General features: G+C 42.2%; 2 protein-coding genes and 1 long non-coding RNA gene across 5 annotated transcripts; 2 read left to right on the top strand and 1 right to left on the bottom strand.

Annotated features, from left to right (window-relative positions):
* Positions 1-3993: 3993 nt before the first annotated feature.
* Positions 3994-106574, bottom strand: MBP (myelin basic protein). Of its 3 annotated transcripts, XM_079983820.1 has the most exons (9): positions 106503-106519; positions 79609-79681; positions 63690-63783; positions 30924-31351; positions 16623-16730; positions 13160-13195; positions 11265-11294; positions 8860-8982; positions 3994-5754 (listed from the first exon to the last, which is right to left on the bottom strand). In XM_079983820.1, exons 2-9 carry the CDS (start codon positions 79654-79656, stop codon positions 5698-5700), a joined length of 924 nt encoding a protein of 307 aa, XP_079839946.1. In that variant the 5' UTR covers positions 79657-79681; positions 106503-106519; the 3' UTR covers positions 3994-5697. The 3 variants fall into 3 exon arrangements, with proteins under 3 accessions (XP_079839946.1, XP_079839945.1, XP_079839947.1); XM_079983819.1 differs by lacking the exon at positions 79609-79681 and having other exon boundaries at positions 106503-106574; XM_079983821.1 differs by lacking the exons at positions 11265-11294; positions 79609-79681 and having other exon boundaries at positions 106503-106574.
* On the top strand, positions 81898-86528 carry LOC307221049. The gene is made up of 2 exons (XR_013841303.1): positions 81898-82093; positions 86376-86528. It is a non-coding gene; the product is annotated as an uncharacterized lncRNA (long non-coding RNA).
* A 12049-nt stretch (positions 106575-118623) lies between the features above and the next one.
* Positions 118624-120459, top strand: LOC307220282 (uncharacterized protein). Its single transcript, XM_079984027.1, has 2 exons — positions 118624-119535; positions 120169-120459. The coding sequence occupies exons 1-2, from the start codon at positions 118666-118668 to the stop codon at positions 120205-120207; spliced, it is 909 nt and encodes a 302-aa protein (XP_079840153.1). The 5' UTR covers positions 118624-118665; the 3' UTR covers positions 120208-120459.
* Positions 120460-123665: the final 3206 nt, after the last annotated feature.

Raw genomic sequence — 123665 nt, 5'->3', positions numbered from 1 at the left:
TAACAAGAGACCTTCAAGTTCGAAAAGGTGCACACACAACAGGGGAGAGAGTCAGATTCTCAGAGAATGGTGGAAAGAACTGTTCCCACTTTCTGGCTTCTACTGCTTTCAGCCTGTTTCATCTACCATTTTTCTTTTAGGAAATACGCTCCCGTTAGTAAGCTTCCAGTTGTGTGCGGAATAGCTTGCTATTTGTTGAATGGTTCATTAAAATGGGGAAGGAAAGAAAGAAAAAAATCTGTAATTTGCATTTTTCAGAAGGCAAGTTTTGGGCGGGCAGAACTAATGTTCACAACTACAGGGACATCCACATTGGTGCTATTTAACTTATTCATTTGGGAGCTTTCAGATTACGCCTTTTCCCAGGAAGATCTCCATGCCAAATTCCAGCCTGATTAAGACAAATCCTCTGGGTTTTATGATGACTAGGATTGTCAATCTTTATAAGGATAGTATGCTGAAAAACGACAGCGCTCCTTCCTCAGCTATATGATTTGAAGCACACTTGAGCCCCAAACTTTGTTACTACCAAGAGAGCTGTTGAAATTGCTTCCTCACATACTGTTGAGCTCAATAAATAGTAAAGAACGTTTTACAGCTAGCTATGAGTATGCGTGTTTTTCAGCTAACCCTCTTCTCCTTCATCTCTGAGTAACCTCTGCATGTTTCCTCTTGAGAGGATAGCATCTGCTCCTAAACTTCTAATGGTACTTCATCTGCTAAAGCTCTTCTCTGAAAATGCAGACTGCTGGGAAAACTCCTGTTAAGTCAGTAAAGAAACTTTATATTCCACCCTGAAGATTCTTTGTATGCCCCTGCCCCTTTAAACAGCTTTTAAAGCCTCTGTGGAGGTTTGTTTGTGGCGTTTTTCTGTCAGTCTAACACAGTAAGTACTTTAATATTTCACCTCCGCCCCCACAAAGCTCTAAAAATGTCAAGGCAGAAATAAGAGAAATGTCCTAGTGGCCTCTTCTGCTTTTTAAAGTTATAAAACCGCTTCCTGGTAATTTTCTTCCAAAAAATGGGAGGTCACGAAATCTTTTCCCTTTTCTGATCTGTATTTGGACAGTGATGCCTGGGATATAAAAGGCTTCTTGCATGAGAGGAAGTACCTTCCACTCATACAAAGGGCAGCCTCAATTTGCAATATCCTGTGCCACATCTTGCACCATTCGGGAAGGTTTCTTGACAACTAGAAAGCTTTTTTGGTGCAGTCAAAGGACGTGGCATGTGGAGCTGAGGCACAGAGTTGGGCCTTCTTGGTGGCAGCCCCCCCCCATATGTGGAACCTCCCTCCTTAGAGAAATCTGGTTGTTCCCCATGTACATAACATTACGGCATAAATGAAGAATGCCTTTATTTTGCCAGGCATTGGGTACATGATTGCATCGGCATTTAACAATTGAACTTTTATAATTTGTCACCGTGTTTCAATTGTTACAAGATTTTTTAAAAAAGATTTTAATTCTATTATTATTATTATTATTATTATTATTATTATTATTATTATTAATGTTAGTCAGCCAGCCACCCTTGTAGGAGTAAGTGTGAGATGTAACAACAAAAATAACTTATTTCATGAATGTAGAATTTTTCCATTTACTTGAGAAAAGGTATAGTACTCATAGATAATTTTCAGTGGGGTTAGAAGGACTGGTGTATGATGATCAGTGACACAAATTGGGTCCTGAGTTCAGGACAATGCCAGATCCTGGTTTTGTTTCAGGTTTTGTTTTAATACATTATTTTGCTTTATTTGTGTTTAATTCTTTGAGTTTGGGCCACCAATGCTTTTCTTCCACCTCAGAATAAAATAGTGAGGCTAGTTCCTAAGCATTCTTCAGTGTACAGGATAGATTTACACTTCTCGTAGTTTTGAACACCTCAGAAACAAATTTAATGCGCAAGTGAACTCTGTACGTTTTCTTTTAGTTACTTTTGAGGCCTCTGGGAATAATATTGGAAACCCCCCCCCAAAAAAGAGGGGTTTTTTTGGTTAATTTTGAAGAAGAATCCATCTGTGAGAACACGATGATGGACTAGATGGGCCTTGGCCCTGGTCCCACAGGTCTGTTATATTCTTTTGCGGCAGAATTGAGCACATTTCACAGTAAATCCTTATTCATCTCTTGAGTTAACTCTGCCAACTTCCAGAGCAGCAGTACCACATAGTGATGTCTGGTTGATATCTTTTACCCCCATTAAAGGTCTGCTTTTGGTGGCTATACACTCTCTCCAACATGCCCAATTCCTCTCCCAAAGATCTCAGCCACTATTTATCTCATTTTGTACCATTTCAGTGAACGAAAGGATGTTATCTTCATTTCTTTGTGCACTGTTATCATGTTTCCACATTTGAATGCCTTTTAATTGAATGCACACCATGAGAAGGACAACACTTATAGTCCGTGGGAAAGATGTGTGCTTGTAGAATTCAATGCCCTTTAAGAAAAACAGTGTCTACAAATAGTATAATGTACTACTGTGAGCAGACATGAAGAATAATATGGGAAGTATATGTGTCAAGTTCCTTAGATTACAGCACCTATACCACTTGGTCCATATGGATTCCAGCTTGATAGGGTTCAAAGTTCAAAGTTGTTGCCAAATGACAGGACATTCTGAGAGGCATTAAGCATCTCACATTGTATTAGTTTCTGCACAGGTATACTCTCTAAGTATGGTTAAGGGCCCTAGGTTCATGCCCCAGCCCTGTGCTCAATTTCATTCAGTGAATGTGTGACAGAAAGTTTGTGGGAAGCAGGAAGTGTTGAGATGACCAAGAGTGTACACAATTAACCTGTGAAGAGAAAAATCAGATTAAACCACTCAGAGGCCAAGTAAGCAAGTGAAAACCAATGTGTTGGTCACCTAGTTTTCTCTCAGGCATACATTTTATGAGTGTTGTGTGGCGTATTGGTAAGAATGCTGGAGACCAGCGTTCAAATCCCCACTCAGTCATGAAGTGTTCACTGGGTGACCTAGGGCCAGTCACTCAGCCTATTCTACCTCAGTGGATGGTTGTGATGAAAAATAGGTTGGGGAGAACCTTGTAACCACCTTGAACTCCTTGGAGAAAGGGTGGGATATAAATAAAGAAAAAAGTCTCTTGGTAGCTGTGGGGCTCGTTTAACTGAATAGTGTATAAAAAAACCCAACAACCTCCCTTCCACATGAAAAATGAGCATGTCAGGGAGAAGGCAAGAAAAGAGCAATTCTCCCTAACTTCTTTTTCCCCATGTGAATTGTGTTTTTTTGTGTGGAATAGCATTCAGTTATGTAAGCAGCCACCTGCAGTCTGCAGTGTTATACTGGTAATTCACACTACTTTTATCACTTAAGTGAGAACTAGGCCATGTTGCAGGTCAAGTGGGCTTCAGGAGCTATAGGAGGTCCATTGTGAATAAAAGGCAAGAACTGATTAGTGCTTTCCTCTTGACATTTTTTTGAATTGTAGTCCTGGACTTTTCAGAGGGAGGCAGGACTTTTTTTCTTTTTTTCTTTTTGCTGAGTTTGAGCACTCTGTTTAAAGCCCCAGACTCTGGAAGGAAATGACAATACAAGTGGCTTATACCGACATATACTGACGAACGTTGTTTACCATGTTTCATTTGATGGCTTAGACTTAACGGAGTGTACGGAATGTACAATCCAGTCCTAAACATATTACTTGACTCTACATGCCTTGCATTTAAAATATCTTTACTTTGAAAGAACTGTGTGCAGGATTGAAAATTTTCTTTTGAAGAGATGCAAAAAATAAATAAAAATAAAAAATCCACAGGAAGCAAAGACAGGAAGAAAATGATTTGCTGAAATGTGGATCTTTCATTTCCTTTCAAACACTTGGCAGAATGTTCTAAAAGATTAAGCATCACAATCAGACATAGTATATGCTTGTGTGTGGCTTTGAAGCAGTTCGTCTGTCTAGTTTATTGGCTTGTGTGATTGACCTTAAAGTCCTAAACGCTTAAAAAAATTAAATCCTCCAAATTTCATTAAAAGTTGAGTATTTTATTTCAATATTGGTGGTTGTTTTTTTTCAGGAGTTGTATCCATACACATTTAAGAATAATACACTTAAGTGAAACTCACTATTATGTTGTGGAATACACAACTGGATGAGGCTACACATAGAAAAATACACATAGCCAACAACATTTTGAAAGAAGATGTAATGTGTTTGCGTGTGCTTAACAATTTCGGTATTCTGTTTTGTTTGTTTCTGTGTGTTTCTACCCTCTCATCTTTCATTGCTGCATATTAAGAATGTTGCTTGAAACCTATGGTAGATTAGAGTGACCTATCGCTAACAACAAGAACAACAACAACATCCACTATATGTCAGTTGGCATTAACGTCGGTAACTCCTGATGTTCATTAGCTAAAGGCAGGTGCCAACTTAGTCTTTAATATAGTGTCTACAACATATAAGCTCAAATAAAACATTGCATGAGTACAGGAAGGTCATTTACAGACAGAATAAGTTGAATATTATAAAACAGTGCAATTCAGAAGAGCATTTTTCTTCACGTAGATGGGTAGACCCATTTCCACATGTTTATTCCTTAGTATATGTGTCAACAATTAGCACCTATTTCTAGCTCATTAGTTTTGATACCTACAATCTAACAGTGTAGTTTGCTCTGGTGCACTGCATGTTTAACTCTGCTGCACTAACACGACAGCTAGGAACGCTAACTTTAGATGTGCAGATACTATCTGAAACTTCCTCACCAAAGGGCTTTCTGTTATTTAGAAATTAGACTCTTTTTTATTGTAGCTGCAAATGGACTTAGTTGCAGCAAGTGCCTGTGTAGAGCTGCAGGGACATTCATATGTCCAACTCTATGTTTTCCTTTGTTGGAATGACCCCTCATTTTCTGTTGTAACTAGTCTAATTCAAGTTTGAGATCCTCTTTTCTCTCTCCCAGCCACTCTTAATTTCTAATGTGTTGGGTGTGATGAGCAATTGGTCATGCACTAGAAGGTGCATCATTCCTTATGGCCATAGCTCAATCTCATTGAAACAGTAACAACTGCCTTCTCCCACATTGCAACATACCTTGAACTCCCAGTTGAAGATACCTTTCTGTGACTGCCTAATCCAGTTAGAAAAAATCAAATACAAACTGTGAGAGAAAGGGGTACTGAAAAAATGAAATCATAATAAATCAAAACCAAATAATTAAAAAAAAATTGGATAAACAGTCCTTACAACTTCTGCACATTTTTATTATTATTATTTTCTTTGTTTACAGCAGAGATCTCAAAAGTCTGTTAATGGCAAAGTTAATGTAGACAATTGTGTAGTATGTTGTTACTTAAAGTTTAGTGAAAAAGAAATCTGAAAGGGACTTAATGTTGTATGTGCTTAAAAAAATTAAAGCCCTATATTCTTTGGAAACACCTTGAAGATGAATGAATAATATGGGGGGACTGTTACTTTCCCTAAAGTAATGCTGTTGATAGCAAGTAAAAGCTACTTTGAAAATTTGGGAGTTTGTTTTGTTTTGCATTTGTTCTTGGTCAGCATTTGCCAATAAATTTTTGTGTACTTCTACTGCATGCACAACTCAGTGACATTAACAAATAGATTGTGTTTCTATCTAGGGAATTCTGCAGTTTGTTATTAAACCTTCAAGGCATCTATGTTATAAAGCAGAGAGTGTAGCCCTTTGGTAACATCTGAGAGCTTCAGCGCCTAGCAATGGGAGAGCCAGACCGGGAGCCAGGTCGGGAACCAGATCCTCCCTTTGGAAAGAAAAACAACAACAAAGAATTGGATTAAAATGAACCTACTGCTCAGATCTACAGTATAAGAGTGCTAAATGCAATTCCATCCAGACTCTGGCACAAATTAGTACAGATTGGTTCCACCAGGGAAATCTCTCATGCATAGCTGTTGAAATGGAGGGTACATATGCTTATTTGATTTTGTTCAAGGTTTCTTTAATACTTTGATCTTTAAAAGTGTTGCAATTTCAAATATAGTTTGCCTTCGGGGAATTCTATTTTTACAATCAAATTTTAAAGTATGATGAGTTCATTCTAATTAAATTTCAGGTAACAGAACTTGATACTATCTTCTGTAACAAATTCCTCAATCAATGGGCTCTAGTCACTAAATATTAATTATTTCTAAAGAATTGGTTGCTATCAGTGTTGCTGGATAGGTCAGAGAAACCAAGGCCACTGAAACTAAACAAAGCTACATTGGGCTGGCAGTCTCATTGAGCTCTGCCCTTCCAGCTTATGGCATGCTCTCCCCAGAGAGAACCACCTGGCTCCGTCCTTGTCATCATTTTCGTGCCAGGAAAAAAAGCTCCCCCACCCATACCAGGCACTTGGGCAGCACCAATGAGCTGCACAACTACATGGCCAAGGAAGCCTGCAAAACAAATTTGGCTATGCCATTCATTTTGTTTTGATCTGGAATATTTAAGGTTAGCAGATCCAAAGAATGCCACATTCCTTTTTCTGAAGGTTCTACTAAATCAGCAAACACAAGGCAGAAGACCGGGGATTTATAGTGAGATAGTTATAACCTCCATGAACCTCTTAAGGATCCTCCAGGCACCAGGTCATTGGACTTCAGAATCTCTAGTAATAATGATGCTTTCTTCAGAGTACCCCAGGTCTACTGCTAGACCCCCTCTCACTGTTTTCCCAACACATGTTTGTCATTCCTCATAGGAATTCGCTAGATGGTTTTTAGTGCTTTCTAATGGTGGTTCTATTATTAGTTTTTGATGATAAAGCCAGCAATATTTCCCCGATCGTTTGTAATTGCAACTGCTACTGTGCCACATCATTGCTTAGTTTCATCAATCAAAATAGTTGGAGCATTGTAATTATATTTAATTGACAATTAATTCTGCCCTATTAAGCACCTATTTCTGTTTTATTGCGGACATTTTAAATCCATTACTTCCCACAGAAACCTGCCTTTAATTAGATCTGTTTTAAGGAGCCACACTTTAAAGAAATATTGGATAACATATAAATAATGAGGACCATTTTATAGCAAATTATTACATATTGGATAACAAACTTCCATTTTTACAGATGGTTAAAATGAGGGGAAATTCCTGCTTATGTAAACATGGGGTGAAATCACAACATCTATTAGGAGAGAATGAAGGTCTAATCTAATGGTCAACTCTAATGGCTTATAAACCTTATTGTCAAGTCCAGTGGCTTACAAATTAAAACTTGGAATTTATAAATACTGTATATATCTGCACAGAACACAGAAGATGCATGAAAAGAAAATTTCACCAATAATAGCTAATTCTGGAAACAGAGAAAAGGACATAAGACAGTGGATGGTAATAAATAGGAATAGGGATGGGGAGTTCTACCAACACACAAAATAGCAAGATGTGTTGGTCAATTGGGAAAAAAAGCCATTAACTTTTTACTATAATTGCTGGTTCACTTTAACAATGCATATTAAATGACTTTCCTTGCAACAAACACATTTTCCCCTTATTTCTTGTAACCTTAGAATAATTTCTGTTTACATTCAGAGGTATAAAACATTGTGTTCTTCCTTCCTCTTTTTATCTATTTGCTTCATTATCATGCAATATAAATTCTCCACAGGGTCTCTGTTGCCACACAGAGACTCCGCCAGAGAACTACCGTACATTTACAGGTAAGCAACCTGTTCTGTCCTGATAAGGAAAATGTTTCAGGTGAAAATCCAACTGTCTTGTGTGCTAATGAACCTTGAAAAGCTTTCGCAGTGCAACAATGTAGCTTGAAGCATCACACTAGATAAACTGGATCAAGATACACCAGACTACAGTGTCAGGGACTACTCTCTCCATTTGTACCAGTTATGGAGGTACCAAGCCTAGCAGTACACAACTAGGAAAGTCTAGACTAGAGGTAACACTATTTTGATGCAAACTGTTAGCATAACGGAGCAGTTAACCTCACACATATTGAATCATATACTTTCTCTTTCATCTGAATAACTCTGAAGTTTATCCAGTTTAGCCAGAGTGCTTCATCTTTATGACGCTTGATGCCAATCAAATTTATATGACTAGCAGTTCCATTGGGTGGGATCTATTATAAGTTAGGGGAACGTGGCTGAATTGGTTTCCAGTGAAACCAATGGAACAAGTTAGCCATAATGTAATTTAAGTCCCATCAATTTCATCTAATTTAGGCCCCATCTGCACTATAGCTTTAAACTGTCATGGCTTCTCCCAAAGAATCCTGGGAACTGTAGTTTATCAAGGGTGTTGAGAGTTGTCAGGAGACCACTATCTCCCTCACAGAATTCCCTGGGAAGAGGTATTGATTGGTAAACTACTCTGTAAACTGTAACAGGAGACACTTCTTATGGAAGCATTTGAAACAAAGTACTGATGGTGGTTTCTTAATATTTACAAGCAAGGTGTTGCACAACCTAGGTGCAGACATGCTCAATGCCCTATTTCTTGCAGAAGAAAGGCAAATATAATGTGGCATCCTTCTGTATGCCTCCTCAGCTGAAACATAAAGCTTAAACAGGTGTTTCTATTGCTCACTTGACTCTAGGCTTGGGAGGCCTCATCATCTGGGCTATAATTGATGTGTGTAAGTAACAGTTGAGAGCTTTGCCTCAGCAAAGGGAATGTTGGAGTTTATTATCAGAAGTCCACACTGGATGGTCTTCCAAACCTACTATTCTTCTTTTTCACAAGCTGTGTTGCTGATTTCCAGGACAGTTGCTATGATAAATCTATGGTAAAACTATATACCCAATGAATGCAATAATCAGCTGTTCCTAGTTTTTCCCTTCCTCTCACATTTTGCACCTACTCTTTTAAAAATATGTATATATATTATATTTTACTTTACCAGTCTAAAGAGTCTAGACAGTGTGCCCTGGCCATCATAGTGGTATCCCTTGTGTCCCTTGTGAGCATATTTATGCTCATAGAATCTTCCACTTCCATATCCAGGCCTGTGAGTTTCACCACCCTGCAAAGAAAAGGAAATTGCAAATACAGTACTTTGTTTTGTCACTGACATATATTACAATAGCTTAGGAAGACTGGGAGCAGAAGGCTATTACATTAGCTAAGCTCATGAAAGGATAAGAGACAGGTAGGATAGGGCTCTCCCCGAAATAACCGGTGATGAAAGAAAATACCTCAATTGCTGGCAATGAAATAGATATTTAGAAGGGAGTAAAATGTATATACGGGAAAGCTAAAGGCAAATCCAATATCTTTTACATGTTGGGTAGCATTTAAATGAATCTTACTGCATTCTTTGGCGCACATTGTTTGGGAATTGCCTGAGGTGATAATAATCCCTAATGACTAATAATGTGGTAACTGATGTAAACTGCTTAACACAGCCAGGCTGTCAAGTGATAACAGCTGCCATCAAGTAAATGTGGAAGAAGGTACTATGAAAATAAATGTGTTTCGTCTTTCATGCATTTAGCCCCTTTAAAAATCCCCCCCTCTGAATATTAATGGGGTAGGGTAAAGGTACATTGTGAAGGAAGTACTTACACATTACCGATGTCCTCTTTTTTTTGAAAAGCATTGTTAAAAATGAGGAAAGGTTGTTAAAGTAATTGCACAACTGTCTGATGAAAACTGGTAGTTCAAGGAGGAATTTTCAACTAGCATTCTGCTCAGCAACCGCAAAGCAGTACTTTAATTTAAAAGCTTTCCCCTGCCAGGATTGGTATGCAACATCCAAAGTTGGGCAAACAACTCAGCAAACACACTGCAATGCAAGTCAAGTCTGCCATGTCTTTTTTGGAAATGGTAAACTGTTGTAATCAGTCTTGTACACAGCAACCAGTTTAAAGGATAAAATACTAAGACAGTGCCTCCACACGCTTGGCCACTTCCTGAGGTTGCCAGACCTTTCCTGCCGCCTCCTAGTAAGAGCTTAGGCCATTCAAACATTACACTAAAACTTTATAGCAGCTGGTAATGACCTTTTTTCGGCCTAGCAAAATGCCCAGTGGATGATGGAAACATTTTTAAGCAACCTGGCATAACATAATTTTGTAATTTTAAAGGAAAAACGTAACTAGTTCTAGTAGCGTTTGATAATTGTGGCTTCTAATTAATTCTAAGAGTAAAACCTTTTGTTCTGAACTCAGGTGTCTAAAGGAACAAAATGAGTTTACAACAGATGGGTGGGGGAGAGAACTATATGAAGAGGTCTTCCTGCTAAAGAATATTAGCTTTTCAGGACAACAGACTTTTTAGTAGAATAAGCTCTTTGGTATTTGACGGCGTAACCTTTGTTGGAAAACTGTTGGAGGTTTAACTTAACACACAAACACTACACACTCTTAACATACAAAGCATTTAACGACATATAATCTCTCTCTCTCTCTCTCTCTCTCTCTCTCTCTCTCACACACACACACACACACCCAGTGCTCCCTTCCCCCTCCTGTTCAGCTAACCCTCTCCAGGATGGGAATGAAAATGGCACCTTTCCCACTCCTCAGTCTAATAGTTAATCTGTTCTAGTGGTGTTCTGCATAGTGGTAATGAATATAATTTTGCCTATAGTGAAGCACGTATCATGTCTTCCTCATCGTTTTCTTTTTGAAAATATAACTGCTGGGGAACTGGAACAGACTCCCACAAGAGGTGGTGTACTCTCCTTCCTTGGAGATTTTTAAACAGAAGTTGGATGTCCATCTGTCATGGATGTTTTAGCTGAGATTCCTGCATTGCAGGGGGCTGGACTAGATGACCCTTGGGTCCCTTCCAACTCTTTGATTCTACAAGTGTCAATAAATGATATTGTAACTCCCATCAAATAATGGGATGCAAAATGTATACCCTGCATCTGTTCTTGACCATATTCATGATCCCAAACAAAAATGGAGTTGTGTCCAATTCATTATTTCAAGCTATCTTTTCTTTTTACCTCCCCGCTGGCACTCCACAGACACACAGAGATCAGTAGAACCTTTAAATTGCCTTAAAGGGAAGAGGTTTGCCATGCAGTGCAGTTTGGCTCTGTGCTCGGGCAAAAATAATTTAAATTGTATTGCAAGCTTGACAGGCTTCTGGATAAAAGCAAGCAACAAAACCATGGGCATAAAGGAACTGATTGGGAGCCAGGAGGAGCAAAGCAAACAAGACACAGTCAAAAACATGAATGTGAAGAGTCTGCAGGAGCTAGGAAGGCAAAACAAAAAACAAACAAAACGGATGCTATTTGCACTTTTGGGGCGAAGCAAAATGGCTGCACATGAAAGCATGTTCATCACCTACCCAGCTAAATCTGGAAAAGGATGATCTCCCCTGCGCATACAAGAAACAGAAACAGTGACATGGTGACCACCATGGGGCAAAAAGACACTGAAGACACTATACAAGAGAAGTATGATCAGTGAAGGAGGGTTTGTCTGTTAACGAGGATCATAATGAATGAGGATCAAGATATACTTAGGTTGTAGTTTGCAATCGAATGTTTAAAGGAGTTTAAAACCCAAGTGGTTGTGTGGAACATATTAGACTCAATTGACCCTCCATTGTAAAGTACATGCTATTCATCCATGCTCCTACAAGTTCAGTCTTGGATAGTTCTGGTGCCAGCATTTGGAAAGGCCTTTGGCTGAGAGCTGCTTCGATATCAGCTTTCCAGTCAAGATCTAACAGTGCTGCTCTAGATGCACCAATCATCTGGCATAATGTGCTGGAATAAGAGGGATTGATTAGGATGTTCGGATCATTTCAGATTTAGCAATGTCCCTTAAAATAAGGCATAACTGACAATTGCCCATTCATATTGCCTTATCAGGTGCTGGGAACAATCTGGAGGATATGTCTTTGTCCCCAGTGTGTGTAACGTAACCTAGTTAGAACCCTTGTCCTACATTTCCAGCGATCCTTTTGCAAGGGGCACATGTGTTCAAATGTGCTCAGCATTCCTTCTAAGGCTGGGCAATAAGCTACGATGGCAAGTGGGGAAGTAAAGGGTTGGGAAGAAGCACCAAGGTCTTCTGGCAGTTCAGATTAGGGTGTGCTTAGATGTACTGTGAGGTCAACCTTAAGAGAAGGGTAGATACTTAGAAGAAAGGAAAGTGGCTTTGGAGATACAACACCAGCCTGGGGCCACAAAGGAAGATGGGAGACCCACTAAAGGGTATGAGTGTTGATGGAGAGACTATCCTAAGAGGAGGTGGCATTGGAACAACTGTGGCCTCTGAAAGATGACCTTGAGAAGAGTGGGGCCTGCAATCCTTGTTCCAGCCTTGAATGAAGAAAAACAACCATATCTGTGTTATAAGCAGTTTCATGCTTTTGTCTGAGGCCAGAGTAAGCCCCAGTGGGGAACTGAGGGTCCACTGAACCAGCATGGAAAGATAATCACAGGGAAGGGTCAGAGCTCAAGGATAAAGCATCTGCTCAGCATGCAGATAGTCCCTAGCTCCATCCCAGCATCTCCAGGTGGGTGAGGGAGAGACCATGACTGAAATGCTGGCAAGCCAGTTAGCGCAGCCAATGCAGGTGCACAATAGTCTGACTCAGTGTAAGGCAAATCAATGTGTTCCTAATCAGATCCATAGCTCCTTTAAGACAGCAACATACATGCATTATGTGCTGTTTACATTACATAGCAGTATTCTGGGAGAAATCATTCTATATACCGTATTTTCCCCTGTATAAGACGCCCCCATGTATAAGATGACCCCTATTTTTTTTAACCACAAATTAAGAAATTAAGTTGTTTAGCTTTTTGGGGTGGGGGTGGGGGAGGTCACTTCCGCCAATTGCGCACCCACCTGCCCGCCACTGCCAATTGCACACCTCACCGCAGCCACCACCAACAGCCCACCTGCCCACTTGCCGCAGCTGCCAATCATCTGCCCACTTGCCGCAGCCAATCACCAGCAGACCTTGCCACAGCCACCAATCACCCGCCCAATTGCCACTGCTAATCTCCTGCTTGCTGCTGCTGTTAATCGCAAGTCCCCCCTCTGCATTCACTATCCATGTATAAGACGACACCCATTTTTTGCCTTTTTTTTTTTAGCAAAGAGCATTGTCTTATACACAGAAAAATACAGTAAGTCATACTCTGTCAGGAGACATGACTCTTAGTCTTTGGCTTGCTGCAAGCTGATGGCCCATAATGTGAATCAATGCCACATTTTCACACGTACCTTTCCATACAGTGGAGGAGTTGACCTGGGAGACACCTGAAAAACAACACAAAAGTAAGAGGAAAAGTAGGATCTGCAACAAAATGCTATACAATTGAGTTTTCAGGTCTGCTTCCAGATATGCCACTTTGGGTCCCCTCCTACTGGGCTTTCCATTCTCTCTTCCCCCTGCCCCACCACCAATTGTCAGCAAGCATTCTGGGACCTCTGAGCATGCTCACTCTTCACTGGGCTGTTCCTGCCTCATTTTTTAAAATTCCTAAATTATAATTTTTTAAAAATAGTGTGACTCCTCAAGCCTGCTGATGCCTTCTTGTGCATGGGTTTTGCTGTTTTCGCCATCAAAAGGGTTGAGTTCACTCTTAGCACCTTGTCTGCTTGATGCTGTGCTAAAAATGCTTTTTGGCTGCTGGTTATATGAAGATATTTGAGAAAGACTCCTGTGCTGTTCGATAAGAATTGACTCTTGTCCTTCAAACCCACAAACCCTGTTAAGATTCCTCAAAATGTAAATGAGCAATGCAAAAGAGGACCAGTTGCATGACCTTCATTAGACAACACTCTTGATCTGCCACTTTAATTACAAGCCTCATTCTTAATTCCAGCAACATTGCAAAGCCAATTGCTGTTATTCTTATTCTGGTCCAACCAATGAATTCATGGTGGACCTCAGCTTTGCACCCAGATTAATTAGATTCTTAGGAAGGAACTGGATATTTTGGGAGCTGTGTAGCTACTGTAGAAAGCAAGTCTCTTTCTGTCTCTCAGTAATGTGAAGTGTAACAAGCCACATGAGACACTTTCAACACACTTTATGAATTTGTTACTTCTGTGTGGCGTGATCATAGCTGTCAACGTTTCCCTCTTTTAAAGAGAAATTCCCTTATTTATTCCAAATAGGATTCCTCACAAGAAAAGGGAAAAGTTGACAGCTATGAGCGCGATCTTGAGTAGTGCGACACCTTCAGCTCTGCTCCGAAGCAAGGTCTCTCTCTTTTCTTTTCTTTTAAAAAAAGGAATCACGTGTTGAGCATTGCTGTCTGCATAGAGTCACCGATGTGCAAGCCTGTGTATGTGCTCAATGGGATAGAGAGAGTTGGTTGTGTTGGTGATGAGATGGCATGGGGTCCCTACATGTGAGGAGGCACTCCCATGTTGGGCTTCCTGTATGCTCAACATGTGGTTGTTAAAAAGAAGAGGTTTGTTCACATGTTACATTGGACAAGTTTCTGTGTACACTTGTTAGTTGTGCTGCTCAACTATTGTGCACACAGACTGCACAGTTTGCATTTAAAGGCAAATCCATCAAATTAACATTTTACAAAACAATACAACAAACATAGCCATCCTATGAAGTTTGCACTTACCAGAACTTTGCAATGTAGTTCTCTAACCAACCAATATTTACAAAGATGTATATATTATGGGAAAGTGTATATACAAATGCATTTATAATGCATTGAGTTAGGAAAAATTTCTTGCAAAAATGTGTACATTAGTCAAAATTGCACTCAAAAACTGTGTTTATTAGGAGAAATTGGTACTAAAATATTGGTGAAGTTTCATGATGATTTTAATTTGAATATTGCTACAGAAACACAGAGAATTGAATTTAAGATCTGAAAAATGAGAAAGAACCAAAACTGATAGATCCTGCCATCCTACTCAGAAGTAAGTCCTATTGAATTCAATGTGGCTTGCTCCCAAGTAAGTGGGATTAGGATTGAAGCCTAAATCAAATATGCAATGTATGTTTGCTCCTACAACCTCTTCCTTGATTTGAATTTCTATCCCCTTTTTTCAGAGGCTCAGGGTGGGAATTAGCTTATTATTAAAAGAAAACTTTCAGATAAGCCCTCTGCTTATGTAGCTGCTGGGCTAGGCTTATAAGAGTGAGTCTGAGGGATTTGCAAATTTCTACAAGATGAAAATGTTCTAGACACGAAGGGAAAAGGTGGGGGAAACCTCTTCATAACAAAACCACCATATATTAAATACCACCTGAGAAGCAAGGGACTTCCTGCTTCTCAGTGCTTATTAGTCTCTGGTAAAAATCCATATATTTGTTATAGCTCAGTGGTTTATGCAGGAGTTGTGTCCCAGATCCATGGCTCTGAAGGCTCCATAGGAAGTGAGCCACAACTCAAGATTGAGGTAATTTCTATAAATATTCATGTCAGTAACATTTGTCTCATTGGTATTAGCACTGACACAGAATATTTCTATCCATTTTCATTTCTATTTGAAAGACGGGAGCAAGTCCGGATTACAGTATTGGATTTTTCCAAAGATTTCCATGTTAGAATGGAAAAATTCCAGTTTCAAAATTGAGGAAAACCCTCTTCTGCCTTGGAAGACTGTCTTTTGCCTTTTAATAGCCCTCAAACAGGGACGCAGGTGGCACTGTGGGTTAAAGCCTCAGCGCCTAGGACTTGCCGATCGAAAGGTCGGCGGTTCGAATCCCTGCGGCGGGGTGCGCTCCCGCTGCTCGGTCCCAGCGCCTGCCAACCTAGCAGTTCGAAAGCACCTCCGGGTGCAAGTAGATAAATAGGGACCGCTTACCAGCGGGAAGGTAAACGGCGTTTCCGTGTGCGGCTCTGGCTCGCCAGAGCAGCAATGTCACGCTGGCCACGTGACCCGGAAGTGTCTCCGGACAGCGCTGGCCCCTGGCCTCTTAAGTGAGATGGGCGCACAACCCCAGAGTCTGTCAAGACTGGCCCGTATGGGCAGGGGTACCTTTACCTTTACCTTTTTAGCCCTCAAACTGGTAATAAGCTGGACACAGTTAGTTTGTTTGGGCATGTGACTTGCTCCAACATAGTGATTTGCTGCAGGAGCAGCCAATTCTCATAAATGGTCTCTCCCCTTCAAAAAGGACCAGCTGTTCATCTTCAGTTCAGGAGAAGGTGCTACTGCCATACATTCCCTTGGGTCTATAGAGTATGGCAGGCAAGGCTGGCTCTACCATTAGGCAGGCTGAGTCAGTTGCCTCAAGTGACATATGCTGGGCTGTGGTGGCAAAGTGCCATAGGAGGAGAGCTGTCACATGGTTTGCCCTGAGACCTTCAAGCTAGCCTGCTGCCACCCGATGCTACAGTGATGTTGTCCTGTTGCCGGTGTTGATTCAGTTGCCACTCTGACTGACTTCTGTTTGTAGAATTGTAGAATTGTAGAATTGGGAGGGGGACCACCACCTTGTCCTGTGCCTCAGGCAGCAAAATACTGACAGGCTCCAGGTGAAAGAAATCTGTGAGCCCATAGAAATGCACAAAGAGCTGTGGATCAGGAGAATGACTTCCAGTGTCCATCCCCTTACCTGGCACACTAGATATAATTTTGCCTGCACTCCTTTTTAGCAGAGGAATTATCTTTGAGGCACTAGCTAGCTGGTGTGTATGTTTTAAAAAGCAAAGTAAGCATTTTTGTTTGGTGAAAGAATTACCAAGGTGAAATGGAAACTTACAATGTTCCTGAAGAAGTGGACTACTGGGTTCTCATCCACATATCGGCCATGAGATCTTGGATGAGGCAGGGAACTTACATGGCCAATTCTGGCAGCGTGATGATAATCCTGAAACAAAGGACAGGTTATGCTTGTAGACCAGCAAGCAATCTGAAAGGAATTCGAGCGCCCATTGGGGAATGAGCAAACATTAAGATTCTTAAAACTCAAAGGAGAGATGATGGAGATGGAAACACACATTAGGTACAGAAGTACATGAGAAAAGCACTCTACTGACAGGGTCCAGCAGAATACTTCCAGGAACCCTGAAGAAGGATGTGGAAGCAGGAACTCTCTACTTGTTCCCCAGCAACTGTGCTTGAATATCCGTTTAGTTATCCAGGCCTTACCCTCCGTGAGTTTATCTATTCTCTTTTCCAAGATAAGAAAATACCATGTGGTTGTTAAGACAAAATAAAAAAAATTCCTTCCAGTAGCACCTTAAAGACCAACTAAGTTAGTTCTAGGTATGAGCTTTCGTGTGCATGCACACTTCTTCAGATACACTGAAACAGAAGTCACCAGACCCTTCTATATAGTGAGAAGGTGGGGAGGGGTATTACTCAGAAGGGTGGTGGGAATGGGTGATAGGCAGATAGCTGTGATGAGCCTGTTGACGACTCTTAACGACTGCAATAGGTCTTACAGGAAAAAGCAAGGGGTGAGAAGGTGAAAAATGGCTTTGTCATTGGATTCTTATCTCATTATACATGACATCCTAGTGGTGGCGCTTTCTGCATGTACACATGGAGAACTGGAACTTTCTGCATGTACACCTCATGTGGCCTGTAATGGCTTTGTCATTGGATTCTTATCTCATTATACATGACAAAGCCATTTTTCACCTTCTCACCCCTTGCTTTTTCCTGTAAGACCTATTGCAGTCGTTAAGAGTCGTCAACAGGCTCATCACAGCTATCTGCCAATCACCCATTCCCACCACCCTTCTGAGTAATACCCCTCCCCACCTTCTCACTATATAGAAGGGTCTGGTGACTTCTGTTTCAGTGTATCTGAAGAAGTGTGCATGCACACGAAAGCTCATACCTAGAACTAACTTAGTTGGTCTTTAAGGTGCTACTGGAAGGAATTTTTTTTATTTTGTCTTGACTATGGCAGACCAACACGGCTACCTATCTGCATGTGGTTGTTGTTACTCTTTAATTCCACAGCAGTGGAACACTTCAGGATGGTGCCTAATGAAATACAATACATTTACAGAGACCAGTGAATCCCTTGTGGAAGAGCATTTATCCTATCATTTTCACTCCTGCTTTGACTTCCCAGCCCTTTAAAAGCCATGCATGGGAAGTAACGGCTGTTAATTCACATGAGCATATGAAGCCAAGTCACAGAGCTTTTCGATTTAGTGCAGGTCTGTCTACATTGCTCTGACCGGCAGTTCCTTTCAGGGTTTTGGGCAGGTGATCTCCAGAACTTACTACATAAGATCCCTTTGGGTGAACATCCTAGTGGTGGCGCTTTCTGCATGTACACATGGAGAACTGGAACTTTCTGCATGTACACCTCATGTGGCCTGTAATGAAATTATGGTGCTGGGCTCTTGACATGTGTTTGAATAAAAAGGAGATGTTGCACAGAGGTCCTGGTCAATGCAATTCCTAGCTGGTCAGTAATTCATGTGTTTTTGAAACAGAAATGTTTGTGTATGATCATTAGGTTATTCTCTCCCTCTGAACTAAGCACAGATTCAGAAAACCACTTAGCATGCGGTGACTCATGTAAACTTAATGAAGGGTGCATTCCTCCATATGACTAGCAGGTCAGCATGTGCTTAGTCCAGTTTTAAAAACTCACCTTCCAATATGACCAGATGCTATTATAATAGAAGCTTCCTGCATACTTTACTGACAAGTTGCCAGTGTGTGGTAAATGGTCAGCTGCATCCACCAAGAGTCTTACAGCACAATCCTAACTATTAGAAGCAAGTACCATTAAATTTGATGATGTGTACTAATCAGTGCATTTAAGATTGCAGCCATTAGTAGCAGTGTTGGAGCAACAGAAGAAAAAACAAAGAGCAAACTAAGTAATATACTTTATTGGATCAGCCAGTGCTACAGATCTGGATGCAAGCTTTCAACTTACACAGAAATCTTCTTTAGGTATTAATGTTCTTATTAAAAAAACCAAAGCAAATAAAATATGAAATTAAAGGAGATGTTAACCAAGTCATGCTGAATGATTTTTTTTAAAAAATCATAATTATAATTTTATATAAACATAAATATATATTTATATAAACAGAAAATGGGTTACAAATCTTGTTGAAGGGGCTTATCAAGGAAGCATTTTTTTTTTAAAAAAAGGAAGATGCATGAAAAATGTTCAGCAAGAAAACAGATGCATCTTTCTAGAGCCACAAATCTCAGGTGTCATTAAGACCTTGTAATGCAAAAAGAGCAACTAATGCTGTTGAGTTAGGGGTAGTTAAATGTGTCAAAGTGATCTTAGCACTTTTTGGATTGCATTCCTTGCATTTGTAACCAATTTTGCCCTCTAAATATCTTAGAATTAGCTACCTTTCCATTCCTCCTCATGGTGAATTCTGTGTAACTTGAAAGCTCCCATCGTCCTACACTCACGGAAGTCCTGATAGTGCTGTCATGTCTTTCAAAAGTACCGTGAGACGCAGCCCTGAGATACTAGGTAAAATAAGGTTCAATAAGCACTACATTTTATATATGAAAAGTTATACATTCTGGAATATCAATGTTATGCACTATGCCTGCTAATAGCAAAATGTGCATGCACTTACCTTCTTACAGTAGCATGGTAGCCTAAATCAGATGGTGTGTATAGTATCTGAATATTTCATTCTCACTTCTGTTGCTAATCATTTCTAACAAATTCCTTGCCATTATGCATCTCAGTTGCAAGTCAGGAGGAGGACATATATTTCACAAGGAAGCACACTAAAAGACTGTTCACAAAGTAGCCTGAGATCCCACATGACATTTGTATTTTTCTGTATCTGTTTAGCTTGGTAATTTGCTCTCTGTGAAGTTTTGGTATGGGTCACAAAGCCAAAAGGAGCACAACTTAATATTTCATTGAAATCAGTTAAATTTCTGCATCTTTTCCTGTCTTAGCCTGAAGTCCCAGAAGTATATGCCAGATTCATTCATATACAGTATATATTCAACCTGGTATGTGCCAAAAGGCAGTTGCTGGATGTATCAGCATAATCTGAAAGGGTTAACTTCAAATTCTTTTGAGATGAGTTGGCCTTTGAAAAACCTGTTGTGTGCATTAATGTGGGAACTGGAAATCAGTAAATTTGGGCTTCTTTTGCTTTTTTAACGTTGTCATGGCAATTCCTTTATATTTCTGCAGCTGAGACACCTAGATAGCTTTAAAAAAAATCCCAAGATGCCAAAAAAGCATTTTCCGCTGGCTCTATTAGGTTTGCTCAAAATCCATGTTGTATGCATGCATTTATATACTAGAATAAGAGAGTCATTTGCTGTCCTGTGAATTCTGCCCATTCCCCAGCTTTGCTTTCCCCAGTTGGCACTTGCATTTTTATTCTTACAGTTTGCCACATTCAGTTTCAAAGTCACACTTTTACAGAATTAACACAAACACAAAAGACTGAAATGTAACTTCTGGTTATTTTTATACCAACACTTTTTATTTTGCACGGACTATCCACATGTGACTGTGTTATCTGAAAATTACAGATTTGTTTCAATCCTGTCTTTTAGATAACTGAAGATGCCATCCAGCCACTCTTCACCCACCTCTCCTGCCTGAGCCACATTAAGCACAGAAATTTCCTGCCAGTGATGCTCTGTTCTTAATGGCACTCATCTTGTCGACTGAGAGACTAAAGGACCTGTTAAGTATGGAAGTTGTTTTTCCTAAGCCACCACACTGAATCTGAATCACCCTTACTATCATCATAGCTTTTAGCATAAAGTTTTCAACAGAATGTGTTTCATGATCAGGTTCAGACATTAAAACAAACCCAGTAGGCAACTAGCTGCATGCTTAGGAATGGAAGAAGAGCCTCGCAATCAGACTGAAGGGTCATCGACTCAAGGATCCTTTCACACAGTGGTTACCAGCTGCTCACAAGTCGAGGATGTTTACAATATCACAAGCCAATGACAAGTGGAATGCGTGCCTGTGGTTGTAGTGAACTAAGACCTCAGAGCAGGCATGTTGAAAGTAATGAGCCTAAGTCAGTCATGTTTATTAACTTTAATGAGTCTCCTCTGAGTAAGTCTAGCACTGAATACCACCCTGTATTTTTAATGATACAAAAAAGAATATATATATTTTTTAAAAATCCAGTGGAAAACTATTTCATTAGAAATATATGAGAGACAATAGGGCAATCGCCTGCCCTAGTTCTTGTTACTAAGCAACAAGAATTACCAAGGCAACCAGGCAGGCACAGGTGAATGAAAGCTAATATTTAAGAGGAATTGAGTGGTGGGGTGACTACACTCTTATTAAAGGTCAGTGAAGGAACTATCAGACTGGGGAAGAAAGTAAGTGTCATACCACATTGTTTTATCCTTTCCTTTTTTTACTTTCATCCCATTCGTCTGGCAGTGCCAGAGGCCTACCTGTCAATTTCTTCTGGGAACTGATACATGAACTCGAAATGCAGCAACAGGTTGCTGTTGTCCTGTGGAGTGGCTCCTGACATCAGAAATCTGAAGCATTTCCTCCATTGCCAATGTGAAACAGAACTTCTCTGTTAGGTAGACATGTTACAAATATAGTTGGACTATATTTCAAGGCACAACATGGTTCGCCTTCATTTCAATGGCTTGATTCTGTTCCCTGGCACATACATACCAACATATACCACTCCGGCTACAACTTAGAAGGAGCTACAATCTAACACTATGTTTTTCATCACATGGAAGGCCTACAGATCGTGGGGAAGCCTTGTAATGGTTGTATAGAGGATGGGATTTCAGTGGGTACAGCTTTTCATATCCTGCCTTTTCCTTCTAAAAGTGTCCTGTCTCATACCTTACTTTCTTTGCTACTGTTATCTCCACAGTTCAGAGTCATTGTTTGTTGTTATAATTGTTAGTAATAATAGTAAAGTCTACTGATAGTCAGTAAAAATGAGGAAAATCAGTAACATACTGACAGGAGAAGCTACAATTTCAGGAAGCTTGCAAAAAATAGCTCTGTGTAAAAAAACCAACAAATCAAAAACAATATGAGTTTATTGTTTCATTGCTGCTTTATATTTTCAAATCACTGATCTAGAACAATAATTTTGACTTCATGAAATCAGTTATGGGTTATGACCTTTTTGTCTGTTGGTCAGTGACAATTGCTATATAAACATGATATAGCAATTCTATACTATACATTTATGTGGGTATCAGACCCTACATATGTAAAATCTTCCTCTGCCCTTAATATAGGCATCTGAAAGGCAATTAACATGGGAAACAGAAACAATTTGCATTTGCTTCTTTCATTTAAAGACATTGTTGAGGGATTTTGAACCAGCAGATGGCGTTTCCTAGTTACAATAAATGTACATCTAACAGAAAGGGAAATTTCAACACCTTTTTGCAGGTGATTTCCATATCTATTATTAACAGTGTTCAATTGAGACTGACATACATAAACATACAGTCATCTTGTGTGGCAATCTGCAGATGGATGGCATGAACTGGATGTGCATACTAACTGGAAAAGTCTTTAGATTCAGTAGTTGCAACAATAATTGCAATATTAATTGGACAGGATCTCTTTTTTGCCTAGGGATTCCTTGATGGGACTCTAATCACAAGGTTAGATTCATATCATATCGCTAAATACATGGCCTTGCATGCAGGGAAATCCAGCCCATTGACTCTGTGAAACACCATTTATAAACTATAAAAACAGTACTAACTTAGAATAACCTAGGCAAGAGGGAAGTTTTTGATTTCTTGCAAAACAGGAAAATTGTACTTCCACACTTGTTTGAGTACTGTGAGAAAAAGTTTGGTATGGGCTTCACAGTAGTTATTTAGAGGTGGTGTCAGGTAGCCAACACACACACAATACATATTCAGGCAGACAGCAACACCCATGAGTAGTTGAATGACAAATGTGCATATGTGGACTCCTATTATATCTATTATTAACAGTGTTCAGTTGTGATTAACATACATAAATGCAGTAAGCTCAGGGGAGGGGAAATAAGGAGGACAATAGGAATTGGGATTACACAACATGAAGAAAATATACTAAGTGAAAGGTTCTGAAAACCCAACAACAAGCAACCTATCATGCTAAGTTTTTTATGAGTCCAGTTCAGTAAGGAATTTTATTTATTTATTAAATTTATATACCACCTTTATCTTCCAAGGATCTCAAGATGGTGTCCATGGTTCTCAGCGCCCCTATGTCGTTCTCACAGCTACTCATGAGGCAGCTTAGGCTAAGAGATGGTGACTGGCCCAAGGTCACCCAATGAGCTTCATGGCTGAGTGGGGATTTGAACACCGCTCTCCTAGGTCCCTAGTCCAACACTTTAGCCATGATGCCATGCATGTGGAATGGGTTCACAATGTGGGAAACAGCTACATTAGTAGCACATCTCCCCATGGACCAATTTACAGGGCTTTTGAGTGGTCAGCCAAGCAGGATTTGGAAGCCACATAATATGTACTCCCCATATCAATGTTTTATCTAAATGTTACCCAGTGTGGCATGGAGCCAAGTCACAGGTACGGCAGGTCATTGACTGTCGCCACCTTTTGCAGCAACAGAAAACATTTAAAAACATGCATTGATGTTTTCTACTTATTTTCAAGTGCTGTCTAAAATGTGTGGTTAAAAAGAAGTAAGGCTTGCTTTCCAGCTCATTTGCTTATGAGCTGTCAGTGCAGACCCAAACTCAGTTTTAAAATTCATCCTTCTAAGTGGCTCTGTTTGCACAAACAAGTATTATATGCATTGCTGGAACAAGGACCTATTCACCTGAAAAAGCAAGCTGTGTTTTAGACAGCCAAGCTTAATTCTGACCATCTTCCAAGTAAATTTACTCAAATGTTGACCTTAGAATCTTTTAAAACACAGCTTCAGTTTAGGTATCGGGAATTGGCATTCAGGGCAGAGCAGAAGAAAATCACGCCATCATAGAGTTTAATAATTAACAGCAGCCATACCATTAGTGCTACTTTCTAAGCCAAAATGTTCCCTCTGACTAGCAGATATATCGACACAGCCTCTGTTGCTGTGATCCAAATGTGGAAGTAAAAACTTTCTTTCAGTGTTTTTCTTCATCCCACTTTGGGCTGGAGAAATGTCTGCAGTATTGTACATCAATTAGTCGCTTATTTAGCATGTGGCAATGGTTGTTTATAGGTATATAAAAATCAAAGAAACTGAGAGAGCTGATTGAAAATGTGTTTGCATACAACAAAGTGAAGCATGATTTACATCATAGCTTAATTAACAGCATGGCTTAATGAAAACATGACCTTATGTATCATTGTCTTCTTCCTTTTTTTACCAAAAGAGCAACTACTCTCCTTATTAGAGAGTAAGCAGAATTGTATCATCTAGCGGTAAAAAAATCCTGCTCTGATCTGCCCAGTTTGTCCATTTGGCGCATATGCTTAATATTTCCCTGGGGTGAGTTCTATATCTTCTTCCTTCATCAGTTTGAACGCTATTCAATATTTTAATGCCCAAATGTCAACTCAAAAAGGGAATCTTTGTGAAAAATACACCTTGCTTATTGGGAGCGTATTATTTCTCTTGCGTAAAGACAAAGAAAAGCTTCCCAGAGAACAGTTTGGCACCTGCAGACTAATGAGTTAATCCTGTGTGGTGTAGTGGTTAAGAGCGGTAGTCTTGTTATCTGGGGAACCGGGTTTGAGTCTCCGCTCCTCCACATGCAGCTGCTGGGTGACCTTGGGCCAGTCACACTTCTGTGAAGTCTCTCAGCTCCACTCACCTCACAGAGTGTTTGTTGTGGGGGAGGAAGGGAAAGGAGAATGTTAGCCGCTTTGAGACTCCTGAAGGGGAGTGAAAGGCGGGATATCAAATCCAAACTCTTCTTCTTCTTGCCTACGCTTCTTATGTGCTGATCCATGGTCCACTCAGTGGGAAAACTGCATGCATCCTTAACTCTCCCAATGAAATTAAAGACGCTAAAATTTGGTTACAGTTCACTTTAGCGTAGAGCAGGGGTGTGCATTTTTTTCCATCAAGGGCATTCCCCTGGATATGTGTTGGGTATAAGCTAGCAGTGAGCAAGACCAGAGACAAAAGTGAGTGGAACCTCTCCTTTAGTCTCTTTTCTGTCTCCCCCTTCTCTCTTTTTCTCTCTCTCCTTTTGATATCCTTTCTTGCTTTCTACCTCTTCCAAGGGATGGGCTGATTATTCTTGCTAGAGAGCGCAGGAGCCAACTCCCAATGGCTGAGGTCCCTTTGGCCTCCCCAATAAAATATTTGAGCCCCCCCCCAAGTTGATAGGCATTGCCATTCAAATGGTGTGCATGTGCTTACCTGCCCCCCCATATTTTATTCACTTCAGCTTTAAATCCCTTTATCCTTCAAGCACTTTGATGAACAATTCAAGTCACAATACAGTCTGTAAAGATGGTTAGGTTCAGATGTTAATGTTTAAGCTTAAATAATTAGTGCACCGCTTAACAGTGTGAAAGCTACTGTATTTAATAAATGCATTACCTATGTTCAGGCGTAGACAAAGGTCAAATATTGAAACAAAATCATGTCGTGTTACAGACTCTAGGAAGCTAGTACCATCAATTATATATTTTACAATGCTACAATTTATACAACAGTTGTACAAAACAGTAGGTATGACATGATTTTCCTAGACACAACAAAGACTTGTAAAAAGGAGAGAAAAAAATCACAATACATAATTTCCTTCAGACTACTAGATAGACACATTGAAATACTCTTAATTAAGTGTGAAAAATACAAGTTATTATTAATGTGGCTAATTTCCCCCATAGGTTTCATATGCAAAACATTTCATACATATTAAGAGTGTGGTCTGGTTCTGACCATCACATCTCAGTTTACCAAGTTGAGATATGCATGAACTTGAGCCTTTTAGTCACACACAGAACCCCTTTGCATCACCATGCAAGTCATTATAAAGCCAGGAAATCTCTTAATTAAACCATGATTTAAGATTTAAAATTGTTCCAAAATTGGTAACCATAGTTTCCCAGTTCTGATGAAATCGTGAACTATGGTTTATTAGAGACTTCCTAGTTTAATAGTGGCTTGCTATAGTGGGGCCCTGTTCTTGAACATAAGGCACCTGCATATTTCAGCTTAGAAAGATGAAATCGATTAATGCCTGTAACATTCAGACATGTTTTCATTCAAATTAGGAGAAACTTATGATTCTTTAAATAAACATACTTTTTTTACTGTTTTGATTCCTGCTCAATTTTATACCAAGCAGACATTTTACACTATTTCAACTGGTCTCAGAAGCTCCAGACCCATCTCTTGGTTTTATATGCTGGGATGCAGCATTAGAAGCAAAGCAAAGCAAAGCAAAACAAAACAAACAAAAAGTCCTTCCTGGGTTATAAAAATCCTGACCTAGATGGTGCTATGTTCATAGAAGGTGCTGAAGGTACTCCTTTCAGAAAACTGATGCAAAATAAATGCAAATGAATCTGCATCTTGAGCAGGGTTTCTCCAGACCAGTGCTTGTGTTGTGGTTTGTTGTGGTTTTTTAATCGAATCACTCCCAGTTCTGTAGACCTTATTATTGCCCCATTTTTCTTGTGTCTGATGCCTTATCTCTCTCCATGATTGGGGGTTGCCTTAAACTTCAGTGGAGATTCATTCCAAGGAAGTGTATGCTCAAGTCATTGCTTTATAGTGTGGTGAATGTTATCTACAGTTTGATTGCAAGGTTTTATGCAGTAGCTTATAATATGCCCTTCAGAAGGCTGTATTGACAGCCAGATTGACAGCTGTGCCAGTGCAACAACCCCAAATCAGGCTCCCTGGATTCAGTGTTGCAGAAGCATCACACTGGCAATCTCTACCTCGGCTAGACCAGTGGAAATGTTTAGGACCATCCCCTGTGTTAGATCAAGGGTTAAAACTGATCAAAGAATTATTTATGGCTAGTTAGTACTTGGTAAGGAAACATCAGAAAGTAGGAACCGTGAAGGGAACAATAGGCGCTATAGCTGGAAATAATATGCAATAGCTTGAAGATGTAATTACAAATTAAAAAACATTCTCAGTCTGATGAGGGAATTGGAACAAACTAGATACAATTTAGGCATAACTGCCTAATGCATCTGTTGAGTAGGTATTTAAGCATGTTCTACCACAATGTGTACTAATTGTGACCCTAAACCTGGAAAATACTTAACTGGCTGGTAAATTTACTTTGGCATTAGATCTAATGGATTTTTTCCTAATATATATTGGGTTTTGCAATTCTGAAAACTGTAATATTTCAGAGTACAGATTGTTATGTTTGAAAACAGACAGGCTTTTAATTAGCTGACATATAACTGTGCTGGAAAACATCCCTTAAAAAGTCCACAATTTGTCCAGTAGTTATTTGCTACCTCATCAAAGGCTATACTAATTGGGTTATACAACAGGGCTGTGACTGCGAGTTTGTTTTTAATGCTGCAACTACTTGTCTTGTACCAAGAGAAGTACCACCAGAGAGACTCACTTGAAGTTAAGTCAAGTGTCAAGTTTTGCCTAATTTTAAATGAGAATAATTTTATAAAGATCTGTTCACAATTCATTCCTGTTTACGTATGTGTGCATTGCACATGAACCCACCAACTTGCACATACAGATAGATAGATGGCGCATAGGTACTAACCATGGGAACACAGGTGGCATGTTTTCTGCCACAAAGGAGAGACAATATATCCATACATTCATATTGGTACATTTTATTTTTCTCCCACCCTTTCCTGATGTATCACAAATACCAGAGCAATGGAGAACCTGTCTTTTGAGAGGGTAGTCAGGGGAGGCGAAAACAAGACAGGCATTCTTCTATTTTCCCCTTCCTCCTCCTCTCTTTAAACAAAGGGGAGCGTTATTCACGCATGTATTCTTCACCCATGGATGTTAATAAGAAAAGAATATGCCTCCACAAGGAATTCACCATGCTCTCTGCCTGAATGTCAGTGCTTTTTCTGGACAAAAAGATGTTTGTGTTTGCTGCATTCCGACACGAGTGTGGGCAGATCAGATATACGAACCAGCACTGCAGGACGGGGAAAGGAGGCTGGAACAACGCCCTGACCATTACCCCAGCTCCTGTTACATAATTAGTTGGAGCTTTGGGAATCCTTACCAATGGACCCTAGGGAGCATATCCTCTAAGTCTGGAAAAAGACCTTTTCCATTATCTCATTACCCTGCATCTTTATATGCCTTTCCATTTAACTAAGTTCTACTTGTCGCATGTTTACCATGTTGGCTTGGTGCACACTCAAAGGCAGGGTTATCAGCAGCTACATTCAGTTGGTGATAATTCCTGTCTCTGGCAAAGATACTCTTTGAGTGTGTGATGAAGTATATTTGCAGGGTTTAGTTTCTGTGTCTGCCTCAGCTTTTTAATTTTTTTTTTAAAAGAAAACCTTTTTCTGGACACTTTCAAAGTGCATCAGTGTTTGTTTTACTATTACACACAATAATTAGCAATCTTTATGTTTTTAAATACAGGGAGGAAAAACATATACCTACATTTCCAGCAACTTTGACATAATAATGAAGTAACAATTCTTATTTGAAACCCATACTATTCAAGACGATTGAATTGAATGACACTAATAATTTTATGCTTTCCTTAAAAACACACATGCACGGCTAGTATTAGCAAATATTTGTGGCACTTGCTGAGTTAACTTCCAGCATTGAAAGTCTCCTGGAATGAATTCCCAGGAGATATTGTTCATTACCAGCATTATTATTTCTGAGAGCACAATGTTGTCACACAATGGCGCAGCCTGTTCTTCACTGATTGGCCAAGATATATGCAAGTCAACATTTAAAAAGCAGTTGTTCTGTTGCAGCTAAATAGTATTTGGAATAATTCATAACCTTTTATTTTTGTTCTGTAGGCACTGGACTATGAGTTATGCAGATTTAAATGTACCAATTGTGGCAGTGAAAATCTACAGCAGTGTGCTAGGATCAACAATACAAAAGATGATTTTTCACATGAGGGTGTCTATCTATATGCAACTCCACTCCTAACAGACAAATAGATTTCACAATTATAGCAAAATACAGAAATATCCACAGTCTGAACCAGATGTAAATCACTTATCACCAAATGCTTGAAATGAATACTTTTGAATCACTTACATTTCAGAACATGTAGTGACTGCTTATTGTAGGTGCAGGTTCATCCCTTAGTGATCTCCTAATCTATGAGAAATAGTGTCTTTGTGCTATACCTGTCAGTTTTGTGACATCACCACATTTCAATTTCAGTTTGAGCCAGATTTGAGCTAGTTGGTCATCAAGGGCAATACTGTCATGATGCAAACTCCATTAGAAATTGATCTAAACTGAACTGAAGCCAACTATACTTGCTTGGCTATTTTTACAATTGCTGCCAACTTTCTGTTAAGTGACTTGCCCAGGACTGGAGATTGAAGCAAATCAATACTTTAATTTAAAAAGAGAGTATGGAATGTCTCACCTTTAGGAACAACTACTAGCCCAACTACCAGTATCAGTGACTACTACCAACCAAGAAGCTGATGACTTTTTTATCTGCCTCATGGTCTCTGATCACTGCTAAAGCATTTAAGAAGTAGGTGCACTGCAATGGGGTTTTTTATTAAAGTTTTATTAAAATATTGTGAAATGAAAGGCGGGGGGGGGGGACTAGAGTCAGGCAGCAAGTGTTTGAGAATGTAAAAAGACACCTTTCATTATAGGCAAAGCAAAATCAAGTGTGAACTTTGCCTCAGCATGGGTGGAAGAGAGAAAGCACATCAGCACTTAATAACAATGACTTCTCTTGCAGCAGCAGCTGAAGGTACCTTATACCCACTCAGGTCAATGGTCTCTCTGGCTCAATAATGTCTACATAAGGTGGTTGGCACCAGTTCTGCAGAGGTCTTTCCTAGCCATACCTTGGAGATGCTGAGGATTGAACCAGAGACCTTCTAAATGCAAAGCTCTACCACTTACCCTCTGTCCCTTACACCCAGAGAAGTTTTTAACTCTTCAAAAGTATTTGCCAGATCAAAAATGTTAGCTATAAAAATACAAAATATAACAGCCAGTAGCCAAATGGTTTAGCAAACACTGCATTGATACATTAACAGCAGTGAAGGAACTGGTTTCCCCGCTTCAAATGGGTGTACCATTCTCCTGCTTCATTCCACTTCTCATCGGTTGAACAGTACACAATTATATGTGTGCATTGGCAGTGCTTTTGCTACTGACATCCCCCAAACTAGCTGAAAAGTATTTTCCTTTATTAAGGCAGCACTTCTATACACATTTGCCTAGACATGCACAGATTTGCACTGCGAACCTTCAAACATTCATCCATGAAAAAGCACAAGTTAATACAGATGTGGTCCGATCTTGTCGCAATTCCCGCGTTCTGTTTTGTTTCTCTCATCAGAAAAGAAACAAAAGGCATTAGGTTTGGCGAGCTGTCCCCTGGTTTCACAAAGCTTCGTGTTAGTCTCATGACACAGCCTGGGGTTACAAATGCCATCAAGAGTCATAAACAGACATGAAGCCAACAGACGTTAAACTAAAGTCAGTGTCTATAAAGCTATCACAGAGATGCTGTAAACAATTGTCTTTCTGTGACTCCTTTCCAGTCAGATTTTGAGAAACATTGCAAGGAAAATATCACTGATGGGGAGGAAAAAATTCAAAAGAACACCAAGCCTTTTCCCACCATAGGTACTACTTACAACCAGTTAACAACAAATCTCCCCAAGGGAGCCTCAGAGCATCACATCTTGATGTAAAATAATCCCAGCATTAGGTTAGAAGAGGATTAGGGGTAATTAGAAGTTCAGGTCAATTTAAAAGGGGACTGTCTGTAGTAACATTCTCTAATGCATTATTTCTAAAATTGTCATAACAGCCAATTATCACATTAGAAATGGATAAACACAATTCTGAAGGCTAAGTCAACTGTTGCTCTACGGAGGTTATTGCGTTCTCTTGAGTTTCCTCCCACCCATCCTTTTACAATTCTTGATTTCATTGCAGCTATTCTGTTCTCCTTTCCTCTGAGCTCACCTTGCCCCTCCGGGGATAATGTTTGTCACCTCCAAAGAATCTGCCCAGTGAGTCAAGTAGACCCGGTTCCCTGTATCTTCTGGGGGATCCATGTCTAGCATGGTCTATTGTACTTGCAGTTGCAAGTTTGGATCCATGCCGGAAAGAGGAGCGTTTCTGTGAAGCCATCAAATCCGAGTTCTCAGAAGCTGCTGCACTGTCTTCCTGAATGGTCTGTAGCTCATCTGATTCAGAGGGCCGGTCTTTGAAGGTGTTGTCTTCTCTCCCTGGGGCATCTCGGGAAAAGAGGCGGACCAAATGGGGACGACCAGTCGTGTCAGCTGGGCTGGCCTCCTTCCAGGCATTCTTTGGGTCTGCTGCGCCCTTGGAGTCTGTCACCGCTGTGCTCTTAGAGGAGGTCCCATTGTTCTGGTTCACATCTGCCTCTCCTGCAAACAACAAGGATGAGATATGAATGCAGGCCTCTGAAAAACAGAGAGCTGGAACAATGCAGCTTTCTTCCCCTTGCCTTGGGTTTGCTGCTTCACACAAAGTCCATAGATTATGTGCAGTTGCAACAGAACTGCCTTCTACCAGCTCCAGTACAGACATATTAATTTTTATCAGAATATAGCAGGGAAGAAGAGTTGTCAGGCTGGTGCATGCCTACTTTATTTACTGAAACCTGTATTTGGAAGAAGGCAAAGGTCTTTAGTTGTTAACAAAATAGGGCACCCTTTTGCTTTGCCTGGTTTTGCAGGAGAGTATCAGAACAAATTTGTAATGACTGATAATCTAATGTTTAGGCTACACAAGCATAAGTATAAATGTATCCTCTAAACAGCTCTGTTAGGTTCTGGACCACGATAATCCTGCAAAACTATCTGGGAAACTCTACACTGGCTGACTAGTCATTTCTGAGTCCTATTTATGGTGCTGGTGCTTTAAAGTCCCAAATGGCTTAGGACCCAAATACCTGAAGGACCCCCTCTTTGCATACCAGGCTGCCCAGGTATTAAGATCCTCTGGAGAGATCCTGCTTCAAATACCCTCTTTGGTAAAGATATACTAAGTGTTCACACAGGGCCTTTTCTGTGGTGGCACCCTGACTTTGGAATACCCTCACTGGTACTGACACTGCAAGTCTGCTATTTGCCCTGGCATTTTAGGTTGCAGGTTTTTTTCTTCAGGTTAGGTGATTTCTATTTTTAGTTTTGCTTTTTTTTTCATTTATTATACTTACCTGTTGCTTTAGAATTGTATTTATATCTGGTTATTCAAACATTTGTACAGACCCTAGAGTCTTCTGATGATAGACATTAAGTAACATTTTAAATAAGCAAATCTGTATCTTCACTATCCAGCCTAACTTACTGTTTCTGCTGATGCCAGGTGCAATGATGACAAATAATTACATGGACAGATTTCATTTGGGTGTGAGTCTTATTAGCAAATCTACTCTGGCATAACAGTTTACTCAGAGGAAAAAGAGATTCGCCACTATCATTGTAAATGCTAACAATGATTCTCAATTTTCCAAGTGCCAGACCTATGTAGACAACACAACGTTATTCACACATAGGAGAGGTGTTATCAGCAGTCTCAGGAGTACCACAGATTTTGCGGGGGTAAACGACTGTTCACACATGTACAAAAAAGTGGTACTCAGTCTTCATATGACCTATCTGGAATTGACACGTGTTTTGCACAAGCAATCACATCACCACTGGTGCAGAAATGAGCAAGCGTAACAATGAGGAAGTTGGAGCAACTTAAAAAGTTTGGGGCTTTTTGTTCAGGGAAAAAAGGGGAATTCCACAATACTCGAACCCAGAGTCATCCAATGAAAATGAAGGGTAGGTGATTCATGACAAATGGTACACTACACTCCTTCCCGCCATGCATGGTTTATGCTCCCGTAAGATACAGAGATGGCCACCAACTTGGACCGTTTTGAAAGGGGATTCTCTAAGCCGATCGATCCCTAATACAACCAGAGGATCCAAGATCAGAGGACAGCAGTGGGAGAGGGCTGTTGCACTCATGTCCTACTTGAAAGCTTCCCCATGGCATCTGGTTGCATGCCGCACTAGACAGGCCTTTGTCTGGATCCAGCCAGGTGGTTCTTATGAGCCCAAAGTATAGAGAATTTAAAGGTCCTCTGCCAGTCTCCGAATATTGCTACTGTTGGTGACAGGTGCTCCGTGCCAGGAAGAATGTTCCACGGCTGGGCCATGTGCTCTGGAGGACCTAGAGCAGAGATAGAGAGCCACTGTGGCAGACAGTGTTTTAAAACTGATGCAGAAGGAACAGGCAGAAGTTGGAGGAACTGAGAGGAAAGCTGGGCTGGATGAAGCAAACAGAACAGCTTTCTGATCTCTCTGTCACGTTTTCTGTTGGGGATTATGCCTTGCTGCTAGCAGTCTGCCAGAGATTCCAACAGCATCTCATCACTTCTGGTAATCCCTGTCGAAACCCTTGCATTCATATTTTGTCGCCATTGACACATATGCATGCACTATTCCTTTTCCTGAAGCTGCAGCTTTTTAAAAATTTGCAACCAACTTTTTCTTTTATTTAAGGGAGGGGGGAATTTGAGTACTTTTGCATTTGAATGCATGTCCTCCCCCACCCCTTGCTTGGACCGTCAGCAGGGTCTGAGCTCAGTCATACCTGCTTGGCCTCAGTGACAGGGATAACAGTTTCCAAAGAAACCAATGAATGTAATTAAAAACGGAAAAGGGCTGTGTTTAGTAGCAACATTTCTGTTGCTTGTCTGGACTTTAGCAACTTTGTCGCTGACTGTGGAGATGTAAAGATGTCGATCCCTTGCAATTCTGTGAAAATGTTGCTGTCCCAAGACTTTTTGAGATTGGAATTAAATCAGATATTAATTCCTGCAGAAAGACCCTGTGAGCAACCAACACAATATAAGGAATTTTATTCATCAACACTGGCAAGATTCTATGCCATAATACACATTCATTCCAGGGTGGTGGGGGGAACGGACAGAACAATGAAGCTATTGTTTTTAATTAAATGCATTAACAAAACACCAGAGCATCTGCATGCTAATATTTTTACAACAGTTGTGCTTTGTGTCAGTGAATGCATTTATTTCTGGCCAACAAAGGAAAACATTTGTGCCACAAAAGGAGCTTCTCCCAATACTAGCTAGAACATCTTATGCCTTTCTTTAGTAAGGAAAATATGTATGGAGAGCTTTTATTCTCTTGCTCCCTACAGTGGAGTGTCACCGTTTTAAAAGGTACAGCACAACTATAGGTGTACTTACCTGCACTTGCAGAGTAGCAGAGATAAAATGATCAACTAAAAAGGAATAGATTTTGAATGGCCTGATGGATGAGAGGTTGGCAACACAAGGCCTCAGGCCTGCCAATACATTTCCACTCAATGGCCACCACAATAATGTAGCAGCATGGGCACAAACTTAGTTCCAGTCTAGGTAAGATTCTGGGCACCCCAAAAAACATTTACTATGTCAGCATCATGTTTAAAAGCAAATGTCTTAATGAAAGTGCAGTCCCTTTACAGAGCTTCTGTTTAGGCCATAGGTTGCTGGTATGCAGAATACTAGAATTATTTAACAATTATTCCTGGCTATATGACTGGGCAAGGTTGTATGTGTGTTTGTGTGTACTAACCCATGCAAATATATATGAGTAATTTCTGCTCTTTGTCCATACATTATATACCATAAATTTATTAATGTGCCTATTCTTCTGTTGGAAGGGGCATGGGGCATAATTTTGGGACAGCCTAATGCCATGCTTGATAATTTAAAAAACCCTCACAAATACGATTGATGCACCATTTTCTAAATGTAGTTTAAGGTTTTTTTTCTGTTCAATCCAACATTGCTAGAATAATTTCAGAACTGAAACCATATGTATTAAAATTGTCAGATATTAAAATGCAATGAGCCACTGCTTTTGTCTCCAATTATTGCTCTTTGAAGTAGCCCTGATCACTGCATCTGGGTGAGCTTTGTCTGACTCATTATTTCAGAATAAGAAAACCATTCCGTTCATATACCCTGTTCAAGTTAATTACACAGTTTGATTCATAGGGACACCGTGAGTACCTGCTCTTAACTGTTATACCTTACTTTCCTTTTGTTATTACGGCTCTTCCAATCTCCTGAGTTAAATACACTTCAGTGCAAAAGTTCAACATAATTTTATCATGCTTTGAATGAATTCCTCTGAAGAAATGGTTAATGCAATTTTATCTGTGAAACCTGTGGGATATGCAGTGTTGGAATTTTAGATCAGTACACTTTGTTCTCTGTGGCTCAAAGATGAAGTATGATTCTATTAAACGGGTACTAAAAGCCAAAAAAAAAAACACTTCAAAGTCATTGAGAATACTTGTGGAATGTCATAGAATTTCAGGGGCTTCTATGTACAATGCAAAGTATCTTTGGTTATGCAGAACAAATTTTTAGTTCATGAAACCTGAAGATGTGCTGAAATAGCCTGTGAAGTGTCACTTGCCAGAGTGTTCTAAAAGTCATGTAGAACCAAATGGTGCAGATTGACCCCAGAATTGACCCTAAAGCCTTGCCAGTAACCCAAGTGGCGGGGGGGGGGGGAAATGTCTTGTAAGAGCTGCTGTCCATGACAATCAAACCTGAACATTCCCATGAAGACAGGTTGAAGATGCAGTAGATGGACAAATGCAAGGTTGAATCTGTACCCAACCTTTGTACAGCTGTGAAGTAAGTGGTCAGTGTCTGTTTGCATTAGCTATACGGAACACAATATTGATGAAGTTGCCAAAATTCTTAGCTCAGGAATTGGTGGCTCATGAAGCTTACCTCAAACACCACCACCAATTTCCTCAATCTCAATTTTTCATCTGAGATGGAGAAGTCAGTCACTCCCTACTTTTCACCCAACCAGCTTCCAAACACCCACCCACCCACTTAATTGCCTTTCTTGGTTCTCCGGCAGTGGGATAGAGAAAGGTCCCACTTTTCCTCTGACTCATGGCATGCTGCTGTGGCTAAAGCTAGATGCCAGAAGCACTTGGAAGCTCCTATTTCCCAGAGCTTCTGTGCCTGGCCCCAGGAAGGGGCAGGCCAGAGAGAACCCCCACCTCCTTTCCCCATCCCACATAGAGCAGGTAAGTGGATGAGTGGTGAAGAAGGGGAGGGAGGCAGGGAGTCGTTGGTTGAGTGAGGATTCATAGGCTCATGGGGGAAAGTTCTGGGGGAAAGATGAGGTCTCATAGTTGGAGATGAGGTAGGGTCAGATATGGCTTGAAATGGAATTGTGCTTGGTAAACCAGCTGATTTTCCAAAGTTGGAACCAAAATGAAGGAATTTGCTCCATCACTAGTTTGGAAAAAATGAGAGTCCAGATTTGCCACCCTGGGCTTCTTTGTGAGGAAGGATGGGCTATAAACCGAAAAATAAAATAAATAAAATCACCTTCATGTTGATACAGCAAAAGCAAGTTTTGACATGCTTTGTGACTTCCTTGAATACATAAGCATCTTTACCAAATAAACATAAAAATGTAATTAAATGATACAAACTTTTTCTGGAATGTAGTCTGTGAACTTAACACCTGTTTATTTTACATTTAAAATATTATATATATATTTTAATTAGTTGATAATGGTCTAAAAGTTACTTCAATTTTTATTATGTATTTTCACACACTGGGGCACAAGCTGATTTGTCAAGATGAAGTAGAACAATGGATCTCAAGTGGAATTTGGTAGTGTGGGCCTAGTTTGCAGCACATCCTCCTTGTTTTCTAAGTACGTCTGGCATAGATTCAGATTACTGAGGGTCATGGGGGAGAAGGTGCAGGAAACAAAAGCCTGTGGTTGCAGCCAGTGGGATTTGCTATGGCAGAAATTTGGAATCTATGAAAAGCATGTGGCACACATCCAGACAACCCCGCAGAGACCCAAGAAATAAAATAAAACCCAAAAGCATTCTCAACAAATAAATTCTGTCAAGGCACCCACACGTTTCAAGCAGAAACCATCCTTTGTGTGTTTAGAACATAGTTTTTGTTTAGCTATAAGCATCTCACACAACAGAGAGTACAAAATGTGGCATGATGAAAATGTAATATTCCCCCTCCCCTGGGTTCTTTTTTTTCCCTGTGAAAGTTTGCCTCCTATTTTACTGAAAGTGAATTGTTCAAATGAAGATATATAAGCATTCATTCTACAGACTGTTAAGAGTTGCTTCAGGAAAGGAATACTTAGATGTCCTCCATGTCATAAATCTATTAATGAACACCTATGATAACTTTGGGTTGGCAACCTTATGTGGAACAAAAGTGGCTTGCAGAGAGGAAATCAACCTCTTTAAGATAGATGTCCACAGTATAATAATGAACATGCTGCTTATGCTTTATGCAAGTTTATAGAGAAAGTATGTGCTGGAGATATGCAGTGGGCATGCTATTTCCCTGCAATAAGCTTAAAGAAAAAAAGAAAAGAAAAGAAAGACTTATCTTAGCAACAGATCTCAAATGTCATGCTTTTTTCAGTGCTAATTGAAGTGATGGCAAGTGGCAAGTCTATTTGACTTTTAGAAGACATGTTCAGGGAAGTTTTTAATGATTGATGTTTTATTGTGTTTTTAATATTTTCTTGGGAGCTACCCAGAGTGGTTTGGGCAATCCAGTCAGATGGGCATAATAATAATAATAATAATAATAATAATAATAATAATAATATTTTCCCATTTGCTGATCTCAAGTGAGGATCATGGCTTCCAGGGCTCTAAGTGGCCTAACCTTTATTTTTTCGTATACTGTTCTCCCATATGTATCTCTCATCACTTCCAGCCAACCTGACCAATGATCAGGGATGATGGGAGCTGTAGTCCAAAAACATCTGGTGGGCCACAGGTTCCCCATTCCTGGTCTATAGGAGGACATGTGAAGCCAACAATGGATTTACTTCTTTTATTTCCTCTTGTTTGGCCACCACCAATTCAAATACTGAGCACCTTGCCCAACATAGACAAGAGCATCTGTGCTGTTTTACTACTGCAGGCACATTCCAGCTGTGATTCAATAGATCAGTTGTTGATACCTAACCTAAATACATTATTTAGATGTAAGTAAACAAACCTTTATTCGCTTTATTTGATGGGTTTTATGTTTTTTATCTGTGAAAACCATAGCTATGGAGTGGCTAACACATTGTTTTTTTTTTTATTAAAGATTTTCTTGATTTACAAAAGTGTGTGTCTCATATATTTTTTCCCCCATGTAACATTTTTACAAATCAGTTTCATTTGTTGAGACATTAGGAAGAAAGGGGGGAAAGAGGTGGAGAGGGCGGAAAGATGAGTGGGATCGGGTGGCGATGTTTCTGTTTTACTTACTATATATAGGGTTTGGTGTCAGCATTGCTTGTGCAGGTTCTTTGCTGTTCACTTGTGTTCCTTAGGTGGTGAGAGAGGTTGGGTTTGGCCTAGGATGTGGTTGTTCATTTGTGGTTGGCTGTGGTGATCTTTGTTTTCATGTGCGAGTGGGGTGGGTGGGTGTTTTGGATCAGGTTAGCCATATTGATTTGTATGCTGTTGGTGGATTTTTGTCAATGTCTTGTTGGGCTGTGTATGCGATAAAGGGGAGCCATACCGGGGTGATGGTGTCTTCTTCTATTTCTCCCCGTGTCAGTTTCAGTTGGTTAATTTTTCTAGTAGGGCTGTTTCCCATACTATTTGGTACCATTGGTCCATGCTTACTCCTGGCTAACACATTGTTTCATAGAATCATAGAATCATAGAGTTGGAAGAGACCACAAGGGCCATCGAGTCCAACCCCCTGCCAAGCAGGAAACACCATCAGAGCACTCCTGACATATGGATGTCAAGCCTCTGCTTAAAGACCTCCAAAGAAGGAGACTCCACCACACACCTTGGCAGCAAATTCCACTGTCGAACAGCTCTTACTGTCAGGAAGTTCTTCCTAATGTTTAGGTGGAATCTTTTTTCTTGTAGTTTGGAACCATTGCTCCGTGTCCGCTTCTCTGGAGCAGCAGAAAACAACCTTTCTCCCTCCTCTATGTGACATCCTTTTATATATTTGAACATGGCTATCATACCACCCCTTAACCTCCTCTTCTCCAGGCTAAACATGCCCAGCTCCCTTAGCCGTTCTTCATAAGGCATCGTTTCCAGGCCTTTGACCATTTTGGTTGCCCTCCTCTGGACACGTTCCAGTTTGTCAGTGTCCTTCTTGAACTGTGGTGCCCAGAACTGGACACAGTACTCCAGGTGAGGTCTGACCAGAGCAGAATACAGTGGCACTATTACTTCCCTTGATCTAGATGCTATACTCCTATTGATGCAGCCCAGAATTGCATTGGCTTTTTTAGCTGCCGCGTCACACTGTTGGCTCATGTCAAGTTTGTGGTCAACCAAGACTCCTAGATCCTTTTCACATGTACTGCTCTCAAGCCAGGTGTCACCCATCTTGTATTTGTGCCTCTCATTTTTTTTGCCCAAGTGCAATACTTTACATTTCTCCCTATTAAAATTCATCTTGTTTGTTTTGGCCCAGTTCTCTAATCTGTCAAGGTTGTTTTGAAGTGTGATCCTGTCCTCTGGGGTGTTAGCCACCCCTCCCAGTTTGGTGTCATCTGCAAATTTGATCAGGATGCCCTTGAGTCCATCATCCAAGTCGTTGATAAAGATGATGAATAAGACTGGGCCCAAGACAGAACCCTGTGGTACCCTACTAGTCACTCTTCTCCAGGATGAAGAGGAACCATTGATGAGCACCCTTTGGGTTCGGTCAGTCAGCCAGTTACAAATCCACTGAGTGGTAGCATAGTCAAGACCGCATTTTACCAGCTTCTTTACAAGAATATCATGGGGCACCTTGTCAATTGCCTTGCTGAAATCAAGGTAGGCTACATCCACTGCGTTCCCTTCATCTACCAGGCTTGTAATTCTGCCAAAAAACGAGATCAGGTTAGTCTGACACGACTTATTTTTCAGAAATCCATGCTGACTATTGGTGATCACAGTATTCCTTTCTAGGTGCTCACAAACTGTTTGCTTAATGATCCGCTCCAGAATCTTCCCTGGTATTGATGTCAGACTGACTGGGCGGTAATTATTTGGGTCCTCTCTTTTCCCCTTTTTGAAAATAGGGACAACATTTGCCCTCCTCCAGTCTGCCGGGACTTCGCCTGTTCTCCAGGAATTCTCAAAGATGACTGCCAGTGGTTCTGAGATCACATCTGCCAGTTCTTTTAATACTCTTGGATGCAGTGGCCCTGGAGACTTGAATACATCTAAACTAGCCAAGTATTCTTGTACTATCTCCTTAGTTATTCTGGGCTGTGTTTCCTCTGCTGAATCATTTGCTCCAAATTCTTCAGGTCGGGCATTGTTTTCTTTATCGGAGAAGACTGAGGCAAAGAAGGCATTGAGGAGTTCAGCTCTTTCTGTGTCCCCTGTTTGCATTTCACCATCTTCTCCTCTGAGTGACCCCACTGTTTCTTTGTTCTTCCTTTTGCTACAAACATACCCATAAAAGCCTTTTTTGTTGCTTTTAACCTCTCTAGCAAGCCTGAGTTCATTCTGTGCTTTAGCTTTTCTGACTTTGTGTCTACACGTGCTGGCTATTTGTTTGAATTCCTCTTTGGTGGTTTCCCCCCTTTTCCATTTTTTGTACACATCCTTTTTTAATCTTAACTCAGTTAAAAGTTCTTTAGATAGCCATCCTGGCTTCTTTAGGCACCTTCCATGTTTCCGTCTCATTGGTATTGCCTGAAGTTGTGCTTTTACTATCTCCCTCTTAACAAACTCCCAGCCATCATGAACTCCCTTTCCTTTTAGTATTACTGTCCATGGGATCTCACCCAGCACTTCCCTAAGTTTTATGAAGTCGGCTTTCTTAAAGTCAAGAAATTGAGTCCTAGTATGCTTGGCTGCTCCTTTCCGCTGTATAGTAAACATTGGTTAGGACCAGATCTAAAATAGCTGTTCCTCTTGTTGCTTCTCCCACTTTCTGGACAATGAAGTTGTCTGCAAGGCCAGTGAGGAATCTGTTTGACCTTATGCTCTTGGCTGAGTTTGACATCCAGCAAATATCCGGGTAATTGAAGTCCCCCATTACTACTATCTCCCTTCCTTTTGCATGCTTGGCCATCTGGTCCAGGAAGGCATCATCTATGTCCTCCGTTTGGCTTGGGGATCTATAGTAAACTCCCACAATGAGGTCCCTGTTATTCATCTCTCCCTTAATTTTGACCCAAATGCTCTCACTTTGGCTTTGAGGTTCTAAATCTTGGATCTCTTCACAGGTATACACATCCCTGACGTATAACGCCACTCCTCCTCCTTTCTTGTCTGGTCTGTTTCTCTGAAATAGATTGTAACCCTCCATTATTACATTCCAGTCGTGGGACTTATCCCACCTGGTTTCAGTGATGCCTATTATGTCATATTTAGTTTGCTGTACCAAGAGCTCAAGCTCATCTTGTTTATTTCCCATGCTTTGCGCATTAGTGTACAGACATTGAAGTCCATTAATCATTCCCCCGTGTCTCTTATTTAAGGATTTTTTCCTCCCACCACTAGGTCTGCGTGCTGTTTGCTCCATTTGGTCTATGACATTTGGATGATCATGTTCATCAATTGATAGACTCCTACCTTCAGGAGCACTGTCTCCCTCCCCCACGTTAGTCAGTTTAAAGCCCTCCTGATGAGGTTTCTGAGATTTTTGGCAAAAACATTCCTCCCAACCGTTGTGAGGTGCAGCCCATCACTTGCCAGAAGTCCATCTTCAAGAAACTGCAGTCCGTGATCTAAGAATCCAAACCGTTCCTGTTTACACCATTTGCGAAGCCAGCTGTTCACTTCCACTATTTTTCTCTCTCTCCCTGGGCCACGTCGTTCAACTGGGAGGACAGATGAGATGACAATTTGTGCATTTAATTGCTTCAATTTCCTGCCCATAGCCTCATAGTCTCTTTTGATCTTCTGGAGGCTATTGCTTGCAGTATCATTGGTTCCCACATGAACCAAGAGGAAGGGGTATTTGTCAGTGGGTTTTATGATTCCTTGTAGTCGTTCAGTTACATCTTGGATCTTAGCCCCGGGGAGACAGCACACTTCCCGAGACATCTTGTCAGGCCCACAGATCACTGCTTCTGTTCCCCTCAGTAGGGAATCCCCTATCACCACTACACGCCTCCTCTTAGGTTTGGTCGGGGTTCTTCCGTGATCTGTCCGTTCCAAGGTCGCCTGCACATTCCCTGAGGACTGACTTTGCTGCTCGTCTTCATATACCTGATCGACTGTAACGAGGGAGAGATCCTCAAATGGAGTCTGCTCTTCGTCTTCCATTCTAGGGAAGAGGACCTCAAAGGGATTGTGTATTTCTAAACAATCAGAGCGAACCCTGGGCCTCCTACTTCTTTGAGTCACGTTTCTCCATATATCTGGCTCCTGTGTTGGTGAACTAGCCTCCTTCTCAGGGGAGTCCCCTGTCTCCTCCTTGGTGGAGATGGTGTGCTCTGTTGCTTCCAAGAAGAGCTCCAGCTCTCTAATTCTTTGGAGCGTAGCCACATGTTCCTCCAGTTGCTGGACTTTGTCTTTTAAGAGGGCAATCAACATGCAATTGCTGCAGGTAAAGCTGCCTGCAACCTTTGGCAAGATGGCAAACATTGTGCAGGAACCGCAGGCGACTGCAGCTGTTCCCTCACTCTCCATCTTGAGAACGTGTCGTTGGGGCTGGCTACAGTGGTCCTCCATCATAAGAAGCGTGCAGACAGGACAAGTAACTCCCCCCAAAAAAACCCTAGGTCTCCCCCAACAAACGTTTGAGACTAGCTCCCCCAAATCTAAAGATAGATCAAATCGCCCGCGCTGCTGCCCTACAAGCTCTGATAAGCTCCTCCCACAGCTAATCACCTACCTCAACAGAAACCCTGCCCCCTCTGACCTTTGCACAGGGAGAACAGCTAATCAGCCACAAGAAACACACACAGGAGAAAAACCCTTTTTGCTCCTTCTTCAGCCGCTGCCCTACAAGCTCTGATAAACTCCTCCCACAGCTAATCTTTCGTGCATCTTTTCTCTGATTCAAGTACCAAGGCATTTGTAGTAAAAAAGAGATAGGAACTTTTTGGCACTTCCTCCAAAAGTACTTTCTCCCTGTAGATCGGCTGGGATCTTGAAACATTTAATTACCTCCTTTTCTTAGGACTTTTTATGACTGCAGCTTTCAAGCATGTTTTATTGTGGCAACTTTAGCATTTTATATAACGTAATTATATATTGTCAAGAGTATTGTCTTTGAATGGTTTCCAGAAAGGGCAAAATTGTAATAACAATCGCCGTCATGATCATATCGGTGATGGAAATGGAGTTTTCGAGATTAAGGGCTGTTTGATTCCATTCTATTTCAAAGTGTTTTGTTGCTCTCTAAAAGAAACCCCAATTCTTCAATATTAGATTGAAACAGCCACTGTGTGCAAAAAAAGTTGTGGAGAAGAGAGTTGTTTGGTGCAGTTAATTAATTTTGAAATATAAAAACTTTTCCCTGTAGAAAATCCATTCCTGTCATCAAAAGTCTCACATTTCTTTATTTCTTAACCTTACCTGTATATTCATTTGTCTTCATACTCTGGGAGTTGTTACCAACAAGATCAAAGCATCCATTAAAGTTTTGGCCATTACATTGTTAGGTTCCTCTTCCCACTCTCTTTCTATGCTTCAAATATGTGAGGAAATAGCAAGTGATACTATTCTCTGATCCAGAAGTATAGCAGGAGCAAAGACTGACAGATCCAACATTTTAGAGTGGGGCTGATTTGGAAATATGCCTACCTTTGGTACTGCTGTCCCAGCAGATTAAATCATCGTTTCCTATGACATCCTGACCAGAAAACTGCAGTTTAATTACTGCTGGCAAACTAGGTTATTAAACCAGGATCTGACCCTGGACAGAAGCACTGAAAAGGTAAAGGAAAGGTAAAGGACCCCTGGACAGTTAAGTCCAGTCAAAGGCAACTATGGGGTTGTGGCGCTCATCTCACTTTCAGGCCAAGGGAGCCGGCGTTTGTCTAAAGAGTTTTTCGGGTCATGTGGCCAGCATGACTAAACCGCTTCTGGCGCAATGGGACACTGTGATGGAAACCAGAGTGCACGGAAACGCCGTTTACCTTCCCACCGCAGTGATACCTATTAATCTACTTGCACCGGCGTGCTTTCAAACTACTAGGTTGGCAGGAGCTGGAACAGAGCAATGGAAGTTCACCCAGTCGCGGGGATTCGAACTGCCGACCTTCTGATCGGCAAGCCCAAGAGGCTCAGTGGTTTAGATCACAGTGCCACCCACATCCCTACAGAAGCACTGAATCAAAGTGTGTTAAGGGAAAATATAAAGAATTGAGTGAAAAGGCAGGGATGCAGGAACATGGTTCATCTGTGGGTCAATGAACCATGACTTATCAGCTCAAGAATTTGACATCTGAACTGTGCCACTGTGTTTCAGAAAATAGGTTCTAAAGGAATACAAATGAAAAGCTTAAAAGCCATTCACTTTAACATACTCTAAAAGGGTGCTAAATGCCTGTGTTTGGTATATGTTGGGATTTAATTAGAACTAGTATGTTAAAATGGGATATCAGACCTATTTGTCTTAAGATGTGTGTTAGAAGCTGTTAGTTCTCTGAAATTACCATGTGAGATGGCTCATTAAGTCAGACTCTGTGTGTTAAGCCGTGTGCCACACATCCCTAATCCTGTGGAATCAACAAGTATAAGACAAGTGTAAAAAGCAATGGAGTCTGACTGTTTTCCTTTGAAGTAATGGCCTGGGGATAATGATCCATGAGCACATCAAAGGAGTGGGGCTTTGGCTGGTGTTAGAAAAAGCAGAGTCCACGAAAACTTGGGAGAAACAATGTGATGAAAGCTGACAGGAGGAAGTTACGGGTCAGAGTGAAATGGCTTTTTGCTGTTAGGCTGCAGGGCTGTAGTCCAGAAAGGAACAGAAACCTCTTGGGGAGTAATGCTGTGAACCCCTTCATCATAGGTTCAGGTTGCATATATGTGAAGATAAACCATATATCATAAAGACACCACAGACTCCACTGTGCCCAAAAAGAAACACAGATGCTGGTATCCCTAGAATCTTGCACTGCTCAGAGATTGGGTGGAGTGTGACCATACCTTTTATGAAAGCTACTGGCAACAGCAAAGTCAAATGAGGGACTGCCTCCATTAGGCTAAATATGGGGGAGCATTTAACAAAACACCTCACAATTCAGTAAACCACACAGTGTTAATCATTTCCATTGCTTTGAGTTCTGTGGTCCCCAAAAATATGGAAAAGGGAACTTTTGCAGATTATGCATAATTTATGGAACTCTGCAAAACAGAGAGAAAGGCTGGCTTTTTTAGTGATTGCCCACAACTGTGGAACGCTCTTTCCCCAGACGTTCATCAATGTTGAGAATGAACAGTTTCTGGAAAAGTGTGCATTTAAAAAATATTCAGCCTGTCATGCAACCAGGATTTCACAGTGGTGGAATGATTCTAGTCTTATTGTATATGCCCCAAATTATTAAGAAAGGATAAGCTAGAAACCAAATTACATTATCAAAGGTACCAATCATAGATCATCCATGATTCAAAATGCAGTTTTGTAAAACTTCATTTTAAAGGTATTTTACATTTTTACATGAACACTGAAGGAACACATTTCACCTCATTTTCTATATTATTGTGATGACTAGAGTAGAAGGAGAGGTGAGTTTCTTATGGCCAGTGGTTTCTATAGATTAGTGTTTTTCAGACTTTGTGCTTTCAAGGAACATTTGGCTGCTTAATGCACCCTGAAAATCTTCCATGGAACCCCTATGAAACAAAGAATATTCTGGAGTATATTTCTGGGCACATGCTCAGTTCATATGGGAAACTGGTCAAGCGTGTTGGGCCAAACCCACAAGCACATCATTTACTCCAAAGCACATCCAATAGTATCTATAGCTGGAGGATTGATAGTGGTGGGGAAATTTAGAAAACTAGAGTTCAAAGGAAAATGTTCCTCTTCAACAAGGGCATGCAAATATGTGTTCTGCATTAAGTCACATCATTAGAAAGGGATTTTTTTTGTTTTGTTTCTAACAGCAAGCTTGTTACATGCATTATGGCAAATTTCCTTAACTGTGTCTTCTAGCCTGAGTAAAATTAGTTTGTGCTAAGGGTCAAACTGACTGGGATGAAATCTGCTCTGGAAGGCCCTTGCAGAGATCCTATTATGAACTCCAGCATGTCCCCAAATACCCCTTTAGGGAGGACTGCAAGGAGCACAGCACCAGAGCGCATAGTTCCTTCTGGGTCCTATTGACTATTGTGTAGGGGGAAGAGCAAGAAGATTTGCACTGAGCTGCGAGCTTTTCAAAATGCCTTTGTTTGCACACTGCATAATCAAGTAGGCCCACACAGGCAGGGGGAGGAGGGGCACAGTTTGCTTTTGCCAGAAAAGTTAACATTTAAAAAGGGATCAAACTACTAACAGTCCTCTCCATTTAGAAAATGCAACGATCCCAATGATGATAATGTAAACCTTCCCACAGTTTGAACTTTCAGTCAAGTATTGTGAACTTCAGCTTCCCTTATCTAGATGGCTAATGGCTGCATGAGCCTCTCCTCTCTACTCATCCCCTTTCCAAGTTTTCCTTCCATTCACAGAAACCACCCTTTGGCCTTTTCTGATCTTAGTTCATCTGGAGCACTCCCTCATCCAACACTTCTGTCATTGGCCTCTCTGCTTTCTTTTGCTTGTGATGTTGTAAGGACCAAGACTATTCATTTCCTAAGCCACCTGCTTCTTCTTTTCCATGCCCTTTCTGAACATCAGAGCACCCGATCCAATGAACATAGAAAGTTAACTGATAGTAATAATAATAATAATTTATTATTTATACCCTGCCCATCTGGTTGGGCCTCCCCAGCCACTCTGGGCGGCTTCCAAAAAAATATTAAAATACTGTAATACATCAAACAGAGCCAAATGGCTGATACATCTTTTTCAGTATTGTCTACTCACTGACTGACAATAGCTGTCCCAGGTTTGGGACAGGGGTCTTTCTTAACTGGAAATGCCAGGGGTTGAATCTGTATGTTCTCTATCACAGAGCTACAGTGATCCTGGCTCACCCACACTGCCACTTGACCTATATTTTGCTCATATTGTGTACTGATTAACTCCCCCAAGTCAAAAAGCTTTTTTTTTTTTGTTTCGCGAATGTGCTTTGCAAAAACTTAATCTCATCGGCTGAATCGAAGCTCAGTTAACCAAAATCTCTCTTTGTATTTTCCGTGTATCTGATAATAAGCACTAAGCTCCCTCTGAGAGTTATCTTCATGGACAATTGCTTAGGGCCAGGCTATGAATTTGACATCCCCATGGTTTTAGGTTCATGGTTCATGGTTCATGGTTCATAACCAACTGTGGACCATAGCAACTGAGCCGGAATGTGAACTTAGGTCTCCAGGCTCCAAACACAGTGGGTTGGAGTCAGACTCAATTGGGGCAACTTAGTTCACATTGATTTCACCATCAGAAAGTGTCTTTCAAGTTCTCTCTAGAAACAATACCATTTAAGCTTGTTGAACCTCTAGATATTCCTTAGCTGGTATAGGATTTTCCAATATGCAGCTTGAGGATACTCCTGAATCCTTTGCTGCCTGCCACTTGAGGCTTAGGTGGCTTCAGTGGTGCAGAGTGCCTTCCATCAGCTTTGCCTTGTGGCCGAGCTGCAACCATATCTGGACAGGGACAGCCTAACTACTGCTGTCTATGCTCTGGTAACCTCTAGATTAGATTACTGCAACATGCTTTATGTAGAGCTGCTTCTGAAGACAATTTGGAAACTTCAGCTGGTGTAGAATCTGGTGGCCAGGTTGCTCTCCAGAGCAAGATGGTTTGAGTATATTACACTGACCCTGGCCCAACTGCACTGGCTGCCAATTAGCTTCCAGGCCCAATTCAAAGGACTGGTTTTGGCCTATAAAGTCTTAAATGACTCAGGTCTGCAACACCTCAATGACCACCTCTCTCCACATGAGCCCACAGACCCTCCAAGTGTCCCTATTTTCCAGGGACGTCCCAGATTTAGAGAAGCTGTCCCAGTTCCAGATTTGATCCCAGAATGTCCCGCTTTTCCATAGGATGTTCTTATTTTCACTGGAGAAATGTTGGAGGGTATGGAGTTATCTGACCCCCAAGCTGTCTGAAGGCAATCCTGTATAGGGAAGTGGTTTTTAGAAAATGTTTAATGTTTTATTATGTTTCTATATATGTTGGAAGCTGCCCAGAGTGGCTGGGGCAACCTGGTGAGATGTGTGGGGTATAAAGAGTAAAATTATCATTATGGAATGGGATGTCCCTATTTTCATCGGAGAAACGTTGGAGGGTATGAACCTACCTGGACCCTGAGATCATCCTCTGAGGCCCTTCTTCATGTGCCACTTCCATGAGAGGTCTGGAGGGCGGCAACACAAGAACGGGCCTTTTCTGCAGTGGCTCTCTACTTGTAGGGTGGTTTGCTTGGCACCTTCTTTATACACCTTTAGGTGTCAGGTGAAAAGGTTTGTCTTCAACCAGGCCTTTGGCTGATTGACATCTGATGCCCTTTTAAATGTGTTGTGGGATTTCTGGTTTGTTTTTGTTCTTATTTTTATTAAGCACTTTGTGTTTTGTATATTGTAATTGTATGCTGTGAACTGCCCTGAGATCTATGGATGAAGGGCAGTATACTACTGCTGCTGCTGCTACTACTACTACAGTGGTACCTCGGGTTACATATGCTTCAGGTTACACACGCTTCAGGTTACAGACTCCGCTAACCCAGAAATAGTGCTTCAGGTTAAGAACTTTGCTTCAAGATGAGAACAGAAATTGTGCCCTGGTGGCATGGAAGCAGCAGGAGGTCCTGTTAGCTAAAGTGGTGCTTCAGGTTAAGAACAGTTTCAGGTTAAATATGGACCTCCGAAGCGAATTAAGTACTTAACCTGAGGTACCACTGTACTACTAATAGAATTATCTTTAGTTTGAAAGTTATTTCCCCTCCATTTCTTTTCTCTCCATCGCCTCCCCTGCAAGTGCATTGTTTGCCTTAAATGTGACTCAATGCAGCACCAAGAACAATGGTGGCTCACGGTATAGAAAAGCAGCAGTGATCGATGGAGCTTAACACAATATCAGCTTTTCAGTCAGAGCATTCTGGAGTGAGAAACTGCTTGCACAGTACCAAGCTTTGTACCAGTTAGTGGGAGTTACTGCTATTAAAAAAAAAACACAAAACCTTTTTGCAAAAAAAAAAAAAAGCAGTTAGCTTTTCAAATATGTATAGTATTCTTCAGTATAGCACCATACAAAAAAGGCACACAGAAAGAAAGATGTGGGTTTTTCAAGAAGCTATAGGAATGGTAATAAATAGGCAGCTCCCAATGTTCCAGGGCTCAGAACTCTGAACTCTACTGAGTCCTGGTGAGTTTTTCTTCCACTCATATAATTCCAAGTGACTCAGAACCAACCTGGACCACTTGGCAATGGTAAGTAGCTGATGGTTCTTCTGAGGGATGATGAATACGAGATACCAAGAGAACTGCTATGGTTGCCCTCTCTATCCCCTGTAACAGTCACACTGCAGGGCTGTAAGCTCAGTGGTCAAGTGTGTGCTTTGCCTGCAGGAAACTCCAGGTTCAGTCCCAGGAGTTGCCAGGTAAGATATCTCAAGTGGTCATGATTCCAGGCCAAGGTATATGGGGCAATGGGAGTTATATGGTTTGTCCTCTTCAGGTACAAAGGAGGACAGGGTGTCCATTTTGCTACAATTCTCAGAGTTCCCCATGAAAAGAGATGGATTGTTAAACCACTTTGACAGTGGTAGCTCTGGGAGTCTCCTCACACCTCTTAGCACCCTTAAATGAACTACAGCTCCCAGAATTCTTTTGGGGGAACCATGACTGTTTAAAGAAGTATCATGGGGCTTCAGATGTATGGCATGGGTATCATCTAGAACTGGCTAATTGATTCATATGACTCTGATCTATTATAATCTATACTAGTGGCCTATTCATTCCCAGGCTCTTTAAACCATCATGGGCCTGCGAAATGACTGTTTAATTACCCACGTGCTCCACTCAATACCTGAGGCTCATCTGAAGTTTGGCACAGTCTTCTCACCTGAGGCACCAGCATCATGACACGCCCTCTCTAAGAAGGCTGTCAAAATCTCACCAGTTTTGGTCTTCAGACACTAGGTTAAAACCTGGCTTTCCAGAAAGGCCTTTGGGAGCAACTAATGCAGTGTCCTTGATTTCCTTAATGGTGTTTGTTTTGCACTGTTTTGCTTGGTGTTGAGTTCCTGCGGTTATGAAATAAATTACCACAGCAATAAAACAAATGTTTAATTTTTTTAAAAAATCTCACTGTGTTAAATGAAAGCTGCTTTGAATTAAAATCAAAGAAAGTAGCCAAGAAAAACAATGCATTATGTCTGTGGACCATAGACTTTAATTTATGGGATCTGCAAGTCTCTGGAATATTGCTTGTGGCAATATTACATAATTTGTAATAATAAAAGGTATGCTAGCTAAAGGTGATAAACTCAAATAGACCTGTAATTTTGGAAAAGAAGACACTCCCCACTCAAGACAACATTTCAACTATAGAAAAGTGCTGTGAAACTAATCTTATGGCTCCTAGAAGAAAAGCAAGTTACAAAATATTAGCTTTATTATTTGCTGGTGTTAAGTGTCATCAGACTCAACCATTTTTGATGTGGTAGCATATACTTTCAATTTTAGTAGCAAATGGGTTTGAAATGGCTAATGTAAACTTCTGCATCATTGGTTAAAAACAATGTTAGCTTCATTTATAAAACAATTTCCATCCTCTTTACTGACATATACTATAACACAGGGGTCAGGAACCTTTTCCAGCCATGGGCTGGTCCGCCATCCATGTGGTGGGTCTGACTATATATATATATATATATATATATATATATATATATATATGGGGGAATGAATGAATTCCTATGCTCAACAAATAACCAGAGATGCATTTTAAATAAAAACACACATTCTACTCATGTAAAAGCACACTGATTCCCAGACGGTCCGTGGGCCAGACTGAGAAGGCAATTGGGCCGCATCCGGCCCACAGACCTTAGGTTGCCTACCCCTGCTATAACATATATATCACAGAATGCCGAAGATGTGAGCTGACATTAATTCTGTATGGAGCATCAAACGTTTAATGAATTACGTATCAAAAAAGTCTCTTCCATACTCAATTACAGATACATAATTAATATCTACCATCCAGGGCTTCCCATCTCCACCTTTGACTCCCTTGGAAGAAGATGTGGGGTAAAAATCTAACAAATCCTTATCAACGTCAACATCTCCTGGCATAACAAAGTACTCAACAAAAAGTGGATCAAACCCATTTCCTGTATTATCTAGCTACCATTTCTGTTGTCTTAGAGTCCTTCCAGATATACCTTTTATAGTGCTATAGTTTCAGTTTGTTCCTTAGTTTTTTTTAAAAAAGTAAAATTGTAGCAGATTTCCCACAGCACCAGTCAAATGTCACTGTTTTTTTTTTGACAGTGATTATGCTTTTCCCCATCTACACCAAAACAATGTTCTGTCCTCTAGCCATAAAATGTTGGAGTTCTGAGTATTTACAGCCCTTTTAGGGGGTGGAACTGGTGATCATTAACACCTGGCATTCTGAAAGTTTGTTTGCCAGGGAGATTAGGAGATTGGACAGCAGGTGCTTACTGACTCTTTTGGTCTGAGCTCTGGATGACCTCCTGTCAAAGGAGGCCAATGAGGGCAGAAAAGGCATGAAACAGAAGTTGCTCAAACCGGCTCTGCCCCCTGAATACCACACAAAATGCAGGAAATTGCTCGAATGACTTTTCACACAACGAAAATACTGCATAACCTTCCAGATATTTCACAAATGTCTCTTTTTTTGTAATAGAAGAAAAAGGGGATTGATGATTGCACGATCTCATTCCCTTGTTTCCATTAGTGGCCAACATTTTCAAAGCCAACCACACTGACTGCTTGGTTTGCACACAGCTGAGGTACTTCTGTATAGGACAGAGATGGGGATCCTATAGCTCTCCAGGTATGTTCTTTTTACTCCAACTCCCATCAGCCCCTGCTGGCATGAAACAATGGCCAAGGATGATGGAAGCCAATGGCATCAGGTGGGTGGCAGGTTCCTCCTCCTTGCTATATGTTGTTGGCATCCATCCGTCTGGAGATACAATGAAGTCCCTCTGGGGGCGATGTCAAACTGCTGCGATAGCAGCATTGAAATGACCACACCAGGGCACAAGCCTGGGCAGGGTGTATGGAAAGTCCTGCGATGCCCAGATGACAAGATCCAGCTCTCGGCTTTCCTGATGTGGTTCAAAGGAAAGCACAGCAATATGTTTGGCAATAGCTTGGCTGCAGGAATTGCCAGGAGGAGGTGCAAAAGGTGCCATCCAACTGTCTTAGGGACTCCACTCCATATTTCTGCTGGGTTTACTCCTTAGCCTTTTCTTCTCCCTAAGATATCCCACAGGGCAGCAGAGGTTTCGGATCAGAGTTCTGCTTCTCCCTTGCTAGGTTGATGAGCCACATCTTCCCTTCTCTCCCCTCTAAAGAAACTACATTATTGAGCACTGCACCCACTATTGGTCTCATCCGCTCTACCTGCCAAAGCCTGCCTTTGCACATATAATTCACACATTCAAACAAAGGACAGTCAGATACTATAGTAACCTGAGGAGAACAACAACAACAACAACAAATAATAATAATAATAATAATAATAATAATAATAATAATAATGGTTGTTGGTTGTTTTTTTTTACAGTACTCACTGATACAAAGTACTGGAACCTCTCTTTTTTTGCTGCCCATGGCAGCCATTGTGTGCTGGCGCCCACGGCACATTTATCAGTATTGGCACTTCCTTTTTAAAAAAAACAAAGAAGTGCCAATAGTAAAAAACAACAACAATTCTGCATTCATGACACTGATTTATCATTCGTATTCTTAAGAGGACACTGATTTATTTCCAACAGAGAAATGATAGCTTCTAAGCACTGCCCAAACTAGAAGAAGCTAGGAAGAATTAATAGGAAATTAATGGTTTTACTGTCAATCCAAGCCGTTATCAGGCAATTATATTAAGCCTATCAACCTATGCCAACCCTTTGGGCAAATCCAGCCTGAAATGGAGCTGTCTGCCATCACAGCTGCCAATATATAGGAAGTGAGAATATAATACTGAGCAGGTGGTGTAGGAAAGCAGGGTAATTTACCATTTCCTAATTACTAATATGGACTCGTGATACCAAAGCACACTGCTGCGAGCTATTAACAACAATGTAATGGGCTGCCCAAAGGAAGAACCACACTTTTCTGCAAACAAAATGAAACATCATCTTCAAGCAGATTGCCCAGATTGTACCCAGCAGCGTGGACATTTCTGAAGGGCAGTTGCTCTGGGCTGTGAGAGCCTTAGCCTGGGTTTTGAATGTTATTGAGACTTGCTTGACAGGAGTTGTGGGGCCCAGAAAGGAGATGGGGCATGAAGGTCTCCCTGTTCACCATAAGACCACTCGGGTCTCTCCTCTTAATTCCTTGGTCCAGTCGTAAGAGCCTTGTAGCACCTTAGTTAAAGACTAACACATTTATCATGGCATAAACATTCATTGACTGGAACCCACTTCTCCAGATGTATGAAGTGTTATTCTCAGTTCCACTTAATACATCTGATGAAGTGGACTCAAGTTCATGGAAGCTTATGTGCAACATATTTTTTCATCTTCAAAGTGCTACAAGTATCTTTGTTGTTAGTTGAGGACAACACTTCATGCATCTGATGAAGGGAACTCTTGTTGATTAAAGCTCACACTGCAACAAATTAGTTAATCTCTACACACTCTTTCTCCATCTGTGCAATAATTCTCCATGCAAAAAAGGAGTGGGGGAGATGGTAGAAATCAGATATACGGTTGTCTATACTACTTAGTGCAAGGTACACGCACAAATGAGTGTATATGGATTGGTAAATTTAGAGTGTGCTGACTCATGATTTATCCAATATTCCTGAGATTCTGGCAGGAGAAAGCTACCGAAGAACATACCGTACTTTTCTATGTATGACACGCCCCCATGTATAAGATGCCCCCTATTTTGGGGGACTCAAATTTAAGAAAGTGGGGGAAGATGGCACAAAGTTGTAGAGCTTTTGTGGGGGAGGATTGCCCAGAGTTGTTGAGCATGCACCACAAAATCAGCCTCTCGTCTGTCCCCTCGATGGCAGAAGCTGCAAACCGCCCACCTAACTGCCACAGCGTCAGCCAATCAACAACTCCCACTGATGTAGCAACCAATAACACGCACAATAGCCGCTGACAGCCACGGCAGCAACCAATCAAACGTCCACCCTATGCACTACTCATGTATAAGACGACCCCACTTTTAAGCATTATTTTTAATGAAAAACCCTAGTCTTATACACGGAAAAGTACATTACATAGATACTGAATTTCTGAAGCTTTAAAGAAGGGTGAGATAGAAGGTGGTAGTATCCCAAGCGTTGGTTTCATCTCTTTTGTGACTTGCATGTATGGCTGAGTAATTATAGATGAAATATTGCAAGCTGATCTTGCACGTGGCTTCAAACATAATGCTATTCAATGGAGCCAAAGCACATTTTCAGCTGTGAAGTCATTAAGTAGTGAGAATTCAATCAAGGGTTGTTCACATAGGTGTGAGCCACTCTTTGGCAGAAAGCTGACAATTGAGTTTCCCCTTGGGAATATGGATCTGCTGCCCATTTCTAAATAGGGCTGAGTTTGCTGTTAGAGTGTTAGCTGGGTCAAAGGGATATTCTGTGTCATTAGGACTATGACACAGTGCAGAGCTTATAATGAGCTGCAAAGGTGCAACTGGCCTGCTTCTTCCAATGCACTTATTTTGTCGTATGCACTGAAGTGTCAGCACCTCACACTATGGTTGGCTTTTTGCATACTTGGCAAAAGGTTTTGGCTATTGCTGTGGAGGATTCTGAAACAGTGAGGGTCTTTGAAGCTATCTGCTAGAAGCCAAGAAACAGAATTCATGATTTGGACCAAGAGTTAAGACAGCTAACTGACATGAGAGATCGGTTTGTTTCAGATCTCTTTCTCCATCTGAAATTACAAGCTGAAGGCTGTGGAGAAATTTCACATTCTGCATTATTGCCACCAATGCGTATTTGAAAGGACCGCATACACTATACAGGCAAATGATTATGGATGCCTCTTATATGCACTTGGATTCTAGGGCAAAAGGAACTGTTCATTTTATCGCTGTATATAATGTAATTTAATTTCATAATCTTCAAATGTACTGAAAGATTGGGAACACCTCACTTCTCATATTCTTTGGAAGCCAAGGTCACCTAAATTGGAAAATGCTGCTTATCACATCCCATAATGCATATACTATTATTATGCTAAGAGGGTGTTTTCCCCCTCCCATTTTTTATGCATGGCAGCAAGACAAGGCACAAAAACTATATAGCCAAAAATGAATAAAGAGTTTCTTTTTTTCTTGTCAGAAAGCAGTGGCGTAGCGTGGGGGGTGCAGGGGGTGCCGGACGCACCAGGCGCAACATCTGGGGGTTAGGGTTAGGGGGCGCAAATCCATGGGTTAGGGGGCGCAAATCCATGGGCTAGGGGGTGCAAATTACTTGCCTTGCCCCGGGTGCTGACAACCCACGCTACGCCACTGTCAGAAAGGAGTGTTGGTTTGATTAACATCATGCGCTGCCTCCAATGTCATGTTTGCAATAAAGCATTTTTCATGCAAATATGACTGCCTGGTACTGAATCAGATCCAGAGGAATGGCAGAATCCATGCAGCATACAAATTGAATTAATTAAGATAGTGCTGGGTTACTTCATTGAATGGGGCTTGCCTAGAAGGCAAATAAAGTGGAAAAAAGGATTTTGTCGCAGATCAATAGCAGCGCCTCTCCAGCCACATCACCCAAAATACAAAGGGAACTCTGTGTAACTGCTAGGACTCTCTGCCATTACTTCCTGCACTGTGGGAGCGCATGGAGCACACTGAGAGTTCACACTGCGCAGTGTAGGAATCACTAACCCTTCCACACTGCTCTAGGAATACCAAAAGATCCAGGGCATGCTTCTGTAAATGGCGCACCCATTTAGCAATCATGACAAATGGACATTAACTGACCTGTCCACCATGAATGTCTCCCCCTCCCTATTAACACTGTTTAAGCTGGTGGTCACCAGCACTTCTCAAAGTTCTGAATTTCATGAGCAGATTGTGCATGTGAAAAAGTATCAGAAATATAACTGCATTAATAACAGAAGAAAAATGACCCTCATTCAACTCTATGCACATGCAGTCACCAAATTAGATACACTAAAATGTGCCAACCAGTTATCCAGCACAGAGGGGAAAGCGGGAAGGAACAAAAGCGAAACTCCAATGACAAATTATGGTTTCGTTTCAATGAGGGAGTGGATGCTTCCAGCCGTGGTCTGGAATTACAAGCACTGGACAAAGCCATGGGTATTCTGCCATGATGTCTAGCTTTGCCCTAGTATCTCATAAGTATGCTTTTACCCTAAAGGCAGACTATTTTGTTGTTCCAACTTCAAGCTACCTATTGCCCTCTCATAAAAAAATAATTGCTTTAAAATCATCCAAGCAATGCAAAAATATTATGAATCTCAAACTGCCCGGAGCGCTTGGATATGAGCCTGTCAATCAAAAAGCCTTTGCTCAGAAAGGGATTTAAAGACACACAGAGAGAAAACTGCTAGGCTTTGGCCTTCAGTTGCTTAAGGAACATTTGTACAGTAACAGCATGGTTTTTTTATAGTAATTATTTTCATTGCTATAATCGCTAGTAAGAGAGTCTCGTGTAATTTTACCATACTGACCATTTATTGAGCTGCCTCTTTTAGCAGCTTAGGACACAGCAGTATTTAGTTTACTTTTATAGCTGGTTAAGATATTGTTTACAGGGGCAGTCCAGAGCCTACCTCAGCATGTACATAGAGATGATTTTTGCTTGTAACATCCCATAGGCCTAAATCATGCAGCTGATTCCCTGGGGGGGTGTGTGTCCTGGATGAGTCACATGATTTTTGGCTCTCATATTTGTTCCGGATAATGAGAATCCTTTGAACTTTGCACTTCTTTGAACTTTACAATGCTGTTCTCCTAAAAAAATATTGTAGAGGAAAGGGCATGCTAAATGTGAAAAGTACATACAACAATTCTTTATGTTAGGGATTGCTTGTGAAAAATGCAGGCGCGAGGCAAAATTGCATGCAGAAATTTGTATACCAGGCAAAATGTGCCTGGTGAATTTTCATAATCTGCTACTTCTTAAGACTAGAAAAAGGAGAGGGAAGTCAAAGTAGATGGATTTGTGCATCCTTACTGGTAAGCCTGACTGACTATGGCCAGTCTTACATGGCATGGCATGCTTCCTGTGCTGGCAGAGATCTAGCTCCCCACACAAGAACTTCTACATTTGTGCAGGAACACAGGAAGCTGCCTTAGATCAAGTCAAACCATTGGTCCACCTACTGCTGACAATGACTTGAAGTGGCTTTCCAAGGTTTCAAGCAGAAGTCTTTCCCAGCTCTGCCAAAAGAAAGCAGGGATCATAATGGGGCACTATTGCATGCCAAGTATTTGCTCTAGCACTAAGCTACAGCTCCTCTTCTCCTAAATGTTTTGCCCATGGAAGGACAATGTCACAGGGTTCTGGAGGTTACAAACACTAATTATTCAACGGATGGAACAAGCGTTGCTTTTGCATCCTCCTGTGTTCAGTAAGCCACCACCATTCTAAGCTATTTCTGAATCTTAATCAGAAATGAGATCAGTTATTATACAAGAAAGGGCCTTTTCTGCAGTGGCTCCCCATTTGTGGAATGCTCTCCCCAGGGAGGTTCACCTGGTGCCTTCATTATACACCTTTAAACCAGGCAAAAATGTTCCTCTTTAACCAGGCCTTTGGCTGATTCACATCTGATGCCCTTTTAAAATGTGCATGGGGAGATTGATTGGGTTGTTTTTATTTTGATTTCGTATGTTGTGTTTCTATGTTGCGATTTTATCCCATGAATCGCCCTGATTCACGAAGCAAGTCACGCTACATTTCTTAATTCACACTTGCTGGCGAACGAGTTGCCCTTTCCTTGATTTGTAATCTTAAAAAGTAAGCTGTGCTTCAAATGGCTTCTTTATGCACAGGCTGCTATTGCTGTAATGTGCAGTGGAAGAATGAGGCTCAAGCCCACAGAAAAGCACCAAGTGGCTCGGCGTGCTAGTAGCAGAGACTGAACCAGTTTGGGAGGGGACCGGTTCTTAAGCGCTGCTACAATAGAGGGTCTTTATAAAGTCCCTGCTGAGCTGGGCATTCAGAATACCCTGATAAATCAGGCGTTTCACTGCAGCCATAAAAAGCGATGAGAGGAGCATAGGGAAGGCACTAGAGAGCGATCGTCCTCTGAATGCTGCTGAAATAAAGAAGAGCATTATCAAGGATCTGCTGCGATACCCACAAGGAACTGCCGTCTTGTCGCCACCAGGATGTTTCTGCACGAGTGTCACTGTATGGAGATGGAAAATACTAGTTCTTTTCACTTCTCTTTTCCCTGTTTCAATTTCAATTTTTAAAAAAACAAAAAAACCACCCCCAAATGCCAGACACTAATTTCTGCTGTGGACCTCCTTGTCAGTCCTTAAAGAGACACTCCATGTGCCTATAAAATGAAACAAAAGCAGGTTTTCTTATACTAGATAAATAAAAAAAAAAGCCTTAATAAGCTTTACATTAATGGCCTATATATCGCCTATATCGCCTGTTTTTCCCGTATCTGCATAGGATGTGTTTTTAGGCTTTCATTGGTTGTTGGTTGTGTTTGTTATAATCAGTTTTAGTAGATATAATTGCATTTCTATAAGTCACTCGGGGTCACATTTGTGAGGAAAGCAACTAGCATAAAAATTCTCACAGAAGGTGCCCACTCCCTCTTAGCAGAATATTATACCATAAAACTGGGCCGATGACACCAAAGGCTCATTTTCTTGTTGTTGTCAAATTAGCCTCACCAACTCAGGGAATGACCAATGACACTCCCGCAGATGATTTCAGTGGGATATAAGTGTTCAGGTGATCTCTGAGGTACCCAGGACCTAAGCGGTTACTAATAAAGTGGGTGTAAGCACACAATAAGGGATGCGGGAGGCGCTGTGGGTTAAACCACTGAGCCTAGTGCTTACCGATCAGAAGGTTGGCGGTTCGAATCCCTGCGACAGGGTGAGCTCCCATTACTCAGTCCCTGCTCCTGCCAACCTAGCAGTTCAAAAGCACGTCAAAGTGCAAGGAGATAAATAGGTACCACTCCGGCGGGAAGGTAAACAGCGTTTCCGTGTGCTGCTCTGGTTCGCCAGAAGTGGCTTAGTCATGCCGGCCACATGATCCGGAAGCTGTATGCCGGCTTCCTCGGCCAATAAAGTGAGATGAGTGCCGCAACCCCAGAGTCGGCCACAACTGGACCTAATGGTCAGGGGTCCCTTTACCTTTAAGCACACAATGGGTGCCATGGACAGAACAAAAAGGTGATACTGCTCTGTAGCAGTGAGTACCAGCACACACACAAAAGCACTGACTGTTATTTCTACTATTTTTATAGCATTCATTCATCACTTACTATAAAAATGTCTGAAAGCGGCTTACAATGATAAAAAACATACATAATAGAGAAATGTAAAACACAACAGAACGATAAAAGAACTTGAATGACTAAATGTGCCCCTCTTGCACCAACAGAAAAAAGGATAAATCCTGTCTCATCCTGCTAAAAGATGAACACCAGTGCAAGCTAGGGTATCATCATATCACATGACTCCAGTTAAAAGCCAAATGCCTGGATGAACAGGAATAGCACCTTAAAGTTGATAAAGATGTAACCAGGCACATCTCTCCAAAGAGATCATTCCGCAATTGGGAGCCACCACTGAAAAGGCCCATTTTTGTGTTGTCACTCACCAAAGCTCCCTCGGAGGGGGCACACAAATAAGGACCCCTAATGATTGATGCAGGGTATAGGTAGGTTCATGTGGGGAGAGGGAGTCCCTTCCCTGAGGTACTGAGGTCCTGAGTCACAGAAGGCTTTATAGGCCCAGACCAGCATTTTGAATCGAGGCAGGAAACTAATCAGCAATCAATGCAGTCAGCCATTGGGGTTATTATGCTCAGATTTCCTACTTCCAGTTAACAATTTGACTGCTGAATTCTGCACTAGCTATAGTTTCCAAACTGCCTTCGAAGGTAGCCTCCTGTATAATGCATTGAAGTAAAATAAAAGTATAGTCTGCACCTTGGGGGAGGGGAATGCATGTACCCCAAATCTACTCCTTTGTTAGAAACTCATTATTCCCCCCCCCATTTTTTTAGAACTAATTCATCAGATCATAAAAAGTAATACTATAAACCTGTTTTCACAAGCACAGAAGTGATGGTGCTAACATAGCTTTACCTCCTTATCCTGCCTTTTGACACTTGAGATGTGTGTTTTAAGAACCCACCTTATTTTTGTAATATTGTTTTCAAGTTTTTTATATTGTATAATTTTTTTTATATATATTAATGTTGTGTTTTAATAGATGTAACCTGCCCTGGGACCTTAGGCTGAAGGGCAGGTAATATTGCAACAACAACAACAACAATAATAGTAATAATAGAGGCCCAACTGGGATGGTTAAATTCTGGCCTGCTGTGAGAGATGCCATTGCTCTGAATCTATGCAAAGTATCATGTTTATGCTTGCAGCTAACAAGAATAAAGTGATGGCTGGTACATACAGTTCATGGCCTTTACGTTAAGAAATAATGCCTTGAACGGATGCTTACAAGTTGGAATTAATTTGATCAAAATAAAGCTTGGGTGGATTTGGCCGAATTTGGAAGGAACTTTACAAAAAAGATGACATGTTGTGCATGTGCAAGAGAGGTGGAGAGAAGGATGGAAGGAGTTTAAGGTCAGATAGGTTGGGGTTCCTGTAAAACTGAGGTTGTCTATTGTTTTTGTTACATATTTTAGAGCATAAGGTGATAACTTGCATTCTGCTCCCAATCTAATTTTATGTAGCCTCCGACACCTCCTCATTTTGCCCCATTTTCCCCATCCCATCTTGATTTTTCCAGGTTTTTAAGATCGTTTCCCCCTTTCAGAACACTTAAAAGGGTCAGTATTTTATTTGAAAAATATTCATAAATTATATATTAAAAATTATTGATTGTGTGGCTTGGGGGTATTTTACTTTCTTGCTAATTGTGCTGCTTTAAATGTGCATTTTATATCTGACTTCCTTTAGAAATGTTTAGATCATTTTTTAATTAACTTTGCTGTGTTAAATGTGCATTCTGTACATGATCACCTTAGTAGGATTTTATTTTGAAGTCTTTAAGATAATATTTAGTTTACACTAAATATAAACTAAATATTTTAGTTAATAATTTAGTTAATTACATTGCTTTGAATGTATATTTGGCTTTCTTCTGTAATGTTTCACTCTGGGTTGCTTCATGAGACATTTTAATGTATGTTGTAAACCACTTTGAGATTTTTATCTTAAAAATACAAAGTGGTATAGAAAGGAAATGAATAATAATAATAAATAATAATAATAATAGTCCCCCCAGCTGCCTTTAACAAATGATTAGACTTCGATCATCTCTCTCTCCCTACATAGCACAATACTGTCAGAAATTATTTCCACTTCCTTTTCAGAACACTTACAATGTGGTCAGAAAAAAAAATGCTCTTTTTATGTATTTGACAGTAATCCATTAAGTTCACTAAACAGATGTTACTTTTGATCACACTTGCATTTGATTGGCAGAATTACTTAAATGTCGTTTTGTACAAATCCTATAGAAATTAATATTTCTTTATAGGATTAGAGCCTGTCAATTATAATTGCTTAGATTCTATATGATGGTCACTAAGCATTGGGAATTGGCCAGGCCATAACAGCACTAGTAAAATCCTCACCTTACAATGAATAAAAACAGGGGAGGATTGTGCTGTGATCATGACACCACCTTGCAACAACCTCTCGGCACTCTCTTAACCAGAATGAGCTTTGTGTTGGTTTGTCACCATTTGGCATTAATGCGAAGACTTGTTCTCAAGGAACAATTGCGCTTACAGCTGATGGATGGAGCTGCCCAGCAGATCACTGTGAACTGCAATAACCTCACAGCCTTCATCCACTGCATGGCAGCTAAACAGCGTCGGCCAATGAAAGAATTAATCAGGTAAGTTGCTGTGTGTCCATTTGCTTCCATTCGTGCTTGCTTTCCTTATCTTGTTTACCGCTGCTGGAGAATGGCAGTGAATGTGTTATATAAATGAAGCGCATCAAAAAGCAGCCCAGATATAAGCTGTAATTGCCATTGCCATATCTACTGCATTTTTTTTTATTATTATTCTGAGTCGTTACTCTAACATTCAACTAACTTTTACTCAGCTGACCCGCTGAAATAAATGGATCTAAGTTAGTCATGGCCATTAACTCTGATTGCTTTACTCTGAATAAAGGTTAGTTCAATGCAACGCACTGTTTCCTGCAAAAACCTACCTCTTAAGAAGCAAAATATAAGCCGCAGTAAGTTGTCAAGCGCTATTAACGATTCCAGTATTTCCCTTTCCCCTCCTACATACTCAGTCTCTTTCTCTCCCCCCCCCCAAGCAGTTATTGCACTTGTTTCGTATAACTTTTGTTTTTCCTTATTATTGCGCCAACATATTTTTTTAGATGACATATCCACAGAGCTTTTAAACTGATGAATTATGTTTAACAATAGCCACTGTTGTAATATAAGAATATGCTGTTAAAGTGCATCATAACTTCCTATTCCCAGCTTTCTTTACCACTGAGCATAACTCCCATGCGTTGCAATTGTTCCCTCCACTTCTCTCCAGTGCTTATGCAATGGTCCTGAAGTTGTATTTCACAGTACATTATTATATACCACTGGATAATTATTTTGAAGTTCCGTTTCCTAGCGTTGCTCCTAACATGGCCAGAACAAATGCACATCCCTTGCTCCAAATGCTATCGCCACCTCTTCTAATTTAATTGCTCTTGTCATCTACACAAACTTCTTCTGCCACAACATAAGATATTATGAAGATGTAAATACTCAAAATCAAGCCTTTCAGTCAGGGATGGGAAAGCTGTGACCTTCCAGATACTGTTAGGCTCCAGTTGGGCTAACAATTGGGGCGATGGATGTTGTAGTCCACCTGAGTAAGCATGCGTAAGAATGGATTGTAAGTCGCAATCATCATGTTGAACATTTAGAACTATGTCTCCCCCTTCCGTCCCTTTATTCTCTTCCTTTGCAAAGGCATCGCTTGCCTCATCCCTGGCCAGTGTGCTGGCGATCAAATGATGACATACATACACCTGCCAACTTCACAGAAACTTTGCTTCTTTTAAAATGGCGTCTGGTGCTACCTTCTACAATACAAAATATCAGAAATAACAGAAACAATCTAGTGCAACACACTACAGTTGCTAAAAGAGGTGGGTGGGGCCTTAAGTGGTACACCAAAACTCTCAGCAAGTTTTAAGTGGGGAAAAGGGTTTGGGAACCACGGCTCTAATACTTAGGTCACATACCAAAAACTTCATTGTCCTCAGAGGGTTGCTGGGTGAGCCGGTCTGCTTTGGGGCTCGATTTGTTTTCAGCTTCCTCCACTTTTCCTTCAGTGTTCTGAAAAAAAATGTACATTAGAAGAGTCAGCAAAGGAGCAGCTGCAAGAAATTATTGTTCATCAGCAAATAGGCAGTTCTTAATTTCTACAGAGAAATACACCAGGAAGCCAGGCTCATGCTGCTTTGAAGTCTGACCTCTAATCCTAGAAGGGACCAAATAGACTCTGTACATGTGCATAGACCCTGTTTATATCAATTCTTCACATGTTCTGGGGAGCCTAAAAACATGTCCAGAGACTGACCCCTGGCTCAATTTTAAGCCCTGATTTTAAGAAACTGACAGAAAGACATTTACTGATGTCAGTTTCTGGCTCTCGTCATGGGTCAATGGTGGCCGCTGCTCGCTGCCCTCTGACAATGTTGCCCAGCAGCGTCTGGGGAGTGCACTGCATCCTGCTGTGCCACTTAAGCCTGTGTCTGCCAACCTGAAAGGCAGAACAGGTGTGACCTGGAGTGTGTCCATACCGTGGACGAGCCATGATTTGTGCTTGGTTCCTCCATAATTTGGAATATTGGTGTTAATCAAGAGGTGCTCATGGACTGGCATTTGGCAATGGGCTGCAATCAATCAGCTGCCGAAAGGACTGGGCTTGGTTCTTTGAAGGTATCTGATTATTATTTTTTTAAAAAAAAGCTTGGTCTTATACTCTGATTTTGAAAGCAAAGAATCATAGAACTGTAGAGCTGGAAGGGACCATGAGGACCATCTAGTCCCACCCTCTACAATGCAGGAATATGTAGCTGTCCCAAATGGGGATCGCACCTGCAACCTTGGTGTTATTGGCACCACGCTTTAACCAACTGAGCTATCCAGGAGCACAGGAGGACATCAAGAGCCTGCATGGAATAGGAAGCAGCACATTGGCCATGAAACTGTGGGAACATAGTTGAAATTCTGACTTGGCCTTGCCATGCCTGCAGTCTAACCCACCAAATTTTGACTTTGGGAATGGCCGCAGCTCACCAGTAGAGCATCATCTTTGCATGTAGGTCTCAGGTTGATCCACGGCATCTGAAACCCTGGACAGCCACCGCAGGCAAGACTGAGCTAATGGTCTGACTTGGCATGAGGCAACTTCCTATGTTCCTATGGCCCACCAAGCTGAATGTGGCCCTGCTAGGCTGGTTAGATGTACTGGGTACAGAATGAACAGAATTCATGGGACATAGCTACACAGGGATTCCCCCTCCAGGTTTGGATGCTCTTATTCAGCATACAGAATCACAAACCATACGAAGGCAAGCGGCCTGGCAGGTGAAGCACAGCTCAGAGGGCGCCCCTTCCAGATAACAATGTCTGAGCAAGTATAGACAGGAAAAGGAGAGCCATGAAGTGTTTAGGTCCTAAGCATTGGACGGCTTTATATCTCAAAACCAGAATGTTGACGTTGGCTCGTTTGGGTACCAGATGTTGTGAGAATTTTCTGCTACAGATTAGGATGTAAAAACCTAACTCTAATCTTACTGTCTATTTTTTCTTTCCCAGTGTCTTAAGATGTCTTGCAGTCCATTGCTCACAATTTAATGAAAAGAATGGCGAGCGCATCTTCTAGTCTCTCAGCTGGCTGGAGAGATTCATGACCTGTTTGGGTGTGTTCTAATTACCCAAATATTATATTTATGAGGTTTATATTAATTGATTTTATTCTAATACAAATGAAAATGGGAGCCTATCCATATACCGTATATATCTACACTCTCTTAAATCAACTACTTTATGAAGGCTACCAACTACGATGCAAAGTGTAGTTCTGTCAATGTCTTTTCAGAAGTAGGCTCATTGAGTTGAACAGAATTTACACCCAGATTAATGTGCATTGGATCGCAGCATCAGTGCCTATGTCTTTGCTTTGTTGCTGCATGGACTAAGCTGGTATTACTTACTTTAAAGGTGAAGAACAGGTAGAATGGAACAGGCTACAGTCCAGTCCACCTCAGATGACAAAAGCCAGCTGCACCTGACCTCAGGACCGCAGTTGGCCAAAGAAAGTTGTGGCCAATTTTTTAAATCCCAGAACGCTGCCTTGTCCAGTTTGGTCATCTTTCTTGGGTAAGGCCTTGCTCCCTGGGGAAGGGTCACTGTGGGTGGGTCCATAACAACAACACACATGTTCTAAGTTGTTATGGATTTGTTAAAGTTGGCGTTTGTGTGAACATAGTCTGTTTTATGGAATTAGGTTGTGTATCGCATGCATTTGCTTTAAAGGACAAATGACAGCTAAAAAATTACTGGAAGTGGCTGTTTTGTGGCAGCCTTACTTACGTTGGCGTGTCAAGTCTCTTCCACATATACCCAGAATATAAGCCATTGTTCTCCAAATGAACCAAAGCTTCCTTGAGTTATTTCTGTCTCATTGGTGCTTTGTGCATTCTTGTGCTATGGGAAATCTCTGAGAAGAACTTGTCGCCTTCCACAGTGCTTCTCAAATGTTCTAGTGCTCTCTTGTGCTTGCTTCAGTATCTGCAGGATCTTGATCTTTTTAAATTCAGGCCTTGGGCTAATTTACATCTGATGCCCTTTTAAATGTTTGGTGGGGGGTTACTGGGTTGTCTTTGTCTTTTTTATTTTTTCATATGTATTTATGTGTTTTTTATATTGTCATTCTATGTTGTGAACTGCCCTGAGATCTACAAGTATTGGGCGATATACAAATTTAATAATAATAATAATAATAATAATAATAATAATCGACAAAGATGCCTGTGAAGTGGAGCATTTTGAATGATTTGTTATCAAAGCAGAATTAATGGGGGAGACTAATTTTGAATGCCAAAAATAAATAAATTATTGCTCTTCCTCTCTCTTTATATAAAAAAGCTTTCTAACATTACATAATAACACCTTCTGAGAAGGCTAGATTTCTCTTATCACTTACAAGGCGTTGTATTCAAGGAAGCCATTTTGTGCGCAGAACACCTTCTGCTCATGAAGCAGAACCTCCCTTCCCTCTCCGCACACTGTGCACCCCACCAAACCTCCCAGAACAGAATTGGGGGAGTGCAAGGTATGTGAGCGTAGAGGAGAGGGAAGGGAATATACAACAAATATTTCAAAGAGAAGGGAAATGTACAAAATGTACAAAAAGACGCCAAGAGATGAACAAGAAATTAAATGAGGAAAATAGTGAAGAGGGGAGAGAGCAATGCAAATTTAAGGTGGCAAAGGGGATTTGCAAGACAACATGGAGCCACAAACTGCACAAAGTGAATAAGATCAGGTGGGGAGGGGTCCCCAGATTTCAATTGTTCTTTTATAGCTCAGCTGGTTGGAGCATGGTGCTGATAATGCCAAAGTTGCAGGTTCAATCCCTGTATGGGTTGGTTGCATATTCCTGCATTGTAGGAGGTTGGACCACATGATCCTCGTGGTTCCTTCCAACTCTACAATTCAATGATTCTCCTGTCAAAACAGAACCACACCCCAGTCTCTGTGCTTTCTCCATGTGCTTGCTTGCCATTTATATAGCTCTAAGTAAGTCATCTTAGAACACTTGTCCTCATGGTTATCTCTGAATTTGTAGCACAAGAGTTTGCGAGGATTTTCAACGGCTCCACCTCATTTCCCAAACATAGGAAATAGCTGTAAGAGCAGTGCGGCCAACCTCCCGGGCTTTAACATAGCTGAAGCCCCTAGCCACCAGCAGGTTACAGGAAGCTGCCTTCTACAGAGTCAGACCATCAAGGCCAGGATTACCTGCACTCTCCAGTGTTAATGGAGCATCTTAACCACTGCCACATAAACAGCCCTGCCATTCACACTGACTGGGGCAGGTGGCGAAGAAAAGCCTCTTTGCTGTGCCAGCTGGATCCAAGCAGGGCTGAGCGGAGGGATACTACCACCTGGTAGTGGATTGAATGTTTCAATCATTCTGCCTGTCATACACAGCCCATAGGCTTTGACATGAGTAAGTCTGGATCGAACCCAGAGTTCAGGCAAGTTGAAGGCGCAAGGTGTCTGAGACTTAGTAGGTCAAGGCCATGATTTAGGTGAGAGACTAAGAACAATTATGCTGCTCTGGTGCTTCCAAGAGAAGTGAAAGAGACAAATTAATTCATTACACTGCTTACACACTTCTGACTTGACATTAGTACAGCCATTAAGCAATTAGGCAGAGATAGTCGAGAATCCCAAGATGCGGATGTATAATACAGGAATGTCATAAATAAAAGCCACTTTCCTGAATGAAAGACTAATTTATTTCAACACTGATTTTTATGCCTAATCCTAACCCTTATCTATCATAGCCCTGAAGCTATAAACCTGTACATTCCAGAAGCAAGAATGTTTGAAATGCTGCAAGATCTAAACATCTGCTCTGAGTTTATTGCAGATTGCAAAGCAATAAAACCTATAATCTTAAGAAGTTAGCAGCAGAAAATGAAAAAACAACAACAATCCTCCTCTGTGTTGTGTTCACAGATGGTATTGAAGAGTGTTTCTGGGATGACATGGGAGCATTGATGATTTGAAATTAAACAATGCTAATAAACGAACCAGCCATGTAACCAGTGTTAGAAACTGAGATATGAAAGCCAGGAGCTAAATGGCACCTTAAACTTATGTTATGGGCACAACAATGGAGTGTCTAGGCACACTTTTTAATAACAAGAATACAAAGTTGAAAATGAATAACTGCAGCTAAAACATTATGTTCATTTTCCACATGGTCTAGTCTTTCCCCTGCTCACCTCCCCCTAATATTCTTAAGAGGGTCTCTTCTCCAGTCTTCAGAGAGTAGCTGGAAATGGGGAGGCAGAAAAACCTCCTCCTTTCCTTCCACTTTGCAATTTTAATATGAAATCTTAGGTGCAGTACTGCACCCAGAGCTCAGAAACTGCTCACCCTAATGAAATTCCCTGTCGCAAAATGTGCCTGGAACAACGGGAGTTTCAAACACTGCATTTAACATTCCCATCTTCTTCAATTTGTTTAGCTTTACTGATAAATTCTGTATTCAGGTGAGATTGCAGATATTGTATTATTGTGATACAGTAGATTGAGATTTGTTTGCATCTGGTAATCTGGCAATCACAAGAAGTTAACGATGGAAAGTTTGTATCCATATGAAATCAGAACCAGGTAACATCAGTAGAAATTAACTCAGACCAAAATTAAATTAAGTGCAACTGCATAAACCTGAAATTCTGGATTCTGCAGGGAGATCACAACATTCTCCTTTAGAAATGTGCCTGTATATTTAACAGATGTCAAAATAAAATGGGATTAAACAAATTGGAGCAAAATGATATAAAACCAGAATGAATAAAAGTAGGAACAAACTTAAAATTTTGACTCTCTCTGACAAGACTCAGCATTGTCTCAAAAAATTCCCCTTGTTGTAAATCACTACAGGAAAGGATGTTCATCCTTTGCTTAAATGTACCCAGTAATATTTAGAAGTCATCTGTTCATCAACTTGACTATTAGGCAGAGAGACAGGCTAAGGAGATGCCTTGACGTCCCCTCCTTCACTTAACCACAGCCATGAATGGCAGTGAAATATCTGAAAATAACTGAGATTGCTGGGGAGGTGTCTTCTTCTGTCCATACTCCAGTCTTTCAGCCAAGCTAAACTTTCTGGAAATGTGCTGAATGCACTATTAACATGACACTGACAGCTGGCACTAGGCTGAGTATGTCTTTACTGGGCTCTCAAAGGAGTCTAGGCCACAAATGTGAATATTGCAATCACAATGTACTTTTAGAATTCGCTGAAGAACAACACAGGCAGCCTCATAAAAGCCTGCAGAATATAAACTACCTGAAAGTGATGTTCAATGGACACTGCAAAATGGACACTGTGTTAAAAGTACCAGGGGGGGGGGGGAATAGAAGCTGGATAGATTTATAATGTGATCTCCTAAAGCCATCTATTACAAGTACACTACAGTTAATGCAATGGAGCGCTGATGAGGTATCTGTACCATAAGAGAGCAAACAAACACAAATAATAATAGTAATTAGGAAGCAGGGAAGGTTGGCTGGCAACTGGAGACACTGAGAGGCACCCACACACACGTGTTTTTCAGCAGTTGGCTAATGGTGTAAAGCGCTTTTGATTGTCCAGAGGAAATTATTATTACTACTATTTATTAAATTATACAAACTCTGCAGCTCTCAAGGAGGTTCACAAGATAAAATTACAATATACAAACCACAAAATCCATAGCAAAATTAACAACAAACCAATAACCCCCCACAATACATTTAAAGGGACATTGAGTGTTAAACAGCCCAAGGCCTGGTTGAAGAGGAACATTCAGCTACCGGCACTAATAGAACTACAGATATCACATGGACTGCTAAGTTTCTTTAAGGGGGGGGGGGGAACCAGCAAAGGTCTTCAGTGAATGCAGTATGAGACAAAGCTGGACTAATTCTAGGGGATGGCTCCTGGTTTGATTAAAAACTTCCATAGTAGGAAGGTGTTTGCCTTTCTTCACTGGACTGCCCACCTGTTCCATCTCACCTGCTGCAGGTGAGCTATGGTGCTTCACTGGCACAAGGGTCAACTTCAAGGCACTCTCATGAGTGTCAGATTTGAGGCCTGGATGTTAGTAATCACCACGCCTTGAGTGACCCAGCAGGTAAAAAGGGCATAATTCTGTCAAATTAATGTACAATTATATCCCAAAGGAAATTATTTCACAATGCTGGGGACATTTATTTCTTGAAACCACTATATAATTCATCTCAGGCTGTTAACTCATTTATATGCTGCAATTCATCATCCTTCTCCCTCGCCACCACATGCCTGGTGGAATTCTAAAGCACATCCTTTACCTCAATTCTGAACTAAGCTTTTATCTGCAGGTCAGTTCCATCCCTGTCATAAACTCATTATTTTCCACAGTCATCTCAGAGTAAAAAAAGGAAGCAACAAGGCTTCCCTTCTTTGCCGTGCTAACAAAGAAAAAAGCGATTGGTTCTCTACCTTTCTTATTCCAAGTATGAAGACGTTAGCATGTCAATTAAATTTCTAATTTATTTTTTTTCAAAATTACAGCAATTAATATATAATGGATGAAAGATTTCCTAACATTAAAAAAAAAAGATTTTTCTATTGCACCAGCAGCATGCACCCTGAAGTGAAATGTTTGTTCAACATGAACATAATTTCCTGATGCTATCCTTTTCTCATTTCAGCAGGGATGGGGAACCTGTGGCTCACCAGCTGTTGCTGAACGACACTACCCATTATCTTATTTAACATTATTTCAAAACCACTGATCATTTAAATAATCTCCAAGCAGTGCATAACATTATTATAAAATATACAATATAAAACCACCAATATAAAACCTGTAACATTAAAAGCAGCTTCAGAAAATACAAAGCTTCAACACAAATAACTGCGGAAGGCCTGAGCAAAAATATAAGTCTTATGGCTTCCAACAGATATTAAATAGCATAATTCCTGGTTATTGGTCATGGTGGCCAGGACTGATGAGAATCCAGCACCATCTGAATGGCTACACTTTCTTCATTCTTGCTTTACTATGTAAATATCTTCCTTAAAATGCTATAATCAAATCAAAGTAACTGATCAGCAAGTGTGTTACATTACAGAAGCTTATGGGCTTGTATCTAATACTGCACTAAGTAAGTGTTGCATCAATGGAAAGATTCCTGCAAGTGCCCCTACAAGTTTGCTACAAATCTGCTCTGGAGGGTAGGGGGGAAGCCCCAGAACAGACCAAGGGGGACATGGGGGAAGGAGAGAGGGGAAGCTGTGTTGCACAAGCAGGAATCCTTGCACTGACAGGGCGTTGACTCAGCATTTCCTTAGATACAAGCCATGACGTGCAAATCATAGGCGGATGCAACAATGCTAATGATTTATATAGATTTCCCTTAGATTTAAGAAAAAAACTAAAACCAGGTAGATGTGGCTAGCTAAATACTAAATCAGAAGCATTAACTGTTGCATTTTAGTGTTTTGTTTTGTTTATTTACAACAACAGTGGCATTTGCACAATATTTGGCTGACCTCAGAAAGTCTAGCAAGAAGAGAGCTTCATATCACATGAAATTTCCGTAGCAGCTTCAGATAAATATCTATGATTTCTAGCGAAGATGTGGAAATTGCAAGGAAATGACTCACCCAAATACCATAGCAGGGAGTGGCTTGTTGCCTTTCATTCCCAGGTGACAGCTGATTCATCTACAAATAGAAAGTCCTGTTCTGCTAGAAACAATCCATTATTTTTCACCCAAACATGGTGTGTCATATCTATACAGTTGTTGTTGTTTTCAAAAAAAGTTCTCTTGTACAGCTAGACTACAGGTTGAAACTTAAAAGAAACTTATCTCACACGTCTCATTTGGTCAAATGCAACTCCAGAAACTATCCTGGGAAATGAAAGGGGATGTTTAATGACATCTTGTGGTTAAAGGAAGGTATCAATTTTAATTGCAATTGGACATGCCAAAAACAGCCTGTCGTTCTAGTTACCCTTTCTTTCATAATGTAATAGACATACCAATGATCCATCAATCACGGGGGCCATGTTTTTAAGGCCGTTATAGCATTCCAGGATATTAATGTGCTATTTCTAGTAAACACAAATTATATTTGAAAACAACAAATTCCAGACAGCAGTAACAAGTACATGTGCTGACATGAGAACAGCAATACCAGAAAGAAGCCCAAGTTCATTTCCAGAACATACCCTACGGATAAGAAACATTTCAATCTTTTTTCAGCTGAGCATTATTTGGTGACAGAACCTATGGAGTAAGCTGTCTTGAAGTAAAATAGCGGATGGCAGCACAGTAAACACAACTGCTCCATCAAGATTAAGTTCTCCTTCTAACAAGGCAGGCAAAGAGGGGAATCTAAAGAGGCAAAACCGTAACAGTGGAAAGAAAAAAGATTCCACCTAAACATTAGGAAGAACTTCCTGACAGTAAGAGCTGTTCGACAGTGGAATTTGCTGCCAAGGAGTGTGGTGGAGTCTCCTTCTTTGGAGGTCTTTAAGCAGAGGCTTGACAACCATATGTCAGGAGTGCTCTGATGGTGTTTCCTGCTTGGCAGGGGGTTGGACTCGATGGCCCTTGTGGTCTCTTCCAACTCTATGATTCTATGATTCTATGAAAGAATTATGGAAATAAAGACCATCTCTAACTGAGCAAAGGAAGTAACTTGGAAACATACTGTGGAAATGTATCTGGCTAGGCATATAACCCCCTTGGGATTAGCTAGCAAAAAATTGCATTTTGATCATCAGTTGCTGTTTTTAAAAAAAAGGGGGGGGAGAAAGAAGAGAGATTGATCAATTGCTACAATTAACAAAGGCTCTGATTTAAGTAACTGGAAAATGCAGGAAGAAATTTGCTGAAAATGAAGGGTGTTATTTTTGGATTGTTGTAAATTTGCAATAATATCTGGAACATTATAACTAAGGATATCCTACACAATTTATTGTTGGGCAGAAACACAAAAAATATGAAAAATATATGAAAAGTGATTCTCTCTCTCTCTCTCTCTCTCTCTCTCTCTCACACACACACACAGAGAGACTTATCTTAATGAATTTGCTATGAACTATGAGTTCTCTCTCCAGTTAAAAGTTATCCTGATGATTTTATTTTCAGATAGAGTGGATCTGTATCACATCTCTGCCACTGGTGAGAGACAATGTTTATCAAATGAGAGAATGTGGACATGGCTTATCAAAATAGCAATTGTCTTCGGCTAATTACACCTACCTATGCCCTTCTATTCCATGAGGCGCCTAAGATTCACTTTCAAGATGTGACTCTGCTTTCAGCTATGGACAGCCCAAAAGTATCTGGGAAGCTCATGAGCATACTCTGTTTCTGATCAGGAAGACTCAGAGGAGTTCTGGTCACTCCAGCTCAATAAAAAAAGTAGATGCAGCAGAGAAGGCTATCTGTATAGCATGCCCACAACAAAAATAAAAATATATACATAGGTGTGCACATATGGGAAAAGGAGAGCAGAACAGGGAATTTGCTCATCTGCAAAAAAGACCTTTTGCTTCAATCAATGGTGTCAGAGCTGCCTCCAGGTCCCAGCTCACAGAGGACCAACGCTAGGCTGTAGTTATGTACAAAAGTCTTTATTGAGGTTCAGTTTCCATTTTAAAGCCGCAGCGCGCAGCTCTACGTCTCAACCCTAGACCGGCGAAGTCCCGTCTGAGTCTCCGCCCCTTCCACACCAGTTTAAGACTCTCGCCTTGCTCCACCTCTTCCTAAGTTCCTTTCTCCTCTGGGCCCTCCTGCCCGCTAGGGTTTCATCCTTCCTGGACTCCTCTGACGCTGACCCTGATGATTCTTCCCCCTCCTTCCGGCGGGCTTTAGGACCTGGTTCCCTATCCGGGCTACCTTCTGTGCCGCTCGCCTGTACATTTGAACTTGGCGCGCGCGCCCAGCCTGCAACTTTCCTCTTGACCGTTCCCTCGCTCTCCGATGGAGGCGTGGCCACCCCTGACTCCTCTTCTCTCGCTGGTGGTGAATATGTGGGCTCTGATACCTGGGACTCCTCCCCCCCACTACGCTCTGGTGGGGAAGCTGGTCCTGATTTCCAACTGCTGCTCTGGGAGTCCCCGCTGGCCCCTTGTTTCTGGGGTGTCCCCCTTGGGTCCCCCCTTGCCCTGCCCATCGGCGCCCCCTTCTGTGAATCTTCCGATTCGCTGGAGAGGCTCACGGAATCTATTGGGCTGCTGTCATCCTCTCCTACACTGCCCTCGGATTGCCCCCCCTCGCTCTCCATCACCTCTCCTCCCTGCGCTCCCGCTGAGTCCCTGACAAATGGTTTCATTTGTAAAACATAGTCTATGTTTCAGTTTGATCACTCTTTCAAAGCCAGTGGAAAACTCAGCCGTATTATGCCTCATTACTTAGGAATCCTGGTTTGCACTTTCCCAACATACTTCTTTTCTACCTCCTCAAATATCATCCATCACATTTGGCTCATTAGATCTTCTGGGCAATGGGACGGCAAATAAAACACATAGAAGTGTCAGTGATCTGTTTAATACTCAGCGTCTTGTCTATTACACAATAAGAATGAGAAGAACTTCTAGAAAATCTGTTTCACGGGAATTAAGCAAACTTAAAAGTAGAATATTTTCCAATTATACCTCACAGCTAGGCCTGTTTTCTCCTCCAGGCCAGGTGGAAATATTGGGGACTCTACAGAGTAGGAATAGCCCTAGTGCCCCCCCTATCATATCCCATCATCTCTGACCATTGTTCATGCTGGCTCAGGCTGTTGAAATTCAACAGCACCTGGAAGGCCCCAGACTCCCTCTCCTTGCTTTAGACTCCACTAGCTTCTATTGCCCTTCTCTTTGATCTTTTCTCCAGTTCTTTCTAGATTCTGATTCTGCATGTGTTACTGGAATACGATCACAGCAGGTCAGTCTTAATAACTAATGAGCTGAATTCTGCTTCCAGTTTAAATTGTTATATCAACCCAGAAATATGTGAGCAGATTCTTAAGAGATCCTTTGTCAGGTCTATTTATCATCAAAATAATGCGGGGAGTACCTCCATGTAACAAAGGCTCTCCAGGGAAGTGGTTATTCCAGATATGTTCCTCCCAAGAGGTACTTTAATCTTCCCTTGATTAATGACTTGCTGCTATAAAAGAAGCAGAAATGCTATTTGACTTGTATTGAACTGATGTCTCTGCAGGAATGGATAGATGCATTGGAAGCAGACACAGACTCTCCTGGTCTAAGAAATATTGCCATTAGAAATGGGTCATACAAAATTGCAGACCCACCGAGGCCCAGCTGAATGGCCAACAGTTCTTCAGACTAAAAGGCCATACACCACAGACTTAAAAGGGTGAAAAGCCGTAACTGATGCCACCTCAGACTCAGTGAACACATCATCACTCCCTCCCCACAACCCTTGCTTCTCACGTTCCTTCTATTTTCATCAGTGATGTTGCTTCTTTCCTCCCTCTCCTATCCAGGCTCGATAATCTTGGTGGGGGGAGGGGACAACAATTAAATTTCTCCTTCAGGTGATGCCAACTCTTCTTCTAGACTTCCTTGGTCTTAAACATGTGGCTGTTTCTCTGGGGAGGGCATGAATATGTTCATAACTGAAATTCTCATTCTTCAAGAGAATCATCTGTGAACCATAACCTCATATGTGAGCTCATAAACCAATCATAATCTTCCCTGCTATGGCACAGCAACAGTATCAATGGGGATTTTATTTTATTTTTTATTTCTTTACAAACATGGCGGCATAGGAAGATCCTGCTGGATCACACCAATGACCCATCTTCTCCAACATCATGTTCTCACAGTGGCAAACCAGATGCCTGTGGGAACCCCTCAAGCCAGGACCTAAGAGAAACAGCACCCTGACCACCTGCCTTTCCAAGCCACTAGCATTCAGAGGCATACTGCCTCTGACAGTGGAACATAGGCATCATGGCTAGTAGCCACTGGTAGCCTTTATATCTACGAATTTGTCTAATCTTCTTTTGAAGCCATCCAGGTTGGCAGCCACCACCGTCTCATTTGTGAACGCATTCCATCGTTTAGCTAGGTGCTGCATGAAGAAGTCCTTTCAGATCCTCCAGCATTCAGCTTCATTGGAAGTCCATAAGTTCTAGTCTTAAGGGAGAGGGAGAGAAACTTGTCTCTATCCAGGCATCATTTTATAAACTTCTATAATGTCACTTCTTACTTTTCTTACTGTTTAGGGAAGCTTTTAATGTTTGACGGACTATTGTATTTTAATATTTTGTTGGAAGCCGCCCAGAGTGGCTGGGAAAACCCAGCCAGATGGGCGGGATATAAATAATAAAATATTATTATTATTATTATTATTATTATTATTATTATTATTATTACTACTACTACTACTACTACTACTACACTATTATTTCTCTAATCTAAAAAGTGCCAAATAACACAACTTTTCCTCATAAGGGAGTTGCTCCTTCCCCTCGATCAGTTTGGCTGCCCTTTTTTGAACCTTTTCCAACTCCATAATATCCCCCTTTTTATGTGGAAAAACCAGAAATGTACACATCATCACTATTATTATTATTATTATTATTATTATTATTATTAGTATACTGCCCTATACCCACAGGTCTCAGGGTGGTTCACAGGATTAAAAATAAACATGCAGTTGCACCATAGATTTGTGTCATGGCATTAGGATATCAGCCATTTTATTTCACATAGAATAGCATTTGCCATTTTACCGCTCATTTACTCAGTGAATGGTCCTTTTGAAGTTCTTCACAATCCTTTTTTTGTTTGTTTTAACGACCCTGAACAACTCAGTATCACCAGAAAAAATGCTCACCTCCCAGCCCGCCCCTAACTCTCGATCTTTTATGCACAAGCTTAAAAGCACATAGTGGGGGTAATTACCTTCAGACAGAAATGGTGGGGGCGGGGGGGGGGAGGAATATAATTTGAAGAAAAAGAAGGTTATCGATAAGCCATGCTTTGGTTTCTGCAGGGCAGTTCATGCCATTTTTTAAATTTACAGTATAATCAGCCTGGATACAAACTGAAGTCTGCTGAATGTGGGAAAACAAAGCTTCCGCTCTCCCCATTACCTCTTCCACCCTGAAGACCAAAGCCACAAGAACACTGCCACTTCCTGCCTTGCAAAAACATCTCTTTCAGCTCCTGCCTTAATTATTTTAAGTACAGTGATCGAATGCTGCCTGATGGGAAGTCAACAACAACAAAACACACTGTATCTTAAACATTTGTACTTCAGAAACAAGACAATTTGAAGAGCGCTTTGCAAAAAGCAAAGAGAAAGGGGGCAAAATTTAATTGTCAATATTTCCCCTCTTTAAGGTAATTGTACCCCTGCTCTTCGTGGTTTTAATAGACTTTCTAAGCCTGATTCAAGAGTTCATGTAAAGAAAGGCTGAAAAGAAGCAGGTTGATGACACAAGAAGGGAATCATAAATGCAGCTGGGTTATTTTAAAGGAAGCTACAGTCCAGTTTGTCCATTGCTTCTTTTGTTGGCAGAGCTGGCTAATTAAGGGAAGGTGTTCAGCACACAGGTTTTATTCAAAACATCCACACTGGCTACATAATGCCTATACTGTATAGTACAAGGGAATTGTTTTCCTTTGAAGAGCTGTTGACCCACAGGTAAAGTCGAAGGGGAGGGTGTTGGCTGAGGCTGCATGGTTGTGAAATTGCATAGCGCTCTCTCTTTCTGTGCCACCCCATCCCTCCCTTCCTTCTCTCACATACACAAAATGGAAGAAGAAGCAATTCCTAGGGAGGTGGTCCATAGAGCAGGAGTGGGCCCACAGTGTCCAGAGAGCTGGAAAACACTGCAGGCCATATGCAATTTGTTTAAGGGTATTTAGGCTGAAGTCACCCAAGTGCACCTTAACTTCACTAAACCACCTGCCCAAGTAATAATATGAGTGTTTCAAATCATACAGCTGTAACAATTTCATATCCAACTCCCCCCCCTTTGCAGGTCAGGATGATTTTCCTTCTTTCTCACATATGGTGACTGAAGGTGGATGCTCAGCACTTATTGCTAAGAACCTGCCAGAACCCTTTTGAGTGAAGTGACAATGTGATTGCACCAAAGACAACAGATAGTAACTAAAAACACAGAGTGAAAGACAGACAGTCAGACAGACAGGTTTCTGCAGCTGCAGCTAAGGTAGGTGGGGTTGTTTGTGAAATCTCACTGGAAAGTTGTCCTGACTGCCACATGCAGCTAAAAAGAAGGAGAAATCCTATGTCAAAGTATTATTATTATTATTATTATTATTATTATTATTATTATTATTATTATTATTACCACCCCACCTATCTGGCTGGGTTTCCCCAACCACTCTGGGCAGCTTACGGTACTGTACATATAAAAACATAGTAAAAAAGCATAGTAGGTATGCCAGGAAAAGGTTCACAGAACGGTAACGTTAATTGAATGAAATCACGTTATATGTTAGAAGGAATTAATTCTGTGCCTCATCTACATGTTCAGCACTCTACTCTGGGTATTTCCTTCCCAATAAAGTATTACTTGGTTCTGAAAATTGACTCTGGAAAAACACAAAAACCAATACATGCTGCTTAAGATGTGTTTTAGGATATGTTGAAACACTAGCAAAACCAGTCACTGGCTCATATTTCAAGGGAAATGGCAAGAGAGAAATGAAACAGTTAAAATGAAACCAGCACATCTGAATCACTTTATTTGCAAACCTAAATATCAATGGTACAGCCAGCAGCATCTAATCACCACACAGAACCTCCCCTTCTTCAGCAGCAAAATTATCCAAGGACTTTTGTAAAGCTCCAAATCAAATATGCCATTAATTCCTCCCTCCACGCCTTTTGCTGTTTTCCTTAGCGGGGATAAATAGGAGACTCTTCCAAGTTTCCCAAAAGAATATATGTGCTTTGAGGGTGTGTGTGTGTCTATGTTGGCTTCTATTGGGAAAAGAGCAAAGACAACAAAAATTAAAAACTCAGTTTTGAATCCTCAGTGGATGAACCATGTGGGGAGATCTTCTTATACAGTATATGAGAAATAAAATCATGCAGCTTAGACGTCAAATTAAAAAACAAAAACATACTTTATATTGAGCAACGTTCCTAAACGCTGATCCAAAGAACACTCTGAGTTTATAGCTGTTATATGAGACACAGCCAAATCCTGCTGCTGCCCTGAAATGATGGGGACAAAATTGTACCTATCAAAATTTTCATCAACCATGAACTTGAGTAGCAATAAAAACTTCTGGGAAATGTAAGAAATTATCTCTAAATTATTTCAATTTGTTATCCAGTTAGCACTATGCTTGAAATCAGACTCTCTCTTACCTTTGCCTTCTCGGTACTCTGTTCCCGTTTTCCAACATGGTTCCCCATGGTGCTTCTCAAATTTCTTCCAGAACTACAGACAAAAACAGTAAAAAAAGTTACGTTATTCCAAAATCAGCCAGTCAACTATAGTCTCTTTAACTCTACGTATGCTAAGGAAGGGGTACCCAATGTTGTGCCCTCCAGATGCTGCTGAACTCCAATTCCCATTAGTCTGAACCAGCATGGCCAAATGTCAGGGATGATGGGAGTTGTAGTCCAACAACATATGCAGAGCACCACACTGACTACTTCTCACTACTGACCAGAGGGGCTGCAACCCTGTATCTAATCCTGTGTGGGGCTCACAATTTGTTTATGCCAGTTTTGTGGTTATCCATGTCCTCCTTTTTTTGGTGATGCAACCTGTGATTCTGCAGAATGCTGTTGGAATCATACTCCCATCAGCCTCAGCCAGCATGATCAATGATCAGGCATGGTAGGGGCAATATCCGGACTACAGGGTTCACTGTGTGGCAGGCTTAGCCCAATGTATAGAAAGTTCTTGATTGTTTTAAGCTGTTGTCACACTGACTCACTAGGGAGCCTGATCCTAAACAGCTGTAGGAGTGAATTGTTGTACATCAAATATTAAGTCTGTGCATGCTATCAAGCTACAAATTACCCGGAAGCATTAGTGAATTCTCCAAATCCAAGTCATCTTCAAAATCTGCCTGCTAAATGCTAGTGTGGTTGATTAATATAATTTACCCAGTAATAAGCCACACCACTTCTGGGAGTTGGCAGACAAGAAGAAATAAAGATCAATCAACGGCAGTTAACTCCCATTCTTTATAGTATACAGAAACACTATTAAAACATCAATACATTGAAAGCAAGTTGGCTGTGCACGAAGAATCGTGCCGGCTCTGCTGACATTTAACTACTTCCAGTAAGATTTTTAAAGGCTTTGCTCCCCACAGTGACCAAAAAAGAATGCTGATTCTCTGAAGTGGAACAGAAACCAGAGAGAATCCAGAGAAAAAAGTCAGTTGGCATGTCTTTCAGAGTGGGTGAGAGGGAAGCAGGGATAGAAAGGTATGCCACTTGGAGGGAGAATCCATTGAAATCACATGAGTAAAATTGACATGATTCTTGTACTGCCAACTTCTTTCAGATTAGTGATATTTTAATAGCACTTCTGTATGCTATAAGAGTGGGAGTTAACCGCTCTTTATTGATCCTTATTTCATATTTTCTGCCAACTTCTAGAAGAGATTTCCCCCACCACCAATTTGTCCAATTTGAGCAACAGCATTTAGGTTTTGGTACAGCTTAGTAGTCAACTGTGTGAGCCCAGAAGATTCTGGTTCACATCTCAGGTAACCAGTTGGCCTTCAACAAGCTAAACTACCTGAACTAGTGTGGTGTAGTGGTTAGAGTGTCATACCAGGACCTGGGAGACCAGGGTCCAATTCCCCCCTCAGTCATGAATCTTACTGGGTGACCATGGGCCAGTCATTGCCTCTCAGCCTAACCCACCTCATAGGGTTGCTTGTAGGGATTAAATGAGGAAGGGGAGAACCACCTTGAGCTCCTTGGAGAATAAAGCGGGATGTAAATGCAATTAAAAATACAGTGGTACCTCTGGTTATGTACTTAATTTGTTCCAGAGGTCCGTTCTTAATCTGAAACTATTCTTAACCTGAAGCACCACTTTAGCTAATGGGGCTCCTGCTGCTGTCGTGCCGCTGCTGTGCGATTACTGTTCTCATCCTGAAGCAAAGTTCTTAACCTGAGGTACTATTTCTGGGTTAGCGGAGTCTGTAACCTGAAGCATATGTAACCCGAGGTACCACTGTAATATAAACCCACCTTGATTTATATGAGAATAATTATATTGGCCTTCCTTAATACTGCCTCTGGATTAATGGTTACTGAGATCATGTCAATCAGTGGTAGCTGACATAGTGCACTTTAGATGCTGTACGACTGCAAACACTCATCATTTCTGAACATTGGTTGGCCATTGTGGCTGGCTTTTCCCAAGAAATGTATTCCACTTCATGACATTAACTGCAGGGGCGCTCACTTCTCCAAATAATTGAGGGGGCCAGATGCGACGCCAAAGGAAATAATTTTTTTAGTGGTGTTACTCATTTGCCCTGCTGTACACATGCTGTACATATGTACATATGCTGTACATATGTTGGCATGCTCTGGTCCATGGGGTCAAAAAGAGTCAGATACAACTAATTGACTAAACAACAACAACATATGCCTGTTTTTCCTGACAGTTTACGAAAGAAGAATGAGTGTTGCTGTACACAGGTATAAACAGAAGAGACGAGAAGGATATTTCTGAAGTATGTTCCCGCTTGGCCTGTTTGAAACCAGTTTGACCAGCCTGGAGGTGCTCAGTTCATTGCACAAGACAGCTGTAGCCACAGGAATGGTGGCAGACCCTACCATGAAGCTAGCATGAAAGAAACATCTTTCCCAAAAAGTATTTATTAAACTTATTAATCGCTTGTCACCTGACAATATGTCACCATATGTGTACGTGGTTGCGTGTTTGTGTGTGTGATATACAGTGGTACCTTGGTTCTCAAACGCCTTGGTACTCAAACAACTTGGAACCCAAACACTGCAAACACAGAAGTAAGTGTTCCGGTTTGCAAACTTTTATTGGAAGCCGAACGTTCTCCATTTTGAGTCTTATGCTTCCGATTTGAGTGCCACACTTCCATTTTGAGTGTTACACTGAGGTCTGTCTGTTTTTGCTATTTATTTTGCGTTTTTGTTTTTGTAGCTCTTTTTGTTTTGTTTTTGTGACTGTGTGGAACCCAGTTCAGCTACTGATTGATTGACTGTGTGACTGCAGTACATTGTTTACTGCTTTCATTTTCATTTTCAATGGTCTCATTAGATAGTGAAATTCATGTTAAATTGCTGTTTTAGAGGTTGTTTTTAAAAGTCTGGAACGGATTAATCCACTTTGTATTACTTTCTATGGGAAACCGCACCTTGGTTTTGGAATGCTTTGGTTTTGGAAAGGACTTCAGGAATGGATTAAGTTTGAGAACCAAAGTACCACTGTTCATAATACCATAAGGGAAGGGGGATAGGAGTATGTGTCATATAATACATCAATATGTCATCTAACATAACATTTATGAGAGAGAGAAAACAATGCACCCACCACATAGATAATAACAAGCAACATTAGCTTAAGTATGCAATATATTTCATACTCCTAAGGAGTAGCTGAGTTACTCTGTTGCAGATGACAACAACTCTAAAGGTTGGTTCAAACAGCTGCATGCTCCTCAGATCAGATGAATTTGCCACTTTTGAGACCTCATAGCTGACTATGAGATGACTCCACTGAAAAGGACTGCGATTGAGGTGACATGAGTCGATATGAAAGTTTGATTGATGGTTTTTGATCTTGAATGCCCACTCACACATGGACCTGCAAGGCACCACTTGGTGTTGTAGCCACCATGTGATAAATATACATCTGTCAACCAGAGAAAAGAGTTTTATGAAGCTCTAAAAATCAAATTATTCCAGTGTGCCCTTCAAAGCAGGGCCATGCTGAAATCCATTACGAAAAAATGAAACGTACTTACTGTTTTATTGCAGCATGAGCATGCAGCACTGAATTAGCGAACATATATCATTAGCATTTATGGTTTTTTGTTGTTGTTAATCCAACAAATATAATCAGGTTGTTCTCCACACACTTTGCAGATGTTCCAGCTGTCACTTCAAATGGATGTCTTTACTAACACTTTCCAAACCACAAATAATTCAAATAATTCATACGATACTTTTAGAGAAGCATCTCTCATGTTTCCCAGACAGTTTTGAAAATATCTACAGAACAAATTACAGAGCAAAACTGAGAAAGTTATATATTCCTATTACAGCATGACCATTCTTTCCTTTAGCATGTGCTAACTGGAAAGTCACTGTCCTTCAGTCTAAGCTATCATACTAGCTTGTTAAAAATTGATGGCTGCACTCAGGGTTGTTATTAAGCCAATACAGTGGAACCTTGTGTTATGGACGGGATCTGTTCCAGAGGCCCATCCGTAACATGGAACTGATGCAAGCAAAGTGCTGCATCTGCGCATGCGCGTTGCACAATTTAGTGCTTCTGTACATGCACGAACGGCGAAACCCAGAAGTAACCCATTCCAGTACTTCCAGGTTGCTGCGGGATGCAACACGAAAACACGTAACCTGAAGTGAATGCAACATGAGGTATGACTGTAATGTACTCTGTTTACCTGGGAACACTGGTAGAGGAAGAGGAGTGGGGGGGGAGCGTGCCGCCCCCGGCAGTGCGATAACAGCAGGGTGCCATTGCAACTGCTCCCTCGCCCGCAATGGCAGCCATGCCCCTGCAGGTGGTGCGCCCTGCCCCTAGGAAGCACGCCAGCTCCGCCCCCACCTGCTGTCTGTCCCCCGGTGCCAGAGCATGAAGCTCTGCCACTGCCTGGGAAGAAGCCCAACTGAACTCAGTGGAACTTTCCTCTAAGTAAACATGCATAGGATTGCTACATAAATTGTCACCCTTCAGCTCCCTAGGATTTGGCAGTCAGAGTTTATAAGAGCTAGATTTCAACAAGGAACATTTGATTTCAAAGCCCCATTCAGCCATGAAGCAAATGCAATAGATTTAACAAAATAAAAAAATTCCTTCCAGTAGCACCTTAAAGACCAACTAAGTTAGTTCTTGGTATGAGCTTTCGTGTGCATGCACACTTCTTCAGATGTGCATGCACACTTCTTCAGATGTTCTTCTTCACACTTCTTCAGTATCTGAAGAAGTGTGCATGCACACGAAAGCTCATACCAAGAACTAACTTAGTTGGTCTTTAAGGTGCTACTGGAAGGAATTTTTTTATTTTGTTTTGACTATGGCAGACCAACATGGCTACCTATCTGTAACTGGAATAGACTTAGACAGGTTCCCCCAGTCTATTCTTATATTGCAGAATTATTGCAAGGATCAACTGGACAACCCCATGTATGCCACTTCGAAGGAAAGCCCAGGTGTAAACACAATTATTTAATAAATAGCACTAAATTTACAAAATTAAAGGATACTGTACTTTCAAACAAAATACTAATTAGTACAGTGATGCCCACCCACTGTAAACAGAACAAAATTATGATACAGAAACCTTCCCAACAGATTTTTTTTAATGGAGAGATTTAACTAAGTTGCACTGCAAAGGCAGAGTAAACCTTAGTGATTTATAGACCATCCAGTAATGAAATGGAAGCCAACACAGATTACCCAAAACTGGAGCAATATGCTCCACAAAGCAGGATCTGGAGCTTTTACACCAGATGTAAAATCCCACTAAGACTACACTACTGTAACCCAATTTGGGCCTAAATGTTGCCAAGTACTTGCTAATTTAACACGGCACTAATTAAAAGAAGTATTTCTGAAGCCATCCTTCACAATCCTAATGTTTAATCTGAAGAACTGATATAGTTTCTCTTCTCACTGTATCCAATTATTTTTGTTGTTCATAAGATCTATGAAACTTGAAATTCATTGAGATTTTTGATGAACAAAAGGAAGTCCTTCTTTGTGCAGTGCTTAGTTAACAGAATTTGCCGCCGTAGGGTGTGGCCACAGCCACCTAATATTAAATGGTTGTTAGAAAAAAAAATGTGGATGATAAGACCATTGATGGCTGCTAGTCATGATGGCTATATGCTACATTCAGGTTCAGAGATTATATGCGGGTGGGGCATTTTTAATGCATTTCCTCTTGGTTTAAATGTTTCTATGTGAGGTTATTGTTGTTTTTAATCCGCTTGTTGCAAGTTGCTTTGGGTTGCCCTAGGCATGATAAAATGACTAACAAATTAAAAAATAAATGTTTTTTTGTGTATGCAGGGCCATCTTACCCATATGCGCTAGGGGTGCGGGGCACCCAGGCACTGGGCTCTTAGGGGCACCAGGCCGAGTGCCCGGGGCCCGAGTGTTGAGTCTGGGGAAGAGCCCACCCATTGGTTGGAGCGCCGCGGTGGGCTCTTCTGCTGCAGGCGGATCTGCGCTGTGACTTCGGGGGCCACTGAGCCAGCGAGACGCTGAGGTGGCCGGCAGGCTCTGCCCTCCTGTGTGCCTGGGACAGGGCAATCTGGGGGTGGGGATCTTTGTACCCCAGCACCGCATATGCTTAAGACAGCCCTGTGTGTGTTTGATCCTGAAGCACTTTCTTAAGTGCTTAGTTTGCTCTTTATGACTAAGGCTGCAATTCTATGCACCCTTAGCTGGAAGTAAGTCTCACCGGATTCAATGGAACTCAAAGTCTCAGCAGACAAGTATAGGATTAGCACGGTACAATGCAATTCCAGCCTAGAACCATCCCCATATCTGGGGATGCAAAGATGCGCTTTCATTATTGGATTTTTTTCATTCTTGTCTTGGAAAATATCCAGTCTTTAATTACTTGTTATAAACACTGTCCATTCATCAATTAGCCAAGTCTATCTTTATTAGTTACTCATCTATGATTAAAATGTTTTTTAAAGTTGTTTTCTCATAGTGCTATTACATGGCAGCATATGATATTTATCATGGAATAATAATTACATGGAATGGTATTTTATAATTGGCTTTTACAAAAAAAAGAAGAAGAAGAAGTGTCAGTAGAACTAACCACACGAGTTCCTGTTTGCCGCATTGCATGAAAACATTTAATTGCTTGGTGTCTATGCAAAGTCACACCTCCTTGGTGCACTTCCTTTTTCAGAGTGTGATTCAGACAAACCACTTCATTCCATCTGCCTGATGCTAAAATCACGTGGAACAAGATGTTTTGATGGAAGCCTTTGAATTACAAAATGTAGATCTTTCTCAAATGTGCATTTAACCTATGAATATATAAAGCCTCTGAGGAAAAGTGTGAAGAGTCTCCTGTATTAATTAAGCGAAGCTGAAAACATATTTTGTTGTTGTTATGTAGCTGCAAATTTTTAGCCTGTGCTGCCAAAAGGACTGAAGTCTGGTAATGATCAAATGACAAAGATAAAATAGGTGTCTAATATATAAAGTCCGCTGACACTTAATGGATTTAGTTTTGGCTCTAGAGAGCCTGTCCAAATAAAGAGGCCTTAAATGCTGCTGAAAGACAGAAGGCTACAGCTGGAAGGGGCTTCAGTAGTTATTGAGCTGAATCCCAATCCATTGCAGGAAATCTGCTGCTATAACATCCCTGATAAAAGACATGTGAGAATGGGGAAGAGTTCTATTTTGAAGGACAGTCAGTGGGAACAGGTGTCGGGGCTTGGCACACAGGTTGCATCTGAACTGATAGAAGCATGGAAGGATGCAGTCTTCAAATTATTAAGTAACCATTACAGCCCCAGTGTAGAGCTCCATATGTGCTTTAAGCATGCACATGATGGGCTAAGTATATTGAAGTTTATGGTGAAACAGCAGCTTAGGCACAGAGGGTTGGAGAAGTCTCTTAAGAGAGTGTCCTCATTCACTTCAGTCAAGCTTACAGCTCCATAATTTTTAAAGCTCTTCTCTGTAGCAGCGAAGATCCATGTAGACAGCAGAGCTTTTACACCTGCAAGGAACTGTAATGCTAGGACACATAAAGAGTAAGAGATTGGATCATTTTTTAATCTAGAACTGGCCTGTGCAAGATCACTTTTCCAGCTGCTGTTACTGCTGTTATAAAGCATCAATGAATCTCCAGATTCAGGGAGCAGCTATAAGACTGGGAAACCAAAATCAATTAAGTAGCCTTCAGATCCTTTCCGTGTGTGTGTGTGTGTGTGTGTGTGTGTGTGTCTGTCATCTTGATTTCTAGTTAGGTTTGTAGTGACAGGGAAGATTATGAACAATAAAATGGATGCATTTCTTCCAAGTGCACATTTGTATGAATACTGATTTTGAAACAGGAATGGGAAATATTCCACAAAACTCTTGCCACATCCCCATTTTGAACAAAACTGCTCGGCAAACTGTTCTGTACACAGTTATTTTTAGAAAAGCGAGAAAGGGCACATAATTTGGAAAGAGTACATAATTTTAAGACGTTATCTCTATTAAATACTTTCACAAGAACAGCAGGGATCCAGATATCAGCGATAGCTGTAGACAGAAATTGTTGTTATAATGGTTTTTTTTTGCACAATCTTCTTTGCAAGCTTATATTTTTGCTTTAAAAAATAGCTGGTTGGAGTCTAGACAGCTCCTTCAGACATGCATTAGGGCTCATTTTCTATTTGAGCTTTTCCTTTGAAAATCAGTTTGCCTTCACAGAATAGTTCTGCGCTGTGGCATCAGGAAATAGGGTTTTCCAATAAGGAAGGGGAACTATTTTGGGGGTTGTGTTTAGAATAATATGACGTTTCACCCTGACTCTCAAGAAAGCATGCATGGGAATAGTTAAGATTACTGGGATTCTGAATGAGCTGAAGTGCTTTCTCAGCATGACTGCTGTAATTCTGTTATTTAATTTCAAATTTACTTGAGGGGAGGGAAATATTAATTTATTCCAACAAATTTACTAATTTACACTGGGAAATATTGCAAAATGTGGTACCAGTTGCAAGGGTTTATGTTCAAACAATAAAGGCAGATAGGGTGTCATAAACATTTAGGACCAGGATATTACTCTGAGCCGACGACAGCAGAGAGAAAAAGTAACATTAAAATGACATTTAAAAAAAAAAAAAAGGATTTCAAAACAGTCCATTGGCCTATACCCAAGCTTATTTTCTTAAAAACAGCTCCTGGGCACCAAATGATAAATATTTGATTCTCAGCAGCAGGGAGTCTGCAAATGAGTAAAACAAATTAAGCAAGCAATTGAGCTGAAGAAAATAGGTCATTATTATCCCCATGAATCTGAGGAACATGCCTTTAAGATGCCTAATACTGCTGTACCCAAGGACAGCAGATCTGCACCTGACCCAAACGGCATGTGTTGACACAAAAACATGTGCTCAGCGGAGTGTGTGACCTTATGCAATCTGTAACTAGAATACAAAAAGCAGCCATGTGAAGATTATGCATTCTGGTTTTGTTTTTTTTAAGCACAACATGTCAAGGCTGACGTTAAGCCAGAGCTCTTGAGGATCACTCCGTGTATGCCAGCTGGCACAACTAGTCCACATTGTTCCCCATCTGGATCCTGCAATTTCCTGCCACAGCCTCTCCTGCTGTCCATTTGCCACTTTCTGTAATTTACGAAGGCTGGCGCAGCTTTCCTCTTGACTATTTCAGGAACAGTGAGTGGGATTAAGGGCTCAGAAGCAGATTTGTTTATCTTTTCAGGGTGAGTTGGGCTCGGTTTTGTGAATACGTTTTTTTAATTAAAAACAGGTTTCTCGGTCACTTATTCCTCAGCATACTCCACCTCACAGGGCTGCTGAGAGGATAAAAGGAATGTTCATAAGATCCTGAAAAAAAGAGGTGTAAGCACATTGCAATCAATTGACCAATTACAAGGCCTGCTGGAACAGCCAATGTCTCATTAGTCCAGCATCCTGTTTTCACAGTGGCCAACCAGGTGCCTATGGGAACCATGGAAGCAGGACATGAGTGCAACAGCACTAGCTCTTGTCGGAACAGCTTCCATAGTTGACCTGTGAACTGTGCAAAGAAGTACCGTATTTTTCGCTCTATAACACGCACCAGACCATAACACGCATGTAGTTTTTAGAGGCGGAAAATAAGAAAAAAAATATTCTAAACGAAATAGTGGATATATTATTTTTGTGGTTCATGCTGTGGCCACAGACATGTGATCTGACAGTGAGTTTGGAGTAGCCCAATGCAAAAATCCTGAGGATCCATGTGGATCCATGCTTTGTAACCACGGAGGAGGGAACGAAGGGGAACCATGGATCCTCTGCTCACGACTGCAGCAGATCCCCCCTGCCACCCGCAGGCATTCACTCCATAACACGCACAGACATTTCCCCTTACTTTCTAGGAGGAAAAAAGTGAGTGTTATGGTGCAAAAAATACGGTACTTTCTTCTTTCCTAGAAATATCTTCTTTTTCCCTTACTGAAATCTAAGCCCTAGAATCGTAAAAGAGGAACGTGAGCAAGAGGCAATCCTACCACGCTTGCTCAATCATCCTATACAAAGCTCACAACAATGTGCCACAAATACACCGTAAAATGAGTTTTCTGAGCAAAGAGCTGCAGCTGGCTCAAGCGAGTGAGCCAAGCCCAGTTGGCTGCAGGCAAAAAATAAAACAAAATAAAATCCCATTGTTTGCAGATAATTTGACCTGGGTGGGTGTAATTTATTTTGAAGCATGAGATGCTTATATTTCTACATGTCTCTGTCCCAAGATAAAATGGTGTAGCATGTAGTTTGGGCTGGATAATTCCTATGGGGAATAGACAATTCCTTCAAGAATCAGCTGAAGCCACACAGAAACTCAGGCCCCATCTTCACTATACATTTAAAGCAGTATCATACCACTTTAAACAGTTGTTGCTTCCCCCAACAAATCCTGGGAGCTGTAGTTCGTTAATGGTGATGAGAGTTATTAGAAGACTCCTATTTCCCTGCCCAGAACTGCTCAGAGTGTTTTAACAGTCAATCCCTTGTCCCAGTGAACTCTGGGAATAGTAATTCTGAGAAGGAAGTCATGGCTGTATGGAATGGTATGATACTGCTTTAAATGTATCATACAGATGGGGCCTCTAAAGAACAAAGTTATCTAGTAAAAAACTAGCAGCAGCTTTTCAGAAAGAAAGAAAGAAAGAAAGGAAGGAAGGAAGGAAGGAAGGAAGGAAGGAAGGAAGGAAGGAAGGTCACAAAGACAGGGAATGAAAACACAAAGGGCCTGCAGAACTGTGGACAGCTCCTAAGAAACAAACATCTTCCAGTGATGTCCAGGGCAATACTGAGTGTGACATAGCAGGAAAACCCCCCTGAAGACTGCTATCCTCAATAAGGAGAGGATTTCTTAAAGGTGTGGCGGTTTGCCCATAAGTCCAGCGCTTCTTCAACTTTCTGTCATCTCTTCAGGGGGGTGGCCTTTATTCTAGGTTAAGGTGGGGGCTCAGGCACTGGTAAAATTGATTATCAGAGGGCCTGAGCTGCCAGTTCTTTCTTCTATGAAGGAGTCCGTGTTCAGCACATCCCAGGACTGGGCCTCAAGCATTTGGGGGATATGAAGTCCCTCCAATACAATGCCATCACTTTAAATGATGAAGGCATTATTCAAGGCCAGAGACTGTACTATACCATTTTCTCAGTTTTGTTGACCATCATGGCAGTCCTCAGCTTGTTTACTCAGGACAGAAGCAAATCCCATAGGCATCTGGCAGGCTATGTGGGAAAAGGGTATTGGAATAGATGGGCTTTTGGACAGATCCAGCAGTTTGTGGATCTTACATTCTGAAGCCTGTGGGATTTGAACTCAGGTGAGTGAGCACAGAACCGTAGCCTGCCCAGGCCACAGATCAGGGTCAGGATACTAAGAAACAAAGCCTTACAAATTTTCTGCTCCAAATTTGTGCATACCTACTTGAAGATCCCAAACAATTAGAGAGATATTTTTAGCAATTAATATCATACAGCCCCTTTGAATCTGCTGGGATTCGCTACTCATCTTGAGCAGGAAATGAATACATTATTTTCGTCTGGTTCTTTTAGGAAGCATTTTAAGTAGGCAGAATATAATTATCAGCTTGGAATTTAGACAAGTCACTATATTAACACCTCTCAGACTGTGCAGGTATATCAAATACACCCGTGCTCTGCTCTGTTTTCAAATTAAAAGATAAATGCTGCTCAGACTTTGTACCTTGATATGGCCTTTATCTACTCACATGATTAACATTTCATAAATCTGAGATGGGGAAACTTTGGCCACCTCAGATATTGTTGGACTACAAGTCCTATTTCCCCTAATTATTGGACATGCTGATTGGAACTGATGGCAGAAGGAATATAACAATATCTGAAAGGCCACAGGTTCCCTATCATTGTGTATGTGTGTATCAAAGCCAAATAACATAACAAAATACTCCCAGCTTCATCACTAAAAAATATATCTCTGAAAACACACACACACTGAGAGAGAGAATATGATTTGTAGTAACACAACAGACATTTACAAACAGCTCTATCCTGTCTCAGAGAGGAATTTTGCACTGGTGACACATTTGAGAAAATAAAACCTCATGTACTATTCAGATCATGTTCTCTTCGCAGTGTTGATAGGATGATAAAACTGCATTCACCACATTCATGGATTTCAAAACCCAGCCTATAATGGAAAGACTAAATTAAACACCTACACTATAACTCAGTCTTATGAGGAGGGAGCTCAAGTACACCACAATCGCAAACTGAAATTAGTCTCATGAATTTATTTCGTTTCTACCCTCCCCTTCTTCTGTTAGGCACAAGGTAGCATATGTGGAATTTCCACATCTTCCCTCAAGACACTGACCACATCGAGGCCAGCTTAGATTTAGTAAGTTCCACTGCATCATGTGCCTTCACCCCATGCTCTGAGCCCAAGTATATCCACAAATACAGCAATTCTGTTCCCACTCACCTGGGCACAAGCCCTATTGAACTGGATTTACAATCGAATGGATATACATGTATAGGATTGTGCTGCAAAATGGTAAAAATTCCTAGCCTGACAAGGGAAAGAGGGACAGAGATCTAAAGGTACATACGTTTGCAAAAGTCAAATGCATCCTAGAAAGTATTGTGTCAGACAGTAGAGAACAAACACCAACAATCCAAATGGGACTCTGTATCAAATGACAGAAACAAACAGTGAAATTCTTGCTTCTAATGGCATTCCCTTAGGCTAGGTCCTTACATTCTTCTGCTGATGAGAACATAAGAAGAACCCTACCAGATCACAAGAACATAAGACAATCCTGCTGGGTCAAGCCAAGGGCCCAACTGGTCAAGCATCCTGTTCCCAACCAGATGTTTATGCAAGTTCAGCGCCATTCTACCCACTTGTGAATCCCAGTAACTGCTATTCAGAGGCATATTGCCTCCAACAGTGAAGGTAAGCAGAGATATCATGAAAGCAGCCACTGAAAGTCTCATCCTCCATGGAGCCACAGCAAAGTTTTTCCTGCCCATGTTGCTATGAAACATAAGAAACTTGAACCATCCTGGAAGAACCAAATTATGACTTTTCCCCACATCGCTATTTATCTAGTTTTCCAAGAGTTGATGCTGGTGTTGGGAGGGGCCACAGCCTTTCACCTGATTTGGGGCGTCTTACATCACACTGCCAACATGCACGGAAGCCCTGCTCTATAGCTTTGAGTGCCTTTGCTTGGCTGGGATCTGTCCTCGAACTAGGATAACACCCATTGTTTGTCTGGGTAGCGGATAGATGTGTGTGTGGATAGCTTTGACTTATGCATGTCTAGAATGTAGCTTACTATAGAAAAGTAAGAGTCACAACCACTGCTCCAGTACTTTTGCCGCTGGTGCTGCCCATCCCTGACATACGGCTCCCCCAAAGGTTGCTCTCGATGCAATGTGGCCCCTGACCGGTGGCATAGGAAGGGGGGTATGGTGGGTGCAGGCCGCCCTGGGTGTCATCACTGAGGGTGGTGACCGCGGGGCCTGGCCTGCAGCGTGCCTTATCCACATGTCTCTCCTGAGAAGTGATGCCTGCAGGCTCCATGCTGCCTGAAACGGCAACATGGGGCTTGCCTCAGCTTGCCCTGCTCCCGGGTGCAGGGCATTTGCACTGCCCCGGGTGCCCAAGCAGCTAGCTAGGCTGCTGCCCCTGCTCAAGACAAACCAGGCCTTTTCGGAACATTGCAAATCCTTTGAAACCCCAACACGGCAGAATTGTAGAAATAAGGAAATGCATGTTACCCTGCGGCATTAGCATAATATATCCTGAATGCAGAAGTTGGCTTTAAAAGAAAGAAAGAAAGAAAGAAAGAAAGAAAGAAAGAAAGAAAGAAAGAAAGAAAGATGCTACTGCTGTGGAAAACCTCATAGCTCTGCAAATATTATGCATGGTGCAGCACAAGGCATCTTAGAAAATGGATCAATGTAAAATGACAAAGAAAAAAGAACCGGGTGCTGTGGAAAGACAGAGCTAGTAGATACAATCCTTATGTTGAGCAAAACACATCGCAAAACTACTGGAGCCTATTGTACATTCTGCCAATAGCCTCACATCTGTACTACGCCTGCTACTGTTTCATGTCATCTTTATTAAATATAGCCTGACCTTTTCACTGAAACCCATCTCTGCAGAACAAAGAGATCGAAGAAGGGGGGAACCTGACCCAAATAATAACTGTAATGAATGTCAGGAGAGAGCAGCATTTCAGCTGCTTTTTTTTTTGGTCACAATTTATATTGCCTGCAGAACAGACTACTTACTGAGAAACTGGGGCATCACATCCTTTTCTACCTTGTTATAAAACACACACACACAGTGGAAGTTGCTAGGCATCGTATACAGTGCTTCTAGAGCAAATTTGCAATAATCATAAGTCACCGCAATCTGTGAAGTGACAAAAGGCTTGAAGACAATTTGCAACAAGTAATATTACACTTCTGCATTATGATACTAAAATACGGCTTTGAACTCTCGGCTCCTTATTTGTTTTTAACTGTGTTTCTTTGGAAGCACATGCAGAGAGAGGTAACAGATTAATCTTTGATAAACCTCAATGTTATCCCAATAGTCGTTTCTCCCTTTTAGAACTAGAAAGCTGTTTGAGGCCTGACAGTCAATACATCTTCTAAAGCAGTTGGCCTAAGTAGTTTTCTTCTTCTAGGATGGGAGATGCCCTGTCTTCCTTTTTTATCTGTCTTTGTTCTATACGCTTATTTTGTTTGCTGTCACTTGAAGCTACTGACTGATTTGTCATGGAAACATATTGCTAGGAATAGTCAATTATGTTGTCACTTGAATCTTGAAGTTGTCACTTGAAGTATAATCAGCGAAAGACCTTTTCCACAACAGGATGAAAGAAACCCTCTTCGAGCATTTGAAATGGTGCAGAATTTCCTTCAGAATGCATTATCCACAAGAGACGGAGTATCATCAAGGAAAAGGGGAAGATTTGAATGACTTCCATGTCTTCTTTTGCAACTTCTGCTTAAATGTGTGACATACACACATTGCCCAGAGGAAGATCTGTGAGCTTCAGAGCACCCCTGCCATGGTTCCTCGTGAATCTCACCATTAGATGGATGTATAAAAGTTGCAATAATCTGCCACTCTGTGTCTCTTAGAAAAGCACAGTAAGACATTTCTACATCCTTCCCTCTCACAGTAAACTTGGATGTTGGCATGTCCACCAGTCAGGAATCAAAAGAAAGCCACACAAAAGAAAGGCGTGTTTTCCATATAATCAGGTGTCTTCCTGGGTATCCCCAAAATAGAGGTTAAAGCGAGTGTAAACTTTTATAGATTAAAAACTCAAACAAGCACCTGTGAGCTCACAGGCAGTATGAAATCTTGAGGTGTTGGTTGAGAGGGACAAAATGGAGGAGGGAGGGAATTTGGCTGCTCAGAATAAGTATCATAGAAAGGGGTTTAGAGGATGGGTGGATGTATGCTGTAAAGTTAAAGGACATGTTTTACCAATCTCTACACTATAGCTATAAATATTTTGTATTTTTATACTGCTAACCACCCTGGGATCTTCAGATGCATCTTTCTAGTTACTCCTTCTAACCCTTGAATGCTTTCCCTTCTTGCTGTGCACCACAGACTGCCTACAAAGTGATGCGACCTGGTATTTTACACAAGGGGCAATTCTGTTTGCATGGCTGCCCATCTACGGACTTTTAAAACTGTTATTTTTGTGTTGTGTTTTTATATTATAAATTGCCCTGTGATCTTTGGCTGAAGGATGGTATAGAAATTTAATAAATAAAAAGTTCCTATTAATAGAAGGCATACGCTAAAATTCTAACTCAACCAGGAGTTTGAAAAACTATTGCTTCCACAACACAAGAAAAGTGTTTTGTATCATGAAATCAAGGTTACAGGTTGGCTCGTGTCCTGACTGACACAGGGAAATTTTCCTTACCGCATTCTTATGTCAAAAAATCAATATGGGATAAAAGCATGACATTATCTCCATTCACTTAGCCAGGATTCCCAAAGGTGGATTAACGGGCTTCTTGACAAGCTAATAGCAACTACTTTGTATAGAAAGAAAGAAAAATTAAGAACTAAGATGTAACATCTCATTCACTAACCATCTCCAGCCGGTTCTAAATTCCTCTTGAGGCATTTCTTCTGAAGCAATAAGGCCTGGAATATTATCCCACAAAGAAAGAAGCTTACCACTGAGAAAAACTTGAAGATTAGCACCTCAATAGCCAACACCTGTATAGCAGGATTTATTCCCTTTCACCATTTCATGCGCAAGGCTTGACGAAACCCTGCAGCTTAAGGGTTCGCAAATTCATTTGCATACTAAAGCAAAGAAACCAAAGCAAAATAAATGATGAGGTACATTTTCTCTGAAAGAAAATATTCTGTGGGGAATAGTGGGCGGAATTTACCATACTGCTAAGTGGCATATGCCGCTTTCCCACTCCTCCTCCCTCACCCCCCCCCAACTTGTTCTGGACTAGTGGGTGCAATCCAATGTATGCATGGAGAGTATAATTTGAAAACCCCTACAATCGCCATCATCTGGATTCAAACCCCAAATATACCATTTTAGTGCACCAAATACCATTTCCTCATTCATCACCCCTCCTCAATTCTAAACAAATTAATAAAAACAAGCACAAAGAAAGGACATGCCCAAACTCAAAAGTCACAAGCATTTCACCAAAGCTTTAACCTTACTGATTTTTGTGAAAACCTTAATCTATAACATTGTACTTATTACAAGACTGAAAACAAATTAAGGCAGCATAGTGCTGGAATGGTATGCTTAAAAGCACACTCTGTTCACCATAATATCACAGGATATGAAACAATATATTTGCCAGGCTTTGTCAGAAACGTTTCTCAAAAAATTATGACTATATGCACAGTGAACTATTTCACCCCTATCCCAAGCAAGACAGGGAACCAATGCAAGCCAACAAGTGATCACAGGAATAAAGCATGTAGGAACATCCCTCCAGGCAATTATATTGCAAGCTGTGACATATGCATGTACATGTACTCATGCATTCAAGTGTTCTGCGCCCACATGATTAATGGAGTGATCAAACCATGGAGCATAAACAGTTGGGCAGGGCACATCCTTATCTTTTAACCTGAAAGGTTCATGTGCTACACACACACACACACACACACACACACACACACACCATTTGTATGTTTGGGAATAAATAAACAATATTTCTTTTTTAAAAATAATCTCAGGGCCTTTCCATTGTAAATACAGTTATCATATGAATGTGCACGTACAGAGCAAAGTGTGACACTCTTTAAACTGCCAAACCAGACAAAGTAGCAGTGCTGTCAGTCACCCTCAGCAGCACTGAGAACAAGGGGAGGGACACAAATGTGGTCCCTGCAACTTTAAATGAAACAATCAGAACAGTGTAACTGAAAAATGAGCCAGGTGACAATATTGGAACCAAGGAACCAAGGTGATGTGACATCCCAGAAGCCCTCTCCCAATTTCTTTGGGTTTCACTTATCCCCAACACTTAAATCCTTTCAAGGACATCATGTTCCCACATCTCTGGAATTACCTTTTGTCACCTTATCATTTTATTAAACAAATACAGTTGTACCTTGGCTGTCAAACAGAATCCCATCCGGAAGTCCATTCGACTTCTGAAAACGTTCAACAACCAAGGCACGGCTTCCAATTGGCTGCAGGAGCTTCCTGCACTCAAGCGGAAGATGTTTGGGTTCCAAATAATGTTTGCAAACCGAAACACTCACTTCCAGGTTTGCGTTGTTCAGAAGCCTAAAGCGTTCAGGAGCCAAAGGCATTGCAACATTCGAGTCGCAAGGCATCCAAGGTATGGCTGTATGTGCCAGTGTTGCTAAGGCAGTTCCCCGCCCCGCCCCCACAGAAAAGCACTGATCAACTGCTCGCATCTACATTTTGGTGTCAGCTCCAGCCTGAGAGAGCAAGCAAAGGGATAGAAATGTGGGAAGCTGACTTGACTCTTGGTAACTGAGCCACAATGAGTTCAGTTAAGTCATCATAAGAAAAACAACAGCTGTAAAAGTATTAATAAGTTGCCTTTTCTTGCCAAGCATTCACATCATGCTACCTACATCTTTCTTTTTGCAAAGATGTCTAAAATTTAACTGCTGTCATAATCCTTGAGTTGACCAAACATGCCCCTTCTTCTGAACCAAAACAAAGCATCCACACTCATACATGCAGACCATGGTACAACAGCATTTGCTCACAATTATTCCTCCTTATCCATCTTTCTCTCATCCATTCTCCTTTTCATCTCCACCTGTGCCGTTTCCACCCTTACCCCACACATCTGGTCTAAATTTAGGCAGAATGCTATTTGGGTCAGAAGTGTGGCTTTGGGTTGTGCTACTCTGTAAAATACCTTGCCCACTGATGGTCTAATCACCATAATCTCCTTGAATGTTGAATTTGGATGGTCTGGTGTATATCAGTTTGGAAGGGAATGGAACCTCCAAAAACAAGGTAGCAGTTTCTTCAGATCTGTGAAATTCCCTAAGTATAGCTAAAGTATATTAGTTTGTAAACAAAAAGGAAACAGAATGTTTAAAAGGCACACAAGTGACTTTTAGGATCTATGGAATGTTGAAAGTGCCAGATGAAAAAGAACAAGAAATGGGGAGAATGGGGCTGCTTGGTTCCATAACAGCTTGAAGTATTTTAGATAAGGGATTATACTAGGGTAGGGTTCATGATACAGGGTTTAGCTTTTTGTGGGGTGGTGTTTCTTTTTAGTGTTTTTTAATGTCTCTTCTCTAGACCTGATTCAGGCTGATTCTCAGAATGCCAAGACAGCTCCTAGTTTTCAGACGAATTTTTCTGGAACGCTTAGAATAATTCCAAATCATGTGCAAAGAAGAATCCATGAATTTGGGGTGTAAGGGAGCAGCCATGTCACACTGGTAATGTGCGAGGAAAGGGAGCCCTTAAGGAGAGTAGTATAGAGAGCCGTGATTAAGCAGCTTATACCTGGCCATAGCTGCTCATTTTCTTCTGGGATGTCTCCACCACTTAGCTAAGTGTCGTCCAAGTGCTTTTAGAGACAGCCAGCAGAAATGTTCTTTTTAAAACTGAGAACATAGAAGCTATGACTCCAGTAACAAAACCATGCACTGCTGCCAGTCATCATGATTCACCACCCTGAAGCCATTTTAGCTTTCTATTCGGACTTGAGCAGTCACCTTCTAAGTGACCCCTGCAATGACAGTCACCATGCTTTTATTTTTATTTTTATTTTTTTTAAATAATTTTTATTAACTGGCCAATCACATCAAATTAAATCACATCATATAAATTCCGAATTACAAAGCCAAATTTTTAAATGGAATGTCACTATTTTCATGAGGAATGTTGGAGGGTATGGCATCCTACAGTCAAGGCAAGTATGGCTTTATGAGTCCATTATGTTCTGTGAGTCACAGCACTTCTCCAAGGCTTCCTGCCAGATACAGTATCAAGCGGGCCAATGATACACACTTATGAACCCCCCCCCCCCGACTTTGTAAGGGGGAATGCAGGTCATACTATTCTTCTAGCTCATTCCCTGTAGCCACTTAAGGATTTCTCTTCCACTGCTAGATACGCCATCTGGAGTTTTAAATTGCGAAGCGAAGGGGCTTCACCTCAGCCAAAATTGTAATTTCAGCAAAAGTTCCCTGCACTCTAGCTGAGAGCAGGAACAAAGTGTGCAGCTGGGCCCCAGAGACTTCAGCCTGAAGTAGTTTAGAAGATGTTATTCCTGAGACCTGCTTTAAATGAACACCAAATAGCATAGAGAGTGCTTGAAATTGAATCCTCATGAAATCTGCTTCGAGTGTCAAGCCACATCACCACAAACCACACAAAAGAATGCTTTAGCCCAAGAGTTATGCTGCATGTTTAAACCAGGAAGGAAGACACATTATAGAGAGCCAGACCGTATCTGAGTATTATATCTACAATCCAGGGAGAAGTTACCTTTTGGTCCCTGAAGGCCACATGCAGCAGCTGGAGGTTTTGCCTCCCTGTGCGCTATTCTCCCCCTTACAACCACAACCCCCCAGTGCGCCAAACAGCTGTGTGGTGTGTTGGAGGAGGAACATGATTACGTGGGCAGGATGGCACCCATCACAACTGTACAACAAAATCCAGCAGCCCAGACGGCAGTGGAATAAATTGGCAGGGGATCACAGGGAAGCCCCACAAGAGCCGCTTGCAGCCCATAGGTCACAGGTTGCCTACAGCGTTTGAAATTAGCCAGGCGCTAGGAGCGTTTTGTCACTGTCATGGGTCCAATTGCAAAGACATTGAGATCTCTGGATGCCAGGCTGGCAACCGACATCGCCATCTGGCTGGCTTCTCCAGCTTTCTTAAGCAGGTAAGCAGAAGAGCATATTTATATCCCACCCTTTTCTCCAAGGAGCACATGGTTCACCCTCCTCCTCAGTTAATCCCTACAACAACCCTGTGAGGTAGGTTAAGAAGGTGTGACTGGCCCAGAGCCACCCAGTGAGTTTCATGACTGAGTGGGGATTTGAACCCTGATCTCCCAGGTCCTAGTCCGACAATGGCTTCTTAGAGTATTTCTGCTATGGAACAGCTATATAAATTAAGGAGGTAAATAAATATGGGGAAAGCAAAATGTCATGTAGAGAAGGATCTGAAATATTTTCCTTTAAGCTTGCATTTGTTTTATCTTGGATTGTTTTATTTGATGTTTTAATGTGCTGCAAACCACTTTGAGGGGTTTTTCTTTAAAATATAAAGTGGTATGGAAATGAATATCAATAATAATAATAAACCCATTGCAAAGAAAAGGACATCTAGACATTCCGTTGTGGTGATTGTAACCTTGGTTTAAGGTGGCATTTGGTAATTAGCTTATATATCTGAGTTTCTAATGCTGGTTACCTTCATATGGTTTAAACGGACTGGCAGCAAATGTCCAAGGTTTCAGGCAGAGAGATGTTTTCCACCCTTACCTGGAAATGCTAGGGACTGAAGTTGGAACTTCTACATACAAAGCATGTCTCAACCCTTCAAGGCTACAATTATTCAGTGTTAGCATTCTCTGTACAGATTATTCAACTATGTGATTATTCAACCCCCCAGCCTTCCTCAACTTCCAGACTGGCCCTCCCAGGACAATGGTCAGAGATGGTGGAAGCTGTAATCTAAAACAGCTGGGTGGCATCAAATTAGGTAAGGCTGTCACATCCTTTGGTCTGCTTACATTATGATTTTGAAAAGCAATCAAGTTTTCTCTACTGAATGGTGTCCTTGGTGAAACGAGAGTTATTTATAACCTGGAATTATCAGCCTGGCCATAATGAATTTCAAACGTATGCTGAGGTCTGACCTATAATTGTCTGTGAGGTCTTCTTTAATCTATCATACAGAGGTAATGGTGCTTTAAAGGATCTTGTTGTAAAATAGCAAGCAATATTTTCAGTTTGATCCCAGCCAGCAATTTGAACCAACATTTCAGTTTCAGAAATATAAGGGTACAGTGGTACCTCGGGTTACATACACTTCAGGTTACATATGCTTCAGGTTACAGACTCTGCTAACCCAGAAACAGTGCTTCAGGTTAAGAACTTTGCTTCAGGATAAGAACAGAAATCGTGCTCCGGCGGCGTGGTGGCATGGGAGGCCCCATTATCTAAAGTGGTGCTTCAGGTTAAGAACAGTTTCAGGTTAAGAACAGACCTCCGGAACGAATTAAGTACTTAACCCGAGGTATGACTGTACTGTGTTTTCCAGGTAGCATATTATGGTATTTTTAAAACAAACAACAACAACACATACCTTTAGCGTACACCAAAGTGACTGGAGCACTTTCATGTTTTTAAATATGTGTTTTGGTTTTTGAAACACTTTCAAACTACAACCACTGGCAGAGGAATGGGAGGGTGGAGGGAGTGGACCAACCCCAGCATCACTATTCTGGTGTGCATCACCCCCCGGGGCACGCCAGCCATGCCCCCAGTTGCTTTCCGCTCCCAGTAGTGCTTCACCACTGGTTGCAACAACTGACCAATATGAGATGCTCTCAAAATCCTGCCACTCCCTGTGCTTGAAGCAGCTTATAAAAAGCAATCACCCCCCCCACCTCCTGAAACTACAGTGGTACCTCGGGTTAAGTACTTAATTCGTTCCGGAGGTCTGTTCTTAACCTGAAACTGTTCTTAAGCTGAAGCACCACTTTAGCTAATGGGGCCTCCTGCTGCTATGAGATGCTCTCAAAATCCTGCCACTCCCTGTGCTTGAAGCAGCTTATAAAAAGCAATCGCACCCCCCCCACCTCCCGAAACTACAGTGGTACCTCGGGTTAAGTACTTAATTCGTTCCGGAGGTCTGTTCTTAACCTGAAACTGTTCTTAAGCTGAAGCACCACTTTAGCTAATGGGGCCTCCTGCTGCTGCCGCGCCACCGGAGCACAATTTCTGTTCTCATCCTGAAGCAAAGTTCTTAACCCGAGGTACTATTTCTGGATTAGCGGAGTCTGTAACCTGAAGCGTATGTAACCCGGGGTACCACTATTTTAAACAACTGAAATGCACTTGTTTTAAAGTGGAGCTGTTTCCAGCCTTGGAATAAAATCATTTTCAATTGCTAACATTATCTCTCTATATATGTATGTGCAAGAGGGGTAAAAATGATGTAGAAGTCTTTCAAATCATGAGTAGGCTAACAACTGTTTATTTAATGTTGCCTCATTCTTTTCAACTTAACTTATAATTACCATATCAGATAGATTGCAGTACTATGTTTAGTATAAAATGACAGTTTGTGGACCTTTTAAAGAATATCCTCCAAGCACACAATTGTCAGGGGGGAAAGGCCAAGCAAATAAGTTATAAAATGTTTTGCATAGACATGAGGTAGTCTGTATGAAGCACGAGGTCGAAAATAAGCTTGCATGGCTGATGTGTTCTCTAACAACTACGATCAACAAGGACACGCAACAATCATAGCATTGTTACCAAGTTCAAGTATGAGATAAGAATATCCTGAAAAGTTCAAATGAATAACCTGCAAGGATATTTCAACACCATATGACACAAGTATCCAAGATACGGCAAGTCCTTCAGGGGCAGCTCATAGCCATCACCTCACAGCTCCAATGGCAACTATCTTAAAAGTGTGCGTGTGTTTTGGAGGTGGAAGTTTTCAGATTTGAAGTCAGATGTTCATTGATTTACTACATTGATAAGATCTGGAGTATTTATGAGACCCAGAGTTATGAGTGAATTGTGAGCTAGCAAAGCTGATGCCACCTAATTATTCAGGGTGGGGAGAAACAAACAAACAAAAACCGATTGCGATGATCTCCAAAGGAATCTCTCCAGCTCTACCTCTCTTTCAAATCAGAACCAGTAAAGGTGGTGAAGGTCCTGTGTGAGTGCCTGGAGGCGGTTGGAGGATGGATGGCGGCTAATGGATTGAGGTTGAATCCTGACAAGACAGAAGTACTGCTTTGGGGGGACAGGGGGCGGGCTGGTGTGGAGGACTCTCTGGTCCTGAATGGGGTAACTGTGCCCCTGAAGGACCAGGTGCACAGCCTGGGAGTCATTTTAGACTCACAGCTGTGCATGGAGGCGCAGGTCAATTCTGTATCCAGGGCAGCTGTCTACCAACTCCACCTGGTATGCAGGCTGAGACCCTACCTGCCCGTGGACTGTCTCGCCAGAGTGGTGCATGCTCTAGTTATCTTCCGCTTGCACTACTGCATTGCGCTCTACGTGGGGCTACCTTTGAAGGTGACCCGGAAACTACAACTAATCCAGAATGCAGCAGCTAGACTGGTGACTGGGGGCAGCCGCTGAGACCACATAACACCGGTCTTGAAAGACCTACATTGGCTCCCAGTATGTTTCCGAGCACAATTCAAAGTGTTGGTGTTGACCTTTAAAGCCCTAAATGGCCTCGGCGCAGTATACCTGAAGGAGCGTCTCCACCCCCATCATTCTGCCCGGACGCTGAGGTCCAGCGCCGAGGGCCTTCTGGCGGTTCCCTCATTACGAGAAGCAAAGCTACAGGGACCCAGGCAGAGGGCCTTCTCGGTAGTGGCGCCCGCCCTGTGGAACGCCCTCCCATCAGAAGTCAAAGCGATAAACAACTACCTGACATTCAGAAGACATCTTAAGGCAGCCCTGTTCAGGGAAGTTTTTAATGTGTGACATTTTAGTGCATTTTTGGTCTCTGTGGAAGCCACCCAGAGTGGCTGGGGAAACCCAGCCAGATGGGCGGGGTACAAATAATAAATTATTATTATTATTATTATTATTATTATTATTATTATTATTGGTTGAAGGGGAATTAAAATGGCAAATGTGGTTTAATATAAGCAAGTGTAAAGTAATTCACTTGGGGGGGGGTCTACAATCCCAACCTTACATGTACACTGATTAGGTCTGAACCAGGAAAAAGATACCAGGATCACAGTGGAAAGCTCAATTAAAACATTGATCTAGTGTGTGGCAATTGTGAAATACTGTAATGTTCACCTACCTATGTTAGGTATCATTAGAAAAGTGATCAGGAATAAAACTACCAATATCACAAAGCTTTCATATCAGTATGAAACTACACTCTGAATATGTTGTACAGTTTTGGTCACCACATCTCAATAAAGATACTGTATAGCTGGAAAAGTTGTAGAAATGATCAGGAGCCGTGGAATAACTCTCATAGTACCTGAACTCAATGTCATCCAATGAAGCTTGGATGTGGAAGATTCAATACAGACAAAAGTACTTTGCTATAGAAGATTCAGACCAGAAAAAAATGAATTACACAGCACATAACTGAACTATAGAGTTTGGTACCTCAAGAAGTGGTATAGGCCACAAATTTGGGTTGTTTTTAAAAGGGATTAGACAAATTCATGCAGGGATTAGCCTACCCATGGCTACCAGTCGTGATGGCTATATACTGTATAGTACCTTAAGGATCTAAGGCAACATACCTCTGAATACCACAAATTGTCCTGGAGAAGCAGCAGGAGAGGCTTATTGTTTATCTCCTGCTTGTGGGCTTCCCACCTGTGCAGGTGACTGTGGGAAACACAATGCTGGCATAGACAGGCCTCTAGTCTGATCCAGGAGGCCTCTGCTTGGTGTCTTCCATCCTGGAATTCCAGGCAGCCTACAACAGGATTCCCAGATGGTCTCCCATGCAGTCAATGACCAGGACAAACTCCAAACGAGTTTATAAACCAGAAGGTCCACTGCCAAATGAGGTGAACTCCCTCCTCTGTCATTTGATTATATGTCACAGTTCTCCTATTGGACCAACTTAGCTTGACTGAGGAGTATGCACACTCTAAGTTCCTCTGAACTTCCTCGGGGCAAGAGTTTCATGTTCATTATCCTATGAGTAGTCCCTGAAGCAACACAGTCTCTTCTAATTGTTATTCTCCCACAATTGTTATATTGTATCGGGAAGAGTATCACATAGGCTGGCTAGACACTTTTCATCTCACTTAAGTATACAAAACCCTCAAAGCAGCAGCGTAGCCAGCAACAACAAGAGATCAGGGCCTCCCAGCTCACCCCACTATCTCTTACAATCATTTGTATATATCCCTTCTGCAATACTAGGCTGTGTACACACAACATTTTGTTCTAGGATCAATGAAGGCAGAGTCCTTGCCTTTTTCTATGTGGTCTGCAAACAATCTAGATCTTCAGTGGAGAAATGCCTCCCAAAAGCGCTTTCGATAAGCTGGTTTCCTTCTAAAAATAAAAGCTCATGGCAGTTTGATTCTGCAGTACCCCTCAGTGTGTCCTTTTGAAAACATCTGCAGGTGATCTGAGACATGGGTGGTGTATCCACACCTGCCCAACGACATCATGGGTGGGATCACCACAAGATCACAGTCACCACTTCCTCCTTGATTCACATGGAGCATGTGTAGGCGCAGGGAACATAATCCAGGGGAGGGATTTCAAATGTGTATCAAGTCTAGAACGGATCTAGCTTGAAAGCAGCATGTTGAGGATTCCGGAATGCGAAAAACTACACTTCTGTGCTGCAAACCGGTTACTGCCTTCCTGCAGCACTTCCTCTCCAGCTCATGCCCTGGCATGTTACACTATTTATTAATTTTTATTCATAAAAATATTTACAACCCGCCCATTTATGCAACATCGAGAGGCAGCGTGGAGCAATACATGCAGGTTTACTCTCCCATTTCATCAGCCACAGTCCAGGCCCGTTGCGGGAGGCCTCGTAACTCCTTCTCAGGTGAGCGGGAAATGCATGCCATAACGCCAGATGTGGCACAAAGGGCGCGCACAATGCGTGTCCCCCCCCCCCGCGACTCTGGCAGCTACCGCTGGAGAAGCTTTAGTCGACTACCTTAGTGGAGAGAAAGATTAGGGAAGGGCTGGGCGTGTGCCACCAGTTTGCGCCCCTTAAGGCTGGTGGTAGCCTGAATTTATTTATCAGCCTCAGGCCACAACATCGATAGGGACAACAAGTCCGCCTTCTCCCCTGCCTGGGATCCAGCCAGCAATTCCACTACAGCCCCTGGCGATCACAACACAGAGGCACACAAACACACCCAAACTCCACGATCGAGCTGATCCGCGCCGCGTCTTGGGCGCAGCGCCGCCAGACAGACGTGAGACAGATTGTGGCTATCGTCAAGCGGCAGCCGCGCCACCCTTTCTCTCTCTCACACACGCACAAACGCGCGCACACACAAATGCACAAAAGAGTACAAAAGAAGGCGCATCTCGCGCCCCAATAACGCACCCCAGGTGTCCTCTGTCGCGCGCTCTGGCCTCGCAGGCTCCCGGGAGTCTGCAGCATCCACCCCCCGGAGAGGGGGATCGGGCGGGCGCGGAGACACGGAGGAGACCCCCCTTCCTCTACCCACGCGAGGAAGGCGACTTGGAGTGGCGGCGGGGAAGAGCGAAGGCGGTGTGGGGGACCCCACAGGTCAGGGCGAGTCGGCTCGTCAGCTGCCACGACAGGCGGAGGGCGGGTGGCGAGGGGGTGGCTGGCTGGGGGAGATCCCCCTCGGATCTGCTCCCTCCCAGGCTCGGTCGGCGCTGTCACGAAGCGAGACGAGGCTGGAAGGCGCCGCTCTCCTCCTCCCTCCGCAGCAAGCGTGGCCTGGCGAGAATCAAATCGCCGCTCCTGTCCCGTGCGCTCAGGTGGGCAGCTCCAAAGGGGCGCCCGCGTGCGCCGGCTTGGGGTGGCTGCCCAACCGCCTTCTCTCTCTCGCCTCCTCCCGCGAGTTCGGGGTCAGCCTCCCACTCCTCCTCCACCTCCTCTTGGCAGCCGCCGGGGTCTTTGATCGCCGCAGCCTCCCGTCCAAGAAGCACCTTCGCCCAGGCAAGGACGCGCGCGGAGCTGGCGAGCGCCGAGGGGTGGGGCTCTCGCGCCCGCCTCCCGAACCAGGAAGGACGGAGTGAGGCGCGCGAATGTCAACACGGCGGGGAGGGGCGCGGGGGAGGGAGGAGGAGGAGGAGGAGGAGAAGGCACCCTCTGCGCTGGATCGGACCTTCCCGGGGGCAGAGGAAAGGTTGGGCACTCCCCCCGCCCCCTTGGAGTCGAGCTACACGTTACACTGACACGTTTATTTGGAAGGGAAAGCAGCGGGTGAACAGAAGGAACAAAGCTGAATCCTCCCCCTGCGCTGCAGCAGGGGCTGGACAGGATCGGGGGTGGGGGGGGGAGAGAACTCCCCCCCCGGAAGTCCCTGCAACCCCACCCAATGGTGCCTTCTGCTCAGAGTTCTGCCGCTTCCGGGGTTTGGAGCGGAAAAGTTGGCGGGCGAAGCAAGGGAGTGCCTGGTCCTACTTCAAATTACTTTCTGGGCACCGTGGTATAGAGGATTGGACCCATGGGGGATTGCAATGGGTTGGACTAGATGACCCTTGGGGTCCCTTCCAACTCGACAGTTCTATGGTTGTATGTTCTGAGCAGCTGTCTCACATTCTCTCACCTCTCTCTCTCTGCAAGGTGAAAAGCGTGGTCATGGAAGGACTATCTCGCTATTGTCTACAGTGGCTCTCCAGGATTTGGGGCAAGGGTTTCTCCCAGCCTTACCTGAAGACATGGGGGATCAGACTAGCATGCAAAGCACATCTCTGCTACGGAACTGCTTCTCCTGGATTGCATTTTGGTAGAGATTTCAGCCAAGGAATCCAACCCTTCCCATAGTTCTACATGGAGGGAGAAACAAGAGGAGGCAGTGGGTGTCTCTTCTCTCTAGCAAGGACTGAGAAATAGAAAGTTGCCTCTGCTTGATTGCTCACCTGCCCTCACCTAAGACCTGCTCAGTGGGTAGAGCGTGAGACTTTTAATCTCAGGCTCGTGGGTTTGAGCCTGTAGTTTGTGATGTGAATCAGTTCAGGTCTGCAAAAAAGGAAGGCAAAATACCAGAGGAACAAACGTGTATCTTCAGACAGAAAATTGTTGTATCCAGGAAGTACAGCAGAACTGGAGTCAGAACTACTACTGCTGACCCATTTTGCCTTCCCTTCCATTTGCAGCCTTGTCCACAGGACTCAAAATGACCCTGACAAACCATCCATGGTCTCCTTGGGCTTCCTTTCTGGTCTGAGTCTGCCTAAATCAGGGATGGGTAATTTGTGGTCCTCCAGAGGTTGATGGAATCCAGTTCACATCAGCCCCAGTCAGCAGGCAGGAGTGAAGGAGGTTGTAGTCCTCCAACATCTGGATGGCCACAGGTTCCACACTCCTGACTTAAAAGACTCCAACCAAACATGTGGCCAATCCTACTCCAAAAGACACATTAGGTTGTAGTGAACTAAATTCTAATCAAAGTAGACCTATTGAGATTGATGGACATGACTAACTTACATCTATTAATTTCATTGGGTCTACTCAAGAGTATAATTTTATTGACCACAACCCATGGATTCTACAATACCCCCAAGCTCCCTATTCCAGTGCTCTTCCCACACTTTCTTCCCCCCATTTCATCCATGCACATACAGAATGCAGAATTTCTTCCTAATACTCAAACACTGTATATTGCAGAATGTCTGTTGTGCTGGTGTTAGCAGTTCTTCAAAGAAGGAGGCACTCGTGCTCGGAAGCTATCTCTGCTCAATGCATCTGGCACACACACCAGTGTCATTTCCTCTGCATCCTTCCTGTTGCTTGCAAAACTGCATGTTGCTATTTTAATGACTCAGAAATGCCTTCTGTGCCCTATTCTTCACTAGTATATATCTTGACCCAAAGGACTGAACACACAGGAATATTTTTCCGTCCCCTTTTGCTTTTGCACTTTCAAAACAAAGCAAAACTGCACGGTAAAGGTGTTGATAAACCTACAGTGGAGATAAACCACTCATGTCTGCATATTGTCTATTTTGAGAGGGTGAATGGTGATGACATCAGGCTTTATTCCTTATTTTAGCTAGATCCAGGCATGGTGATTTCCATGAATGATTGTCTAAAATCAGTGGTGGGGTGGATGATAGTTCATGGGTGAACTGGCAATGAGTCATTGGTTGGGATGATGCCCCTACTAGGCAGGCGAGGATCATAGAAATCATAGAGTTGGAAGGGACCAACTCTATGATCATCTAGTAGTTCATATGATCCTAGGGTGAGTGATTCGGCTTGACTTTGGGATGCACAGATTGTTTATTTCCTCTCCACCTTAATCAATCAATAGCAACAGAAGTGAGTGCTACTGCTAGCTGTAAATGCATGCTTTTGCATCTGGGGGATAGGGCTGGTAGTCTCTGCTGTATTTTTGTATATTGTCTTGCATCCAATGACATGCTAAGTAACTGTCCAGTCAGTGCAAGGACTTAGGCTTGAGCAATGGGGTGGGGTGGGGTGGGGGGTTTGGACCAGTTGTGCACAGTTGGAGAGTCATTGTAATAATCAGGAAGCCACCTCTCTCCCACCTCCCTCATCTAACTGTGCAGAATGCTCATTGGCTAACCCTTGTGGCAATCTCTTCCTTCACCTTCCTAGAACCATGCTTCAGGCTCACCTCAACTCACACTGAACAAATGTTTTAATGAGCAAATATCCCGGCATCTGATTAAAGGGTTTAAGGCTGCTTGAAGCACAAGGCTGGGGCAAAAATCCAACCTGGAGTTGGAGCCAGGTGTGCATGTCAGTGCAGGAGTGAAACCCGGAAGAAAGCACAGGAGCACCTGCTCATGGAGAGAGCAACATCCAAATGCAGCCTTAGTTTCATTCAAACAATGAATTGCCTTCAAACAAATGATCCCTACAAATATACCCAGTCTTAGAAATGACTACAAACTGGGGTACCCTAAGGTACCTAATATATCTTGGATTTTTTTTAATCCCTTTAGGGAAAAATAATTAAAACTGGGGGGGGGGGGGGAGCACCTTTCAAAGCTATAATAAAATGAAGGATTTTATTACCTGGGCTTAGAAAGAGTCTACAGAAACAGAAGTTTTGTTTGTTGTGGGGAAAAACTCAGAAAAGTATCATAATTCATCACCCTCCTTTGGGTTCAGCTTTCCATTAGTATATCGCAGCAACAGTTAGCTGAATGGCTTCTCCAAGGAATTGTAGGTTTTTGATGGGGTTGTGAATTCTTTTCAGAATGCCACTGGCTCAATTTATTTCCAGGGTGCCAACTCCTTCTTAAATGCAGAGGTGTTTGCTCAGGTTGAACAATATAATCTCCCCAGTGGTAATTTATTGGAGCAAATTCTCTGTTAGAATAACCTCTCAGCTGAAGAGTTTTCCAGGAATGGTAATTGCATCAGCAATGGCAAAATATATGGACAGAAATATTGCATTTGTTCAGACCAAGAACTTGGATTAAAAAAACAGTATTGCACCTTTTCCTGAGAGACTTGTAGTAATTGCACTTGGATCACAAACATATTATGTGGAAGTAAACTGAGGTGAAAACATTGGAATGTGATTGGTTTGTGATCACAGAATTCTTTTTATGCTCCTATTGATTATTTCCAGGAAATAGGAGAGGAGCAAAAAAAAATCCCCAAAAGCTTCCACTCTTGAAAGAAGGTATTGAGATTTGGAAGATGAAAGCACCCCACACTTCAGAAAGCCTTTTGCTCCTTGTTGCTTTCCTACTGAGTACTGAAATCTAAAACATAGATGTAAGCTCTGCCTTTCAGTTTGAAGTCCTCATTCCTGGATCCTGTGATCCTCATTACATTGCTCACCGCAAGCAAAAAATGTGATGTGTATGCGTTACTGTTGAAATAAGAAAAAATCCTTAAAGGCTAAGGGTGATATCCGACAGGCTGTGTACACAAATTTTATTCTAGAAACAACAGAGAGTGCATATTCCACACACATAGTCCACACACAATTTAGATCTATTGCCCCTGAAAAGCATTTCTTGAGAATATTATTTCATTCCAAAAACAAAAGCTCCCTGCAGATTGCTCCGGCATTACCATGCAGTGTGCCCACTTGAAAATACACGTAGGCAATTGCATGAATCCACACCTGCCCAATGATGGATGGTGGGTGTATATCAAAATCACAATCACCACATCCTCCTTCATTTACCTGGATCATGTGTAGGGCAAAAAAGGCATGAATAACCTAACCAGGGGGAGGGTTTTCATATGCATATCAAGTCATGATATGCCTGTGAGTGTCAGGATCCAGAATCAATCTAGATTGAAAGTGGTATGTTGAGGGTGAGCATGAACGATTCTGAATGGAAAAAAGCTTAATTTTTGCGCTATAAGCCAATTAGTCGAAGTCAAGGGTGAGAGAACTTTTTCAGCCTGAGAGCCATATTTCTGCTTGCAGGCTTCTCCTGGGCATCTGATTGGGTACTGTGAGAATGGACTGGTGGACTTGATGGACCATTGCGCTAATTCAGCTGGGCTTTCCATATTTTTATGTAATGTCATTTGAAGATCATGTAAAGAAAGCCAGAAAAGCAGCCTCCTTAGTTTAACTACATTTCATGGTCTTGTTATTTACAGCAAAATACCAAAATACTTTGATATCAGCCTGTATCTGTATACTGTACTCTGATATCTGATTTCCCCCCCTAGCCAAAACCACACTCTTGCCCCTATAAGGGATCAAAGGTATACAGCAGGGTGGGGAGCTGTGGTTCCTCCAGATGCTGCTGAACCATAACTCCCATTGGCCAAGATTTCTGGGTCTGATGGGAACATGGGATGACAGAAAGCTGCCTTACACCAAGTCACACCTGTGCAGCTGATGGGTGCCCCATAGGGGCTTAACAGAGCAATCCTACATGTGTTTATGCAGGAGTAAGACCCATTGGCTTATGTCTTTGTTGTACTCGATTGTTTCTAATATTCTTGTAAGCCACCTTGAACTATATAGGAAAGCCCAGATATACATGCTTCAAATAAAGCCTGTGTAAAATCTAATGCAGATTATTCTTCTATTTTGAATAAACAACTAAATAAAAATAAGCATGAATTTAGTTCCTTCAGCAAACAGCAACCCCTCATTAGAATTGAAAAAAGAGAGGTTGGTTTGCCAGGTGAGGCTGTTTGATTCAGAGAGAGAAAGCAGCTGGGAGGTAATCAATATGTAAATTGTGCTTTATAAATCAACAAGATGGCAGATACTGTCTTTTCCCCATATGTGGGAGAAAGTCCTAACATAGTTTATCTTTGTTCTGAGAACTGTTTACACACCTTTGACAATATGGAACCTGATCGCTCTCAGATCCTGTTGGCAATCTCCATCGTTAGTCCCAACCACCTTTTCTCTCTCCTGCTCATTTTCATTCTAATTTCATTATTAGTCCTTTCATTTCCTGCATCGGAGTATGTCATGCAGTGCTTATCATCAGAACAATATATAGCCTTAGCAATCTCTCCTAGCATTCAACAGGAAGAAGGGAGTGGAAAGGGACTGGGTCAGTGAGGATTGTGATACGACAGATAAATTGCTTGCTGTTATTACATTTACATAACAATTCAGAAATAATGTTTAGGTGGAATGTGATGTAAGCTATTTGAAACAGACAGTTGTATCACTCAAGTGGATCTGGCAATTACTGCTCCCTGTGGAAATGCTGTGATGAAAATTTCTCCTGCAATTCCTCCCCAACCATTCTCCATCAACTAACAAGAAAAAGAAATTGGATTCAAAAATTAGCAAAGTAGAGGAGAAATGCCAGTGAAATTCACTCAGGTTTTTGTTGTGCTTACCTTACTTTCAATGTAGAGGGTTGTGAATTTCCTTTCTTTCATTCTTCAAATCTCTCCAGTGGTCTGCAGTCTACAGCATTCCTGGATGCTCACAATTCTCGAAAGTTGTCATTGACTGTGCTTTCCTTTAAGTACATTCCTGTCCTGTAAGAGGAATGCTGTGGATATAGTGTATCTTGGTGTCAGTAAGACATTTGACAAAGTACCCCATGATATTCCTGAGGAGAAGCTGATAATGTGGGCTGGATAAAGTTACTGCTAGATGGATTTGTACTGGCAGAGTTCTGGCAGAGTGCCAAGGTAAAGGACCCCTGGATGGTTAAGTCCAGTCAAAGATGACTATGGGGTTGCAGCGCTCATCTCACTTTCAGGCCAAGGGAGCAGGCGTTTGCCCACAGACAGCTTTCCGGGTCATGTGGCCACGGTAGAGAGAAGCAGACCAGGAATCCCAAGATGGGAAGGGGACTAGTATTCTGATTCCACTCATGTTAAGTGGTTGGCAATGCCAAAGCTGATTGCCCTAGTTGTGTTTTGGCCATTGTTCCTGCATCTCACTCAGTCTACCTCTTTCCACACCTGCACTCTGCAGGGCTCATGTTTGCAATGCACAAATGCTCCCGGATCCACTAAAATTGCAGATCCGGGTCACTGAGTCTGAGCTTGTGCTTACCTGTTAAAGCACAATACCGTCTAAATACAGTTCTAGAAAACAGAGGCAGAGACTAAAGCACAACTGCTTATCTCGGGCTGCTAACACCCTGCTTTGACCTTCAGGATGAATATCTGCAACGATTCATGGCACTGCCACTGATCACAGGGTTCAGTCCTGACAGACACCAAAACACTTGAGGAAACCATAGAAAGTTAGTACCTGCTCATCAAGTTCCTTAAAATAAGATGTCATTTAAGTAAAAGCTAGGTATGAACAGTGTGCGATTTGCTTTCATCCTATGAGAAAACAGTGTAAGAAAAACAAAAGGCAAAATAAAATAGCTTCAAGTCATTATACGTGGGTTGATAATTTACTCTCAAACCCTACTATAACAACACACACACTGGAAATTGTTACTCATCTAACCCAAGGTTCAGCAAGGGTTCTTTCAATTCTGAAGTCATCTTCTTGAACTTGTTAAACATTTTCTATGTGACTCCATCCTCCTGAGAACCAATTTTTAATTAAATTTGTCTTGTTTTTCCTCTCAGTTCCTTTTATAGGTTGGCTTAGTATCACTTGGTCTACCCATGTAGCTATACCACCCAATCAGACTTTGTGTGGTGCTACAAGTTTATTCAGTTATTAGTAGTTTTGTGAAGTTGCCAGAATTTTTCTGTAACTGGTTCCAAATGGTTCAGATAAGGGTAGTTGATGCCATTCATTATCCAGGGTAAAGCCATCACCTGCATTCACATAAATGTGGGGTCTTCTGCTTCAGACATTCCCTTCTGCACGTGGTAAGGGAAGTAGGGAAGGAATGCAACATCACTGTGAATACTGGTGAAAGACAGACAGATATAATATCTAGACAGTAACATTCTGTTGTGAGGGATGAGAGAAACATCTTCTAAGAGAAACTAGTGCAAGCTGGAACTGATGGTTGTTTTTTATTGTTTCACAAGGAGACAACTTTGTACTCAGAGGAGAACCAGTGAATGCGTGGGAAGAGACTCAGAAATCTTCCTGTGAGCCAGATCTGGCTTGTGGCCTGTGGGTTCCCCACCCCTGGCTTTTCTCCTCATAATAGCCTTTTGAGGTAGGCCAGACTGACAGAAACTGGTACAAAGTCACTGGTGAACCTCATTACAGAACAGGTAACTTGAACCTGTTACCTCATACTCCGAGATCCTGTTCTTCGGAGGCCTTAGGTATTACAACACCCTACAGAAGCTGTGCCAAATATCTAAAGGATCTAATACTCCCTTCCCATCTTTATACTCGTGAGATTAAATGCCTTCCCTTCTACAGTGACCAAAGGTAGATTCTCACATACTCCATATCAAGCCTGTTTGTGTGCCTGTAACTAAGCAGTAGCTAATTTAACGGACCACATTCTCTTAGATTGCTCTCTACACAATAGACCTCACCAACTGATGCTGAGCACAATGTTGGACCTCCGGCCTGTAATGAGGTTTCTCCTGGCAGATCAGGACAAAGATATCACTGCTTTAGTAGCTTCCTTTTTAGACACAATTTTACCCAAATGGGTTCCCAACGAACCATCCTTTTGGTGGAACAGACAGGGTGAGGCAGAATATCTAAGTGCACATGATCACAGTGTGACCTTACAACCCTCAACAGCTTCACCCTTGTCCTTTTAATTATCCCAGTGACCTGACATGTTTTATACTGTGATGCCAATAAAGGTATTTGATTTGATTTGATAACTCTCTCAACTACTTGAGCACACCTGCCTTTCTGCGCCAGTAAAGAATGTGTAGAATAGTTATCCTCTACTGACGTGGGGAAAAGATAGAAGAGACAGGGAAGGAGGCGAATGACAGCCAGTCATTCATCAGCACAAATCATCTGGAATTATTGTGCTGTTGTGTGCATCTATTATTGTATGTCACTTCAAAACACAGTGGCTCAAAACACTGCGAAATACAATATAAAGCTAAAGTTAGTCTGAATGTCTCAAAGCTGGAAAATGGAAGGGGGGGGGGAGCCATTCTGACTCAGTGGCTAGTACACTTATATCACAACAATTTGCATGGCAGACTGATGTGGTGCCTTAAATATATGCTTTTTTGATGTATGGTGCAGTTTTTTTCCTTGGCATATTGATGCTTCCTTTCATGCCTTCCCCTGCATAAACCCCTCCATGGCTGTCTTGAGATGTGGCATTAAGCTATGGTTTAGAATCTCATGCAAAGAGTTCATGGGCTGCTGCTCCAGTGCAGCTTTTGCTTCCATTTTTACTTAATCACGGTTTGTTATTTGTTTGAACCTAGACAATCTGTGATTATGGGTCAGCTTTTTCAACCAATTTCCTAATTCCTGCAGAGTGTCTTTGCTTTTCTCCACATCAGCCTTGATTTTTCCATTCTTAGTTTTCAGTTCTTTAATTAGAATATGTTGCTCCTGTGATTTGGCTTTCTTTTTCTTGTACTTTCTGAGTTTTTATTGCTTCAGGCTGCTGCTCAATTTTGAATAGATTTTCTGCCAATGAACTTACCCCCAGCCTTTTATCTCTTATATTCCATTTTTTTGTTCTCTCTCTAGCAGTTTATTTCCATCCCTTTCTTTTTGTAACTCTACCACAAATAAATTAATATTTTAATTTTATCCCCCAGTATGCAGTATTTTTAGTTTTTGCACAAGAGATATAAAAATACATATGTTAGCTTTAAATTGGGAAACATATAGCATTTTATATGTCACTGCCAACAACTCTTGAAAGGTGACCTTTATATTCTGGATGGAAAATAAGTTATTTTATGCAGCTGCTGCTTGACAGGTAAAATAAATTCAATGCTGCCTTTTGTCTGCTGAATTTTGCATTTCTCAATCATAGTGCTAAAGGCAAAGGAGCCATGACAAATAAAAATGTGGCTGGCTTTGTTTAGCTATATTCATCCATCTCGGTGTCAATTTTACAAGGAACATCTACAGAGTCTTAATAATTAAATAGCAATAGTAAAAAGAAAGAAAGAAAGAAATCTTAAACACTGTGAATAGACTGCACTCCAGACTCCATACAAACAACTAAGCACCAGGAAGCAATGATTTTAAAACTGATTTTTCTTTATGAATGTATTTGCAGCAGGGATGGAACTTTAAAATGGAAGCCCAGAGAAACTATAATGTCTTTCTAACATATAATATTCTACAGTGAGCACATGTTTGCATTAAAAACCATAGAAAGGCTAATGTGGTTCAAAATTCAGGCCATTTCTTGCTTCATCATTGCACACATTGTGCTCCCCCCCCCCCTTTTTAAAGAAGGTTCCTTATCCTCAACTTTTGAGATGATTTCTCTTTAGAATTATTTTTTTATTGGAAATACAATAGCCAGTATTACATTCTGGCCATTTGCAGAAGGGACAAGAAAGGTGATGGGTGACATGACCTGATTGCCCAGAGAGAGAGAGCTCTGCCTCAATGGAGGCCACACAGAAAGCTGTTATAGCTAATACACCATAATATGCCCCCATCACTGGACAGCTCCTGCCTTCTGGGCTTGATAGGCATATTCCCAATCATCTTCTTCTGCTCTTCATTTTTTCCCCTCCTTTCCAATAAAATCACAGGATGGTAACAGCTTTGCAGGAAAGGAAATTACAATTGCTTGGCACCCAGGAGACTTTAAGCACATAAAAGCGTTATCAAATGCACCTTTCATATAAAAACATTGAGAAATATGTCCTTTTTTGCAGGGGTGTGTGTCTTCTCTTTCTTCCCCCTACTCAGAAGAGAACTACATGTTCCTCTCCATTTTCACACCTCCCATTAGTTTATTTTGCAGATCTATAAACCATCACGCAGAAGCTTCCAAAGCATGGTATCAAGAAAAAACACAAAGAAACAAACTCTCTTTGTCCTTGGGGAAGCGATTTAGCTCAGTGGTAGAACATCTGCTTTGGATGCAGAAGGTTCTGGGTTCAATGGCTAAGTGTCCTGTATTCACTGGGCTCTTCAGTAAACAGGAGACTTGCCTGCAGTAACATCAATGGGGTAGCACCCAGAACATGAGCCAGATTGTAGTTAAGAGTCCACTGCAAAGGCTTAGGGGAAAGTCAGAGCAGTCCCAGGCCAGGCTCCAAGCTAGAAGAGATCTCAAAAAGGGACAGGTGAGTGTGGTGTAGTGGTTAAGAGCGGTGGACTTGTAATCTGGTGAACCGGGTTCGCTTCCCCGCTCCTCCACATGCAACTGCTGGGTGACCTTGGGCTAGTCACACTTCTTTGAAGTCTCTCAGCCTCACTCACCTCACAGTGTTTGTTGGGGAGGAAGGGAAAGGAGATTGTTAGCCGCTTTGAGACTCCTTCAGGTAGTGATAAAGCGAGATATCAAATCCAAACTCTTCTTCTTCTTCTTCTACAAGATCAGAACAGGTGATCCAATAGCAGGCAAGGGATCATACTAATACATAGACATTATATCAGCAACTCTTCGATTGCAGCACTGGGGTTTTGAGCTGGAGCTGCTGGAACCAAACTGAAGTGTAGGTGGGTTCCCACAAAGCAAGACACAGTGATAACAGCAGGAACATTTATTGAACTACATAACTGAATAACAGTGGCAAAGCAACTGCTTATATACATTTCTGTTATGTACTGGGTTGAATAGGATCCAAACTGCAGCAGTCTGATTGGCCCTAGAACAATAGGATCCAAAAGGCAGCAGCCTGATTGGTCCTAGAACAATAGGATTCAGAATGCAGCAGTCTGATTGGTCCTAGAACAATGCAGCAGTATGATTGGTTGGCAGGAACTACCCAATCATGCTCCAGATAGAAGTGAATCCACAACCTGATTGGCTTACAGTAGAATTCCGGAATTAGCCAATCATGTGCAGCCCATTGTGTAAATAATGTATATAAAGCAGATACCTTGAGGGGACTTTCATTCATTCCTCCTCATCACTATGAGCTGAATAAAGAGCATGAAATCACTTTGCGACTCTGAGTATATTTCACTGGCGACGAAGGTGGGATCCCGCTGAGCTGACTGCCACACACAGCACCGCAGCACCGCCACCTGCCGCATCGCTGCCTCGCACCGTGTATCCAGGCTTCAGCTCCGGGACACAAGGAACTCAGAATGGCAACCAACAGCAGCTTTTCGCCATTCAACCCAGCATCTGGAGACTGGGAAGCATACGCCTCCCGTTTCACCTTCCTCCTAGAAGCCAAAGGGGTCACCGATGAAGAAGACGCCAAGAAGAGGGCAATATTCTTCAGCGTCTGCGGAGAGGAGACGTTTGAAATCGCCCGGGCTCTCCTTGCGCCTGAAGACGTCGCTACTGTTCCATACAAAACAATAATGGAACAGCTGAAGGGGCACTTTTCGCCACAGCCCTCAGTGGTGGCTCGTCGAAATGCCTTCTACGCAAAGCGGCAAGCCTCTGGGGAAACCATAACTGGGTTTGTGACCTCTCTCCGCCAAGCCGCCCGGTTCTGCAACTTCTCAGAGCTGGAGAACATGCTTCGTGACCGCCTTGTCGGTGGCCTGAGGGATGAGAAGCTGCAACGACGCCTCTACGCTAAGAAGGACCTAACGTTCCAGGTCGCTCTGGAGGAGGCCCTGGCAACGGAAGCTGCCGAGAGGTCGACGCAAGAGGCACGGCCGAGCCAGCCATCCCAACCGAGGGTCCACCATGAAGACCTCACCGACGACTCAGGATCCAACAGGGAGGAGGTGCACCGAGTACAGCAGCGCACTCAAGCAGCCCACATACCACAGCTGCCTCGACGAGAAGGAGGGAACTGCGCAAGCTGCGGAGAAAGTCACGAGAGGAGGACCTGCCATTTCCGCAACGCAGAGTGCAGGCAGTGCAGAAAATCGGGACACATCGCCCGGGTGTGTCGGGCTCGGCCCACCCGACGCCAGGCATCAGATGACCAATCCAAGAGCCCCAGGTCCCGGGGCCCAACGCACCAAGGCAACTCGACTGAGCTCACGGACTTCCAGGTATACCAGTTGCCCCACCCCAACGTAGAGAAAATTTATGTTGACGTACAGATAGAGGGGGCCCCATGCCGCATGGAGCTTGACACGGGTTCAACTCTATCCATAATCTCGGCAAGGACCTTAAGGAAACTGTGTCCTACTGGGGGTCCCAAACTCAGGCCGGCCCCATTCACCCTCCGGGACTTCCAGAAACGTAAGGTCCCCACAATGGGGGTGGGGACCTTCAGGGTGCAATACCGAGGGCGGACGCGGCAACTGGAATTGCTGGTGGTCAAGGGCCCCTACATTAGCTTACTGGGATTGGCATGGTTTGGACCACTGGGGCTAGCCGTCACCGGGGTGAACCACACTAGCTTACAAGTGGACGTGGACGCCATATGCAAGGAATTTCCGGGGGTTTTTGATGGGAAATTGGGACAGTATACGGGCCCCCCAATTGCTCTACAGCTTGACCCCACAGTACGACCGGTCAGGCTCAAGGCCCGCCGGGTCCCGTTCGCCCTGTAGATGAGGCCACAGCAGAGGCACAGACGATTGTGACACACAGAGGAGCATTCAGGGTAAAGCGGCTGCAATTCGGTATCAGCGTGGCACCAGGCATATTCCAGAATCTAATGGACTCTCTCCTTAAAGGGATTCCTGGCGTCACCCCCTTCTTCGATGATGTGTTGATTGCCGGGCCCACACCAGAGGAGTTTGAGGACCGCCTCCGCACCGTTCTGCACCGTTTCCAGACGGCGGGTCTCAAGGTGAAGCGGGAAAAATGTCTACTAGGAGTGCCTCAGGTGGACTTTCTGGGATTTATGGTGGACGCAGAAGGGGTCCACCCGACTGGGGACAAGGTACGGGCCATTTGTGATGCCCCAGCGCCCAAGAACAAGACTGAACTTCAGGCCTTCTTGGGACTATTGAACTTTTACCATTCCTTCCTTCCCCACAAGGCGGCGGTAGCGGAGCCCCTACACAGACTCCTGGACAAGCGGGCCCCTTGGGTGTGGGGCCAGCGCCAGGAGGCCGCATTCCAGGCAGTCAAGGACTTGCTTGTCTCAAACTCGGTCTTGGCACACTTCGACGAGAGGCTGCCGGTGGTGCTAGCATGCGACGCCTCGCCCTATGGAATTGGCGCTGTCCTGGGACACCAACTCCCGGATGGAAGAGAGGTACCAGTGGCATACTTTTCCCAGACACTCAACGCAACCGAGCGGAACTACTCGCAAATCGACAAGGAGGGTCTGGCAATCGTGAAGGGAGTAAAAAAATTCCATGATTTCTTGTACGGGCGGCCCTTCACCGTGGTGACTGACCACAAGCCGTTGCTTGGCTTGTTTGCCCCTGAAAAGCAGACCCCCCAAGTGCTGTCTCCTCGCGTCCTCAGGTGGTCAATTTTCCTTGCCAGCTACCAGTATGCACTGATTCACCGTCCGGGGAAGGCGATGGGCCATGCGGACGCCCTCAGCAGGCTACCACTACCGGAAACAGGCCCCGACCCAGCACCTGCACAAGAGGTTATGAGCCTGGAGCTGCTTCCTGACCGCCCCATTCAGGCACAAGAAGTTGCACACCATTCCAAGAAAGATAGGGTCATCTCCCGGGTCCTGGACTGGGTGTGGAGGGGATGGCCCAGCAGCAGCCCCGGGCCAGAATTCGCCGGCTACACAACCCGCAAACATGAACTGTCGGCCCACAAGGGGTGCCTGTTATGGGGAAGCAGGGTCGTTGTTCCCCAGCCCCTCCGCAAAAGGGTCCTCACAGCCCTACACGAGACACACCCAGGGGTAGTAAGAATGAAGGCCCTTGCCAGGAGTTATGTGTGGTGGCCAGGGATCGACGGAGAGATAGAGGCCTGGGTCAAACACTGCCAGGCCTGCCAAGAATCCCGCCCAGATCCCCCAAGGGCCCCAGTCCAGTCCTGGGAGTCCGCCCGAGCACCATGGTCACGCCTGCATGTGGACTTCGCTGGCCCCTTTCAGGGGAAAACATTCTTCATAGTGGTGGACTCCTACACCAAATGGCGGGAAGTCGCACTGGTACCGTCCACTTCTACGTCCGCAGCCATCCGGGTACTACGCAGGCTGTTTGCAACCCACGGGCTCCCTGACACTCTCGTCTCAGACAACGGGACTGCATTTACGTCAGGAGAATTCCAAACCTTCACAACGCAGAACGCCATCCGCCACATCCGTTCGGCGCCATTCCACCCTGCCACCAATGGCCAAGCAGAACGCATGGTGCGGACCACCAAGGACACCCTTCGCCGCATGACACAAGGGGATTGGGAGTACCGCCTTGCCACATTCCTTCTAGCACAGCACAGCACCCCCAGCTCAACGACTGGCCGGAGCCCCGCTGAACTACTAATGGGTCGGCGCCTTGCAATCAGATTGGACCGCCTTCACCCCGATAGAGCTCAGGATGAGGTAGTGGTGGGGGAAGGCAAGAACCCCCGGACCTTCGAGGCTCAGGACCCAGTGTACGCAAAGAATTTTGGGGCAGGCCCAGCATGGGTACCCGCCACAGTCACCAGGGTCACTGGCCCCGTGTCGTATGAGGTGCTAACGGATGGGGGGCAATGCTGGCGCCGCCACTGCGACCAGATACGGCGACGATTCCCAGGAGAAAACCAGGAGGAGGAAAGGGCAGAGGAGTCCCAAGGGAACAGAGGGGCAGTGAGGCCCATAGAGCAGCAGGGGCCAGCAGGAGAGGCAGAATCAGTAAATACAGAGAGGACCCGTGAGGCCGAAAGGACACCGGAACCAGAACCACGACTGAGCGAGCCGGTTGCGCCAGACCAAACAGCCCCATCACAGCCAGCATCCTTGGAACACGAGCCAGAACCTGAACCCCGGACCAGGGAACACCCCAGGCCGCAACGCACACGTAGGCCGCCGGCGTACCTCGAGGACTATGAATGCGACCTCCCGGGCAGGACTGGAACTTAGAGGGGAGGGGTGTTATGTACTGGGTTGAATAGGATCCAAACTGCAGCAGTCTGATTGGCCCTAGAACAATAGGATCCAAAAGGCAGCAGCCTGATTGGTCCTAGAACAATAGGATTCAGAATGCAGCAGTCTGATTGGTCCTAGAACAATGCAGCAGTATGATTGGTTGGCAGGAACTACCCAATCATGCTCCAGATAGAAGTGAATCCACAACCTGATTGGCTTACAGTAGAATTCCGGAATTAGCCAATCATGTGCAGCCCATTGTGTAAATAATGTATATAAAGCAGATACCTTGAGGGGACTTTCATTCATTCCTCCTCATCACTATGAGCTGAATAAAGAGCATGAAATCACTTTGCGACTCTGAGTATATTTCAATTTCTGAAGGCCTGGGCCACTCCTACTCCCAACGTGATTGGCTGTCTAAACTTCCAAGCTGTGAATCATGACTCAGAGTTTAAGGGCCAATGCAGAGGCCCAAATACTGAAATGTTCTGTGATTGGATATCATTTATCGAATCAGAACACAGAGGCTCAGAATCCTTAGTCCAGACTCAAGCTCAGGCAAACACAGACCACTAAATACATAACACCCTGAATACATAACAAACCACAATTGCTGCTGACTCCTATCAATATCTCAGTATCCCTGAGAGGGGAGTTTTACTCCTGAGGAGATATTTGCTCCTGAAGAATCCTTGCCTGTAGTCAGACACCAGAATTCTCAGGCGTGTCTGGGAGAGGCCCTCATATGAAACCACAGAGAACTGCTTCCGGTCAGTGCAGACAATACTGAGCTAAATGGACCAATTGTCTGACTCAGTAAAAGGCAGGGTCCTCTTAAATAAAGCAATATCTGTATCTACAGTTGTACAGTTAATATTCCATAAAATGCCTGGGTTATATTTGGGGGAAAGGCTTCTTAAAGAAAAATGTCTTTAGTAGCCTAAATCTTCATTGCTATTTTTCTGTCATGAGACACATCATAAACAGAAGTTCATTCTAAATTGCAGTGCAAAGAAAATTCCCCAAGATTTGATACACAATGGACTTGGTACTTAAAAGCTTTGTTGTATTCTGAGAATGCTCTTCTGGATTACAATGTTGTTGTGTGAACATGACCTCTTGTGACTTATGATATTGGCTCCTGTGGAAAATTCAATCCCTCCCGTTCCCCTGAGACCCAAG

Source organism: Podarcis cretensis (genome assembly GCF_951804945.1).
Source record: "Podarcis cretensis genome assembly, chromosome: 7".
In the NCBI taxonomy this organism is placed as follows: Eukaryota; Metazoa; Chordata; class Lepidosauria; order Squamata; family Lacertidae; genus Podarcis; species Podarcis cretensis.
This window is presented reverse-complemented; position numbering and strand designations above follow the sequence as displayed.

Excerpts from the sequence above, each read along its gene's own strand:
- MBP (XM_079983819.1), bottom strand. The coding sequence starts at position 106,559 with ATGCTGCAGACTCCCGGGAGCCTGCGAGGCCAGAGCGCGCGACAGAGG. Across the intron at positions 63,784-106,502 it reads CGCGACAGAGGACACCTGGG|AACACTGAAGGAAAAGTGGA; the intron begins GTGCGTTATTGG and ends ATTTTTTTTCAG. Across the intron at positions 11,295-13,159 it reads CTCCTCCACTGTATGGAAAG|GGGAGATCATCCTTTTCCAG; the intron begins GTACGTGTGAAA and ends TTGTATGCGCAG.
- LOC307220282 (XM_079984027.1), top strand. The coding sequence starts at position 118,666 with ATGGCAACCAACAGCAGCTTTTCGCCATTCAACCCAGCATCTGGAGAC. Across the intron at positions 119,536-120,168 it reads CTGAGCTCACGGACTTCCAG|GGATTCCTGGCGTCACCCCC; the intron begins GTATACCAGTTG and ends CTCTCCTTAAAG.